Genomic DNA, 144179 nt, shown 5'->3' with positions numbered 1-144179 from the left:
TACAGATATGGGCCTCGGGTGTCCAAGCCACCGAGGAAAACAGGGAACCCCATGCATTTCCGAAAAGAGGACACCCGTGGGAATCCGCAGAGGTATGATATGCCCAAATCGCCCCAGAATTTATTACCCAGACACCCCTGCAAAGTCTGAAATGTGGGGAAAAAAACGCTTTTTCCGCAAATTTCGCTCGACGCATCCATCGAAACACGCCCCCAACAACACATGGCCTACCGTCACGTGTTCCCACAGGTGTCCCGATGAAAACGGTACCTCACATGTGTGGGTGCACCTACCTGGCCGCCAAGGGGAAAGCCTAAAACACAAGTAACCCCAAGTCTGTTTTCACACCGGAAATGTCACACTCTCACATCATACAGACATGGGCCTCGGGTGTCCAAGCCACCGAGGAAAACAGGAAACCCCATGCATTTCCGAAAAGAGGACACCCGTGGGAATCCGCAGAGGTATGATATGCCCAAATCGCCCCAGAATTTATTACCCAGACACCCCCGCAAAGTCCGAAATGTGGGAAAAAATATGCATTTTCCTCACATTTCGCTCGACTCACCCATCGAAACACGCCCCCAACAACACATGGCCTACTGTCCCGCGTTCCCACAGGTGTCCCGATGAAAACGGTACCTCACATGTGTGGGTGCACCTACCTGGCCGCCAAGGGGAAAGCCTAAAAAACAAGTAACCCCAAGTCTCTTTTCAGAGGGAAATCTCAGACATTCTGCCGACCGGTACAATGTACAGATATGGGCCTCGGGTGTCCAAGCCACCGAGGAAAACAGGGAACCCCATGCATTTCCGGAAAGAGGACATCCGTGGGAATCCGCAGAGGTATGATATGCCCAAATCGCCCCAGAATTTATTACCCAGACACCCCCGCAAAGTCCGAAATGTGGGAAAAAATACGCATTTTCCTCACATTTCGCTCGACTCACCCATCGAAACACGCCCCCAACAACACATGGCCTACCGCCCCGCGTTCCCACAGGTGTCCCGATGAAAACGGTACCTCACAGGTGTGGGTGCACCTACCTGGCCGCCAAGGGGAAAGCCTAAAACACAAGTAACCCCAAGTCTGTTTTCAGAGCGAAATCTCAGACATTCTGCCGACCGGCACAATGTACAGATATGGGCCTCGGGTGTCCAAGCCACCGAGGAAAACAGGGAACCCCATGCATTTCCGAAAAGAGGACACCCGTGGGAATCCGCAGAGGTATGATATGCCCAAATTGCCCCAGAATTTATTACCCAGACACCCCTGCAAAGTCCGAAATGTGGGAAAAAATATGCATTTTCCTCACATTTCGCTCGACGCACCCATCGAAACACGCCCCCAACAACACATAGCCTACCGTCACGCGTTCCCACAGGTGTCCCGATGAAAACGGTACCTCACACGTGTGGGTGCACCTACCTGGCCGCCAAGGGGAAAGCCTAAAACACAAGTAACCCCAAGTCTGTTTTCACACCGGAAATGTCACACTCTCACATCATACAGATATGGGCCTCGGGTGTCCAAGCCACCGAGGAAAACAGGGAACCCCATGCATTTCCGAAAAGAGGACACCCGTGGGAATCCGCAGAGGTATGATATGCCCAAATCGCCCCAGAATTTATTACCCAGACACCCCCGCAAAGTCCGAAATGTGGGAAAAAATATGCATTTTCCTCACATTTCGCTCGACTCACTCATCGAAGCACGCCCCCAACAACAAATGGCCTACTGTCCGCGTTCCCACAGGTGTCCCGATGAAAACGGTACCTCACATGCGTGGGTGCACCTACCTGGCCGCCAAGGGGAAAGCCGAAAACACAAGTAACCCCAAGTCTCTTTTCAGAGGGAAATCTCAGACATTCTGCCGACCGGCACAATGTACAGATATGGGCCTCGGGTGTCCAAGCCACCGAGGAAAACAGGGAACCCCATGCATTTCCGGAAAGAGGACATCCGTGGGAATCCGCAGAGGTATGATATGCCCAAATCGCCCCAGAATTTATTACCCAGACACCCCCGCAAAGTCCGAAATGTGGGAAAAAATACGCATTTTCCTCACATTTCGCTCAACTTACCCATCGAAACACGCCTCCAACAACACATGGCCTACCGTCCCGCGTTCCCACAGGTGTCCCGATGAAAACGGTACCTCACATGTGTGGGTGCACCTACCTGGCCGCCAAGGGGAAAGCCTAAAACACAAGTAACCCCAAGTCTGTTTTCAGAGCGAAATCTCAGACATTCTGCCGACCGGCACAATGTACAGATATGGGCCTCGGGTGTCCAAGCCACCGAGGAAAACAGGGAACCCCATGCATTTCCGAAAAGAGGACACCCGTGGGAATCCGCAGAGGTATGATATGCCCAAATCGCCCCAGAATTTATTACCCAGACACCCCTGCAAAGTCCGAAATGTGGGGAAAAAAATGCTTTTTCCGCACATTTTGCTCGACGCACCCATCGAAACACGCCCCCAACAACACATGGCCTACCGTCACGCGTTCCCACAGGTGTCCCGATGAAAAGGTACCTCACATGTGTGGGTGCACCTACCTGGCCGCCAAGGGGAAAGCCTAAAACACAAGTAACCCCAAGTCTGTTTTCACACCGGAAATGTCACACTCTCACATCATACAGATATGGGCCTCGGGTGTCCAAGCCACCAAGGAAAACAGGGAACCCCATGCATTTCCGAAAAGAGAACACCCGTGGGAATCGGCAGAGGTATGATATGCCCAAATCGCCCGAGAATTTATTACCCAGACACCCCCGCAAAGTCCGAAATGTGGGAAAAAATACGCATTTTCCTCACATTTCGCTCGACTCACCCATCGAAACACGCCCCCAACAACACATGGCCTACCGTCCCGCGTTCCCACAGGTGTCCCGATGAAAACGGTACCTCACATGTGTGGGTGCACCTACCTGGCCGCCAAGGGGAAAGCCTAAAACACAAGTAACCCCAAGTCTGTTTTCAGAGCGAAATCTCAGACATTCTGCCGACCGGCACAATGTACAGATATGGGCCTCGTGTGTCCAAGCCACCGAGGAAAACAGGGAACCCCATGCATTTCCGAAAAGAGGACACCCGTGGGAATCCGCAGAGGTATGATATGCCCAAATTGCCCCAGAATTTATTACCCAGACACCCCTGCAAAGTCCGAAATGTGGGAAAAAATATGCATTTTCCTCACATTTCGCTCGACGCACCCATCGAAACACGCCCCCAACAACACATAGCCTACCGTCACGCGTTCCCACAGGTGTCCCGATGAAAACGGTACCTCACACGTGTGGGTGCACCTACCTGGCCGCCAAGGGGAAAGCCTAAAACACAAGTAACCCCAAGTCTGTTTTCACACCGGAAATGTCACACTCTCACATCATACAGATATGGGCCTCGGCTGTCCAAGCCACCGAGGAAAACAGGGAACCCCATGCATTTCCGAAAAGAGGACACCCGTGGGAATCCGCAGAGGTATGATATGCCCAAATCGCCCCAGAATTTATTACCCAGACAACCCCGCAAAAGTCCGAAATGTGGGAAAAAATATGCATTTTCCTCACATTTCGCTCGACTCACCCATCGAAGCACGCCCCCAACAACACATGGCCTACTGTCCGCGTTCCCACAGGTGTCCCGATGAAAACGGTACCTCACATGTGTGGGTGCACCTACCTGGCCGCCAAGGGGAAAGCCGAAAACACAAGTAACCCCAAGTCTCTTTTCAGAGGGAAATCTCAGACATTCTGCCGACCGGCACAATGTACAGATATGGGCCTCGGGTGTCCAAGCCACCGAGGAAAACAGGGAACCCCATGCATTTCCGGAAAGAGGACATCCGTGGGAATCCGCAGAGGTATGATATGCCCAAATCGCCCCAGAATTTATTACCCAGACACCCCCGCAAAGTCGGAAATGTGGGAAAAAATACGCATTTTCCTCACATTTCGCTCGACTTACCCATCGAAACACGCCTCCAACAACACATGGCCTACCGTCCCGCGTTCCCACAGGTGTCCCGATGAAAACGGTACCTCACATGTGTGGGTGCACCTACCTGGCCGCCAAGGGGAAAGCCTAAAACACAAGTAACCCCAAGTCTGTTTTCAGAGCGAAATCTCAGACATTCTGCCGACCGGCACAATGTACAGATATGGGCCTCGGGTGTCCAAGCCACCGAGGAAAACAGGGAACCCCATGCATTTCCGAAAAGAGGACACCCGTGGGAATCCGCAGAGGTATGATATGCCCAAATCGCCCCAGAATTTATTACCCAGACACCCCTGCAAAGTCCAAAATGTGGGGAAAAAAATGCTTTTTCCGCACATTTTGCTCGACGCACCCATCGAAACACGCCCCCAACAACACATGGCCTACCGTCACGCGTTCCCACAGGTGTCCCGATGAAAAGGTACCTCACATGTGTGGGTGCACCTACCTGGCCGCCAAGGGGAAAGCCTAAAACACAAGTAACCCCAAGTCTGTTTTCACACCGGAAATGTCACACTCTCACATCATACAGATATGGGCCTCGGGTGTCCAAGCCACCAAGGAAAACAGGGAACCCCATGCATTTCCGAAAAGAGAACACCCGTGGGAATCGGCAGAGGTATGATATGCCCAAATCGCCCGAGAATTTATTACCCAGACACCCCCGCAAAGTCCGAAATGTGGGAAAAAATACGCATTTTCCTCACATTTCGCTCGACTCACCCATCGAAACACGCCCCCAACAACACATGGCCTACCGTCCCGCGTTCCCACAGGTGTCCCGATGAAAACGGTACCTCACATGTGTGGGTGCACCTACCTGGCCGCCAAGGGGAAAGCCTAAAACACAAGTAACCCCAAGTCTGTTTTCAGAGGGAAATCTCAGACATTCTGCCGACCGGCACAATGTACAGATATGGGCCTCGGGTGTCCAAGCCACCGAGGAAAACAGGGAACCCCATGCATTTCCGAAAAGAGGACACCCGTGGGAATCCGCAGAGGTATGATATGCCCAAATCGCCCCAGAATTTATTACCCAGACACCCCTGCAAAGTCCGAAATGTGGGGAAAAAAACGCTTTTTCCGCACATTTCGCTCGACGCACCCATCGAAACACGCCCCCAACAACACATGGCCTACCGTCACGCGTTCCCACAGGTGTCCCGATGAAAACGGTACCTCACATGTGTGGGTGCACCTACCTGGCCGCCAAGGGGAAAGCCTAAAACACAAGTAACCCCAAGTCTGTTTTCACACCAGAAATGTCACACTCTCACATCATACAGATATGGGCCTCGGGTGTCCAAGCCACCAAGGAAAACAGGGAACCCCATGCATTTCCGAAAAGAGGACACCCGTGGGAATCCGCAGAGGTATGATATGCCCAAATCGCCCCAGAATTTATTACCCAGACACCCCCGCAAAGTCCGAAATGTGGGAAAAAATACGCATTTTCCTCACATTTCGCTCGACTCACCCATCGAAACACGCCCCCAACAACACATGGCCTACTGTCCCGCGTTCCCGCAGGTGTCCCGATGAAAACGGTACCTCACATGTGTGGGTGCACCTACCTGGCCACCAAGGGGAAAGCCTAAAACACAAGTAACCCCAAGTCTGTTTTCAGAGGGAAATCTCAGACATTCTGCCGACCGGCACAATGTACAGATATGGTCCTCGGGTGTCCAAGCCACCGAGGAAAACAGGGAACCCCATGCATTTCCGGAAAGAGGACACCCGTGGGAATCCGCAGAGGTATGATATGCCCAAATCGCCCCAGAATTTATTACCCAGACACCCCCGCAAAGTCCGAAATGTGGGAAAAAATACGCATTTTCCTCACATTTCGCTCGACTCACCCATCGAAACACGCCTCCAACAACACATGGCCTACCGTCCCGCGTTCCCACAGGTGTCCCGATGAAAATGGTACCTCACATGTGTGGGTGCACCTACCTGGCCGCCAAGGGGGAAAGCCTAAAACACAAGTAACCCCAAGTCTGTTTTCAGAGGGAAATCTCAGACATTCTGCCGACCGGCACAATGTACAGATATGGGCCTCGGGTGTCCAAGCCACCGAGGAAAACAGGGAACCCCATGCATTTCCGAAAAGAGGACACCTGTGGGAATCCGCAGAGGTATGATATGCCCAAATCGCCCCAGAATTTATTACCCAGACACCCCCGCAAAGTCCGAAATGTGGGGAAAAAAATGCTTTTTCCGCAAATTTCGCTCGACGCACCCATCGAAACACGCCCCCAACAACACATGGCCTACCGTCACGCGTTCCCACAGGTGTCCCGATGAAAACGGTACCTCACATGTGTGGGTGCACCTACCTGGCCGCCAAGGGGAAAGCCTAAAACACAAGTAACCCCAAGTCTGTTTTCACACCGGAAATGTCACACTCTCACATCATACAGATATGGGCCTCGGGTGTCCAAGCCACCGAGGAAAACAGGAAACCCCATGCATTTCCGAAAAGAGGACACCCGTGGGAATCCGCAGAGGTATGATATGCCCAAATCGCCCCAGAATTTATTACCCAGACACCCCCGCAAAGTCCGAAATGTGGGAAAAAATATGCATTTTCCTCACATTTCGCTCGACTCACCCATCGAAACACGCCCCCAACAACACATGGCCTACTGTCCCGCGTTCCCACAGGTGTCCCGATGAAAACGGTACCTCACATGTGTGGGTGCACCTACCTGGCCGCCAAGGAGAAAGCCTAAAACACAAGTAACCCCAAGTCTCTTTTCAGAGGGAAATCTCAGACATTCTGCCGACCGGCACAATGTACAGATATGGGCCTCGGGTGTCCAAGCCACCGAGGAAAACAGGGAACCCCATGCATTTCCGGAAAGAGGACATCCGTGGGAATCCGCAGAGGTATGATATGCCCAAATCGCCCCAGAATTTATTACCCAGACACCCCCGCAAAGTCCGAAATGTGGGAAAAAATACGCATTTTCCTCACATTTCGCTCGACTCACCCATCGAAACACGCCCCCAACAACACATGGCCTACCGTCCCGCGTTCCCACAGGTGTCCAGATGAAAACGGTACCTCACATGTGTGGGTGCACCTACCTGGCCGCCAAGGGGAAAGCCTAAAACACAAGTAACCCCAAGTCTGTTTTCAGAGCGAAATCTCAGACATTCTGCCGACCGGCACAATGTACAGATATGGGCCTCGGGTGTCCAATCCACCGAGGAAAACAGGGAACCCCATGCATTTCCGAAAAGAGGACACCCGTGGGAATCCGCAGAGGTATGATATGCCCAAATTGCCCCAGAATTTATTACACAGACACGCCTGCAAAGTCCGAAATGTGGGGAAAAAAATGCTTTTTCCGCACATTTCACTCGACGCACCCATCGAAACACGCCCCCAACAAGACATGGCCTACCGTCACGCGTTCCCACAGGTGTCCCGATGAAAACGGTACCTCACATGTGTGGGTGCACCTACCTGGCCGCCAAGGGGAAAGCCTAAAACACAAGTAACCCCAAGTCTGTTTTCACACCGGAAATGTCACACTCTCACATCATACAGATATGGGCCTCGGGTGTCCAAGCCATCGAGGAAAACAGGGAACCCCATGCATTTCCGAAAAGAGGACACCCGTGGGAATCCGCAGAGGTATGATATGCCCAAATCGCCCCAGAATTTATTACCCAGACACCCCCGCAAAGTCTGAAATGTGGGAAAAAATATGCATTTTCCTCACATTTCGCTCGACTCACCCATCGAAGCACGCCCCCAACAACACATGGCCTACTGTCCCGCGTTCCCACAGGTGTCCCGATGAAAACGGTACCTCACATGTGTGGGTGCACCTACCTGGCGGCCAAGGGGAAAGCCGAAAACACAAGTAACCCCAAGTCTCTTTTCAGAGGGAAATCTCAGACATTCTGCCGACCGGCACAATGTATAGATATGGGCCTCGGGTGTCCAAGCCACCGAGGAAAACAGGGAACCCCATGCATTTCCGGAAAGAGGACATCCGTGGGAATCCGCAGAGGTATGATATGCCCAAATCGCCCCAGAATTTATTACCCAGACACCCCCGCAAAGTCCGAAATGTGGGAAAAAATACGCATTTTCCTCACATTTCGCTCGACTTGCCCATCGAAACACGCCCCCAACAACACATGGCCTACCGTCACGCGTTCCCACAGGTGTCCCGATGAAAACGGTACCTCACATGTGTGGGTGCACCTACCTGGCCGCCAAGGGGAAAGCCTAAAACACAAGTAACCCCAAGTCTGTTTTCACACCAGAAATGTCACACTCTCACATCATACAGATATGGGCCTCGGGTGTCCAAGCCACCGAGGAAAACAGGGAACCCCATGCATTTCCGAAAAGAGGACACCCGTGGGAATCCGCAGAGGTATGATATGCCCAAATCGCCCCAGAATTTATTACCCAGACACCCCTGCAAAGTCTGAAATGTGGGGAAAAAAACGCTTTTTCCGCAAATTTCGCTCGACGCACCCATCGAAACACGCCCCCAACAACACATGGCCTACCGTCACGTGTTCCCACAGGTGTCCCGATGAAAACGGTACCTCACATGTGTGGGTGCACCTACCTGGCCGCCAAGGGGAAAGCCTAAAACACAAGTAACCCCAAGTCTGTTTTCACACCGGAAATGTCACACTCTCACATCATACAGATATGGGCCTCGGGTGTCCAAGCCACCGAGGAAAACAGGAAACCCCATGCATTTCCGAAAAGAGGACACCCGTGGGAATCCGCAGAGGTATGATATGCCCAAATCGCCCCAGAATTTATTACCCAGACACCCCCGCAAAGTCCGAAATGTGGGAAAAAATATGCATTTTCCTCACATTTCGCTCGACTCACCCATCGAAACACGCCCCAACAACACATGGCCTACTGTCCCGCGTTCCCACAGGTGTCCCGATGAAAACGGTACCTCACATGTGTGGGTGCACCTACCTGGCGGCCAAGGGGAAAGCCGAAAACACAAGTAACCCCAAGTCTCTTTTCAGAGGGAAATCTCAGACATTCTGCCGACCGGCACAATGTATAGATATGGGCCTCGGGTGTCCAAGCCACCGAGGAAAACAGGGAACCCCATGCATTTCCGGAAAGAGGACATCCGTGGGAATCCGCAGAGGTATGATATGCCCAAATCGCCCCAGAATTTATTACCCAGACACCCCCGCAAAGTCCGAAATGTGGGAAAAAATACGCATTTTCCTCACATTTCGCTCGACTTGCCCATCGAAACACGCCCCCAACAACACATGGCCTACCGTCACGCGTTCCCACAGGTGTCCCGATGAAAACGGTACCTCACATGTGTGGGTGCACCTACCTGGCCGCCAAGGGGAAAGCCTAAAACACAAGTAACCCCAAGTCTGTTTTCACACCAGAAATGTCACACTCTCACATCATACAGATATGGGCCTCGGGTGTCCAAGCCACCGAGGAAAACAGGGAACCCCATGCATTTCCGAAAAGAGGACACCCGTGGGAATCCGCAGAGGTATGATATGCCCAAATCGCCCCAGAATTTATTACCCAGACACCCCTGCAAAGTCTGAAATGTGGGGAAAAAAACGCTTTTTCCGCAAATTTCGCTCGACGCATCCATCGAAACACGCCCCCAACAACACATGGCCTACCGTCACGTGTTCCCACAGGTGTCCCGATGAAAACGGTACCTCACATGTGTGGGTGCACCTACCTGGCCGCCAAGGGGAAAGCCTAAAACACAAGTAACCCCAAGTCTGTTTTCACACCGGAAATGTCACACTCTCACATCATACAGATATGGGCCTCGGGTGTCCAAGCCACCGAGGAAAACAGGAAACCCCATGCATTTCCGAAAAGAGGACACCCGTGGGAATCCGCAGAGGTATGATATGCCCAAATCGCCCCAGAATTTATTACCCAGACACCCCCGCAAAGTCCGAAATGTGGGAAAAAATATGCATTTTCCTCACATTTCGCTCGACTCACCCATCGAAACACGCCCCCAACAACACATGGCCTACTGTCCCGCGTTCCCACAGGTGTCCCGATGAAAACGGTACCTCACATGTGTGGGTGCACCTACCTGGCCGCCAAGGGGAAAGCCTAAAAAACAAGTAACCCCAAGTCTCTTTTCAGAGGGAAATCTCAGACATTCTGCCGACCGGTACAATGTACAGATATGGGCCTCGGGTGTCCAAGCCACCGAGGAAAACAGGGAACCCCATGCATTTCCGGAAAGAGGACATCCGTGGGAATCCGCAGAGGTATGATATGCCCAAATCGCCCCAGAATTTATTACCCAGACACCCCCGCAAAGTCCGAAATGTGGGAAAAAATACGCATTTTCCTCACATTTCGCTCGACTCACCCATCGAAACACGCCCCCAACAACACATGGCCTACCGCCCCGCGTTCCCACAGGTGTCCCGATGAAAACGGTACCTCACAGGTGTGGGTGCACCTACCTGGCCGCCAAGGGGAAAGCCTAAAACACAAGTAACCCCAAGTCTGTTTTCAGAGCGAAATCTCAGACATTCTGCCGACCGGCACAATGTACAGATATGGGCCTCGGGTGTCCAAGCCACCGAGGAAAACAGGGAACCCCATGCATTTCCGAAAAGAGGACACCCGTGGGAATCCGCAGAGGTATGATATGCCCAAATTGCCCCAGAATTTATTACCCAGACACCCCTGCAAAGTCCGAAATGTGGGAAAAAATATGCATTTTCCTCACATTTCGCTCGACGCACCCATCGAAACACGCCCCCAACAACACATAGCCTACCGTCACGCGTTCCCACAGGTGTCCCGATGAAAACGGTACCTCACACGTGTGGGTGCACCTACCTGGCCGCCAAGGGGAAAGCCTAAAACACAAGTAACCCCAAGTCTGTTTTCACACCGGAAATGTCACACTCTCACATCATACAGATATGGGCCTCGGGTGTCCAAGCCACCGAGGAAAACAGGGAACCCCATGCATTTCCGAAAAGAGGACACCCGTGGGAATCCGCAGAGGTATGATATGCCCAAATCGCCCCAGAATTTATTACCCAGACACCCCCGCAAAGTCCGAAATGTGGGAAAAAATATGCATTTTCCTCACATTTCGCTCGACTCACTCATCGAAGCACGCCCCCAACAACAAATGGCCTACTGTCCGCGTTCCCACAGGTGTCCCGATGAAAACGGTACCTCACATGCGTGGGTGCACCTACCTGGCCGCCAAGGGGAAAGCCGAAAACACAAGTAACCCCAAGTCTCTTTTCAGAGGGAAATCTCAGACATTCTGCCGACCGGCACAATGTACAGATATGGGCCTCGGGTGTCCAAGCCACCGAGGAAAACAGGGAACCCCATGCATTTCCGGAAAGAGGACATCCGTGGGAATCCGCAGAGGTATGATATGCCCAAATCGCCCCAGAATTTATTACCCAGACACCCCCGCAAAGTCCGAAATGTGGGAAAAAATACGCATTTTCCTCACATTTCGCTCAACTTACCCATCGAAACACGCCTCCAACAACACATGGCCTACCGTCCCGCGTTCCCACAGGTGTCCCGATGAAAACGGTACCTCACATGTGTGGGTGCACCTACCTGGCCGCCAAGGGGAAAGCCTAAAACACAAGTAACCCCAAGTCTGTTTTCAGAGCGAAATCTCAGACATTCTGCCGACCGGCACAATGTACAGATATGGGCCTCGGGTGTCCAAGCCACCGAGGAAAACAGGGAACCCCATGCATTTCCGAAAAGAGGACACCCGTGGGAATCCGCAGAGGTATGATATGCCCAAATCGCCCCAGAATTTATTACCCAGACACCCCTGCAAAGTCCGAAATGTGGGGAAAAAAATGCTTTTTCCGCACATTTTGCTCGACGCACCCATCGAAACACGCCCCCAACAACACATGGCCTACCGTCACGCGTTCCCACAGGTGTCCCGATGAAAAGGTACCTCACATGTGTGGGTGCACCTACCTGGCCGCCAAGGGGAAAGCCTAAAACACAAGTAACCCCAAGTCTGTTTTCACACCGGAAATGTCACACTCTCACATCATACAGATATGGGCCTCGGGTGTCCAAGCCACCAAGGAAAACAGGGAACCCCATGCATTTCCGAAAAGAGAACACCCGTGGGAATCGGCAGAGGTATGATATGCCCAAATCGCCCGAGAATTTATTACCCAGACACCCCCGCAAAGTCCGAAATGTGGGAAAAAATACGCATTTTCCTCACATTTCGCTCGACTCACCCATCGAAACACGCCCCCAACAACACATGGCCTACCGTCCCGCGTTCCCACAGGTGTCCCGATGAAAACGGTACCTCACATGTGTGGGTGCACCTACCTGGCCGCCAAGGGGAAAGCCTAAAACACAAGTAACCCCAAGTCTGTTTTCAGAGCGAAATCTCAGACATTCTGCCGACCGGCACAATGTACAGATATGGGCCTCGTGTGTCCAAGCCACCGAGGAAAACAGGGAACCCCATGCATTTCCGAAAAGAGGACACCCGTGGGAATCCGCAGAGGTATGATATGCCCAAATTGCCCCAGAATTTATTACCCAGACACCCCTGCAAAGTCCGAAATGTGGGAAAAAATATGCATTTTCCTCACATTTCGCTCGACGCACCCATCGAAACACGCCCCCAACAACACATAGCCTACCGTCACGCGTTCCCACAGGTGTCCCGATGAAAACGGTACCTCACACGTGTGGGTGCACCTACCTGGCCGCCAAGGGGAAAGCCTAAAACACAAGTAACCCCAAGTCTGTTTTCACACCGGAAATGTCACACTCTCACATCATACAGATATGGGCCTCGGCTGTCCAAGCCACCGAGGAAAACAGGGAACCCCATGCATTTCCGAAAAGAGGACACCCGTGGGAATCCGCAGAGGTATGATATGCCCAAATCGCCCCAGAATTTATTACCCAGACAACCCCGCAAAAGTCCGAAATGTGGGAAAAAATATGCATTTTCCTCACATTTCGCTCGACTCACCCATCGAAGCACGCCCCCAACAACACATGGCCTACTGTCCGCGTTCCCACAGGTGTCCCGATGAAAACGGTACCTCACATGTGTGGGTGCACCTACCTGGCCGCCAAGGGGAAAGCCGAAAACACAAGTAACCCCAAGTCTCTTTTCAGAGGGAAATCTCAGACATTCTGCCGACCGGCACAATGTACAGATATGGGCCTCGGGTGTCCAAGCCACCGAGGAAAACAGGGAACCCCATGCATTTCCGGAAAGAGGACATCCGTGGGAATCCGCAGAGGTATGATATGCCCAAATCGCCCCAGAATTTATTACCCAGACACCCCCGCAAAGTCGGAAATGTGGGAAAAAATACGCATTTTCCTCACATTTCGCTCGACTTACCCATCGAAACACGCCTCCAACAACACATGGCCTACCGTCCCGCGTTCCCACAGGTGTCCCGATGAAAACGGTACCTCACATGTGTGGGTGCACCTACCTGGCCGCCAAGGGGAAAGCCTAAAACACAAGTAACCCCAAGTCTGTTTTCAGAGCGAAATCTCAGACATTCTGCCGACCGGCACAATGTACAGATATGGGCCTCGGGTGTCCAAGCCACCGAGGAAAACAGGGAACCCCATGCATTTCCGAAAAGAGGACACCCGTGGGAATCCGCAGAGGTATGATATGCCCAAATCGCCCCAGAATTTATTACCCAGACACCCCTGCAAAGTCCAAAATGTGGGGAAAAAAATGCTTTTTCCGCACATTTTGCTCGACGCACCCATCGAAACACGCCCCCAACAACACATGGCCTACCGTCACGCGTTCCCACAGGTGTCCCGATGAAAAGGTACCTCACATGTGTGGGTGCACCTACCTGGCCGCCAAGGGGAAAGCCTAAAACACAAGTAACCCCAAGTCTGTTTTCACACCGGAAATGTCACACTCTCACATCATACAGATATGGGCCTCGGGTGTCCAAGCCACCGAGGAAAACAGGGAACCCCATGCATTTCCGAAAAGAGGACACCCGTGGGAATCCGCAGAGGTATGATATGCCCAAATCGCCCCAGAATTTATTACCCAGACACCCCCGCAAAGTCCGAAATGTGGGAAAAAATATGCATTTTCCTCACATTTCGCTCGACTCACCCATCGAAGCACGCCCCCAACAACACATGGCCTACTGTCCGCGTTCCCACAGGTGTCCCGATGAAAACGGTACCTCACATGTGTGGGTGCACCTACCTGGCCGCCAAGGGGAAAGCCGAAAACACAAGTAACCCCAAGTCTCTTTTCAGAGGGAAATCTCAGACATTCTGCCGACCGGCACAATGTACAGATATGGGCCTCGGGTGTCCAAGCCACCGAGGAAAACAGGGAACCCCATGCATTTCCGGAAAGAGGACATCCGTGGGAATCCGCAGAGGTATGATATGCCCAAATCGCCCCAGAATTTATTACCCAGACACCCCCGCAAAGTCCGAAATGTGGGAAAAAATACGCATTTTCCTCACATTTCGCTCGACTTACCCATCGAAACACGCCTCCAACAACACATGGCCTACCGTCCCGCGTTCCCACAGGTGTCCCGATGAAAACGGTACCTCACATGTGTGGGTGCACCTACCTGGCCGCCAAGGGGAAAGCCTAAAACACAAGTAACCCCAAGTCTGTTTTCAGAGCGAAATCTCAGACATTCTGCCGACCGGCACAATGTACAGATATGGGCCTCGGGTGTCCAAGCCACCGAGGAAAACAGGGAACCCCATGCATTTCCGAAAAGAGGACACCCGTGGGAATCCGCAGAGGTATGATATGCCCAAATCGCCCCAGAATTTATTACCCAGACACCCCTGCAAAGTCCGAAATGTGGGGAAAAAAATGCTTTTTCCGCACATTTTGCTCGACGCACCCATCGAAACACGCCCCCAACAACACATGGCCTACCGTCACGCGTTCCCACAGGTGTCCCGATGAAAAGGTACCTCACATGTGTGGGTGCACCTACCTGGCCGCCAAGGGGAAAGCCTAAAACACAAGTAACCCCAAGTCTGTTTTCACACCGGAAATGTCACACTCTCACATCATACAGATATGGGCCTCGGGTGTCCAAGCCACCAAGGAAAACAGGGAACCCCATGCATTTCCGAAAAGAGAACACCCGTGGGAATCGGCAGAGGTATGATATGCCCAAATCGCCCGAGAATTTATTACCCAGACACCCCCGCAAAGTCCGAAATGTGGGAAAAAATACGCATTTTCCTCACATTTCGCTCGACTCACCCATCGAAACACGCCCCCAACAACACATGGCCTACCGTCCCGCGTTCCCACAGGTGTCCTGATGAAAACGGTACCTCACATGTGTGGGTGCACCTACCTGGCCGCCAAGGGGAAAGCCTAAAACACAAGTAACCCCAAGTCTGTTTTCAGAGGGAAATCTCAGACATTCTGCCGACCGGCACAATGTACAGATATGGGCCTCGGGTGTCCAAGCCACCGAGGAAAACAGGGAACCCCATGCATTTCCGAAAAGAGGACACCCGTGGGAATCCGCAGAGGTATGATATGCCCAAATCGCCCCAGAATTTATTACCCAGACACCCCTGCAAAGTCCGAAATGTGGGGAAAAAAACGCTTTTTCCGCACATTTCGCTCGACGCACCCATCGAAACACGCCCCCAACAACACATGGCCTACCGTCACGCGTTCCCACAGGTGTCCCGATGAAAACGGTACCTCACATGTGTGGGTGCACCTACCTGGCCGCCAAGGGGAAAGCCTAAAACACAAGTAACCCCAAGTCTGTTTTCACACCAGAAATGTCACACTCTCACATCATACAGATATGGGCCTCGGGTGTCCAAGCCACCAAGGAAAACAGGGAACCCCATGCATTTCCGAAAAGAGGACACCCGTGGGAATCCGCAGAGGTATGATATGCCCAAATCGCCCCAGAATTTATTACCCAGACACCCCCGCAAAGTCCGAAATGTGGGAAAAAATACGCATTTTCCTCACATTTCGCTCGACTCACCCATCGAAACACGCCCCCAACAACACATGGCCTACTGTCCCGCGTTCCCGCAGGTGTCCCGATGAAAACGGTACCTCACATGTGTGGGTGCACCTACCTGGCCACCAAGGGGAAAGCCTAAAACACAAGTAACCCCAAGTCTGTTTTCAGAGGGAAATCTCAGACATTCTGCCGACCGGCACAATGTACAGATATGGTCCTCGGGTGTCCAAGCCACCGAGGAAAACAGGGAACCCCATGCATTTCCGGAAAGAGGACACCCGTGGGAATCCGCAGAGGTATGATATGCCCAAATCGCCCCAGAATTTATTACCCAGACACCCCCGCAAAGTCCGAAATGTGGGAAAAAATACGCATTTTCCTCACATTTCGCTCGACTCACCCATCGAAACACGCCTCCAACAACACATGGCCTACCGTCCCGCGTTCCCACAGGTGTCCCGATGAAAATGGTACCTCACATGTGTGGGTGCACCTACCTGGCCGCCAAGGGGGAAAGCCTAAAACACAAGTAACCCCAAGTCTGTTTTCAGAGGGAAATCTCAGACATTCTGCCGACCGGCACAATGTACAGATATGGGCCTCGGGTGTCCAAGCCACCGAGGAAAACAGGGAACCCCATGCATTTCCGAAAAGAGGACACCTGTGGGAATCCGCAGAGGTATGATATGCCCAAATCGCCCCAGAATTTATTACCCAGACACCCCCGCAAAGTCCGAAATGTGGGGAAAAAAATGCTTTTTCCGCAAATTTCGCTCGACGCACCCATCGAAACACGCCCCCAACAACACATGGCCTACCGTCACGCGTTCCCACAGGTGTCCCGATGAAAACGGTACCTCACATGTGTGGGTGCACCTACCTGGCCGCCAAGGGGAAAGCCTAAAACACAAGTAACCCCAAGTCTGTTTTCACACCGGAAATGTCACACTCTCACATCATACAGATATGGGCCTCGGGTGTCCAAGCCACCGAGGAAAACAGGAAACCCCATGCATTTCCGAAAAGAGGACACCCGTGGGAATCCGCAGAGGTATGATATGCCCAAATCGCCCCAGAATTTATTACCCAGACACCCCCGCAAAGTCCGAAATGTGGGAAAAAATATGCATTTTCCTCACATTTCGCTCGACTCACCCATCGAAACACGCCCCCAACAACACATGGCCTACTGTCCCGCGTTCCCACAGGTGTCCCGATGAAAACGGTACCTCACATGTGTGGGTGCACCTACCTGGCCGCCAAGGGGAAAGCCTAAAACACAAGTAACCCCAAGTCTCTTTTCACACAGGAAATCTCAGACATTCTGCCGACCGGCACAATGTACAGATATGGGCCTCGGGTGTCCAAGCCACCGAGGAAAACAGGGAACCCCATGCATTTCCGGAAAGAGGACATCCGTGGGAATCCGCAGAGGTATGATATGCCCAAATCGCCCCAGAATTTATTACCCAGACACCCCCGCAAAGTCCGAAATGTGGGAAAAAATACGCATTTTCCTCACATTTCGCTCGACTCACCCATCGAAACACGCCCCCAACAACACATGGCCTACCGTCCCGCGTTCCCACAGGTGTCCAGATGAAAACGGTACCTCACATGTGTGGGTGCACCTACCTGGCCGCCAAGGGGAAAGCCTAAAACACAAGTAACCCCAAGTCTGTTTTCAGAGCGAAATCTCAGACATTCTGCCGACCGGCACAATGTACAGATATGGGCCTCGGGTGTCCAATCCACCGAGGAAAACAGGGAACCCCATGCATTTCCGAAAAGAGGACACCCGTGGGAATCCGCAGAGGTATGATATGCCCAAATTGCCCCAGAATTTATTACACAGACACGCCTGCAAAGTCCGAAATGTGGGGAAAAAAATGCTTTTTCCGCACATTTCACTCGACGCACCCATCGAAACACGCCCCCAACAAGACATGGCCTACCGTCACGCGTTCCCACAGGTGTCCCGATGAAAACGGTACCTCACATGTGTGGGTGCACCTACCTGGCCGCCAAGGGGAAAGCCGAAAACACAAGTAACCCCAAGTCTCTTTTCAGAGGGAAATCTCAGACATTCTGCCGACCGGCACAATGTATAGATATGGGCCTCGGGTGTCCAAGCCACCGAGGAAAACAGGGAACCCCATGCATTTCCGGAAAGAGGACATCCGTGGGAATCCGCAGAGGTATGATATGCCCAAATCGCCCCAGAATTTATTACCCAGACACCCCCGCAAAGTCCGAAATGTGGGAAAAAATACGCATTTTCCTCACATTTCACTCGACTTGCCCATCGAAACACGCCCCCAACAACACATGGCCTACCGTCACGCGTTCCCACAGGTGTCCCGATGAAAACGGTACCTCACATGTGTGGGTGCACCTACCTGGCCGCCAAGGGGAAAGCCTAAAACACAAGTAACCCCAAGTCTGTTTTCACACCAGAAATGTCACACTCTCACATCATACAGATATGGGCCTCGGGTGTCCAAGCCACCGAGGAAAACAGGAAACCCCATGCATTTCCGAAAAGAGGACACCCGTGGGAATCCGCAGAGGTATGATATGCCCAAATCGCCCCAGAATTTATTACCCAGACACCCCTGCAAAGTCTGAAATGTGGGGAAAAAAACGCTTTTTCCGCAAATTTCGCTCGACGCACCCATCGAAACACGCCCCCAACAACACATGGCCTACCGTCACGTGTTCCCACAGGTGTCCCGATGAAAACGGTACCTCACATGTGTGGGTGCACCTACCTGGCCGCCAAGGGGAAAGCCTAAAACACAAGTAACCCCAAGTCTGTTTTCACACCGGAAATGTCACACTCTCACATCATACAGATATGGGCCTCGGGTGTCCAAGCCACCGAGGAAAACAGGAAACCCCATGCATTTCCGAAAAGAGGACACCCGTGGGAATCCGCAGAGGTATGATATGCCCAAATCGCCCCAGAATTTATTACCCAGACACCCCCGCAAAGTCCGAAATGTGGGAAAACATATGCATTTTCCTCACATTTCGCTCGACTCACCCATCGAAACACGCCCCCAACAACACATGGCCTACTGTCCCGCGTTCCCACAGGTGTCCCGATGAAAACGGTACCTCACATGTGTGGGTGCACCTACCTGGCGGCCAAGGGGAAAGCCGAAAACACAAGTAACCCCAAGTCTCTTTTCAGAGGGAAATCTCAGACATTCTGCCGACCGGCACAATGTATAGATATGGGCCTCGGGTGTCCAAGCCACCGAGGAAAACAGGGAACCCCATGCATTTCCGGAAAGAGGACATCCGTGGGAATCCGCAGAGGTATGATATGCCCAAATCGCCCCAGAATTTATTACCCAGACACCCCCGCAAAGTCCGAAATGTGGGAAAAAATACGCATTTTCCTCACATTTCGCTCGACTTGCCCATCGAAACACGCCCCCAACAACACATGGCCTACCGTCACGCGTTCCCACAGGTGTCCCGATGAAAACGGTACCTCACATGTGTGGGTGCACCTACCTGGCCGCCAAGGGGAAAGCCTAAAACACAAGTAACCCCAAGTCTGTTTTCACACCAGAAATGTCACACTCTCACATCATACAGATATGGGCCTCGGGTGTCCAAGCCACCGAGGAAAACAGGGAACCCCATGCATTTCCGAAAAGAGGACACCCGTGGGAATCCGCAGAGGTATGATATGCCCAAATCGCCCCAGAATTTATTACCCAGACACCCCTGCAAAGTCTGAAATGTGGGGAAAAAAACGCTTTTTCCGCAAATTTCGCTCGACGCATCCATCGAAACACGCCCCCAACAACACATGGCCTACGGTCACGTCTTCCCACAGGTGTCCCGATGAAAACGGTACCTCACATGTGTGGGTGCACCTACCTGGCCGCCAAGGGGAAAGCCTAAAACACAAGTAACCCCAAGTCTGTTTTCAGAGGGAAATCTCAGACATTCTGCCGACCGGCACAATGTACAGATATGGGCCTCGGGTGTCCAAGCCACCGAGGAAAACAGGGAACCCCATGCATTTCCGAAAAGAGGACACCCGTGGGAATCCGCAGAGGTATGATATGCCCAAATCGCCCCAGAATTTATTACCCAGACACCCCTGCAAAGTCCGAAATGTGGGGAAAAAAACGCTTTTTCCGCACATTTCGCTCGACGCACCCATCGAAACACGCCCCCAACAACACATGGCCTACCGTCACGCGTTCCCACAGGTGTCCCGATGAAAACGGTACCTCACATGTGTGGGTGCACCTACCTGGCCGCCAAGGGGAAAGCCTAAAACACAAGTAACCCCAAGTCTGTTTTCACACCAGAAATGTCACACTCTCACATCATACAGATATGGGCCTCGGGTGTCCAAGCCACCAAGGAAAACAGGGAACCCCATGCATTTCCGAAAAGAGGACACCCGTGGGAATCCGCAGAGGTATGATATGCCCAAATCGCCCCAGAATTTATTACCCAGACACCCCCGCAAAGTCCGAAATGTGGGAAAAAATACGCATTTTCCTCACATTTCGCTCGACTCACCCATCGAAACACGCCCCCAACAACACATGGCCTACTGTCCCGCGTTCCCGCAGGTGTCCCGATGAAAACGGTACCTCACATGTGTGGGTGCACCTACCTGGCCACCAAGGGGAAAGCCTAAAACACAAGTAACCCCAAGTCTGTTTTCAGAGGGAAATCTCAGACATTCTGCCGACCGGCACAATGTACAGATATGGTCCTCGGGTGTCCAAGCCACCGAGGAAAACAGGGAACCCCATGCATTTCCGGAAAGAGGACACCCGTGGGAATCCGCAGAGGTATGATATGCCCAAATCGCCCCAGAATTTATTACCCAGACACCCCCGCAAAGTCCGAAATGTGGGAAAAAATACGCATTTTCCTCACATTTCGCTCGACTCACCCATCGAAACACGCCTCCAACAACACATGGCCTACCGTCCCGCGTTCCCACAGGTGTCCCGATGAAAATGGTACCTCACATGTGTGGGTGCACCTACCTGGCCGCCAAGGGGGAAAGCCTAAAACACAAGTAACCCCAAGTCTGTTTTCAGAGGGAAATCTCAGACATTCTGCCGACCGGCACAATGTACAGATATGGGCCTCGGGTGTCCAAGCCACCGAGGAAAACAGGGAACCCCATGCATTTCCGAAAAGAGGACACCTGTGGGAATCCGCAGAGGTATGATATGCCCAAATCGCCCCAGAATTTATTACCCAGACACCCCCGCAAAGTCCGAAATGTGGGGAAAAAAATGCTTTTTCCGCAAATTTCGCTCGACGCACCCATCGAAACACGCCCCCAACAACACATGGCCTACCGTCACGCGTTCCCACAGGTGTCCCGATGAAAACGGTACCTCACATGTGTGGGTGCACCTACCTGGCCGCCAAGGGGAAAGCCTAAAACACAAGTAACCCCAAGTCTGTTTTCACACCGGAAATGTCACACTCTCACATCATACAGATATGGGCCTCGGGTGTCCAAGCCACCGAGGAAAACAGGAAACCCCATGCATTTCCGAAAAGAGGACACCCGTGGGAATCCGCAGAGGTATGATATGCCCAAATCGCCCCAGAATTTATTACCCAGACACCCCCGCAAAGTCCGAAATGTGGGAAAAAATATGCATTTTCCTCACATTTCGCTCGACTCACCCATCGAAACACGCCCCCAACAACACATGGCCTACTGTCCCGCGTTCCCACAGGTGTCCCGATGAAAACGGTACCTCACATGTGTGGGTGCACCTACCTGGCCGCCAAGGAGAAAGCCTAAAACACAAGTAACCCCAAGTCTCTTTTCAGAGGGAAATCTCAGACATTCTGCCGACCGGCACAATGTACAGATATGGGCCTCGGGTGTCCAAGCCACCGAGGAAAACAGGGAACCCCATGCATTTCCGGAAAGAGGACATCCGTGGGAATCCGCAGAGGTATGATATACCCAAATCGCCCCAGAATTTATTACCCAGACACCCCCGCAAAGTCCGAAATGTGGGAAAAAATACGCATTTTCCTCACATTTCGCTCGACTCACCCATCGAAACACGCCCCCAACAACACATGGCCTACCGTCCCGCGTTCCCACAGGTGTCCAGATGAAAACGGTACCTCACATGTGTGGGTGCACCTACCTGGCCGCCAAGGGGAAAGCCTAAAACACAAGTAACCCCAAGTCTGTTTTCAGAGCGAAATCTCAGACATTCTGCCGACCGGCACAATGTACAGATATGGGCCTCGGGTGTCCAATCCACCGAGGAAAACAGGGAACCCCATGCATTTCCGAAAAGAGGACACCCGTGGGAATCCGCAGAGGTATGATATGCCCAAATTGCCCCAGAATTTATTACACAGACACGCCTGCAAAGTCCGAAATGTGGGGAAAAAAATGCTTTTTCCGCACATTTCACTCGACGCACCCATCGAAACACGCCCCCAACAAGACATGGCCTACCGTCACGCGTTCCCACAGGTGTCCCGATGAAAACGGTACCTCACATGTGTGGGTGCACCTACCTGGCCGCCAAGGGGAAAGCCTAAAACACAAGTAACCCCAAGTCTGTTTTCACACCGGAAATGTCACACTCTCACATTATACAGATATGGGCCTCGGGTGTCCAAGCCATCGAGGAAAACAGGGAACCCCATGCATTTCCGAAAAGAGGACACCCGTGGGAATCCGCAGAGGTATGATATGCCCAAATCGCCCCAGAATTTATTACCCAGACACCCCCGCAAAGTCTGAAATGTGGGAAAAAATATGCATTTTCCTCACATTTCGCTCGACTCACCCATCGAAGCACGCCCCCAACAACACATGGCCTACTGTCCCGCGTTCCCACAGGTGTCCCGATGAAAACGGTACCTCACATGTGTGGGTGCACCTACCTGGCGGCCAAGGGGAAAGCCGAAAACACAAGTAACCCCAAGTCTCTTTTCAGAGGGAAATCTCAGACATTCTGCCGACCGGCACAATGTATAGATATGGGCCTCGGGTGTCCAAGCCACCGAGGAAAACAGGGAACCCCATGCATTTCCGGAAAGAGGACATCCGTGGGAATCCGCAGAGGTATGATATGCCCAAATCGCCCCAGAATTTATTACCCAGACACCCCCGCAAAGTCCGAAATGTGGGAAAAAATACGCATTTTCCTCACATTTCACTCGACTTGCCCATCGAAACACGCCCCCAACAACACATGGCCTACCGTCACGCGTTCCCACAGGTGTCCCGATGAAAACGGTACCTCACATGTGTGGGTGCACCTACCTGGCCGCCAAGGGGAAAGCCTAAAACACAAGTAACCCCAAGTCTGTTTTCACACCAGAAATGTCACACTCTCACATCATACAGATATGGGCCTCGGGTGTCCAAGCCACCGAGGAAAACAGGAAACCCCATGCATTTCCGAAAAGAGGACACCCGTGGGAATCCGCAGAGGTATGATATGCCCAAATCGCCCCAGAATTTATTACCCAGACACCCCTGCAAAGTCTGAAATGTGGGGAAAAAAACGCTTTTTCCGCAAATTTCGCTCGACGCACCCATCGAAACACGCCCCCAACAACACATGGCCTACCGTCACGTGTTCCCACAGGTGTCCCGATGAAAACGGTACCTCACATGTGTGGGTGCACCTACCTGGCCGCCAAGGGGAAAGCCTAAAACACAAGTAACCCCAAGTCTGTTTTCACACCGGAAATGTCACACTCTCACATCATACAGATATGGGCCTCGGGTGTCCAAGCCACCGAGGAAAACAGGAAACCCCATGCATTTCCGAAAAGAGGACACCCGTGGGAATCCGCAGAGGTATGATATGCCCAAATCGCCCCAGAATTTATTACCCAGACACCCCCGCAAAGTCCGAAATGTGGGAAAACATATGCATTTTCCTCACATTTCGCTCGACTCACCCATCGAAACACGCCCCCAACAACACATGGCCTACTGTCCCGCGTTCCCACAGGTGTCCCGATGAAAACGGTACCTCACATGTGTGGGTGCACCTACCTGGCGGCCAAGGGGAAAGCCGAAAACACAAGTAACCCCAAGTCTCTTTTCAGAGGGAAATCTCAGACATTCTGCCGACCGGCACAATGTATAGATATGGGCCTCGGGTGTCCAAGCCACCGAGGAAAACAGGGAACCCCATGCATTTCCGGAAAGAGGACATCCGTGGGAATCCGCAGAGGTATGATATGCCCAAATCGCCCCAGAATTTATTACCCAGACACCCCCGCAAAGTCCGAAATGTGGGAAAAAATACGCATTTTCCTCACATTTCGCTCGACTTGCCCATCGAAACACGCCCCCAACAACACATGGCCTACCGTCACGCGTTCCCACAGGTGTCCCGATGAAAACGGTACCTCACATGTGTGGGTGCACCTACCTGGCCGCCAAGGGGAAAGCCTAAAACACAAGTAACCCCAAGTCTGTTTTCACACCAGAAATGTCACACTCTCACATCATACAGATATGGGCCTCGGGTGTCCAAGCCACCGAGGAAAACAGGGAACCCCATGCATTTCCGAAAAGAGGACACCCGTGGGAATCCGCAGAGGTATGATATGCCCAAATCGCCCCAGAATTTATTACCCAGACACCCCTGCAAAGTCTGAAATGTGGGGAAAAAAACGCTTTTTCCGCAAATTTCGCTCGACGCATCCACCGAAACACGCCCCCAACAACACATGGCCTACGGTCACGTGTTCCCACAGGTGTCCCGATGAAAACGGTACCTCACATGTGTGGGTGCACCTACCTGGCCGCCAAGGGGAAAGCCTAAAACACAAGTAACCCCAAGTCTGTTTTCACACCGGAAATGTCACACTCTCACATCATACAGATATGGGCCTCGGGTGTCCAAGCCACCGAGGAAAACAGGAAACCCCATGCATTTCCGAAAAGAGGACACCCGTGGGAATCCGCAGAGGTATGATATGCCCAAATCGCCCCAGAATTTATTACCCAGACACCCCCGCAAAGTCCGAAATGTGGGAAAAAATATGCATTTTCCTCACATTTCGCTCGACTCACCCATCGAAACACGCCCCCAACAACACATGGCCTACTGTCCCGCGTTCCCACAGGTGTCCCGATGAAAACGGTACCTCACATGTGTGGGTACACCTACCTGGCCGCCAAGGGGAAAGCCTAAAAAACAAGTAACCCCAAGTCTCTTTTCAGAGGGAAATCTCAGACATTCTGCCGACCGGTACAATGTACAGATATGGGCCTCGGGTGTCCAAGCCACCGAGGAAAACAGGGAACCCCATGCATTTCCGGAAAGAGGACATCCGTGGGAATCCGCAGAGGTATGATATGCCCAAATCGCCCCAGAATTTATTACCCAGACACCCCCGCAAAGTCCGAAATGTGGGAAAAAATACGCATTTTCCTCACATTTCGCTCGACTCACCCATCGAAACACGCCCCCAACAACACATGGCCTACCGTCCCGCGTTCCCACAGGTGTCCCGATGAAAACGGTACCTCACAGGTGTGGGTGCACCTACCTGGCCGCCAAGGGGAAAGCCTAAAACACAAGTAACCCCAAGTCTGTTTTCAGAGCGAAATCTCAGACATTCTGCCGACCGGCACAATGTACAGATATGGGCCTCGGGTGTCCAAGCCACCGAGGAAAACAGGGAACCCCATGCATTTCCGAAAAGAGGACACCCGTGGGAATCCGCAGAGGTATGATATGCCCAAATTGCCCCAGAATTTATTACCCAGACACCCCTGCAAAGTCCGAAATGTGGGAAAAAATATGCATTTTCCTCACATTTCGCTCGACGCACCCATCGAAACACGCCCCCAACAACACATAGCCTACCGTCACGCGTTCCCACAGGTGTCCCGATGAAAACGGTACCTCACACGTGTGGGTGCACCTACCTGGCCGCCAAGGGGAAAGCCTAAAACACAAGTAACCCCAAGTCTGTTTTCACACCGGAAATGTCACACTCTCACATCATACAGATATGGGCCTCGGGTGTCCAAGCCACCGAGGAAAACAGGGAACCCCATGCATTTCCGAAAAGAGGACACCCGTGGGAATCCGCAGAGGTATGATATGCCCAAATCGCCCCAGAATTTATTACCCAGACACCCCCGCAAAGTCCGAAATGTGGGAAAAAATATGCATTTTCCTCACATTTCGCTCGACTCACCCATCGAAGCACGCCCCCAACAACACATGGCCTACTGTCCGCGTTCCCACAGGTGTCCCGATGAAAACGGTACCTCACATGTGTGGGTGCACCTACCTGGCCGCCAAGGGGAAAGCCGAAAACACAAGTAACCCCAAGTCTCTTTTCAGAGGGAAATCTCAGACATTCTGCCGACCGGCACAATGTACAGATATGGGCCTCGGGTGTCCAAGCCACTGAGGAAAACAGGGAACCCCATGCATTTCCGGAAAGAGGACATCCGTGGGAATCCGCAGAGGTATGATATGCCCAAATCGCCCCAGAATTTATTACCCAGACACCCCCGCAAAGTCCGAAATGTGGGAAAAAATACGCATTTTCCTCACATTTCGCTCGACTTACCCATCGAAACACGCCTCCAACAACACATGGCCTACCGTCCCGCGTTCCCACAGGTGTCCCGATGAAAACGGTACCTCACATGTGTGGGTGCACCTACCTGGCCGCCAAGGGGAAAGCCTAAAACACAAGTAACCCCAAGTCTGTTTTCAGAGCAAAATCTCAGACATTCTGCCGACCGGCACAATGTACAGATATGGGCCTCGGGTGTCCAAGCCACCGAGGAAAACAGGGAACCCCATGCATTTCCGAAAAGAGGACACCCGTGGGAATCCGCAGAGGTATGATATGCCCAAATCGCCCCAGAATTTATTACCCAGACACCCCTGCAAAGTCCGAAATGTGGGGAAAAAAATGCTTTTTCCGCACATTTTGCTCGACGCACCCATCGAAACACGCCCCCAACAACACATGGCCTACCGTCACGCGTTCCCACAGGTGTCCCGATGAAAAGGTACCTCACATGTGTGGGTGCACCTACCTGGCCGCCAAGGGGAAAGCCTAAAACACAAGTAACCCCAAGTCTCTTTTCACACCGGAAATGTCACACTCTCACATCATACAGATATGGGCCTCGGGTGTACAAGCCACCGAGGAAAACAGGGAACCCCATGCATTTCCGAAAAGAGGACACCCGTGGGAATCCGCAGAGGTATGATATGCCCAAATCGCCCCAGAATTTATTACCCAGACACCCCCGCAAAGTCCGAAATGTGGGAAAAAATACGCATTTTCCTCACATTTCGCTCGACTCACCCATCGAAACACGCCCCCAACAACACATGGCCTACTGTCCCGCGTTCCCACAGGTGTCCCGATGAAAACGGTACCTCACATGTGTGGGTGCACCTACCTGGCCGCCAAGTGGAAAGCCTAAAACACAAGTAACCCCAAGTCTGTTTTCAGAGGGAAATCTCAGACATTCTGCCGACCGGCACAATGTACAGATATGGGCCTCGGGTGTCCAAGCCACCGAGGAAAACAGGGAACCCCATGCATTTCCGAAAAGAGGACACCCGTGGGAATCCGCAGAGGTATGATATGCCCAAATCGCCCCAGAATTTATTACCCAGACACCCCTGCAAAGTCCGGAATGTGGGGAAAAAAATGCTTTTTCCGCAAATTTCGCTCGACGCACCCATCGAAACACGCCCCCAACAACACATGGCCTACCGTCACGCGTTCCCACAGGTGTCCCGATGAAAACGGTACCTCACATGTGTGGGTGCACCTACCTGGCCGCCAAGGGGAAAGCCTAAAACACAAGTAACCCCAAGTCTGTTTTCACACCGGAAATGTCACACTCTCACATCATACAGATATGGGCCTCGGGTGTCCAAGCCACCGAGGAAAACAGGAAACCCCATGCATTTCCGAAAAGAGGACACCCGTGGGAATCCGCAGAGGTATGATATGCCCAAATCGCCCCAGAATTTATTACCCAGACACCCCCGCAAAGTCCGAAATGTGGGAAAAAATATGCATTTTCCTCACATTTCGCTCGACTCACCCATCGAAACACGCCCCCAACAACACATGGCCTACTGTCCCGCGTTCCCACAGGTGTCCCGATGAAAACGGTACCTCACATGTGTGGGTGCACCTACCTGGCCGCCAAGGGGAAAGCCTAAAACACAAGTAATCCCAAGTCTCTTTTCAGAGGGAAATCTCAGACATTCTGCCGACCGGCATAATGTACAGATATGGGCCTCGGGTGTCCAAGCCACCGAGGAAAACAGGGAACCCCATGCATTTCCGGAAAGAGGACATCCGTGGGAATCCGCACAGGTATGATATGCCCAAATCGCCCCAGAATTTATTACCCAGACACCCCCGCAAAGTCCGAAATGTGGGAAAAAATACGCATTTTCCTCACATTTCGCTCGACTCACCCATCGAAACACGCCCCCAACAACACATGGCCTACCGTCCCGCGTTCCCACAGGTGTTCCGATGAAAACGGTACCTCACATGTGTGGGTGCACCTACCTGGCCGCCAAGGGGAAAGCCTAAAACACAAGTAACCCCAAGTCTGTTTTCAGAGCGAAATCTCAGACATTCTGCCGACCGGCACAATGTACAGATATGGGCCTCGGGTGTCCAAGCCACCGAGGAAAACAGGGAACCCCATGCATTTCCGAAAAGAGGACACCCGTGGGAATCCGCAGAGGTATGATATGCCCAAATTGCCCCAGAATTTATTACCCAGACACCCCTGCAAAGTCCGAAATGTGGGGAAAAAAATGCTTTTTCCGCACATTTCGCTCGACGCACCCATCGAAACACGCCCCCAACAACACATGGCCTACTGTCACGCGTTTCCACAGGTGTCCCGATGAAAACGGTACCTCACATGTGTGGGTGCACCTACCTGGCCGCCAAGGGGAAAGCCTAAAACACAAGTAACCCCAAGTCTGTTTTCACACCGGAAATGTCACACTCTCACATCATACAGATATGGGCCTCGGGTGTCCAAGCCACCGAGGAAAACAGGGAACCCCATGCATTTCCGAAAAGAGGACACCCGTGGGAATCCGCAGAGGTATGATATGCCCAAATCGCCCCAGAATTTATTACCCAGACACCCCCGCAAAGTCCGAAATGTGGGAAAAAATATGCATTTTCCTCACATTTCGCTCGACTCACCCATCGAAGCACGCCCCCAACAACACATGGCCTACTGTCCCGCGTTCCCACAGGTGTCCCGATGAAAACGGTACCTCACATGTGTGGGTGCACCTACCTGGCCGCCAAGGGGAAAGCCGAAAACACAAGTAACCCCAAGTCTCTTTTCAGAGGGAAATCTCAGACATTCTGCCGACCGGCACAATGTATAGATATGGGCCTCGGGTGTCCAAGCCACCGAGGAAAACAGGGAACCCCATGCATTTCCGGAAAGAGGACATCCGTGGGAATCCACAGAGGTATGATATGCCCAAATCGCCCCAGAATTTATTACCCAGACACCCCCGCAAAGTCCGAAATGTGGGAAAAAATACGCATTTTCCTCACATTTCACTCGACTTACCCATCGAAACACGCCCCCAAAAACACATGGCCTACCGTCACGCGTTCCAACAGGTGTCCCGATGAAAACGGTACCTCACATGTGTGGGTGCACCTACCTGGCCGCCAAGGGGAAAGCCTAAAACACAAGTAACCCCAAGTCTGTTTTCACACCAGAAATGTCACACTCTCACATCATACAGATATGGGCCTCGGGTGTCCAAGCCACCGAGGAAAACAGGGAACCCCATGCATTTCCGAAAAGAGGACACCCGTGGGAATCCACAGAGGTATGATATGCCCAAATCGCCCCAGAATTTATTACCCAGACACCCCTGCAAAGTCCGAAATGTGGGGAAAAAAACGCTTTTTCCGCAAATTTCGCTCGACGCACCCATCGAAACACGCCCCCAACAACACATGGCCTACCGTCACGTGTTCCCACAGGTGTCCCGATGAAAACGGTACCTCACATGTGTGGGTGCACCTACCTGGCGGCCAAGGGGAAAGCCGAAAACACAAGTAACCCCAAGTCTCTTTTCAGAGGGAAATCTCAGACATTCTGCCGACCGGCACAATGTATAGATATGGGCCTCGGGTGTCCAAGCCACCGAGGAAAACAGGGAACCCCATGCATTTCCGGAAAGAGGACATCCGTGGGAATCCGCAGAGGTATGATATGCCCAAATCGCCCCAGAATTTATTACCCAGACACCCCCGCAAAGTCCGAAATGTGGGAAAAAATACGCATTTTCCTCACATTTCGCTCGACTTGCCCATCGAAACACGCCCCCAACAACACATGGTCTACCGTCACGCGTTCCCACAGGTGTCCCGATGAAAACGGTACCTCACATGTGTGGGTGCACCTACCTGGCCGCCAAGGGGAAAGCCTAAAACACAAGTAACCCCAAGTCTGTTTTCACACCAGAAATGTCACACTCTCACATCATACAGATATGGGCCTCGGGTGTCCAAGCCACCGAGGAAAACAGGGAACCCCATGCATTTCCGAAAAGAGGACACCCGTGGGAATCCGCAGAGGTATGATATGCCCAAATCGCCCCAGAATTTATTACCCAGACACCCCTGCAAAGTCTGAAATGTGGGGGAAAAAACGCTTTTTCCGCAAATTTCGCTCGACGCACCCATCGAAACACGCCCCCAACAACACATGGCCTACCGTCACGTGTTCCCACAGGTGTCCCGATGAAAACGGTACCTCACATGTGTGGGTGCACCTACCTGGCCGCCAAGGGGAAAGCCTAAAACACAAGTAACCCCAAGTCTGTTTTCACACCGGAAATGTCACACTCTCACATCATACAGATATGGGCCTCGGGTGTCCAAGCCACCGAGGAAAACAGGAAACCCCATGCATTTCCGAAAAGAGGACACCCGTGGGAATCCGCAGAGGTATGATATGCCCAAATCGCCCCAGAATTTATTACCCAGACACCCCCGCAAAGTCCGAAATGTGGGAAAAAATATGCATTTTCCTCACATTTCGCTCGACTCACCCATCGAAACACGCCCCCAACAACACATGGCCTACTGTCCCGCGTTCCCACAGGTGTCCCGATGAAAACGGTACCTCACATGTGTGGGTGCACCTACCTGGCCGCCAAGGGGAAAGCCTAAAAAACAAGTAACCCCAAGTCTCTTTTCAGAGGGAAATCTCAGACATTCTGCCGACCGGTACAATGTACAGATATGGGCCTCGGGTGTCCAAGCCACCGAGGAAAACAGGGAACCCCATGCATTTCCGGAAAGAGGACATCCGTGGGAATCCGCAGAGGTATGATATGCCCAAATCGCCCCAGAATTTATTACCCAGACACCCCCGCAAAGTCCGAAATGTGGGAAAAATACGCATTTTCCTCACATTTCGCTCGACTCACCCATCGAAACACGCCCCCAACAACACATGGCCTACCGTCCCGCGTTCCCACAGGTGTCCCGATGAAAACGGTACCTCACAGGTGTGGGTGCACCTACCTGGCCGCCAAGGGGAAAGCCTAAAACACAAGTAACCCCAAGTCTGTTTTCAGAGCGAAATCTCAGACATTCTGCCGACCGGCACAATGTACAGATATGGGCCTCGGGTGTCCAAGCCACCGAGGAAAACAGGGAACCCCATGCATTTCCGAAAAGAGGACACCCGTGGGAATCCGCAGAGGTATGATATGCCCAAATTGCCCCAGAATTTATTACCCAGACACCCCTGCAAAGTCCGAAATGTGGGGAAAAAAATGCTTTTTCCGCACATTTCGCTCGACGCACCCATCGAAACACGCCCCCAACAACACATAGCCTACCGTCACGCGTTCCCACAGGTGTCCCGATGAAAACGGTACCTCACACGTGTGGGTGCACCTACCTGGCCGCCAAGGGGAAAGCCTAAAACACAAGTAACCCCAAGTCTGTTTTCACACCGGAAATGTCACACTCTCACATCATACAGATATGGGCCTCGGGTGTCCAAGCCACCGAGGAAAACAGGGAACCCCATGCATTTCCGAAAAGAGGACACCCGTGGGAATCCGCAGAGGTATGATATGCCCAAATCGCCCCAGAATTTATTACCCAGACACCCCCGCAAAGTCCGAAATGTGGGAAAAAATATGCATTTTCCTCACATTTCGCTCGACTCACCCATCGAAGCACGCCCCCAACAACACATGGCCTACTGTCCCGCGTTCCCACAGGTGTCCCGATGAAAACGGTACCTCACATGTGTGGGTGCACCTACCTGGCCGCCAAGGGGAAAGCCGAAAACACAAGTAACCCCAAGTCTCTTTTCAGAGGGAAATCTCAGACATTCTGCCGACCGGCACAATGTACAGATATGGGCCTCGGGTGTCCAAGCCACCGAGGAAAACAGGGAACCCCATGCATTTCCGGAAAGAGGACATCCGTGGGAATCCGCAGAGGTATGATATGCCCAAATCGCCCCAGAATTTATTACCCAGACACCCCCGCAAAGTCCGAAATGTGGGAAAAAATACGCATTTTCCTCAAATTTCGCTCGACTTACCCATCGAAACACGCCTCCAACAACACATGGCCTACCGTCCCGCGTTCCCACAGGTGTCCCGATGAAAACGGTACCTCACATGTGTGGGTGCACCTACCTGGCCGCCAAGGGGAAAGCCTAAAACACAAGTAACCCCAAGTCTGTTTTCAGAGCGAAATCTCAGACATTCTGCCGACCGGCACAATGTACAGATATGGGCCTCGGGTGTCCAAGCCACCGAGGAAAACAGGGAACCCCATGCATTTCCGAAAAGAGGACACCCGTGGGAATCCGCAGAGGTATGATATGCCCAAATCGCCCCAGAATTTATTACCCAGACACCCCTGCAAAGTCCGAAATGTGGGGAAAAAAATGCTTTTTCCGCACATTTTGCTCGATGCACCCATCGAAACACGCCCCCAACAACACATGGCCTACCGTCACGCGTTCCCACAGGTGTCCCGATGAAAAGGTACCTCACATGTGTGGGTGCACCTTCCTGGCCGCCAAGGGGAAAGCCTAAAACACAAGTAACCCCAAGTCTCTTTTCACACCGGAAATGTCACACTCTCACATCATACAGATATGGGCCTCGGGTGTCCAAGCCACCGAGGAAAACAGGGAACCCCATGCATTTCCGAAAAGAGGACACCCGTGGGAATCCGCAGAGGTATGATATGCCCAAATCGCCCCAGAATTTATTACCCAGTCACCCCCGCAAAGTCCGAAATGTGGGAAAAAATACGCATTTTCCTCACATTTCGCTCGACTCACCCATCGAAACACGCCCCCAACAACACATGGCCTACTGTCCCGCGTTCCCACAGGTGTCCCGATGAAAACGGTACCTCACATGTGTGGGTGCACCTACCTGGCCGCCAAGTGGAAAGCCTAAAACACAAGTAACCCCAAGTCTGTTTTCAGAGGGAAATCTCAGACATTCTGCCGACCGGCACAATGTACAGATATGGGCCTCGGGTGTCCAAGCCACCGAGGAAAACAGGGAACCCCATGCATTTCCGAAAAGAGGACACCCGTGGGAATCCGCAGAGGTATGATATGCCCAAATCGCCACAGAATTTATTACCCAGAGACCCCTGCAAAGTCCGAAATGTGGGGAAAAAAACACTTTTTCCGCACATTTCGCTCGACGCACCCATCGAAACACGCCCCCAACAACACATGGCCTGCCGTCACGTGTTCCCACAGGTGTCCCGATGAAAACGGTACCTCACATGTGTGGGGGCACCTACCTGGCCGCCAAGGGGAAAGCCTAAAACACAAGTAACCCCAAGTCTGTTTTCACACCAGAAATGTCACACTCTCACATCATACAGATATGGGCCTCGGGTGTCCAAGCCACCAAGGAAAACAGGGAACCCCATGCATTTCCGAAAAGAGGACACCCGTGGGAATCCGCAGAGGTATGATATGCCCAAATCGCCCCAGAATTTATTACCCAGACACCCCCGCAAAGTACGAAATGTGGGAAAAAATACGCATTTTCCTCACATTTTGCTCGACTCACCCATCGAAACACGCCCCCAACAACACATGGCCTGCTGTCCCGCGTTCCCGCAGGTGTCCCGATGAAAACGGTACCTCACATGTGTGGGTGCACCTACCTGGCCGCCAAGGGGAAAGCCTAAAACACAAGTAACCCCAAGTCTGTTTTCAGAGGGAAATCTCAGACATTCTGCCGACCGGCACAATGTACAGATATGGGCCTCGGGTGTCCAAGCCACCGAGGAAAACAGGGAACCCCATGCATTTCCGGAAAGAGGACACCCGTGGGAATCTGCAGAGGTATGATATGCCCATATCGCCCCAGAATTTATTACCCAGACACCCCCGCAAAGTCCGAAATGTGGGAAAAAATACGCATTTTCCTCACATTTCGCTCGACTCACCCATCGAAACACGCCTCCAACAACACATGGCCTACCGTCCCGCGTTCCCACAGGTGTCCCAATGAAAATGGTACCTCACATGTGTGGGTGCACCTACCTGGCCGCCAAGGGGAAAGCCTAAAACACAAGTAACCCCAAGTCTGTTTTCAGAGGGAAATCTCAGACATTCTGCCGACCGGCACAATGTACAGATATGGGCCTCGGGTGTCCAAGCCACCGAGGAAAACAGGGAACCCCATGCATTTCCGAAAAGAGGACACCCGTGGGAATCCGCAGAGGTATGATATGCCAAAATCGCCCCAGAATTTATTACCCAGACACCCCTGCAAAGTCCGGAATGTGGGGAAAAAAATGCTTTTTCCGCAAATTTCGCTCGACGCACCCATCGAAACACGCCCCCAACAACACATGGCCTACCGTCACGCGTTCCCACAAGTGTCCCGATGAAAATGGTACCTCACATGTGTGGGTGCACCTACCTGGCCGCCAAGGGGAAAGCCTAAAACACAAGTAACCCCAAGTCTGTTTTCACACCGGAAATGTCACACTCTCACATCATACAGATATGGGCCTCGGGTGTCAAAGCCACCGAGTAAAACAGGAAACCCCATGCATTTCCGAAAAGAGGACACCCGTGGGAATCCGCAGAGGTATGATATGCCCAAATCGCCCCAGAATTTATTACCCAGACACCCCCGCAAAGTCCGAAATGTGGGAAAAAATATGCATTTTCCTCACATTTCGCTCGACTCACCCATCGAAACACGCCCCCAACAACACATGGCCTACTGTCCCGCGTTCCCACAGGTGTCCCGATGAAAACGGTACCTCACATGTGTGGGTGCACCTACCTGGCCGCCAAGGGGAAAGCCTAAAACACAAGTAATCCCAACTCTCTTTTCAGAGGGAAATCTCAGACATTCTGCCGACCGGCACAATGTACAGATATGGGCCTCGGGTGTCCAAGCCACCGAGGAAAACAGGGAACCCCATGCATTTCCGGAAAGAGGACATCCGTGGGAATCCGCAGAGGTATGATATGCCCAAATCGCCCCAGAATTTATTACCCAGACACCCCCGCAAAGTCCGAAATGTGGGAAAAAATACGCATTTTCCTCACATTTCGCTCGACTCACCCATCGAAACACGCCCCCAACAACACATGGCCTACCGTCCCGCGTTCCCACAGGTGTTCCGATGAAAACGGTACCTCACATGTGTGGGTGCACCTACCTGGCCGCCAAGGGGAAAGCCTAAAACACAAGTAACCCCAAGTCTGTTTTCAGAGCGAAATCTCAGACATTCTGCCGACCGGCACAATGTACAGATATGGGCCTCGGGTGTCCAAGCCACCGAGGAAAACAGGGAACCCCATGCATTTCCGAAAAGAGGACACCCGTGGGAATCCGCAGAGGTATGATATGCCCAAATTGCCCCAGAATTTATTACCCAGACACCCCTGCAAAGTCCGAAATGTGGGGAAAAAAATGCTTTTTCCGCACATTTCGCTCGACGCACCCATCGAAACACGCCCCCAACAACACATGGCCTACCGTCACGCGTTCCCACAGGTGTCCCGATGAAAACGGTACCTCACATGTGTGGGTGCACCTACCTGGCCGCCAAGGGGAAAGCCTAAAACACAAGTAACCCCAAGTCTGTTTTCACACCGGAAATGTCACACTCTCACATCATACAGATATGGGCCTCGGGTGTCCAAGCCACCGAGGAAAACAGGGAACCCCATGCATTTCCGAAAAGAGGACACCCGTGGGAATCCGCAGAGGTATGATATGCCCAAATCGCCCCAGAATTTATTACCCAGACACCCCCGCAAAGTCCGAAATGTGGGAAAAAATATGCATTTTCCTCACATTTCGCTCGACTCACCCATCGAAGCACGCCCCCAACAACACATGGCCTACTGTCCCGCGTTCCCACAGGTGTCCCGATGAAAACGGTACCTCACATGTGTGGGTGCACCTACCTGGCCGCCAAGGGGAAAGCCGAAAACACAAGTAACCCCAAGTCTCTTTTCAGAGGGAAATCTCAGACATTCTGCCGACCGGCACAATGTATAGATATGGGCCTCGGGTGTCCAAGCCACCGAGGAAAACAGGGAACCCCATGCATTTCCGGAAAGAGGACATCCGTGGGAATCCACAGAGGTATGATATGCCCAAATCGCCCCAGAATTTATTACCCAGACACCCCCGCAAAGTCCGAAATGTGGGAAAAAATACGCATTTTCCTCACATTTCACTCGACTTACCCATCGAAACACGCCCCCAACAACACATGGCCTACCGTCACGCGTTCCAACAGGTGTCCCGATGAAAACGGTACCTCACATGTGTGGGTGCACCTACCTGGCCGCCAAGGGGAAAGCCTAAAACACAAGTAACCCCAAGTCTGTTTTCACACCAGAAATGTCACACTCTCACATCATACAGATATGGGCCTCGGGTGTCCAAGCCACCGAGGAAAACAGGGAACCCCATGCATTTCCGAAAAGAGGACACCCGTGGGAATCCGCAGAGGTATGATATGCCCAAATCGCCCCAGAATTTATTACCCAGACACCCCTGCAAAGTCCGAAATGTGGGGAAAAAAACGCTTTTTCCGCAACTTTCGCTCGACGCACCCATCGAAACACGCCCCCAACAACACATGGCCTACCGTCACGCGTTCCCACAGGTGTCCCGATGAAAATGGTACCTCACATGTGTGGGTGCACCTACCTGGCCGCCAAGGGGAAAGCCTAAAACACAAGTAGTCCCAAGTCTGTTTTCACACCGGAAATGTCACACTCTCACATCATACAGATATGGGCCTCGGGTGTCCAAGCCACCGAGGAAAACAGGGAACCCCATGCATTTCCGAAAAGAGGACACCCGTGGGAATCCGCAGAGGTATGATATGCCCAAATCGCCCCAGAATTTATTACCCAGACACCCCCGCAAAGTCCGAAATGTGGGAAAAAATATGCATTTTCCTCACATTTCGCTTGACTCACCCATCGAAGCACGCCCCCAACAACACATGGCCTACTGTCCCGCGTTCCCACAGGTGTCCCGATGAAAACGGTACCTCACATGTGTGGGTGCACCTACCTGGCCGCCAAGGGGAAAGCCGAAAACACAAGTAACCCCAAGTCTCTTTTCAGAGGGAAATCTCAGACATTCTGCCGACCGGCACAATGTACAGATATGGGCCTCGGGTGTCCAAGCCACCGAGGAAAACAGGGAACCCCATGCATTTCCGGAAAGAGGACATCCGTGGGAATCCGCAGAGGTATGATATGCCCAAATCGCCCCAGAATTTATTACCCAGACACCCCCGCAAAGTCCGAAATGTGGGAAAAAATACGCATTTTCCTCACATTTCGCTCGACTTACCCATCGAAACACGCCCCCAACAACACATGGCCTACCGTCCCGCGTTCCCACAGGTGTCCCGATGAAAACGGTACCTCACATGTGTGGGTGCACCTACCTGGCCGCCAAGGGGAAAGCCTAAAACACAAGTAACCCCAAGTCTGTTTTCAGAGCGAAATCTCAGACATTCTGCCGACCGGCACAATGTACATATATGGGCCTCGGGTGTCCAAGCCACCGAGGAAAACAGGGAACCCCATGCATTTCCGAAAAGAGGACACCCGTGGGAATCCGCAGAGGTATGATATGCCCAAATCGGCCCAGAATTTATTACCCAGACACCCCTGCAAAGTCCGAAATGTGGGGAAAAAAATGCTTTTTCCGCACATTTTGCTCGACGCACCCATCGAAACACGCCCCCAACAACACATGGCCTACCGTCACGCGTTCCCAGAGGTGTCCCGATGAAAACGGTACCTCACATGTGTGGGTGCACCTACCTGGCCGCCAAGGGGAAAGCCTAAAACACAAGTAACCCCAAGTCTCTTTTCACACCGGAAATGTCACACTCTCACATCATACAGATATGGGCCTCGGGTGTCCAAGCCACCGAGGAAAACAGGGAACCCCATGCATTTCCGAAAAGAGGACACCCGTGGGAATCCGCAGAGGTATGATATGCCCAAATCGCCCCAGAATTTATTACCCAGACACCCCCGCAAAGTCCGAAATGTGGGAAAAAATACGCATTTTCCTCACATTTCGCTCTACTCACCCATCGAAACACGCCCCCAACAACACATGGCCTACTGTCCCGCGTTCCCACAGGTGTCCCGATGAAAATGGTACCTCACATGTGTGGGTGCACCTACCTGGCCGCCAAGGGGAAAGCCTAAAACACAAGTAACCCCAAGTCTGTTTTCAGAGGGAAATCTCAGACATTCTGCCGACCGGCACAATGTACAGATATGGGCCTCGGGTGTCCAAGCCACCGAGGAAAACAGGGAACCCCATGCATTTCCGGAAAGAGGACATCCCTGGGAATCCGCAGAGGTATGATATGCCCAAATCGCCCCAGAATTTATTACCCAGACACCCCCGCAAAGTCCGAAATGTGGCAAAAAATATGCATTTTCCTCACATTTCGCTCGACTCACCCATCGAAACACACCCCCAACAACACATGGCCTACCGTCCCGCGTTCCCACAGGTGTCCCGATGAAAACGGTACTCACATGTGTGGGTGCACCTACCTGGCCACCAAGGGGAAAGCTTAAAACACAAGTAACCCCAAGTCTGTTTTCAGAGGGAAATCTCAGACATTCTGCCGACCGGCACAATGTACAGGTATGGGCCTCGGGTGTCCAAGCCACCGAGGAAAACAGGGAACCCCATGCATTTCCGAAAAGAGGACACCCGTGGGAATCCGCAGAGGTATGATATGCCCAAATCGCCCCAGAATTTATTACCCAGACACCCCTGCAAAGTCCGAAATGTGGGGAAAAAAATGCTTTTTCCGCACATTTCGCTCGACGCACCCATCGAAACACGCCCCCAACAACACATGGCCTACCGTCACGCGTTCCAACAGGTGTCCCGATGAAAACGGTACCTCACATGTGTGGGTGCACCTACCTGGCCGCCAAGGGGAAAGCCTAAAACACAAGTAACCCCAAGTCTGTTTTCACACCAGAAATGTCACACTCTCACATCATACAGATATGGGCCTCGGGTGTCCAAGCCACCGAGGAAAACAGGGAACCCCATGCATTTCCGAAAAGAGGACACCCGTGGGAATCCGCAGAGGTATGATATGCCCAAATCGCCCCAGAATTTATTACCCAGACACCCCCGCAAAGTCCGAAATGTGGGAAAAAATACGCATTTTCCTCACATTTCGCTCTACTCACCCATCGAAACACGCCCCCAACAACACATGGCCTACTGTCCCGCGTTCCCACAGGTGTCCCGATGAAAATGGTACCTCACATGTGTGGGTGCACCTACCTGGCCGCCAAGGGGAAAGCCTAAAACACAAGTAACCCCAAGTCTGTTTTCAGAGGGAAATCTCAGACATTCTGCCGACCGGCACAATGTACAGATATGGGCCTCGGGTGTCCAAGCCACCGAGGAAAACAGGGAACCCCATGCATTTCCGGAAAGAGGACATCCCTGGGAATCCGCAGAGGTATGATATGCCCAAATCGCCCCAGAATTTATTACCCAGACACCCCCGCAAAGTCCGAAATGTGGCAAAAAATATGCATTTTCCTCACATTTCGCTCGACTCACCCATCGAAACACACCCCCAACAACACATGGCCTACCGTCCCGCGTTCCCACAGGTGTCCCGATGAAAACGGTACTCACATGTGTGGGTGCACCTACCTGGCCACCAAGGGGAAAGCTTAAAACACAAGTAACCCCAAGTCTGTTTTCAGAGGGAAATCTCAGACATTCTGCCGACCGGCACAATGTACAGGTATGGGCCTCGGGTGTCCAAGCCACCGAGGAAAACAGGGAACCCCATGCATTTCCGAAAAGAGGACACCCGTGGGAATCCGCAGAGGTATGATATGCCCAAATCGCCCCAGAATTTATTACCTAGACACCCCTGCAAAGTCCGAAATGTGGGGAAAAAAATGCTTTTTCCGCACATTTCGCTCGACGCACCCATCGAAACACGCCCCCAACAACACATGGCCTACCGTCACGCGTTCCAACAGGTGTCCCGATGAAAACGGTACCTCACATGTGTGGGTGCACCTACCTGGCCGCCAAGGGGAAAGCCTAAAACACAAGTAACCCCAAGTCTGTTTTCACACCAGAAATGTCACACTCTCACATCATACAGATATGGGCCTCGGGTGTCCAAGCCACCGAGGAAAACAGGGAACCCCATGCATTTCCGAAAAGAGGACACCCGTGGGAATCCGCAGAGGTATGATATGCCCAAATCGCCCCAGAATTTATTACCCAGACACCCCTGCAAAGTCCGAAATGTGGGGAAAAAAACGCTTTTTCTGCAAATTTCGCTCGACGCACCCATCGAAACACGCCCCCAACAACACATGGCCTACCGTCACGTGTTCCCACAGGTGTCCCGATGAAAACGGTACCTCACATGTGTGGGTGCACCTACCTGGCCGCCAAGGGGAAAGCCTAAAATACAAGTAACCCCAAGTCTGTTTTCACACCGGAAATGTCACACTCTCACATCATACAGATATGGGCCTCGGGTGTCCAAGCCACCGAGGAAAACAGGAAACCCCATGCATTTCCGAAAAGAGGACACCCGTGGGAATCCGCAGAGGTATGATATGCCCAAATCGCCCCAGAATGTATTACCCAGACACCCCCGCAAAGTCCGAAATGTGGGAAAAAATATGCATTTTCCTCACATTTCGCTCGACTCACCCATCGAAACACGCCCCCAACAACACATGGCCTACTGTCCCGCGTTCCCACAGGTGTCCCGATGAAAACGGTACCTCACATGTGTGGGTGCACCTACCTGGCCGCCAAGGGGAAAGCCTAAAACACAAGTAACCCCAAGTCTCTTTTCAGAGGGAAATCTCAGACATTCTGCCGACCGGTACAATGTACAGATATGGGCCTCGGGTGTCCAAGCCACCGAGGAAAACAGGGAACCCCATGCATTTCCGGAAAGAGGACATCCGTGGGAATCCGCAGAGGTATGATATGCCCAAATCGCCCCAGAATTTATTACCCAGACACCCCCGCAAAGTCCGAAATGTGGGAAAAAATACGCATTTTCCTCACATTTCGCTCGACTTACCCATCGAAACACGCCCCCAACAACACATGGCCTTCCGTCCCGCGTTCCCACAGGTGTCCCGATGAAAACGGTACCTCACATGTGTGGGTGCACCTACCTGGCCGCCAAGGGGAAAGCCTAAAACACAAGTAACCCCAAGTCTGTTTTCAGAGCGAAATCTCAGACATTCTGCCGACCGGCACAATGTACAGATATGGGCCTCGGGTGTCCAAGCCACCGAGGAAAACAGGGAACCCCATGCATTTCCGAAAAGAGGACACCCGTGGGAATCCGCAGAGGTATGATATGCCCAAATCGGCCCAGAATTTATTACCCAGACACCCCTGCAAAGTCCGAAATGTGGGGAAAAAAATGCTTTTTCCGCACATTTTGCTCGACGCACCCATCGAAACACGCCCCCAACAACACATGGCCTACCGTCACGCGTTCCCAGAGGTGTCCCGATGAAAACGGTACCTCACATGTGTGGGTGCACCTACCTGGCCGCCAAGGGGAAAGCCTAAAACACAAGTAACCCCAAGTCTCTTTTCACACAGGAAATGTCACACTCTCACATCATACAGATATGGGCCTCGGGTGTCCAAGCCACCGAGGAAAACAGGGAACCCCATGCATTTCCGAAAAGAGGACACCCGTGGGAATCCGCAGAGGTATGATATGCCCAAATCGCCCCAGAATTTATTACCCAGACACCCCCGCAAAGTCCGAAATGTGGGAAAAAATACGCATTTTCCTCACATTTCGCTCTACTCACCCATCGAAACACGCCCCCAACAACACATGGCCTACTGTCCCGCGTTCCCACAGGTGTCCCGATGAAAATGGTACCTCACATGTGTGGGTGCACCTACCTGGCCGCCAAGGGGAAAGCCTAAAACACAAGTAACCCCAAGTCTGTTTTCAGAGGGAAATCTCAGACATTCTGCCGACCGGCACAATGTACAGATATGGGCCTCGGGTGTCCAAGCCACCGAGGAAAACAGGGAACCCCATGCATTTCCGGAAAGAGGACATCCCTGGGAATCCGCAGAGGTATGATATGCCCAAATCGCCCCAGAATTTATTACCCAGACACCCCCGCAAAGTCCGAAATGTGGGAAAAAATACGCATTTTCCTCACATTTCGCTCGACTTACCCATCGAAACACGCCCCCAACAACACATGGCCTACCGTCCCGCGTTCCCACAGGTGTCCCGATGAAAACGGTACCTCACATGTGTGGGTGCACCTACCTGGCCGCCAAGGGGAAAGCCTAAAACACAAGTAACCCCAAGTCTGTTTTCAGAGCGAAATCTCAGACATTCTGCCGACCGGCACAATGTACAGATATGGGCCTCGGGTGTCCAAGCCACCGAGGAAAACAGGGAACCCCATGCATTTCCGAAAAGAGGACACCCGTGGGAATCCGCAGAGGTATGATATGCCCAAATCGGCCCAGAATTTATTACCCAGACACCCCTGCAAAGTCCGAAATGTGGGGAAAAAAATGCTTTTTCCGCACATTTTGCTCGACGCACCCATCGAAACACGCCCCCAACAACACATGGCCTACCGTCACGCGTTCCCAGAGGTGTCCCGATGAAAACGGTACCTCACATGTGTGGGTGCACCTACCTGGCCGCCAAGGGGAAAGCCTAAAACACAAGTAACCCCAAGTCTGTTTTCACACCAGAAATGTCACACTCTCACATCATACAGATATGGGCCTCGGGTGTCCAAGCCACCGAGGAAAACAGGGAACCCCATGCATTTCCGAAAAGAGGACACCCGTGGGAATCCGCAGAGGTATGATATGCCCAAATCGCCCCAGAATTTATTACCCAGACACCCCTGCAAAGTCCGAAATGTGGGGAAAAAAACGCTTTTTCCGCAAATTTCGCTCGACGCACCCATCGAAACACGCCCCCAACAACACATGGCCTACCGTCACGTGTTCCCACAGGTGTCCCGATGAAAACGGTACCTCACATGTGTGGGTGCACCTACCTGGCCGCCAAGGGGAAAGCCTAAAATACAAGTAACCCCAAGTCTGTTTTCACACCGGAAATGTCACACTCTCACATCATACAGATATGGGCCTCGGGTGTCCAAGCCACCGAGGAAAACAGGAAACCCCATGCATTTCCGAAAAGAGGACACCCGTGGGAATCCGCAGAGGTATGATATGCCCAAATCGCACCGGAATTTATTACCCAGACACCCCCGCAAAGTCCGAAATGTGGGAAAAAATATGCATTTTCCTCACATTTCGCTCGACTCACCCATCGAAACACGCCCCCAACAACACATGGCCTACTGTCCCGCGTTCCCACAGGTGTCCCGATGAAAACGGTACCTCACATGTGTGGGTGCACCTACCTGGCCGCCAAGGGGAAAGCCTAAAACACAAGTAACCCCAAGTCTCTTTTCAGAGGGAAATCTCAGACATTCTGCCGACCGGTACAATGTACAGATATGGGCCTCGGGTGTCCAAGCCACCGAGGAAAACAGGGAACCCCATGCATTTCCGGAAAGAGGACATCCGTGGGAATCCGCAGAGGTATGATATGCCCAAATCGCCCCAGAATTTATTACCCAGACACCCCCGCAAAGTCCGAAATGTGGGAAAAAATACGCATTTTCCTCACATTTCGCTCGACTCACCCGTCGAAACACGCTCCCAACAACACATGGCCTACCGTCCCGCGTTCCCACAGGTGTCCCGATGAAAACGGTACCTCACAGGTGTGGGTGCACCTACCTGGCCGCCAAGGGGAAAGCCTAAAACACAAGTAACCCCAAGTCTGTTTTCAGAGCGAAATCTCAGACATTCTGCCGACCGGCACAATGTACAGATATGGGCCTCGGGTGTCCAAGCCACCGAGGAAAACAGGGAACCCCATGCATTTCCGAAAAGAGGACACCCGTGGGAATCCGCAGAGGTATGATATGCCCAAATTGCCCCAGAATTTATTACCCAGACACCCCTGCAAAGTCCGAAATGTGGGGAAAAAAATGCTTTTTCCGCACATTTCGCTCGACGCACCCATCGAAACACGCCCCCAACAACACATGGCCTACCGTCACGCGTTCCCACAGGTGTCCCGATGAAAATGGTACCTCACATGTGTGGGTGCACCTACCTGGCCGCCAAGGGGAAAGCCTAAAACACAAGTAACCCCAAGTCTGTTTTCACACCGGAAATGTCACACTCTCACATCATACAGATATGGGCCTCGGGTGTCAAAGCCACCGAGTAAAACAGGAAACCCCATGCATTTCCGAAAAGAGGACACCCGTGGGAATCCGCAGAGGTATGATATGCCCAAATCGCCCCAGAATTTATTACCCAGACACCCCCGCAAAGTCCGAAATGTGGGAAAAAATATGCATTTTCCTCACATTTCGCTCGACTCACCCATCGAAACACGCCCCCAACAACACATGGCCTACTGTCCCGCGTTCCCACAGGTGTCCCGATGAAAACGGTACCTCACATGTGTGGGTGCACCTACCTGGCCGCCAAGGGGAAAGCCTAAAACACAAGTAATCCCAACTCTCTTTTCAGAGGGAAATCTCAGACATTCTGCCGACCGGCACAATGTACAGATATGGGCCTCGGGTGTCCAAGCCACCGAGGAAAACAGGGAACCCCATGCATTTCCGGAAAGAGGACATCCGTGGGAATCCGCAGAGGTATGATATGCCCAAATCGCCCCAAAATTTATTACCCAGACACCCCCGCAAAGTCCGAAATGTGGGAAAAAATACGCATTTTCCTCACATTTCGCTCGACTCACCCATCGAAACACGCCCCCAACAACACATGGCCTACCGTCCCGCGTTCCCACAGGTGTTCCGATGAAAACGGTACCTCACATGTGTGGGTGCACCTACCTGGCCGCCAAGGGGAAAGCCTAAAACACAAGTAACCCCAAGTCTGTTTTCAGAGCGAAATCTCAGACATTCTGCCGACCGGCACAATGTACAGATATGGGCCTCGGGTGTCCAAGCCACCGAGGAAAACAGGGAACCCCATGCATTTCCGAAAAGAGGACACCCGTGGGAATCCGCAGAGGTATGATATGCCCAAATTGCCCCAGAATTTATTACCCAGACACCCCTGCAAAGTCCGAAATGTGGGGAAAAAAATGCTTTTTCCGCACATTTCGCTCGACGCACCCATCGAAACACGCCCCCAACAACACATGGCCTACCGTCACGCGTTCCCACAGGTGTCCCGATGAAAACGGTACCTCACATGTGTGGGTGCACCTACCTGGCCGCCAAGGGGAAAGCCTAAAACACAAGTAACCCCAAGTCTGTTTTCACACCGGAAATGTCACACTCTCACATCATACAGATATGGGCCTCGGGTGTCCAAGCCACCGAGGAAAACAGGGAACCCCATGCATTTCCGAAAAGAGGACACCCGTGGGAATCCGCAGAGGTATGATATGCCCAAATCGCCCCAGAATTTATTACCCAGACACCCCCGCAAAGTCCGAAATGTGGGAAAAAATATGCATTTTCCTCACATTTCGCTCGACTCACCCATCGAAGCACGCCCCCAACAACACATGGCCTACTGTCCCGCGTTCCCACAGGTGTCCCGATGAAAACGGTACCTCACATGTGTGGGTGCACCTACCTGGCCGCCAAGGGGAAAGCCGAAAACACAAGTAACCCCAAGTCTCTTTTCAGAGGGAAATCTCAGACATTCTGCCGACCGGCACAATGTATAGATATGGGCCTCGGGTGTCCAAGCCACCGAGGAAAACAGGGAACCCCATGCATTTCCGGAAAGAGGACATCCGTGGGAATCCACAGAGGTATGATATGCCCAAATCGCCCCAGAATTTATTACCCAGACACCCCCGCAAAGTCCGAAATGTGGGAAAAAATACGCATTTTCCTCACATTTCACTCGACTTACCCATCGAAACACGCCCCCAACAACACATGGCCTACCGTCACGCGTTCCAACAGGTGTCCCGATGAAAACGGTACCTCACATGTGTGGGTGCACCTACCTGGCCGCCAAGGGGAAAGCCTAAAACACAAGTAACCCCAAGTCTGTTTTCACACCAGAAATGTCACACTCTCACATCATACAGATATGGGCCTCGGGTGTCCAAGCCACCGAGGAAAACAGGGAACCCCATGCATTTCCGAAAAGAGGACACCCGTGGGAATCCGCAGAGGTATGATATGCCCAAATCGCCCCAGAATTTATTACCCAGACACCCCTGCAAAGTCCGAAATGTGGGGAAAAAAACGCTTTTTCCGCAACTTTCGCTCGACGCACCCATCGAAACACGCCCCCAACAACACATGGCCTACCGTCACGCGTTCCCACAGGTGTCCCGATGAAAATGGTACCTCACATGTGTGGGTGCACCTACCTGGCCGCCAAGGGGAAAGCCTAAAACACAAGTAGTCCCAAGTCTGTTTTCACACCGGAAATGTCACACTCTCACATCATACAGATATGGGCCTCGGGTGTCCAAGCCACCGAGGAAAACAGGGAACCCCATGCATTTCCGAAAAGAGGACACCCGTGGGAATCCGCAGAGGTATGATATGCCCAAATCGCCCCAGAATTTATTACCCAGACACCCCCGCAAAGTCCGAAATGTGGGAAAAAATATGCATTTTCCTCACATTTCGCTTGACTCACCCATCGAAGCACGCCCCCAACAACACATGGCCTACTGTCCCGCGTTCCCACAGGTGTCCCGATGAAAACGGTACCTCACATGTGTGGGTGCACCTACCTGGCCGCCAAGGGGAAAGCCGAAAACACAAGTAACCCCAAGTCTCTTTTCAGAGGGAAATCTCAGACATTCTGCCGACCGGCACAATGTACAGATATGGGCCTCGGGTGTCCAAGCCACCGAGGAAAACAGGGAACCCCATGCATTTCCGGAAAGAGGACATCCGTGGGAATCCGCAGAGGTATGATATGCCCAAATCGCCCCAGAATTTATTACCCAGACACCCCCGCAAAGTCCGAAATGTGGGAAAAAATACGCATTTTCCTCACATTTCGCTCGACTTACCCATCGAAACACGCCCCCAACAACACATGGCCTACCGTCCCGCGTTCCCACAGGTGTCCCGATGAAAACGGTACCTCACATGTGTGGGTGCACCTACCTGGCCGCCAAGGGGAAAGCCTAAAACACAAGTAACCCCAAGTCTGTTTTCAGAGCGAAATCTCAGACATTCTGCCGACCGGCACAATGTACATATATGGGCCTCGGGTGTCCAAGCCACCGAGGAAAACAGGGAACCCCATGCATTTCCGAAAAGAGGACACCCGTGGGAATCCGCAGAGGTATGATATGCCCAAATCGGCCCAGAATTTATTACCCAGACACCCCTGCAAAGTCCGAAATGTGGGGAAAAAAATGCTTTTTCCGCACATTTTGCTCGACGCACCCATCGAAACACGCCCCCAACAACACATGGCCTACCGTCACGCGTTCCCAGAGGTGTCCCGATGAAAACGGTACCTCACATGTGTGGGTGCACCTACCTGGCCGCCAAGGGGAAAGCCTAAAACACAAGTAACCCCAAGTCTCTTTTCACACCGGAAATGTCACACTCTCACATCATACAGATATGGGCCTCGGGTGTCCAAGCCACCGAGGAAAACAGGGAACCCCATGCATTTCCGAAAAGAGGACACCCGTGGGAATCCGCAGAGGTATGATATGCCCAAATCGCCCCAGAATTTATTACCCAGACACCCCCGCAAAGTCCGAAATGTGGGAAAAAATACGCATTTTCCTCACATTTCGCTCTACTCACCCATCGAAACACGCCCCCAACAACACATGGCCTACTGTCCCGCGTTCCCACAGGTGTCCCGATGAAAATGGTACCTCACATGTGTGGGTGCACCTACCTGGCCGCCAAGGGGAAAGCCTAAAACACAAGTAACCCCAAGTCTGTTTTCAGAGGGAAATCTCAGACATTCTGCCGACCGGCACAATGTACAGATATGGGCCTCGGGTGTCCAAGCCACCGAGGAAAACAGGGAACCCCATGCATTTCCGGAAAGAGGACATCCCTGGGAATCCGCAGAGGTATGATATGCCCAAATCGCCCCAGAATTTATTACCCAGACACCCCCGCAAAGTCCGAAATGTGGCAAAAAATATGCATTTTCCTCACATTTCGCTCGACTCACCCATCGAAACACACCCCCAACAACACATGGCCTACCGTCCCGCGTTCCCACAGGTGTCCCGATGAAAACGGTACTCACATGTGTGGGTGCACCTACCTGGCCACCAAGGGGAAAGCTTAAAACACAAGTAACCCCAAGTCTGTTTTCAGAGGGAAATCTCAGACATTCTGCCGACCGGCACAATGTACAGGTATGGGCCTCGGGTGTCCAAGCCACCGAGGAAAACAGGGAACCCCATGCATTTCCGAAAAGAGGACACCCGTGGGAATCCGCAGAGGTATGATATGCCCAAATCGCCCCAGAATTTATTACCCAGACACCCCTGCAAAGTCCGAAATGTGGGGAAAAAAATGCTTTTTCCGCACATTTCGCTCGACGCACCCATCGAAACACGCCCCCAACAACACATGGCCTACCGTCACGCGTTCCAACAGGTGTCCCGATGAAAACGGTACCTCACATGTGTGGGTGCACCTACCTGGCCGCCAAGGGGAAAGCCTAAAACACAAGTAACCCCAAGTCTGTTTTCACACCAGAAATGTCACACTCTCACATCATACAGATATGGGCCTCGGGTGTCCAAGCCACCGAGGAAAACAGGGAACCCCATGCATTTCCGAAAAGAGGACACCCGTGGGAATCCGCAGAGGTATGATATGCCCAAATCGCCCCAGAATTTATTACCCAGACACCCCCGCAAAGTCCGAAATGTGGGAAAAAATACGCATTTTCCTCACATTTCGCTCTACTCACCCATCGAAACACGCCCCCAACAACACATGGCCTACTGTCCCGCGTTCCCACAGGTGTCCCGATGAAAATGGTACCTCACATGTGTGGGTGCACCTACCTGGCCGCCAAGGGGAAAGCCTAAAACACAAGTAACCCCAAGTCTGTTTTCAGAGGGAAATCTCAGACATTCTGCCGACCGGCACAATGTACAGATATGGGCCTCGGGTGTCCAAGCCACCGAGGAAAACAGGGAACCCCATGCATTTCCGGAAAGAGGACATCCCTGGGAATCCGCAGAGGTATGATATGCCCAAATCGCCCCAGAATTTATTACCCAGACACCCCCGCAAAGTCCGAAATGTGGCAAAAAATATGCATTTTCCTCACATTTCGCTCGACTCACCCATCGAAACACACCCCCAACAACACATGGCCTACCGTCCCGCGTTCCCACAGGTGTCCCGATGAAAACGGTACTCACATGTGTGGGTGCACCTACCTGGCCACCAAGGGGAAAGCTTAAAACACAAGTAACCCCAAGTCTGTTTTCAGAGGGAAATCTCAGACATTCTGCCGACCGGCACAATGTACAGGTATGGGCCTCGGGTGTCCAAGCCACCGAGGAAAACAGGGAACCCCATGCATTTCCGAAAAGAGGACACCCGTGGGAATCCGCAGAGGTATGATATGCCCAAATCGCCCCAGAATTTATTACCTAGACACCCCTGCAAAGTCCGAAATGTGGGGAAAAAAATGTTTTTTCCGCACATTTCGCTCGACGCACCCATCGAAACACGCCCCCAACAACACATGGCCTACCGTCACGCGTTCCAACAGGTGTCCCGATGAAAACGGTACCTCACATGTGTGGGTGCACCTACCTGGCCGCCAAGGGGAAAGCCTAAAACACAAGTAACCCCAAGTCTGTTTTCACACCAGAAATGTCACACTCTCACATCATACAGATATGGGCCTCGGGTGTCCAAGCCACCGAGGAAAACAGGGAACCCCATGCATTTCCGAAAAGAGGACACCCGTGGGAATCCGCAGAGGTATGATATGCCCAAATCGCCCCAGAATTTATTACCCAGACACCCCTGCAAAGTCCGAAATGTGGGGAAAAAAACGCTTTTTCTGCAAATTTCGCTCGACGCACCCATCGAAACACGCCCCCAACAACACATGGCCTACCGTCACGTGTTCCCACAGGTGTCCCGATGAAAACGGTACCTCACATGTGTGGGTGCACCTACCTGGCCGCCAAGGGGAAAGCCTAAAATACAAGTAACCCCAAGTCTGTTTTCACACCGGAAATGTCACACTCTCACATCATACAGATATGGGCCTCGGGTGTCCAAGCCACCGAGGAAAACAGGAAACCCCATGCATTTCCGAAAAGAGGACACCCGTGGGAATCCGCAGAGGTATGATATGCCCAAATCGCCCCAGAATGTATTACCCAGACACCCCCGCAAAGTCCGAAATGTGGGAAAAAATATGCATTTTCCTCACATTTCGCTCGACTCACCCATCGAAACACGCCCCCAACAACACATGGCCTACTGTCCCGCGTTCCCACAGGTGTCCCGATGAAAACGGTACCTCACATGTGTGGGTGCACCTACCTGGCCGCCAAGGGGAAAGCCTAAAACACAAGTAACCCCAAGTCTCTTTTCAGAGGGAAATCTCAGACATTCTGCCGACCGGTACAATGTACAGATATGGGCCTCGGGTGTCCAAGCCACCGAGGAAAACAGGGAACCCCATGCATTTCCGGAAAGAGGACATCCGTGGGAATCCGCAGAGGTATGATATGCCCAAATCGCCCCAGAATTTATTACCCAGACACCCCCGCAAAGTCCGAAATGTGGGAAAAAATACGCATTTTCCTCACATTTCGCTCGACTTACCCATCGAAACACGCCCCCAACAACACATGGCCTTCCGTCCCGCGTTCCCACAGGTGTCCCGATGAAAACGGTACCTCACATGTGTGGGTGCACCTACCTGGCCGCCAAGGGGAAAGCCTAAAACACAAGTAACCCCAAGTCTGTTTTCAGAGCGAAATCTCAGACATTCTGCCGACCGGCACAATGTACAGATATGGGCCTCGGGTGTCCAAGCCACCGAGGAAAACAGGGAACCCCATGCATTTCCGAAAAGAGGACACCCGTGGGAATCCGCAGAGGTATGATATGCCCAAATCGGCCCAGAATTTATTACCCAGACACCCCTGCAAAGTCCGAAATGTGGGGAAAAAAATGCTTTTTCCGCACATTTTGCTCGACGCACCCATCGAAACACGCCCCCAACAACACATGGCCTACCGTCACGCGTTCCCAGAGGTGTCCCGATGAAAACGGTACCTCACATGTGTGGGTGCACCTACCTGGCCGCCAAGGGGAAAGCCTAAAACACAAGTAACCCCAAGTCTCTTTTCACACAGGAAATGTCACACTCTCACATCATACAGATATGGGCCTCGGGTGTCCAAGCCACCGAGGAAAACAGGGAACCCCATGCATTTCCGAAAAGAGGACACCCGTGGGAATCCGCAGAGGTATGATATGCCCAAATCGCCCCAGAATTTATTACCCAGACACCCCCGCAAAGTCCGAAATGTGGGAAAAAATACGCCTTTTCCTCACATTTCGCTCTACTCACCCATCGAAACACGCCCCCAACAACACATGGCCTACTGTCCCGCGTTCCCACAGGTGTCCCGATGAAAATGGTACCTCACATGTGTGGGTGCACCTACCTGGCCGCCAAGGGGAAAGCCTAAAACACAAGTAACCCCAAGTCTGTTTTCAGAGGGAAATCTCAGACATTCTGCCGACCGGCACAATGTACAGATATGGGCCTCGGGTGTCCAAGCCACCGAGGAAAACAGGGAACCCCATGCATTTCCGGAAAGAGGACATCCCTGGGAATCCGCAGAGGTATGATATGCCCAAATCGCCCCAGAATTTATTACCCAGACACCCCCGCAAAGTCCGAAATGTGGGAAAAAATACGCATTTTCCTCACATTTCGCTCGACTTACCCATCGAAACACGCCCCCAACAACACATGGCCTACCGTCCCGCGTTCCCACAGGTGTCCCGATGAAAACGGTACCTCACATGTGTGGGTGCACCTACCTGGCCGCCAAGGGGAAAGCCTAAAACACAAGTAACCCCAAGTCTGTTTTCAGAGCGAAATCTCAGACATTCTGCCGACCGGCACAATGTACAGATATGGGCCTCGGGTGTCCAAGCCACCGAGGAAAACAGGGAACCCCATGCATTTCCGAAAAGAGGACACCCGTGGGAATCCGCAGAGGTATGATATGCCCAAATCGGCCCAGAATTTATTACCCAGACACCCCTGCAAAGTCCGAAATGTGGGGAAAAAAATGCTTTTTCCGCACATTTTGCTCGACGCACCCATCGAAACACGCCCCCAACAACACATGGCCTACCGTCACGCGTTCCCAGAGGTGTCCCGATGAAAACGGTACCTCACATGTGTGGGTGCACCTACCTGGCCGCCAAGGGGAAAGCCTAAAACACAAGTAACCCCAAGTCTGTTTTCACACCAGAAATGTCACACTCTCACATCATACAGATATGGGCCTCGGGTGTCCAAGCCACCGAGGAAAACAGGGAACCCCATGCATTTCCGAAAAGAGGACACCCGTGGGAATCCGCAGAGGTATGATATGCCCAAATCGCCCCAGAATTTATTACCCAGACACCCCTGCAAAGTCCGAAATGTGGGGAAAAAAACGCTTTTTCCGCAAATTTCGCTCGACGCACCCATCGAAACACGCCCCCAACAACACATGGCCTACCGTCACGTGTTCCCACAGGTGTCCCGATGAAAACGGTACCTCACATGTGTGGGTGCACCTACCTGGCCGCCAAGGGGAAAGCCTAAAATACAAGTAACCCCAAGTCTGTTTTCACACCGGAAATGTCACACTCTCACATCATACAGATATGGGCCTCGGGTGTCCAAGCCACCGAGGAAAACAGGAAACCCCATGCATTTCCGAAAAGAGGACACCCGTGGGAATCCGCAGAGGTATGATATGCCCAAATCGCACCGGAATTTATTACCCAGACACCCCCGCAAAGTCCGAAATGTGGGAAAAAATATGCATTTTCCTCACATTTCGCTCGACTCACCCATCGAAACACGCCCCCAACAACACATGGCCTACTGTCCCGCGTTCCCACAGGTGTCCCGATGAAAACGGTACCTCACATGTGTGGGTGCACCTACCTGGCCGCCAAGGGGAAAGCCTAAAACACAAGTAACCCCAAGTCTCTTTTCAGAGGGAAATCTCAGACATTCTGCCGACCGGTACAATGTACAGATATGGGCCTCGGGTGTCCAAGCCACCGAGGAAAACAGGGAACCCCATGCATTTCCGGAAAGAGGACATCCGTGGGAATCCGCAGAGGTATGATATGCCCAAATCGCCCCAGAATTTATTACCCAGACACCCCCGCAAAGTCCGAAATGTGGGAAAAAATACGCATTTTCCTCACATTTCGCTCGACTCACCCGTCGAAACACGCTCCCAACAACACATGGCCTACCGTCCCGCGTTCCCACAGGTGTCCCGATGAAAACGGTACCTCACAGGTGTGGGTGCACCTACCTGGCCGCCAAGGGGAAAGCCTAAAACACAAGTAACCCCAAGTCTGTTTTCAGAGCGAAATCTCAGACATTCTGCCGACCGGCACAATGTACAGATATGGGCCTCGGGTGTCCAAGCCACCGAGGAAAACAGGGAACCCCATGCATTTCCGAAAAGAGGACACCCGTGGGAATCCGCAGAGGTATGATATGCCCAAATTGCCCCAGAATTTATTACCCAGACACCCCTGCAAAGTCCGAAATGTGGGGAAAAAAATGCTTTTTCCGCACATTTCGCTCGACGCACCCATCGAAACACGCCCCCAACAACACATGGCCTACCGTCACGCGTTCCCACAGGTGTCCCGATGAAAATGGTACCTCACATGTGTGGGTGCACCTACCTGGCCGCCAAGGGGAAAGCCTAAAACACAAGTAGTCCCAAGTCTGTTTTCACACCGGAAATGTCACACTCTCACATCATACAGATATGGGCCTCGGGTGTCCAAGCCACCGAGGAAAACAGGGAACCCCATGCATTTCCGAAAAGAGGACACCCGTGGGAATCCGCAGAGGTATGATATGCCCAAATCGCCCCAGAATTTATTACCCAGACACCCCCGCAAAGTCCGAAATGTGGGAAAAAATATGCATTTTCCTCACATTTCGCTTGACTCACCCATCGAAGCACGCCCCCAACAACACATGGCCTACTGTCCCGCGTTCCCACAGGTGTCCCGATGAAAACGGTACCTCACATGTGTGGGTGCACCTACCTGGCCGCCAAGGGGAAAGCCGAAAACACAAGTAACCCCAAGTCTCTTTTCAGAGGGAAATCTCAGACATTCTGCCGACCGGCACAATGTACAGATATGGGCCTCGGGTGTCCAAGCCACCGAGGAAAACAGGGAACCCCATGCATTTCCGGAAAGAGGACATCCGTGGGAATCCGCAGAGGTATGATATGCCCAAATCGCCCCAGAATTTATTACCCAGACACCCCCGCAAAGTCCGAAATGTGGGAAAAAATACGCATTTTCCTCACATTTCGCTCGACTTACCCATCGAAACACGCCCCCAACAACACATGGCCTACCGTCCCGCGTTCCCACAGGTGTCCCGATGAAAACGGTACCTCACATGTGTGGGTGCACCTACCTGGCCGCCAAGGGGAAAGCCTAAAACACAAGTAACCCCAAGTCTGTTTTCAGAGCGAAATCTCAGACATTCTGCCGACCGGCACAATGTACATATATGGGCCTCGGGTGTCCAAGCCACCGAGGAAAACAGGGAACCCCATGCATTTCCGAAAAGAGGACACCCGTGGGAATCCGCAGAGGTATGATATGCCCAAATCGGCCCAGAATTTATTACCCAGACACCCCTGCAAAGTCCGAAATGTGGGGAAAAAAATGCTTTTTCCGCACATTTTGCTCGACGCACCCATCGAAACACGCCCCCAACAACACATGGCCTACCGTCACGCGTTCCCAGAGGTGTCCCGATGAAAACGGTACCTCACATGTGTGGGTGCACCTACCTGGCCGCCAAGGGGAAAGCCTAAAACACAAGTAACCCCAAGTCTCTTTTCACACCGGAAATGTCACACTCTCACATCATACAGATATGGGCCTCGGGTGTCCAAGCCACCGAGGAAAACAGGGAACCCCATGCATTTCCGAAAAGAGGACACCCGTGGGAATCCGCAGAGGTATGATATGCCCAAATCGCCCCAGAATTTATTACCCAGACACCCCCGCAAAGTCCGAAATGTGGGAAAAAATACGCATTTTCCTCACATTTCGCTCTACTCACCCATCGAAACACGCCCCCAACAACACATGGCCTACTGTCCCGCGTTCCCACAGGTGTCCCGATGAAAATGGTACCTCACATGTGTGGGTGCACCTACCTGGCCGCCAAGGGGAAAGCCTAAAACACAAGTAACCCCAAGTCTGTTTTCAGAGGGAAATCTCAGACATTCTGCCGACCGGCACAATGTACAGATATGGGCCTCGGGTGTCCAAGCCACCGAGGAAAACAGGGAACCCCATGCATTTCCGGAAAGAGGACATCCCTGGGAATCCGCAGAGGTATGATATGCCCAAATCGCCCCAGAATTTATTACCCAGACACCCCCGCAAAGTCCGAAATGTGGCAAAAAATACGCATTTTCCTCACATTTCGCTCGACTCACCCATCGAAACACACCCCCAACAACACATGGCCTACCGTCCCGCGTTCCCACAGGTGTCCCGATGAAAACGGTACTCACATGTGTGGGTGCACCTACCTGGCCACCAAGGGGAAAGCTTAAAACACAAGTAACCCCAAGTCTGTTTTCAGAGGGAAATCTCAGACATTCTGCCGACCGGCACAATGTACAGGTATGGGCCTCGGGTGTCCAAGCCACCGAGGAAAACAGGGAACCCCATGCATTTCCGAAAAGAGGACACCCGTGGGAATCCGCAGAGGTATGATATGCCCAAATCGCCCCAGAATTTATTACCCAGACACCCCTGCAAAGTCCGAAATGTGGGGAAAAAAATGCTTTTTCCGCACATTTCGCTCGACGCACCCATCGAAACACGCCCCCAACAACACATGGCCTACCGTCACGCGTTCCAACAGGTGTCCCGATGAAAACGGTACCTCACATGTGTGGGTGCACCTACCTGGCCGCCAAGGGGAAAGCCTAAAACACAAGTAACCCCAAGTCTGTTTTCACACCAGAAATGTCACACTCTCACATCATACAGATATGGGCCTCGGGTGTCCAAGCCACCGAGGAAAACAGGGAACCCCATGCATTTCCGAAAAGAGGACACCCGTGGGAATCCGCAGAGGTATGATATGCCCAAATCGCCCCAGAATTTATTACCCAGACACCCCTGCAAAGTCCGAAATGTGGGGAAAAAAACGCTTTTTCCGCAAATTTCGCTCGACGCACCATCGAAACACGCCCCCAACAACACATGGCCTACCGTCACGTGTTCCCACAGGTGTCCCGATGAAAACGGTACCTCACATGTGTGGGTGCACCTACCTGGCCGCCAAGGGGAAAGCCTAAAATACAAGTAACCCCAAGTCTGTTTTCACACCGGAAATGTCACACTCTCACATCATACAGATATGGGCCTCGGGTGTCCAAGCCACCGAGGAAAACAGGAAACCCCATGCATTTCCGAAAAGAGGACACCCGTGGGAATCCGCAGAGGTATGATATGCCCAAATCGCCCCAGAATTTATTACCCAGACACCCCCGCAAAGTCCGAAATGTGGGAAAAAATATGCATTTTCCTCACATTTCGCTCGACTCACCCATCGAAACACGCCCCCAACAACACATGGCCTACTGTCCCGCGTTCCCACAGGTGTCCCGATGAAAACGGTACCTCACATGTGTGGGTGCACCTACCTGGCCGCCAAGGGGAAAGCCTAAAACACAAGTAACCCCAAGTCTCTTTTCAGAGGGAAATCTCAGACATTCTGCCGACCGGTACAATGTACAGATATGGGCCTCGGGTGTCCAAGCCACCGAGGAAAACAGGGAACCCCATGCATTTCCAGAAAGAGGACATCCGTGGGAATCCGCAGAGGTATGATATGCCCAAATCGCCCCAGAATTTATTACCCAGACACCCCCGCAAAGTCCGAAATGTGGGAAAAAATACGCATTTTCCTCACATTTCGCTCGACTCACCCATCGAAACACGCTCCCAACAACACATGGCCTACCGTCCCGCGTTCCCACAGGTGTCCCGATGAAAACGGTACCTCACAGGTGTGGGTGCACCTACCTGGCCGCCAAGGGGAAAGCCTAAAACACAAGTAACCCCAAGTCTGTTTTCAGAGCGAAATCTCAGACATTCTGCCGACCGGCACAATGTACAGATATGGGCCTCGGGTGTCCAAGCCACCGAGGAAAACAGGGAACCCCATGCATTTCCGAAAAGAGGACACCCGTGGGAATCCGCAGAGGTATGATATGCCCAAATTGCCCCAGAATTTATTACCCAGACACCCCTGCAAAGTCTGAAATGTGGGGAAAAAAATGCATTTTCCGCACATTTCGCTCGACGCACCCATCGAAACACGCCCCCAACAACACATGGCCTACCGTCACGCGTTCCCACAGGTGTCCCGATGAAAATGGTACCTCACATGTGTGGGTGCACCTACCTGGCCGCCAAGGGGAAAGCCTAAAACACAAGTAGTCCCAAGTCTGTTTTCACACCGGAAATGTCACACTCTCACATCATACAGATATGGGCCTCGGGTGTCCAAGCCACCGAGGAAAACAGGGAACCCCATGCATTTCCGAAAAGAGGACACCCGTGGGAATCCGCAGAGGTATGATATGCCCAAATCGCCCCAGAATTTATTACCCAGACACCCCCGCAAAGTCCGAAATGTGGGAAAAAATATGCATTTTCCTCACATTTCGCTTGACTCACCCATCGAAGCACGCCCCCAACAACACATGGCCTACTGTCCCGCGTTCCCACAGGTGTCCCGATGAAAACGGTACCTCACATGTGTGGGTGCACCTACCTGGCCGCCAAGGGGAAAGCCGAAAACACAAGTAACCCCAAGTCTCTTTTCAGAGGGAAATCTCAGACATTCTGCCGACCGGCACAATGTACAGATATGGGCCTCGGGTGTCCAAGCCACCGAGGAAAACAGGGAACCCCATGCATTTCCGGAAAGAGGACATCCGTGGGAATCCGCAGAGGTATGATATGCCCAAATCGCCCCAGAATTTATTACCCAGACACCCCCGCAAAGTCCGAAATGTGGGAAAAAATACGCATTTTCCTCACATTTCGCTCGACTTACCCATCGAAACACGCCCCCAACAACACATGGCCTACCGTCCCGCGTTCCCACAGGTGTCCCGATGAAAACGGTACCTCACATGTGTGGTTGCACCTACCTGGCCGCCAAGGGGAAAGCCTAAAACACAAGTAACCCCAAGTCTGTTTTCAGAGCGAAATCTCAGACATTCTGCCGACCGGCACAATGTACAGATATGGGCCTCGGGTGTCCAAGCCACCGAGGAAAACAGGGAACCCCATGCATTTCCGAAAAGAGGACACCCGTGGGAATCTGCAGAGGTATGATATGCCCAAATCGGCCCAGAATTTATTACCCAGACACCCCTGCAAAGTCCGAAATGTGGGGAAAAAAATGCTTTTTCCGCACATTTTGCTCGACGCACCCATCGAAACACGCCCCCAACAACACATGGCCTACCGTCACGCGTTCCCAGAGGTGTCCCGATGAAAACGGTACCTCACATGTGTGGGTGCACCTACCTGGCCGCCAAGGGGAAAGCCTAAAACACAAGTAACCCCAAGTCTCTTTTCACACAGGAAATGTCACACTCTCACATCATACAGATATGGGCCTCGGGTGTCCAAGCCACCGAGGAAAACAGGGAACCCCATGCATTTCCGAAAAGAGGACACCCGTGGGAATCCGCAGAGGTATGATATGCCCAAATCGCCCCAGAATTTATTACCCAGACACCCCCGCAAAGTCCGAAATGTGGGAAAAAATACGCATTTTCCTCACATTTCGCTCTACTCACCCATCGAAACACGCCCCCAACAACACATGGCCTACTGTCCCGCGTTCCCACAGGTGTCCCGATGAAAATGGTACCTCACATGTGTGGGTGCACCTACCTGGCCGCCAAGGGGAAAGCCTAAAACACAAGTAACCCCAAGTCTGTTTTCAGAGGGAAATCTCAGACATTCTGCCGACCGGCACAATGTACAGATATGGGCCTCGGGTGTCCAAGCCACCGAGGAAAACAGGGAACCCCATGCATTTCCGGAAAGAGGACATCCCTGGGAATCCGCAGAGGTATGATATGCCCAAATCGCCCCAGAATTTATTACCCAGACACCCCCGCAAAGTCCGAAATGTGGGAAAAAATACGCCTTTTCCTCACATTTCGCTCGACTTACCCATCGAAACACGCCCCCAACAACACATGGCCTACCGTCCCGCGTTCCCACAGGTGTCCCGATGAAAACGGTACCTCACATGTGTGGGTGCACCTACCTGGCCGCCAAGGGGAAAGCCTAAAACACAAGTAACCCCAAGTCTGTTTTCAGAGCGAAATCTCAGACATTCTGCCGACCGGCACAATGTACAGATATGGGCCTCGGGTGTCCAAGCCACCGAGGAAAACAGGGAACCCCATGCATTTCCGAAAAGAGGACACCCGTGGGAATCCGCAGAGGTATGATATGCCCAAATCGGCCCAGAATTTATTACCCAGACACCCCTGCAAAGTCCGAAATGTGGGGAAAAAAATGCTTTTTCCGCACATTTTGCTCGACGCACCCATCGAAACACGCCCCCAACAACACATGGCCTACCGTCACGCGTTCCCAGAGGTGTCCCGATGAAAACGGTACCTCACATGTGTGGGTGCACCTACCTGGCCGCCAAGGGGAAAGCCTAAAACACAAGTAACCCCAAGTCTGTTTTCAGAGGGAAATCTCAGACATTCTGCCGACCGGCACAATGTACAGATATGGGCCTCGGGTGTCCAAGCCACCGAGGAAAACAGGGAACCCCATGCATTTCCGGAAAGAGGACATCCCTGGGAATCCGCAGAGGTATGATATGCCCAAATCGCCCCAGAATTTATTACCCAGACACCCCCGCAAAGTCCGAAATGTGGGAAAAAATACGCATTTTCCTCACATTTCGCTCGACTTACCCATCGAAACACGCCCCCAACAACACATGGCCTACCGTCCCGCGTTCCCACAGGTGTCCCGATGAAAACGGTACCTCACATGTGTGGGTGCACCTACCTGGCCGCCAAGGGGAAAGCCTAAAACACAAGTAACCCCAAGTCTGTTTTCAGAGCGAAATCTCAGACATTCTGCCGACCGGCACAATGTACAGATATGGGCCTCGGGTGTCCAAGCCACCGAGGAAAACAGGGAACCCCATGCATTTCCGAAAAGAGGACACCCGTGGGAATCCGCAGAGGTATGATATGCCCAAATCGGCCCAGAATTTATTACCCAGACACCCCTGCAAAGTCCGAAATGTGGGGAAAAAAATGCTTTTTCCGCACATTTTGCTCGACGCACCCATCGAAACACGCCCCCAACAACACATGGCCTACCGTCACGCGTTCCCAGAGGTGTCCCGATGAAAACGGTACCTCACATGTGTGGGTGCACCTACCTGGCCGCCAAGGGGAAAGCCTAAAACACAAGTAACCCCAAGTCTCTTTTCACACAGGAAATGTCACACTCTCACATCATACAGATATGGGCCTCGGGTGTCCAAGCCACCGAGGAAAACAGGGAACCCCATGCATTTCCGAAAAGAGGACACCCGTGGGAATCCGCAGAGGTATGATATGCCCAAATCGCCCCAAAATTTATTACCCAGACACCCCCGCAAAGTCCGAAATGTGGGAAAAAATACGCATTTTCCTCACATTTCGCTCTACTCACCCATCGAAACACGCCCCCAACAACACATGGCCTACTGTCCCGCGTTCCCACAGGTGTCCCGATGAAAATGGTACCTCACATGTGTGGGTGCACCTACCTGGCCGCCAAGGGGAAAGCCTAAAACACAAGTAACCCCAAGTCTGTTTTCACACCGGAAATGTCACACTCTCACATCATACAGATATGGGCCTCGGGTGTCCAAGCCACCGAGGAAAACAGGGAACCCCATGCATTTCCGAAAAGAGGACACCCGTGGGAATCCGCAGAGGTATGATATGCCCAAATCGCCCCAGAATTTATTACCCAGACACCCCGCAAAGTCCGAAATGTGGGAAAAAATACGCATTTTCCTCACATTTCGCTCGACTCACCCATCGAAACACGCCCCCAACAACACATGGCCTACTGTCCCGCGTTCCCACAGGTGTCCCCATGAAAACGGTACCTCACATGTGTGGGTGCACCTACCTGGCCGCCAAGGGGAAAGCCTAAAACACAAGTAACCCCAAGTCTGTTTTCAGAGGGAAATCTCAGACATTCTGCCGACCGGCACAATGTACAGATATGGGCCTCGGGTGTCCAAGCCACTGAGGAAAACAGGGTACCCCATGCATTTCCGGAAAGAGGACATCCCTGGGAATCCGCAGAGGTATGATATGCCCAAATCGCCCCAGAATTTATTACCCAGACACCCCCGCAAAGTCCGAAATGTGGGAAAAAATACGCATTTTCCTCACATTTCGCTCGACTCACCCATCGAAACACGCCCCCAACAACACATGGCCTACCGTCCCGCGTTTTCACAGGTGACCCGATGAAAACGGTACCTCACATGTGTGGGTGCACCTACCTGGCCGCCAAGGGGAAAGCCTAAAACACAAGTAACCCCAAGTCTGTTTTCAGAGGGAAATCTCAGACATTCTGCCGACCGGCACAATGTACAGATATGGGCCTCGGGTGTCCAAGCCACCGAGGAAAACAGGGAACCCCATGCATTTCCGAAAAGAGGACACCCGTGGGAATCCGCAGCGGTATGATATGCCCAAATTGCCCCAGAATATATTACCCAGACACCCCTGCAAAGTCCGAAATGTGGGGAAAAAAACGCTTTTTCCGCACATTTCGCTCGACGCACCCATCGAAACACGCCCCCAACAACACATGGCCTACCGTCACGCGTTCCCACAGGTGTCCCGATGAAAACAGTACCTCACATGTGTGGGTGCACCTACCTGGCCGCCAAGGGGAAAGCCTAAAACACAAGTAACCCCAAGTCTGTTTTCACACCGGAAATGTCACACTCTCACATCATACAGATATGGGCCTCGGGTGTCCAAGCCACCGAGGAAAACAGGGAACCCCATGCATTTCCGAAAAGAGGAAACCCGTGGGAATCCGCAGAGGTATGATATGCCCAAATCGCCCCAGAATTTATTACCCAGACACCCCCGCAAAGTCCGAAATGTGGGAAAAAATACGCATTTTCCTCACATTTCGCTCGACTCACCCATCGAAACACACCCCCAACAACACATGGCCTACCGTCCCGCGTTCCCACAGGTGTCCCGATGAAAACGGTACCTCACATGCGTGGGTGCACCTACCTGGCCGGCAAGGGGCAAGCCGAAAACGCAAGCAACCCCCAGTCTGTTTGCAGAGGGGAATCTCAGCCATTCTGCCGACCGGCACAACATACAGATATGGGCCTCGGGTGTCCAAGCCACCGAGGAAAACAGGGAGCCCCATGCATTTCCGAAAAGAGGACACCCGTGGGAATCCGCAGAGGTGTGATTTGCGCACATCGCCCCAGGTTTTTTTACCCAGTCACCCCTGCAAAGTCCGAAATGTGGGGGAAAAAACGCTTTTTCCGCACATTTCGCTCGACGCACCCATCGAAACACTCCCCCAACAACACATGGCCTACCGTCCCGCGTTCCCATAGGTGTCCCGATGAAAACGGTACCTCACATGCGTGGGTGCACCTACCTGGCCGGCAAGGGGCAAGCCGAAAACGCAAGCAACCCCCAGTCTGTTTGCAGAGGGGAATCTCAGCCATTCTGCCGACCGGCACAACATACAGATATGGGCCTCGGGTGTCCAAGCCACCGAGGAAAACAGGGAGCCCCATGCATTTCCGAAAAGAGGACACCCGTGGGAATCCGCAGAGGTGTGATTTGCGCAGATCGCCCCAGGTTTTTTTACCCAGACACCCCTGCAAAGTCCGAAATGTGGGGGAAAAAACGCTTTTTCCGCACATTTCGCTCGACGCACCCATCGAAACACGCCCCCAACAACACATGGCCTACCGTCCCGCGTTCCCACAGGTGTCCCGATGAAAACGGTACCTCACATGCGTGGGTGCACCTACCTGGCCGGCAAGGGGCAAGCCGAAAACGCAAGCAACCCCCAGTCTGTTTGCAGAGGGGAATCTCAGCCATTCTGCTGACCGGCACAACATACAGATATGGGCCTCGGGTGTCCAAGCCACCGAGGAAAACAGGGAGCCCCATGCATTTCCGAAAAGAGGACACCCGTGGGAATCCGCAGAGGTGTGATTTGCGCACATCGCCCCAGGTTTTTTTACCCAGACACCCCTGCAAAGTCCGAAATGTGGGGGAAAAACGCTTTTTCCGCACATTTCGCTCGACGCACCCATCGAAACACGCCCCCAACAACACATGGCCTACCGTCCCGCGTTCCCACAGGTGTCCCGATGAAAACAGTACCTCACATGCGTGGGTGCACCTACCTGGCCGGCAAGGGGCAAGCCGAAAACGCAAGCAACCCCCAGTCTGTTTGCAGAGGGGAATCTCAGCCATTCTGCCGACCGGCACAACATACAGATATGGGCCTCGGGTGTCCAAGCCACCGAGGAAAACAGGGAGCCCCATGCATTTCCGAAAAGAGGACACCCGTGGGAATCCGCAGAGGTGTGATTTGCGCACATCGCCCCAGGTTTTTTTACCCAGACACCCCTGCAAAGTCCGAAATGTGGGGGAAAAAATGCTTTTTCCGCACATTTCGCTCGACGCACCCATCGAAACACGCCCCCAACAACACATGGCCTACCGTCCCGCGTTCCCACAGGTGTCCCGATGAAAACGGTACCTCACATGCGTGGGTGCACCTACCTGGCCGGCAAGGGGCAAGCCGAAAACGCAAGCAACCCCCAGTCTGTTTGCAGAGGGGAATCTCAGCCATTCTGCCGACCGGCACAACATACAGATATGGGCCTCGGGTGTCCAAGCCACCGAGGAAAACAGGGAGCCCCATGCATTTCCGAAAAGAGGACACCCGTGGGAATCCGCAGAGGTGTGATTTGCGCACATCGCCCCAGGTTTTTTTACCCAGACACCCCTGCAAAGTCCGAAATGTGGGGGAAAAAATGCTTTTTCTGCACATTTCGCTCGACTCACCCATCGAAACACGCCCCCAACAACACATGGCCTACCGTCCCGCGTTCCCACGGGTGTCCCGATCAAAACGGTACCTCACATGCGTGGGTGCGCCTACCTGGCCGGCAAGGGGCAAGCCGAAAACGCAAGCAACCCCCAGTCTGTTTGCAGAGGGGAATCTCAGCCATTCTGCCGACCGGCACAACATACAGATATGGGCCTCGGGTGTCCAAGCCACCGAGGAAAACAGGGAGCCCCATGCATTTCCGAAAAGAGGACACCCGTGGGAATCCGCAGAGGTGTGATTTGCGCACATCGCCCCAGGTTTTTTTACCCAGACACCCCTGCAAAGTCCGAAATGTGGGGGAAAAAACGCTTTTTCCGCACATTTCGCTCGACGCACCCATCGAAACACGCCCCCAACAACACATGGCCTACCGTCCCGCGTTCCCACAGGTGTCCCGATGAAAACGGTACCTCACATGCGTGGGTGCACCTACCTGGCCGGCAAGGGGCAAGCCGAAAACGCAAGCAACCCCCAGTCTGTTTGCAGAGGGGAATCTCAGCCATTCTGCCGACCGGCACAACATACAGATATGGGCCTCGGGTGTCCAAGCCACCGCGGAAAACAGGGAGCCCCATGCATTTCCGAAAAGAGGACACCCGTGGGAATCCGCAGAGGTGTTATTTGCGCACATCGCCCCAGGTTCTTTTACCCAGACACCCCTGCAAAGTCCGAAATGTGGGGGAAAAAATGCTTTTTCCGCACATTTCGCTCGACGCACCCATCGAAACACGCCCCCAACAACACATGGCCTACCGTCCCGCGTTCCCACAGGTGTCCCGATGAAAACGGTACCTCACATGCGTGGGTGCACCTACCTGGCCGGCAAGGGGCAAGCCGAAAACGCAAGCAACCCCCAGTCTGTTTGCAGAGGGGAATCTCAGCCATTCTGCCGACCGGCACAACATACAGATATGGGCCTCGGGTGTCCAAGCCACCGAGGAAAACAGGGAGCCCCATGCATTTCCGAAAAGAGGACACCCGTGGGAATCCGCAGAGGTGTGATTTGCGCACATCGCCCCAGGTTTTTTTACCCAGACACCCCTGCAAAATCCGAAATGTGGGGGAAAAAACGCTTTTTCCGCACATTTCGCTCGACGCACCCATCGAAACACGCCCCCAACAACACATGGCCTACCGTCCCGCGTTCCCACAGGTGTCCCGATGAAAACGGTACCTCACATGCGTGGGTGCACCTACCTGGCCGGCAAGGGGCAAGCCGAAAACGCAAGCAACCCCCAGTCTGTTTGCAGAGGGGAATCTCAGCCATTCTGCCGACCGGCACAACATACAGATATGGGCCTCGGGTGTCCAAGCCACCGAGGAAAACAGGGAGCCCCATGCATTTCCGAAAAGAGGACACCCGTTGGAATCCGCAGAGGTGTTATTTGCGCACATCGCCCCAGGTTTTTTTACCCAGACACCCCTGCAAAGTCCGAAATGTGGGGGAAAAAATGCTTTTTCCGCACATTTCGCTCGACGCACCCATCGAAACACGCCCCCAACAACACATGGCCTACCGTCCCGCGTTCCCACAGGTGTCCCGATGAAAACGCTACCTCACATGCGTGGGTGCACCTACCTGGCCGGCAAGGGGCAAGCCGAAAACGCAAGCAACCCCCAGTCTGTTTGCAGAGGGGAATCTCAGCCATTCTGCCGACCGGCACAACATACAGATATGGGCCTCGGGTGTCCAAGCCACCGAGGAAAACAGGGAGCGCCATGCATTTCCGAAAAGAGGACACCCGTGGGAATCCGCAGAGGTGTGATTTGCGCACATCGCCCCAGGTTTTTTTACCCAGACACCCCTGCAAAGTCCGAAATGTGGGGGAAAAAACGCTTTTTCCGCACATTTCGCTCGACGCACCCATCGAAACATGCCCCCAACAACACATGGCCTACCGTCCCGCGTTCCCACAGGTGTCCCGATGAAAACGGTACCTCACATGCGTGGGTGCACCTACCTGGCCGGCAAGGGGCAAGCCGAAAACGCAAGCAACCCCCAGTCTGTTTACAGAGGGGAATCTCAGCCATTCTGCCGACCGGCACAACATACAGATATGGGCCTCGGGTGTCCAAGCCACCGAGGAAAACAGGGAGCGCCATGCATTTCCGAAAAGAGGACACCCGTGGGAATCCGCAGAGGTGTGATTTGCGCACATCGCCCCAGGTTTTTTTACCCAGACACCCCTGCAAAGTCCGAAATGTGGGGGAAAAAACGCTTTTTCCGCACATTTCGCTCGACGCACCCATCGAAACATGCCCCCAACAACACATGGCCTACCGTCCCGCGTTCCCACAGGTGTCCCGATGAAAACGGTACCTCACATGCGTGGGTGCACCTACCTGGCCGGCAAGGGGCAAGCCGAAAACGCAAGCAACCCCCAGTCTGTTTGCAGAGGGGAATCTCAGCCATTCTGCCGACCGGCACAACATACAGATATGGGCCTCGGGTGTCCAAGCCACCGAGGAAAACAGGGAGCCCCATGCATTTCCGAAAAGAGGACACCCGTGGGAATCCGCAGAGGTGTGATTTGCGCACATCGCCCCAGGTTTTTTTACCCAGACACCCCTGCAAAGTCCGAAATGTGGGGGAAAAAATGCTTTTTCTGCACATTTCGCTCGACTCACCCATCGAAACACGCCCCCAACAACACATGGCCTACCGTCCCGCGTTCCCACGGGTGTCCCGATCAAAACGGTACCTCACATGCGTGGGTGCGCCTACCTGGCCGGCAAGGGGCAAGCCGAAAACGCAAGCAACCCCCAGTCTGTTTGCAGAGGGGAATCTCAGCCATTCTGCCGACCGGCACAACATACAGATATGGGCCTCGGGTGTCCAAGCCACCGAGGAAAACAGGGAGCCCCATGCATTTCCGAAAAGAGGACACCCGTGGGAATCCGCAGAGGTGTGATTTGCGCACATCGCCCCAGGTTTTTTTACCCAGACACCCCTGCAAAGTCCGAAATGTGGGGGAAAAAACGCTTTTTCCGCACATTTCGCTCGACGCACCCATCGAAACACGCCCCCAACAACACATGGCCTACCGTCCCGCGTTCCCACAGGTGTCCCGATGAAAACGGTACCTCACATGCGTGGGTGCACCTACCTGGCCGGCAAGGGGCAAGCCGAAAACGCAAGCAACCCCCAGTCTGTTTGCAGAGGGGAATCTCAGCCATTCTGCCGACCGGCACAACATACAGATATGGGCCTCGGGTGTCCAAGCCACCGCGGAAAACAGGGAGCCCCATGCATTTCCGAAAAGAGGACACCCGTGGGAATCCGCAGAGGTGTTATTTGCGCACATCGCCCCAGGTTCTTTTACCCAGACACCCCTGCAAAGTCCGAAATGTGGGGGAAAAAATGCTTTTTCCGCACATTTCGCTCGACGCACCCATCGAAACACGCCCCCAACAACACATGGCCTACCGTCCCGCGTTCCCACAGGTGTCCCGATGAAAACGGTACCTCACATGCGTGGGTGCACCTACCTGGCCGGCAAGGGGCAAGCCGAAAACGCAAGCAACCCCCAGTCTGTTTGCAGAGGGGAATCTCAGCCATTCTGCCGACCGGCACAACATACAGATATGGGCCTCGGGTGTCCAAGCCACCGAGGAAAACAGGGAGCCCCATGCATTTCCGAAAAGAGGACACCCGTGGGAATCCGCAGAGGTGTGATTTGCGCACATCGCCCCAGGTTTTTTTACCCAGACACCCCTGCAAAATCCGAAATGTGGGGGAAAAAACGCTTTTTCCGCACATTTCGCTCGACGCACCCATCGAAACACGCCCCCAACAACACATGGCCTACCGTCCCGCGTTCCCACAGGTGTCCCGATGAAAACGGTACCTCACATGCGTGGGTGCACCTACCTGGCCGGCAAGGGGCAAGCCGAAAACGCAAGCAACCCCCAGTCTGTTTGCAGAGGGGAATCTCAGCCATTCTGCCGACCGGCACAACATACAGATATGGGCCTCGGGTGTCCAAGCCACCGAGGAAAACAGGGAGCCCCATGCATTTCCGAAAAGAGGACACCCGTTGGAATCCGCAGAGGTGTTATTTGCGCACATCGCCCCAGGTTTTTTTACCCAGACACCCCTGCAAAGTCCGAAATGTGGGGGAAAAAATGCTTTTTCCGCACATTTCGCTCGACGCACCCATCGAAACACGCCCCCAACAACACATGGCCTACCGTCCCGCGTTCCCACAGGTGTCCCGATGAAAACGCTACCTCACATGCGTGGGTGCACCTACCTGGCCGGCAAGGGGCAAGCCGAAAACGCAAGCAACCCCCAGTCTGTTTGCAGAGGGGAATCTCAGCCATTCTGCCGACCGGCACAACATACAGATATGGGCCTCGGGTGTCCAAGCCACCGAGGAAAACAGGGAGCGCCATGCATTTCCGAAAAGAGGACACCCGTGGGAATCCGCAGAGGTGTGATTTGCGCACATCGCCCCAGGTTTTTTTACCCAGACACCCCTGCAAAGTCCGAAATGTGGGGGAAAAAACGCTTTTTCCGCACATTTCGCTCGACGCACCCATCGAAACATGCCCCCAACAACACATGGCCTACCGTCCCGCGTTCCCACAGGTGTCCCGATGAAAACGGTACCTCACATGCGTGGGTGCACCTACCTGGCCGGCAAGGGGCAAGCCGAAAACGCAAGCAACCCCCAGTCTGTTTACAGAGGGGAATCTCAGCCATTCTGCCGACCGGCACAACATACAGATATGGGCCTCGGGTGTCCAAGCCACCGAGGAAAACAGGGAGCGCCATGCATTTCCGAAAAGAGGACACCCGTGGGAATCCGCAGAGGTGTGATTTGCGCACATCGCCCCAGGTTTTTTTACCCAGACACCCCTGCAAAGTCCGAAATGTGGGGGAAAAAACGCTTTTTCCGCACATTTCGCTCGACGCACCCATCGAAACATGCCCCCAACAACACATGGCCTACCGTCCCGCGTTCCCACAGGTGTCCCGATGAAAACGGTACCTCACATGCGTGGGTGCACCTACCTGGCCGGCAAGGGGCAAGCCGAAAACGCAAGCAACCCCCAGTCTGTTTGCAGAGGGGAATCTCAGCCATTCTGCCGACCGGCACAACATACAGATATGGGCCTCGGGTGTCCAAGCCACCGAGGAAAACAGGGAGCCCCATGCATTTCCGAAAAGAGGACACCCGTGGGAATCCGCAGAGGTCTGATTTGCGCACATCGCCCCAGGTTTTTTTACCCAGACACCCCCGCAAAGTCCGGGGCACATTTCGGACTTTGCGGGGGTGTCTGGGTAAAAAAATCTGGGGCGATGTGCGCAAATCACACCTCTGCGGATTCCCACGGGTGTCCTCTTTTCGGAAATGCATGGGGCTCCCTGTTTTCCTCGGTGGCTTGGACACCCGAGGCCCATATCTGTATGTTGTGCCGGTCGGCAGAATGGCTGAGATTCCCCTCTGCAAACAGACTGGGGGTTGCTTGCGTTTTCGGCTTGCCCCTTGCCGGCCAGGTAGTTGCACCCACGCATGTGAGGTACCGTTTTCATCGGGACACCTGTGGGAACGCGGGACGGTAGGCCATGTGTTGTTGGGGGCGTGTTTCGATGGGTGCGTCGAGCGAAATGTGCGGAAAAAGCGTTTTTTCCCCCACATTTCGGACTTTGCAGGGGTCTCTGGGTAAAAAAACCTGGGGCGATGTGCGCAAATCACACCTCTGCGGATTCCCACGGGTGTCCTCTTTTCGGAAATGCATGGGGCTCCCTGTTTTCCTCGGTGGCTTGGACACCCGAGGCCCATATCTGTATGTTGTGCCGGTCGGCAGAATGGCTGAGATTCCCCTCTGCAAACAGACTGGGGGTTGCTTGCGTTTTCGGCTTGCCCCTTGCCGGCCAGGTAGGTGCACCCACGCATGTGAGGTACCGTTTTCATCGGGACACCTGTGGGAACGCGGGACGGTAGGCCATGTGTTGTTGGGGGCGTGTTTCGATGGGTGCGTCGAGCGAAATGTGCGGAAAAAGCGTTTTTTCCCCCACATTTCGGACTTTGCAGGGGTGTCTGGGTAAAAAAACCTGGGGCGATGTGCGCAAATAACACCTCTGCGGATTCCCACGGGTGTCCTCTTTTCGGAAATGCATGGGGCTCCCTGTTTTCCTCGGTGGCTTGGACACCCGAGGCCCATATCTGTATGTTGTGCCGGTCGGCAGAATGGCTGAGATTCCCCTCTGCAAACAGACTGGGGGTTGCTTGCGTTTTCGGCTTGCCCCTTGCCGGCCAGGTAGGTGCACCCACGCATGTGAGGTACCGTTTTCATCGGGACACCTGTGGGAACGCGGGACGGTAGGCCATGTGTTGTTGGGGACGTGTTTCGATGGGTGCGTCGAGCGAAATGTGCGGAAAAAGCGTTTTTTCCCCCACATTTCGGACTTTGCAGGGGTGTCTGGGTAAAAAAACCTGGGGCGATGTGCGCAAATCACACCTCTGCGGATTCCCACGGGTGTCCTCTTTTCGGAAATGCATGGGGCTCCCTGTTTTCCTCAGTGGCTTGGACACCCGAGGCCCATATCTGTATGTTGTGCCGGTCGGCAGAATGGCTGAGATTCCCCTCTGCAAACAGACTGGGGGTTGCTTGCGTTTTCGGCTTGCCCCTTGCCGGCCAGGTAGGTGCACCCACGCATGTGAGGTACCGTTTTCATCGGGACACCTGTGGGAACACGAGAAGGTATGACATCTGCTGTTGGCGATGTGTTTTGGTGAGTGGAAACAGGGAAATGTCTCTGAAATTGGCCGGAAATGAAGACAATTCTCAGACATTTCGCTCTGGCCACCCACCAAAACACACCACCCACAACACGTGGCCTACCTTCCCGTGTCCCCACACTTGTCCCGATGAAAACGGTACCTAACATGTGTGGGTGCACCTACCGGGGGCACGAAAGGAAAAAGGTAACCGACTGGGAACCCCAAGCCATTCGCCACTGCCCATTTTGTTCATGTGGGCAACCTACAGATTTGGGCCTACGGTGTCGCAGCCAGCAAGGGAAACAGGGAACCCCATGCATTTTCCAAAAGAGGACACCCGTGGGAATCCACAGAGGTCTGCCTTGCGCAAATTGCCCCAGTTTTTATTAGCCACAATCCCCGACAAAGTGTGATATTTGGTGGGGAAAGAACACAATGTTCACTTTGTCTGGGGTTCTGGGTAATAACTTCTGGCCCGCTTCGCGCAAATCAGACCTCTGTGCTTTCCCACGGGTGTCCTCTTTTGGGAAATGCATGGGGTTCCCCGTTTTCCTTGCTGGCTTGGACACCCTAGGCCCAAATCTGTAGGTTGGCCACATGAACAAATTGTGCTGTGGCGAAAGGCTTGGGGTTACCAGCGGTTTACCCTTTTCCTTTTGCGCCCCCGGTAGGTGCACCCACACATGCGAGGTACCTTTTTCGTCGGGACACCTGTGGGAACACAAGAAGGTATGACATCTGCTGTTGGCGACGTGTTTCGGTGAGTGGACACAGGGAAATGTCTCTGAAATTGGCCGGAAATTAAGACAATTCTCAGACATTTCGCTCTGGCCACCCACCGAAACACACCGCCAACAACACGTGGCCTACCTTCCCGTGTCCCCACACGTGTCCCGATGAAAACGGTACCTCACATGTGTGAGTGCACCTACCGGGGGTGCAAAAGAAAAAGGGTAACCGACTGGGAACCCCAAGCCATTCGCCACTGCCCATTTTGTTCATGTGGGCAACCTACAGATTTGGGCCTAGGGTGTCGCAGCCAGCAAGGGAAACAGGGAACCCCATGCATTTCCCAAAAGAGGACACCCGTGGGAATCCACAGAGGTCTGCCTTGCGCAAATTGCCCCAGTTTTTATTAGCCACGATCCCCGACAAAGTGTGATATTTGGTGGGGAAAAAACACAATGTTCACTTTGTCTGGGGTTCTGGGTAATAAATTCTGGCCCGCTTCGCGCAAATCAGACCTCTGTGCTTTCCCACGGGTGTCCTCTTTTGGGAAATGCATGGGGTTCCCCGTTTCCCTTGCTGGCTTGGACACCCTAGGCCCAAATCTGTAGGTTGCCCACATGAACAAATTGTGCTGTGGCGAAAGGCTTGGGGTTACCAGCGGGTTACCCTTTTCCTTTTGCGCCCCCGGTAGGTGCACCCACACATGCGAGGTACCTTTTTCGTCGGGACACCTGTGGGAACACAAGAAGGTATGACATCTGCTGTTGGCGACGTGTTTCGGTGAGTGGACACGGGGAAATGTCTCTGAAATTGGCCGGAAATGAAGACAATTCTCAGACATTTCGCTCTGGCCACCCACCGAAACACACCGCCAACAACACGTGGCCTACCTTCCCGTGTCCACACACGTGTCCCGATGAAAACGGTACCTCACATGTGTGTGTGCACCTACCGGGGGCGCAAAAGGAAAAGGATAACCGACTGGGAACCCCAAGCCATTCGCCACTGCCCATTTTGTTCCTGTGGGCAACCTACAGATTTGGGCCTAGGGTGTCGCAGCCCGCAAGGGAAACAGGGAACCCCATTCATTTCCCAAAAGAGGACACCCGTGGGAATCCACAGAGGTCTGCCTTGCGCAAATTGCCCCAGTTTTTATTAGCCACAATCCCCGACAAAGTGTGATATTTGGTGGGGAAAAAACACAATGTTCACTTTGTCTGGGGTTCTGGGTAATAAATTCTGGCCCGCTTCGCGCAAATCAGACCTCTGTGCTTTCCCACGGGTGTCCTCTTTTGGTGTGCCAATCTGGCGCCGGGGTGCCCAAACCCTACTACCCCATCTATTGGGGGTCCTGCCCCACCATTTTTGGGGGCCCTCTCCCCCCTCACCCCAAATGGCTGGGGGACACACCTCATGCAGGCCTCCCTGGGCCTCCTCCAAACGGCTGCGTGAGGTACACCTCACCTCCATTTGGGGTGAGGGGGGAGAGGGCCACCCCAAAAGGTGGGGCAGGACCCCCAATAGATGGGGCAGTAGGGTTTGGGCACCCTGGGGGCAGATAGCCACACTAATGTGGCCATCTGCACCAAGCAAAGTTGGGTAAACAAAAAAAAATATACAAAATCACAGGCTGCTTTTTAGGGGGGGCTGAGGGCCACCCTAAATTGGCAGCGCATGATGTACCGCAACGGGGGGTGGCCCTCAACCCCCCCCACCCCAAAAGGAGGGCCCCACCTCATGCAACCCTCCCTGGGGGCAGATATCTGCTCCTAGGAAGGGGCATCTGACCCCAGGGAGGGATGCATGAGGTGAGGCCCCCCCTATCTGCGCCCAGGGAGGGTTGCATGAGGTGGGGCCCTCCATTTGGGGTGGGGGGGTTGAGGGCCACCCCCCGTTGCGGTACATCATGCGCTGCCAATTTAGGGTGGCCCTCAGCCCCCCCTAAAAAGCAGCCTGTGGTTTTGTATATTTTTTTTTGTTTACCCAACTTGGCTTGGTGCAGATGGGCCCATTAGTGTGGCTATCTGCCCCCAGGGTGCCCAAACCCTACTGCCCCATCTATTGGGGGTCCTGCCCCAGCTTTTGGGGTGCCCCCCCCACCCCACCCCCAATGGCTGGGGGACACACCTCATGCAGGCCTCCCTGGGCCTCCTCCAAACGGCTGCGTGAGGTACACCCCACCTCCATTTGGGGTGAGGGGGGAGAGGGCCACCCCAAAAGGTGTGGCGGGACCCCCAATAGATGGGGCAGTAGGGTTTGGGCACCCTGGGGGCAGATAGCTACACTAATGCGGCCATCTGCACCAAGCAAAGTTGGGTAAACAAAAAAAAATATACAAAACCACAGGCTGCTTTTTAGGGGGGGCTGAGGGCCACCCTAAATTGGCAGCGCATGATGTACCGCAACGGGGGGTGGCCCTCAACCCCCCCCACCCCAAATGGAGGGCCCCACCTCATGCAACCCTCCCTGGGCGCAGATAGGGGGGGCCTCACCTCATGCATCCCTCCCTGGGGTCAGATGCCCTTTCCTAGGAGCAGATATCTGCCCCCAGGGAGGGTTGCATGAGGTGGGGCCCTCCATTTGGGGTGGTGGGGGGTTGAGGGCCACCCCCCGTTGTGGTACATCATGCGCTGCCAATTTAGGGTGGCCCTCAGCCCCCCCTAAAAAGCAGCCTGTGGTTTTGTATATTTTTTTTTGTTTACCCAACTTGGCTTGGTGCAGATGAGCCCATTAGTGTGGCTATCTGCCCCCAGGGTGCCCAAACCCTACTGCCCCATCTATTGGGGGTCCTGCCCCACCTTTTGGGGTGCCCCCCCCACCCCACCCCCAATGGCTGGGGGACACACCTCATGCAGGCCTCCCTGGGCCTCCTCCAAACGGCTGCGTGAGGTACACCCCACCTCCATTTGGGGTGAGGGGGGAGAGGGGAGAGATTTTTTCCCAAGGTTTGGAGAAACACAGAATTCACGTTCGCCAGGTCTTGAGAAAATTGAGAGAGAATAATCTTTACGCTAAATTGGAGAAGAGTCAGTTCCATACGAATTCGGTGGAATTTTTAGGTTTTGTGATCACTCCTTGTGGTCTGGAAATGAATCCGAAAAAGGTGGAAGCGGTTCGTGATTGGCCTACTCCAACGAAGGTGAAGGAGATCCAGAGTTTTTTGGGATTTGCCAACTTTTACCGAAGATTCATTGAAGGCTTCTCCAGTTTAGTAACTCCAATTACTCGACTTTTGAAGAAAGGAGTTCCTTTTGTTTGGGACGTTAAGGCTAATGAGGCTTTTCAAAAATTGAAGGAGAAATTCATAACTACTCCTATCTTGATTCATCGTGATACTTCCAAGCCATTTTTTGTAGAGGCTGATGCTTCCAATGTGGCAATGGGAGCAGTGTTGTCGCAGAGGCATAATGTTACTGGACAATTGCATCCAGTGGCCTACTTTTCTAAGAGGTTCTCACCAGCGGAAGAAAATTACACCATTTCAGATTGCGAGCTTCTTGCTATCAAAACAGCATTTGAAGAATGGCGACATTTTTTAAAAGGAGCACGTCATACTGTGACAGTATTAACTGATCACCGAAATTTACTTTTTTTGAAGACAGCAAGAACTCTGACACCTCGACAACTAAGGTGGTCTTTATTTTTTGCAGATTATGATTTTATAGTTACTTTTAAGCCAGGAAATCAAAATAAGAAAGCAGATGCTCTGTCACAGCAATTTCCAGAAAGTGAAGTTAAGTCGGTCTGTGAGTCACTTCCTCTGATCGCTCCAGAACGTTTTGTTCTTGCTGGAATTGAGAAAGAAAACGAAATCTTCAAACAAGTACGAGAATTCATTTCTGAGACACAACTTGAACATTGGGTTTGTTTGGATCCAGCTCGCAAGATTAAAGATGGTTTGCCTTATCTAGACGACAGACTCTATTTACCATCTGTTGAACTTAGAGAAAAGATTTTGAAGGAATGTCACGGTTCAGTTCTGGCAGGACATCCAGGATATCGGAAAACACTAGAGTTGGTCAGAAGACATTTTTGGTGGGAAAAAATTCGACAAGATACTCTTAATTTTGTTAAGACCTGTGAAGTTTGTGCTAGATCCAAGAACCTCATCGGAAAGCCTTCTGGGCTATTGGAACCGTTGCCTGTGCCACCGCGGCCTTGGTACTCAGTGTCTTTAGATTTCATCACGGATCTACCACTAGATAAGGGGTGTACATCAGTATTGGTTGTAGTTGATTTACTCACTAAAGAAGCACATTTCATTCCAATGAAGGGAGAGGTTACCGCCGATAGATTAGCTCACAGTTTCTTGCAAGAAGTAGTAAAACTGCATGGAATTCCCAGTCAGGTCATCTCAGACAGAGGGTCTCAATTTATTTCTAAGTTTTGGAGAGCTTTTTGTAAGAGATTGGGAGTTGAGGTATGTCTATCATCCGATTACCATCCCGAAACCAATGGGCAAGTGGAAAGGATAAATCAGGAGTTGGAGAAATATTTGAGGTGTTATCTACAGACAGGGGAAGAGTGGGTAGATATGTTGTGGGTGGCAGAATTTGCATATAACACTGTAGTAAGGATGCCACCTCAATGTCTCCATTTTATTTGGGACGAGGTTTTCATCCTCGTTTTCTTAGTATAGAGATCAATAATGATGCTGGAAACCCGGAAGTGGAAAAGAGACTAGAAGTCATGAAAAGAAATTTGGAGAAGGCAAAAGGGGTGTTGGTGGAGAGTAAACAAAAATATAAAAGATTTGCGGACCTTAAAAGAAAGACTAGTCCCCAGTATAGGGAGGGAGATTTGGTATGGTTATCAACCAAATTTTTGAGAATTAAAGGAAGAAATAAGTTTTGCCCTCGTTTTGTAGGACCGTTTGTTGTTGAAAGGGTGATAAATCCAGTGGCCTTAGATTACCAAGACATATGAAAACTCATCCAACTTTTCATGTTAGCTTGTTGAAACCTGTGGTTAAAGGAACTAGATTGACACCTACTCCTTCAGCAGTTGTATTTGAGGAAGATGATTCAGAAGAATTTGTAGCTAAGAAAATTCTGGATTCTAGAATAGTGAGAGGAAAGCTACAGTATCTCATTGATTGGGAGGGTTTTGGTCCTGAAGAACGCACTTGGGAAAAAGCAAGTGATGTACATGCTCCTCATTTGGTTGAAAGATTCCATAAGAAATTTCCATTGAAAAAAGGCCCAGGGACTGGGCATTAGAAGGGGGGTACTGTCAGGTACTTTCAGGATACAGTGACATATTCTGAATTACATTAGGTATGGGGAAAATTAGTATAGAAAGGTTTTTGGAAGTTATGATGAGTTTAATTTTAAAACAGCCAATTTTGCCCTTAACATTCATTGCAGTCTATGGAGAATGCCCCAAGCCAAGATGGAGGTCCTCAGTCTAAGTTCTGATTGGCTGGTGATTGTTTATAGGGAAGACAGTGAACATTCTAAACTGCCTTTCATCGTCTTTGCCCAGCTGAGAGGTCGTGTACTAAGCTGCTCCTGCTTAACTTGTTCAGGGGTTTCAAGTTTCAAGCAGTCGAGCGGCTTCTTTGGAAAAGTAAACAGGAATCTTACGGAGCTTCATTTTGTCACTGAACAGGAGTAAGAAGATTTCGAGTTATCCAAGAAAATACGTTTCCAAGACTCTTCACAAGATAAGTTCTTTTAAAACTCAAGACTCTTTTTATAATGTCATTGTAGAAGAGTTAAACTGATTTTCAAGTTCATATGAAAACATTAATTAAGAACTATATTGCTGTCGTATGTTTGGCTTTGCTACGCTACGTTATCTATCAAGCGCGTGGTTTTTCCGTTAACAGAAGCCTGCGCGTGAAAGTCTTGGCTTGAGAATCTAGCGCGAGCTCTTTGGTGTCGCGTGATAATATTGTGCGTGTGTTTTTTCTACCCGCGGTTGGTTTTCTGCGCGTGCGCGTGTGCTCGCATCTTGGACTAAGCGCGTGTGGATTTTTCCCGCGGTTTCGACTTCAGCGCGTGTGCGTGTGCTCGCATCTTGGACTAAGCGCGTGTGGATTCTTCCCGCGGTTTTCGACTTCAGCGCGTGTGCGTGTGCTCGCATCTTGGACTAAGCGCGTGTGGATTTTTCCTGCGGTTTCGACTTCAGCACGTGTGCGTGTGCTCGCATCTTGGACTAAGCGCGTGTGGATTTTTCCCACGGTTTCGACTTCAGTGCGTGTGCGTGTTCTCGCATCTTGGACAAAGCGCGTGTGGATTTTTCCCGCGGTTTTCGATTTCAGCGCGTGTGAGTTTTCTCGCTCCTTGGATAAGCGCGTGTGGTTTTTCCCGCGGTTTAGTCTTCAGCGCATCTACGTTCTTCACTCAGTTTGGATTCTTATGCATGTTCAAGATATTTCCACGTGAGATTTTTTGTTGCAAGTTTCAAGAACAGTTTTATTAAGTAAAGACACTCTAAAAATAATAAGAAGAAATATAAGTTCTTTCGAGAAACACTAGAACTTCCATTTACTTTTAATGAACTTAAGACTTTGTTCAAGCTTCTTGAGTTTAAAGAAGATTACCTGCAAAGTTAATTTCACATTCATGGACCTACTAAGAAGGCTGAATGATCGTTGAGATTCAAGTCAACTAGTAAGGAAGTCTAGTCAGCTTATCACTTCTCTGGGCATTTTGTTGAGAAGTTCCAGGTATGGTTTTTACTTTATTTGGTAAAGGATATTGATAATTAAGGTTAGTATAGTACTCCATGAATAACAACGTGTATTATATGTTTATGTTTTACTACAGGTGAAGAAACAGCTAGCCTTTAGCTTCCAGCCTGGTGTTTGTTAATTTGTCCCTTCCCCCTTTCCCCTGGAAGTGAGGTAAACTGAGCAGTTTATAGTATCAGCTCAGAGTGCCACATTTTGGGTGGATTGTCGGGGGCTCAGCAGCTTCTGCAGACACCAGGATCTCAGCCTGACACCATAGAGCCCTATGGGGCAAAAATGGGAATGGGGAAGGGTAATGGGGGAAAGCAATTACCGCCCCGCCAACCATGGAATAGGGCGGTAATTCCACTTTCCACCAAGGTGGTGCCGGTATTTTACCGGGATGGACCAAGGTGCTAATGGCACCTTGGTCCACCGCCATCCGTGTAATGAGGCTGACAGCATTTTACTGGCAGTCACAAAAGAACTGGAGATGAATGAATCATCAATGGTTGCTTTAAAATCGCAATCAATGAGGCATTGGGTGAATAAATGAGGAGTCTCCAAAAAGAAGTTAAGGATCAATCAGGAAAGTTGGATCTATTGACCGTGCTATGTGGGGATCTTGTGAAAAAATCGGCGACCATTACAGACCAACTAGAGTTGAATGACGGAAGAACTGAGATTCCAGAGAAGTTTTCGCTTAGAAAAACTGGCATTGAACCTTTCTTACAAGACACTCCACTCTCAGCCTCTGTAATGGAAGAGTTTCTGAGGATGGCTCTTGTGCTGGACAATGAGATCCTGCAAGATGATAAAGAGTGTCTGATTAATATTTCCTCAGGAGACTCTGATCGGGCAGTCACACAGAGTAAGAAAATTATTGGAAAGACGAAAAAGAAGAGAAAAAGAAGGGCAAGACCAATAGCTGAGCCTCAATTGAGTACTCATGGAAAGAAGAAAACAAAGAAGTGTAAGTCTGCAGACTCCAACCAATTCTTGAAAAAGCTAAAGGAGGGTATCAAAAAGGTGGAAAAAATCCAGAAAGAAAACCCCCTGAAAAAGGATCAAGGGAATAATGATCGAGAAATTAACAGTTTGAAGCCAGACGGAGATACCAGGGCCGCCAAAGAAAATTGCTCCGATATTTCGTTTGGCGAAACGTCAAGATAAATCAGCAATTTCTTCAGTAAAAATTGCTCCGATTTTTCTGAAAAAAGCCAAAAATGTCTGGGGAAGCCCCTAAATCAGATCAACAAAGCTGGGGCATCTAAGGCGGGAGAGGTGAACAATTTGGATAATAAGCATATTGAGACTATATTTAGTGGCAGGTACCCGCAAGAGCCTCAGGTGGAGGACTTGCCAGTGAGTGGCAATGGGAGCATTACTGTGGCTCCCTCAATGGTAAATATCAATGTGGTGAATGCCTCTCAGAATTTAATTAACCGACAAAATAAAAAAATTTATTGTAAAGTTTTACTATCAAGAAAACCTCCAGTAATGCAAAACAATTTGCCTCTAAATCGATCTACAATTCTACGGGAAATGAACATGATCACTGCCCTAAATATTTTACAACATAGGATATTGATGTAGTTAGCTTTCCTCTAGGCCCAGATACAAACACAGTGGAATTAACTCTGAAGTCAAGACTTGGAGTGGACTTAATTCTGGGGGAAATAGAGGCTTGGGATCAAAGAGGTCTGTTGATCTCCAAAGTATGTCCACTACCTCCGACTGTCAACACAGGATACCCGCAGTGGGAGATTCAACAGACCTTACCCAAGAATAAAGAGGGATGCTCTACAAACACAGTAAACATGTGGGAAATGGTTCCAGAGATAATCTCCCAGGTCATCCATAAAATGGGCATCTCCCAACAGAGACTCTAGGGAAGAATCAACTAAAAGTATTAGCGTGGAACATTATAGGGTATAATTCCTTCTCTCAAGAACCAAGGAAAACTCAAATCTTTAAATCAGCAGATTTAATTCTATTCCAAGAGACTTGGTTAATCTGTCCAGTGGGGTTTGATGGTTTTTCTATTATTCAGCAGTCGGCTCGGGGTTCAGCAGGGGGAATTCCAAGGGGGGTTTCATGGTGGCATGTAGTAATGAGATTTTTGAGTCATCAAAGAGTGTATTGGATATTAGTGAAGGTATCCTAATGGTGCGAGCAACAAAAAAAGGGGCCAGAAGGGGTAAAGGCTGGATCATTATTAATGTTTATTGGAACCCTAAAATCATCCCTCTATACGATTTTCTGCTTAGTCTGTCTAATGGTTTAGTGCAATCCTCTCAGCAGTTCCCACTAGATGACTTTATTCTTGCATGTGATCTGAACTCTCAATGTATCACGACGGTTGACCCCAGTTCGGGAAGATCTCGTCAAAAGACAAGTAATGGTAAAACTTGGGAAGATTTCTTGATAAATTGGGTCTGCAAATGTTTAATGGTAACATCAGGGGACATATCCCAAATGCTCCCTCTTGGAGAAGAGGGGAGGCCTTTTCAACAATTGATTACCCTTTTGCCTCGAAAGGCATTTTTGACACGTGTCTTGACTTTCATTTGAGGGAGTGCAACAATGATGATCATGTAATGTTAATTGCAAGTCTACGGTTAGAGGGGGATCCTGATACAGTGTTCTATGACCAAGAGCTGTCTATGAATGGAGTGGGTAATGCTGTAAGAAGATTTCAAAGGGGGGGCTAAGTGTTAAACTGTGAACTGAGGATTTTGGCTCAGCAGCTCTCTGACCGACAACTATCTAACCTTTGTAACCAATGTGATTTCTCTCCCGTCTTAACTAATGTGGCCCCAAAAGACTCAAACATCCAAAAATTACATGGTATTTTCAAGCATTCTTTTAATGTTGATATAATGGTCAAAAAGAAGCAACTCAGAACTCAAGGAGGTTGGTTAAAGAGACACTGTCAAGATACAGAGTGTCTCAAGGAGGACCTGAGAGTGCTGAATAACTCTTACAGAAACTGGGTTAGAGCTCATAGGGGTCTTATGTTCCAGCAAGATGGGGAGAAAATGCTAGCTGCCCTATCCAGGGTAAACTCAAGAAACTTCTGGGCTTTGGTCAGAATGAATGGAATAAGTTGTGCGCAAAAGCAGGCTGTGGTTTTCCAAGAACAGGTGTGGTGTGATCATGTTGCTGGAGTCTATGATTGCCCGAATACTAGTTCTGGGGAGAGAATAAAACCAGGTAATTGGTTCCTGGACTTTTCGGCTGCAGATCTAGAAGAATATGTGTTCTCCTGTTTGCGTACTCTCCTTTTTCTGTTTTTCTTTTTTTACTTCTTCCCCTACATGGTGTTTTCTTATATCTTATAGTCTGTGTTGAAATTTCTTGTTTATTTAAATGTAATAATGTAGGATTTTGAATGTTCAAAAATATTTTTTAAGGTTGTAATTTTATTTTGTTTTATGTGTGTTCGTGAAAAGTGTTTAAAGTCAAATGTTGGCTATGGCAAGATAAATACATAAAAAATAAAAAAATACCTCCTCTTCGGTCCACTCTTGCTGTGCGCCTCTTGTCACACACAGCAGGTCGTCTACAGGGTGCTGCTGTCTGCTACCTCTGCCCCCTGCTGGCGTCCAAGGCCGTCCCTCCAGTGAGTCCCCAAATAACTCCCTGGGCCTCAGGTATACCGTAAGGGCCAAACCAACACTTTCAGTGGGCTATTATGAAGGCCCAATCAGTAGCGGGGTGCTGATGATTCGATGGCTGTGGTGCATTCCCCGGATCCGGGACTCAACTCTGCCACCTTCTCAAACCACTGGGGAGGAGGACCACCCAGCAGCCTCATGCACAGCTCTTCACTCTAGCTTGTCCTGCTAGTTGCGTCTTTAGCACCACCTCTTCCAACCTTCACTCCTGGTCAGTGTCACCCTCAGAGTTCTCCCACTCTCTTTGCTGTGAGTCAAACGCCTGCTCTACATCTTCAGCACCTCCCCTTTTCCACAACCCTCACTCAGGGCCTGTGGCTCCCTCGAGATACACCCACCTGGGTTGCTCGAGGCCTCCAGCAGGGCCTTCCATGCCGGGACTATGTCCTCCACTCTCTTCCAAGACGCTCCCTCACCTCAACTCCGAAGCAGCATGGCTTGCCAACACTTCACTTCACGTCTGTTCCTATGAAGCGGTCGCTCTCTGCATTCGCTCCTCCTGCTAATCAGGCCGCCTCCTCCTACTTTCTCCAGGCGTGCTCCGACAGATGTTTCCCTGGCTCCACCAACTTCAGTTCGCAAAGCACCATGGGGGTCGGGGAGACACCCCCTTGCTGCCTGTTCTTCCTCTGTGGCAGCGGGCGCTATTACAGCCTGGGGGAACACTCCCCCTGCCCCGCAATGCAGAGTCGCTGCGGTTGCTGCAGTCTGCGGCTGTTGGTTACTGGCTCTCCATCTCCTCTCGCCAAGTCTGCGTCTCACAACAATCTTTGCAATGCGAGCCTCTGGCGCAGGGCACACCTACCTCCCGTTAATGGGGAAGTTGTCGCCTCCCCTCCACACCGTTGCTGCCTCAGAGCTTCATGCGCTCTGGGGTCTCTCTTTCCAGGGCCCCGGGTGCCACAACTCTGCTAAGACACTGCAATTTAGACGGGCAGGGGCTGGAGCACAGCACTCAGGCAGCCATGTTGCCTGTGCACCCTGGTGGCCGCCACCTACCGCTGTTTTGAATGCCTTGTCGGTAGGCTCGGAGTCTCTCCTAATCTCTCACTCACGCTTGCTACCATCTACAGGCCCTCCCCGCCCTATCTCTCTCTTACTCTCTGAATGGGTCGGCCTCACCTCCTGCCTCGTGACCTCTTCTTCCGAACTCCTCCTTCTCTGTGACTTAAACATCCACCTCGACTCTCCTGAATCAACCTCCTTACAGTTCTGTGACCTCTGAGACTCCCTCTCTCTCACTATTCTTCCTTCTGGTCCGACCCACTCTGCCAGACACACTGGAGACATCCCTCTCTCTAACCTGGTCACCACCTCTTCTCTTGGTCTAACCACTCTCTCCTATCCTCCCGCTTGGGGCCCCTCTGCCCTCTGTCTGAACCTGCCCCTGCACGGCCAACCTCCTTTTCCATCATTCGACCGATGAAGCACGTGTCAGTCACTGCTTTTGCTTCCACTTTCATCCCACACCTGCTTGATTCTCCCTCTGACTATTTCCTCGCTAATCTGCACCTCACCATCTCTAATACTCTCAACATCCTTGCCCCTGTCATGAGGATCTGCCTGAAACCTACCTCTAAGTGTAATGGCTGGTATGACTCTGATCTAGCATCTCTGAAACGTAAGTGCAGGGTTGCTGAAAGGAAGTAGCAGACCTCGGGTTCATCCTCTGACAAACTGGCTTGTCGCCTGCTACAAAGGCAATATCGTTTCTCTATCCACTCCAAGAATATGGCCCACATCCAAGCCAATATCTCTGGAGCCACTAACAATACTGGTGAATTTTTCAAAATCTGCAAGGAACTCGCCAATCCAACTGCAGTCTCCACCTTTCTTCTTCCTTCCCAGGCCCTATGCAGCGCTCTGGCCTCCCATTTCTCATAAATAACTCAGAAACATCCGGTCCTCACTCTTAACCACCCCCACCTCCATTCCCACTCCTGCCATGATGCCTCCCTATGCTCCCCTCCCTCCACCCCTGCACTCTCCTCCCTCTTGCCCATAGCACCTGATAAGGTCTGTAAACGTGTCCACTCAATGAAGGTTTCATCCAAACAGGTTCTTCCCTGCTCCTCTAGAACCATCAAGGCCAACATCTCCTCTCTCGCCTCCCGGCTCTTGACAATTTCTGTAACCACTCCTTCACCAATGGCTCTTTCCCGCTATCCCTCAAGCACTCTCTTGTGCACACTCTCCTAAAAAAACTGTCTGCTGACCCTTCCTGCCTGGCTAACTATCACCCCATTTCCACCACCCCCTTCCTTGGTAAACTTCTGGAGAAGTTGGGCCTCCTCCAACGGATCCTTCATACTGAACTCGCTGGTGCCTCCATGACCATCAATCTGGATTCCGGGCATCCAGAGGCACGGAAACTGCTCTCCTGAACATCCGTGAAGACTTGCTCACAAATCTTGACTATAACTATCCTGCTGTTCTCATTCTCCTCAATCTCTCCTGTGCCTTTGACACAGTCAACCATTTTATCCTCATAAAACGCCTCTTTGGCATTACGGGTTGGGCACTGGACTAGCTGACTTCTTTCCTCACTAACCGCCCTTCTCGGTTGCAGCTGGTCCCTTACTCCTCTACCACTTCTCTCTCTACGTACGGCATCCCCCAGGGCTCTATCCTATCACCATGGCTCTTCAATATCTATCTTGCCCCTCTTGCTAACCTGATCTCCTCCCTCTCTCCTCATTTCCAGTGTTATGCTGATGACACAAAGCTTTTCTTCAAACTTCCCTCTACTACCTCCTCTTCCTCTTCTCTCATCCCCAATTGTTTGACCGCTATCCAGGCATGGTGTGCGGATAATGACCTCGTCCTGATGCCAGTAAGACAAAGATTCTTCTTATTGGGACACCTGCAACCTGTTTCCCTCCTAACCTCTGGCTGCCCTCCTTGGGCATTCTGCCTTCACCTTCCTTTGAGGTCAAAAACCTCGGGTCATCTTTGACTCCTCCCTCTCCTTCACCCCTCAAATCTTGGACCTTGCCAAGAAGGCCCACTTCAAGCAATCTCCCTTTCTTCACCTTGCCCCAGAATTTCAATGCTTCCAGAGTTCTGGTCTTCTCTAGTTCTGTGCAATATGATTTTTTTAACATGATAAATGGGGCAAAAAAAATCTGTACCATGATTAGTTACAGCCAAGTTTGTCCAGTTTACAATAAAACAGTTTGCGGCAAACCGTTTTCGGGAAAACCACTGTGGTTAGGGCAAAAAAGAGTTGTAGGAGAACAAGGCTGTGATGAAGGACAGTAAGGATACGATGAGATTCTAACTGTCCCTTCCTCCTATCCACACATCAACCTAGGAAGCGCTGATGTATCGCTTATCAAAAAGGGATAGGAAAAGAAAACAAACTAGTAAATTCTATCTGTGGTGTACACTATTTCACTTCAATAAATCATCACTTGGATCTTACTTCCGCTGCTTCAAACTGTATACCTCACCTTTACACTTACCATACATTAAAACAAACTCACTTATAAAATCTCATCATCTGCTAGTTCGATATTGCTTAATGATATGTGTCACAGAAGTAGCGAAGTGCGCGATGCAGCGAACAGCAAACAGCGCTACTTCAGCAAGCTACTACCAGGAAACGGGCTGGACTATTGTAATAGTCTCTTCCTCAGTCTTCCCCTTTCCTCCCCATACCCCCTTTAGCTAATCCAGAATAGGGTTGAAAGACTTATACTGGGCCTCAAGCCTGGGACTCCCTCCAGCCCTAAAATCTCTGTTCTTGCTCCCGGTGGCCGAGATGATCAAATTCAAGACCCTCTGTATCATGCACAAGGCTTTCTGTGGCCTAGAACCACGCTATCCTCAACTTTCTCTCCCTAAATACCTATCTGCCAGAGCCCTCCTCTCCTCTAACTCCAACACTCTGCTTGTCAAACGCTTGTCTAAGCTGAGAGTTGGGGGCAGGCCTCTCTCTTCGGCTGGTGCCTCTCTTTGCAACAGCCTTCCTGTTCCTCTCAGACTTGAGCCGGACCTCCTTAAATTCCAGAAACTTCTCAAAACTTTGCTTTTCTCTACTTCTTTCCCTTTTTCTCTCCCCTGCTAATCACCCCACTGCCGCTGAGACTGGTGGCCTGGACCTTCATGAATCTCACAGGTTCCTGGCCCCTCAATACCAGCCCACTCAACAACAGCACCCCTCAGCACTGCCCTTGTGGGTCCCTACTGGGGGACGGTGCATCTCACGAGCACCTGCCCATACCACCCCCCTCATCCCTCTGCACTTCTCTACACAGCACTTGCATGCCTGAACTCCATAAGGCCTTGTAGGACCACAACTGTATACTTTATGTCTTTATTATGTTTTTTCCTCCCCTGTTCCCTTCCCCCATTTTGCCTTGTAGTGCCTCGAAACACTATTTTGTTGTACAGGTGGCTAACAAATGCTCAATAAATAAATAAATAAATTCACAAATTTGCGAAAGATAGCTGTACGTTGTAACATTAGTCCAGGGCATTCTAACAGCAAATGCTTCAAATCTTTTTTTACCATCACATTTTTACAGAATCTACACTTAGCCTGTTACTTAGGGAGATTACTGCGAATGTATATGATTTCATTAGTTTCCAGAACATTAAGACAACATTGCATGCAGTAGTTTCGACAGGCCACACAAGGAAATGTTAGCACATACGGTTCAGCAACCCCAGCTCTTTTATGTATCCTACTCAACTGAAAATACAAAATTGATTTTCCAACCAATTAACGTGTATTTATCCAGTCCCTCAACACCATCGCTAATTTAACTTTTAGTGGTTCTGCAAGCAGGATTTTGATTGATTGGATTGAGTGTTTGATTGAAGGCACTCAGCTGTTCTAAACAATGATTGACAAAATAACTAATGGGAGAGTGAACCACATAGGTTATTTCCGTTCTTATAAGTGCAAAAGAATGACTGCAGAAGAGCCGGTTGCTTACATATTACTCTATTTCTCACTGACTGTAACCCCAATTTGTGGCGAATAGTTACCATCAGAGCGCATTTCCTCAAGAAATACAAAACCTTTTTCCAAATGAATCATACAGTCCATAATTTATTTTTGGAACTACTTTTCCATTATATAATTTTATAACTGGAGCTAAACAGAGGTTTCCAAATTTTGTATTCATACTCCTCTTCTTGCCTGTGTGACGAATCCTTGGATGTTGTCCCCTTTCCCATAGGGGAGGACCCTTCACCTGTGGCCAGGGTGGTGCAGACACAGAACAATAATCTCCTTGGGGTGGTGCACCGCGGGAGGATCACAAGGGGAGGGAAAACCCTCATAGAATGAGGGGAGAAATCCTAGGAGACACACAGTATATTTCTACCCCTTTCCCAGCTCCCTCACCCTCCTACTCTCTGCAGAATCCTGGAATCTCTCAAACCTTTATGTATGTGAGCAAAGTAGAGCTTTGTCCTCCGCTGAATAGTACTGAAATGAAAAAAGATCAGTTATGACATCTTACATGAATGCACTGAGATGAAGAAGATGCGCAAAGTGCAGAAGGCACCCAGAGGAATCACCGTAAGCATACCAGCCTACGCAATCTAGCGGAACTCGGCTATGGAATGAAAAGAAAATAAGGACTTCCCAAACAGGGCAGTTCTCCTTGGAGGAGCCGCAAGGAAAGGCACTGCGTCTGCCGAGACACCCTGGAAGAAGCTGAGAGCTCTGATACAGCGGAAAGGACGGCAGGCTTGCAGACGCAGGCGACAGGCGGTCCTAAGACTTGGGAAGGGCAATGGCTTCCAGGAGGATGGTTGGTGCTGCGGCCCCAACGCAGACCAAACTAAACCTCCCAAAGCACCACGAGTCCTGCGGCTGACGAAGGAAGCTTGAAGAAGGCGGCTGCCTCGTGAACCAGGAAAACAGGTACGCAGAGGGGTAGTAAGACTCTGGGAATCAGGGAAGATGGTGAGAAGTATAGAAGGGGAACCTAGCGTCTCGGACCCGGAGTGGCAGAGGAAGTGGCGGCAAACAAAGGAGGGGGAGAAAAACCCAGAACTAAGGGTCTGGGACCCTGAGGCAATAGTGAAGAAAGTTCCACATCTATATATATTGTAGTGCTTGGCAGGAGAGTAAACCAAGCCTACCTAAAAGAAGAAGTACCAAAGACAGGTGAGTCTGAGACTCGCGCCCACAACAGAAATATATTAGTTGCTCATCCTCATAGTAACAGTACCTGGGAGAAAGCTGAACCAGTTTGTATGTGCTATAGGTAGTACTTGGCAGGAGAGTACACCAAGACTACCTAGAAAGAGAATTGTTGAAACCAGGTGAGTCTGATACTTGCACCCATATAAGAAGGACGATAATTATTCCTCTTTATATTCACAGTACCAGAGAAACCATGAACCCGGTTGGCTGTGCAAAGGAAGAGAAACCTGGGAAAGGGAGATGACTCCTGGGATTTGTGAACATTGTGGCAAAGCTGAGAGAAGCAAGACATTCTCTTGGATCTTCAAGGAAATGGAAACAAAACCATGCAAAGGGAATCATTCCCCCTGGGACTTGTGAACATTGTGAGACGTCAAGAGAATGTAGGCATCCTCCTCCTTTCTGTGGAACTTTGTTTGTTTTTGCACCTTTTGGAACTTTGTGTTATGAATAACCTGCTGAGAAGACTTTATTCATAACACAATGAACTTTCTTTTGAGTTGTTAGTGTGAGGGTTAGAGTTAGGGTTTTGACACAATGGTCGACTTCTTTTTATTTTGACATCCTGTTGGACCCATTTGAGATTTGTGTTGAGGCAGGGAAACCCCTCTTAGCATTAGGGCTAGTGAGGCCATTCCCCATCCCTACTTTCATTTCAATAAAAGGCTGTAGCAACAAAAATGCCACCTGCATGTTGATCTCTCACTACTGAACCCTCACAGATGACAACAAGCTAGCGTTCTTTTTTAAAGACTCACGATAAAGTGCTTTACTAGGGTTAGCCAAAATGGGGAAACCCAAGTACACCACACTGTAAGTGATTTCTAAACGCTCTTTATCAATGAACCACGCGAATTATTTTTCTCCGACAAAATTTCATAACTTTTGTTTTTGACGGATTGATATTTAATTCATTATCTCTATATATGTATACAAGGGGAATTTGTGGATATGTGTGTGTGTCTGTTCAAAATGTTCAGCATACTTCCCAACAAGCTAGGGTAGGTTGCATGGTGTAAACATGTAAAAACTATAAAATATAACTTTTCTAATTCCTTTTAAAGCATTTGTATAAGCGCTCTGCAATGCTTGGATATGTGTGTGTGTGTGCGTGTGTCTGTTCGAAATGTTTTCAACATGCTACAAACCTGAAATTTGGAATGTCGGTAGGTTCCATGGAGTAGACAATGTAAAAAGTATAAAATATCGATTGTTCTAATTTTTAAGGTCTGCAATGCTTGCATATGTGTGTGTGTCTGTTTGAAATGTTCAGCATACTTCCCAACATGCTACATACCTGAACCTTGGCATGTGGGTAGGTTCCATGGTGTAGACAATGTGAAAAGTATAAAATATTCATTTTTCAAATTTTATTTTTTTAAGCGGTTTTACTCCTGCCATATGGCTCTTTGCACCGTAGTTCTACATTCATTGTTCCTAAAATTCAGCAGTTCATGAAAACTTAAGCAGTTCTTTGTTGCTAAACTTTCCACACTATCAGCATTCTAACTGAATTTAGCGGCCCTCACTTTTGAAGTCATGTTAGTGACACAATACTGTGCTTTTGTAGTAATGCGGGTGACAGGAAACGGTGCATGTCTCTTCAATAGTGTCCGCAATGACGTTGCCCGTCACATCGTGGCAAATCTCTCATGATAATTACAGAAACCTAAATTCCCATGATAGTTGATGAATGTATGACATCTTAACAGTACGAAGCTTACATGCTTCAGCCGTACACGTACAGGGACGGCACTTCAAGTTTACAGGCTTCAGCCCTACACGTATGCCACTTATGTTGAAATCACTGCTGCCTCGGCTGTAGATCGGGACACCAATAATGTTGCTGCACAATCTCAACATTCCAACTCAAAGTAGCTTGAACCAATTTACAGGATTCATGCTTTTTTCATGGTCAGCTTTATGCGGCTTGCTCCAAAGTTGGAAACAAAGACAATTTGTTCAAACTAGCTCCTACAGGAAAGACTAGCAATATTGTCTACAGAGAAGCATTGGTTTAGTTCATTAAATAAACTTTAAACTAGGACTGAAGTAAGAATTACCATGCAAAGCACGGGTACACCTGATTGTCACAGATATACAGTTCCATGTCATTTCACTGACATAAATAACTTTGAAGTAATTCACTTCAAAGTGATTACTTCAAAATGTTACTTCAAAGTTGTTTTTATTTAGATGTGCCCCCCTCCCCCATACACCTCCTTTCCCTTCACTGCTAAAGTGTTGCACCCACGACTCTTCAGACATAGGATTAGCCTGAACCACTTCCTGTCTGGTTTCCCTATCATTCTGTACTTCCAAAAATTAACTTCCTACTTCCCCACAATAATATCAAGCATCTTCTCTGCATCTTGCTGCATGAGTTGGTATTTGTGAGTTTTGAGCCGATTTCGGAGTCTCTGTTTTTCCTTTCTAGTGGATGTCCTTATACTGGAAGCATCAACATCGCTGTTCTTAATATTTCAATACAACTTTCTACTTTCCTTTTTCTTTTCTTGCACTTCCTTATCAAACCGATGTGCATGTCGACCACCCACCGTAGCTCTAACCATTCGCCGAGTTAAGGAAATATTAGTACTTTGAAACAAAGTATACATCTCCTTCACAACATACAAGCTTATCTTTTGCTCCAGTGTGGTATTCACAAAAGTATACAATATTTGTTTGTTAAACATAGACATGCTATTTTCATTCCATTTTAATCAGTTGTCACTACAACTAACTACTAGTGGACCCAGACAACCAACTTTCCTAACACTCCGATCATCTAAAAACTTCAAAATAAGCATGTTGTGGTCACTCAGGTTGGTTTCTCTAATACATAAATCCTGACAGCGTAGCAACAGTCCCCTAGTGACAAACATATAGTCCAGGACTGAAGCTGACGGGCCCCTATGCCATGTTGGGTGAGAATCAAAATCACCTTCTAGCTGTTCATTTAGCATAAAAAATCCCCAACCATCCGCTATCTGTCTCTACCTTATTCCATGCTTAACTTTATTTAGACATTGAATAATCTAATCCCCCCCCCCAGTGGACCTAACCCCATTGTTTTTTCCACATAATAGGAGTTCAGATCTCCCACCACGATTGCTTGTCCCCCCACATAGGCAACACACTATTCTTCGAATAACATACTGAGACTCTCTAGGAAGACCCTTAGATCAGTGTGTACACTCTGCCAATAAATATTCGCTACCAAGAGGTGGGCCCTTTTCGCTTATAATTAGTCTTCAAGAAGGCGGCTATAATTCCTGTACATATATTTAAGTGTTTTTGTCAGATTCGGTAGAGGCAAGTGGATTATCCGCTATGTCTGAGATATCAATGTCCTCCTCCCCTTCCTCCTCACCTGTCTCTTCAGAGGAGGGTTCTCGTCTGGAAGTCTTCTTCTTGGGTCTTTTCTTCTTTGTGAAGAGATACGGCCGTCCGCGGGAAGAAGCCACCCTGATTCCCTGATAAACAGGGAAGCAGCCGGCCCCCTTCCCGCAGGAACCAAAACAAGAGGAAAAAAGCAGCCGCTTAAAAAAACCTCTCTGTAGATGTAGCTGTAGCCGATTCCGTTCAGGACGTGATGGTAAATGACGTCCGGACTTGCAGGTAAGACGAGCAGAAGGTATCCTCAGAGATGGAGGCACAAGTACCACAATGCAGCTGAGTACCGAAGACGTCCGGACTTGAAGCAATACAGGTAAGGAGCAGGAGGCAGTGCTTAGGACCAAAGAAACAGATACCGCAAAGGGGAGAAACATTCAGCCCCGGGAAGCGAGCTGTAAGAGCAGCACCAACAGGAACCAGGTAAGCAGTTCGGAAAAGGCAGCAAGAAAGGAAAAGCACTACGGTACGGGAACCGAAAGGAAGGGAAAACTGAAAGGGAGAAAAGTGAGGGAGAGCCAGCACGGGGGAAAAAACCCGCGCGAGGAGACAGAATACACAGGTACGGAGCAAAGGTATGGAGTAGCACGGCAACAGAGTGAAAGGAAACAAAGTTGCAACGCACAGAGCCCAGAGATGGGCGTGGCTAAATACGGAAAAGGGAAACCAAAGGAAAAAGACTAGACCGCCGCACCAGGAAGTGAAAGAGAAACACGGGACATCATAATGGCGCTGTGAACGCCAAGGCTTCCATAGCCGCCAGCGGCCACCAAAAGACGGCGGCATGACAGTTTTATTGTATCATAACCTGCACCATTTTTTACAGCGATAATAGTCCTCCAGAAGGACGACTTTCACTACCTTGCAGAGCAGGCTTAAACACAATTTGAAACCCATCCAAGACAGGGCAGGTACCCACCACACTTCTTGGAGCAAAATAATGGTATGAGATCTCAAAAATATGCACAATTCCGGATTATTCATTAATTCACAATGTTCATGTACATTGCTAGAAATACACTTCAGCCCTTCATTTCTGCTAAAGCTGTTGTTTTTATTCTTTCAACCGTGTGATGGATTCTTTTAGCGTTAAAGCCGAAATATATAATAATTTATATTTGTAAAATTTGACTTTCACTCAGCCTGGCCTTCCTCCTCATTAGCTGTTCAGATGGAGTTAAAATCTTTTCCCTCATTCACTCTCTTATTAACCTTCTTCTATGTCTTACTATCAGCGTTTCCTCCAAAGTGTCCCTTTCCTGACTCTTCCTAGGGGGATAGACCGTATCCCAGTTGACGCAGGGAATTTGTCATAAACTATCCTTGAGGAAATGGCTAAAATCACACTCTCATCCCTTCCTGAGTCTCTGAACTCCACAGTATCTATATCTTTCCTATTTATCAGCCTAAGAAAAGGGATAAAACTCTAGACCTTTTTAAAATTCATGGCCCACCCATCTCAAAGAGGTATTCCAGAAGTAGTTTAGGGGTCCATTTCCTATTCCTTTGTTCTGCATCCTCACTCTTCTTCTATTGCCCTCGTTTTTCCTCCTGCAATGTAACAGGGTTCCAAGATCCCGCCTTATATTGACACTGATTTACTTGAGGTGCATTTGTCTGGCATTCTACATGCTTCATATTTACCTTTCTCATTGGGGGGGGGGTGGGTTAAGCGATTTTCCTTTCAAACATATCTTTCAGTTGCTGACCACTCCACAAACCAACTTTATAATAATACATTTTTCCACACCCCACCTCTTTTCCTCTCATTACTACGCTAAGTCACTGGTGTGATCTTTACCGACTTTTCTGTAGTCTTATTCGGTGAGAAATCACCAAATGTCAAAATTGAAATATTGCTCTCAATACCCAAATCCGCTTACACTTCTTTCAGAAATTCTTACATTTGATATTGATCTTTTTCTCCATCAGTGTCCAGCTGCTTATTTCCAAGAGTGGGAACTGACTTCTTTTTAAACAAAACAGTTCACAGTAATTTCCTAGATGATTTTGCAGTGCACTGCTTCCCCCTTTGCTTATTTTTACACCTTTTGCCCATCTTAATTTTTGGGTTTTCTGTGTTATTAACGGGCATAAAAACTTTTCCATCCAGAGCCTTTAGTTGTTCGTTTCCTCTATCCGCATTCCCAAGTTGATTATAGCAGACACTTTTATTAGGACACGGAGGGCATCTATCAGATAAGTGTTATTCAGATTTGTCTACAACAAGCAGCCATCATTTTCTAATAGCAAGGACACTTGGCGCTTGTCCCAGAAAGCCTGGAGTGCATCAGAGGGTTTGTTTAAACTAATTGCACACAGAGGTCTAATAACAAGTTCACTTGGAGCTCGTCCCAGACGAAAAAACTATTTTCTGTTCGAAGTACAATTATGAACGCTTTCACTTAGCCTCCCTGAATGTAAGGTAATTGAAAGGGCATTTCTAAGGAATTTCCTGCATTTTACAAAATATGCCTGTGTACTTCATTGTGTACTTGCATCAACGGCTTTGGCTTGCTCAAATATAACGCTTTAAACATGGTTAGACATGAGAATACATGTAACCTGCTGACCCCCATGAGCCATAGAACAAGCTGTGGAGGCATCATTGGAATCATGGAAATAAGAGTGAAGAGACAAAAAAAGCTTGTGAAACAGTACATAATGCATATTCACTGAAAAGTGTTTACCCTGGATCTTCACTGGTAACTAAATACTAAAACAAACATGTTATCTTCTTGAGTAGAGACGGCTGCAGCAGGCACTGGTCAGGTGACAATCTTCAGTCGCTGATGAACCGAATTGGGGGGAGTTCCTTCACACTAAACGTTTCAAACAGTTCTCATCTGTTAGGATATAGCTTTGGTGCATTGAACAAGTTCTCTGTTACTTATCACGACTAAACAAAAAGATGATCAGGATGAACACAGCTGCGATGATGTAGAATACAGGTATCATCCCACCCCTATGTTTCCAAAAAAAGTCCAGAATACTTTCAATGGATTGAAGGAAAAAACTGTTTGCGTCAGCCAGTTTGTAATGGATCCCAAGATGGAGCTTCCATTTGTTGGAGTGGAGCTCTCTAATAGGGCTTGAATCACCTTTGGCAGGCTGGTCTTTTGCCAACTGCAGTGCTCTGTTGGATGCTTCCACAAAAGGCTCTGTGGTGCTAGTGATGTGTATCTTCATATCCAGGAGGTATGCCAGTCTTAGTGATAACAGCGGGAACTTCAGTAGCGTTAGCTTCACCTCTGGCCAATTCAATAGCACTAGCTCAGTCTGTACTGGTGGATTTAAAATATGATGTTGCAACATTTTACCACCTTTGAGACAGTGATCAAGCTGGCAATCCCCACAGTCACACCACAGCAAGAAGCCTAACACTGCACGATGTAGGATCCATTACGTAGTAGTAGAGCTTTGCTACTGAAAGTTTCCATACAAACTGCACTCAGCGTGCATTTAGTTGAATTTGAAATCTTAGAAATGTCCTGGCATCTTGTAGGGAACATTCCCACACAGTCCTTCAGGGGACACAGTTGCACTCTAGAGTCCTCATGAGGCACACAGGAATGGGTATAGGACACCTCATACTTGGTTTGTATCCATTGATTGTCTACTTTGTGCATGGCCACCCAGGACTGCATTTCTTCACACAACAGAAGTGTACTTGCTGGCAGAGGAATGTTCAGGATTCCATGCAGTGTCCATGACAAAAAGTCTTTGTCCCACACCGATATTCCATAGAAAATATTCTTTATTATACTCAGCAGAGTGTAAGTGGACTCTGAAATGGCCTGTGTTTGAGCTTCTCTTGATGGGTTCAGTTCTGACAGTTGCTCTGGCCATGTGATGTAGACCATTCTGGAATCCCTGTAGACAGTGTGTCCAGAATGTCTGTGATCTCCAGAAGATCAACCATTGCTTGTTGTTCATCCTGTAAGGATTCCAAGTCTTCTTGGATGATCTGCACCATATCCACTGCCACATCTCTCAGCTTGTAGATTCCCTGCTGCAATGCAATGAAGTTGTCATCATAAGCCAAATAGCTAATCTCGATGGGCAGTTTAGCTAGTCCTTGAATTGCAAAGACAGCTTTGTGCCAGATAAGTTCAGCTTCTTTTGCCTCCCTTTTGTTCCTAGACCTTTCTAGATGACCTATCCTGTCTAGGATTGCTATCCAATACCGGACCTTCGCTATGTGTCTGTTTCGCTAACAACCTCAATTTGAAGTGCTTGTTTTGCCATTAGTTGACCTGCTTTGCCTATGGAAATGGCAAAGGTTTGTGAAATGTTTTGTGAAGCCCAATCTATGTATAGCCCTACACTTAAACCTTTGTGCCTTTTATGGCATTCATTACCACCAAGATTCCAATCTACCTGTAATATATTTATATTTACCTTCCTTTATTGCTTTGTTAAGCTGTGTAGTTATCCACCAAAAGCCACACTCTTTGGCCTTCCAATCTGGATATGGGGGTAAGTGGGTTGAACTACAAATTATAGCATAATTAGTGTGATTGAGGACTCAATAGTATTGTTTCCGCATAAGCGGCACATCCGTATATCCTGCGGTAGACCTAACCTCTCACCCTTAGTGTCCAGCGCCTCTGAGATATTGAATTTTAATAATAGATATGCACGTAAAGTGTCTACACTCGCATAGGAGTTAATATATTTTGGTGTGTTGCACCGGGACATCCGTTCTTGACAGTAAGGGCCACTAAGCACCTTTGTCACCAAATTAGTTGAATATTTGCATTGAGACTCCTCCCTCATCAGCCGTCCGCATATCCCTCTTGTGTATTGGGTTTGGAGTATGTGCTGCATCTAAGGTTGAAATGTTCAACTGTTGGCTGATCATTGGGATCGCCATTGGGATAAAAAAAACTACTGAAGTCAATAAGACAAAAATTGGGAAAAGATGTATCCACAGCAAAGTATAGAACAGCATCGCTGCTACAACAAATAATTTGCAGGTTTTCATGCATTTTGGAAGGCCAAATATCCTCATCTTCAAGATGGATCTTGCGCTTGACTTTATTTCTTGCTCATTTGTTCCCTGAAAAATATACATGTTTTCATAGGATGTAGACATTTCTGGTGAAATCGTCAACATCTTGTGTTCTTCTATTCTTGCCTGCTGGTCAGGTTGTTCAAGATAGAGTCTCCTCCCTCGGGAACCGGGACGGAACCATTTTGATCTGGCTTAAGGTGGTCGACAGACACTTGCCGAATACCTTTCGTAGGAAGCAGGGCTGGTAGGACTGCTGTTCTTCAGCCAATCATTTTCAGTACCTTCACAGGAGGTCTGTAGCATGGTCCAAGTGCTTCTTTATTATGATTTTCTCTAGGATGTAGTCCCCAGGTTTAAGGTATTCTGTGACTTGTCTTTGTCTTGCTGTTGTAGAAATGCTTCTTTACCATGGATGGAGTCTCTCAGGAGATTTATGAGAAGCAGCTGGTCTGGCTTGGTGATAGAACTTCATGTGTGAGTCAGGCATATAAATATGAGAACCAAACAGCTGCTCATAAGGTGTTTTCCCCTCACATTGAGAAATACGAGGTAGGTCATTTATGCTATGCTGCATTATAGGTACATGATTCACCCAGTTACCTCCAGAGAAAAGGATGTATTTAGTGAAGGCTTGCTTTACTATCCCATTGGCTCTCTCTACAATGCCATCAGCCTGTGGTCAAAACGGATTAGCGGGGACTGCAGAGTACAACCCCAGCTTGACAGGGCCTCTCTTAAGGCTTTGTCTGAAAAGGCTGTCCCATTGTCAGCTTGGATTAATGTTGGTGATGTGATAGCTATTAAGGACAACAAACCCTTTATGACCTCTTTACAATCATTTTTCTTCTGTAGTATTAGCCAAGTGAATCTTTTGCACAAGTCCACAATGACTAACGCATATCTGTACTTGTTGACGGGTATCAGGGGACCTATGCGGTCCATATACATGCATTCAAAAGGCACTGTTGCCCTTGTTAGAGTGCTTACTGCTGTTTTGGGGGAATTGTCCACTGTTGACCATAACCATATGGAAAAATGTGCTATGTACTGTCGAACCTCTTTACTAAACCCTGGCCACCGAATATATCCTGCAAGAGCTGTGTAGTAGCTGAAACTCCAAAGTGGGTTGTGGCTACACTTACATGTGCTGCAGGGATTCATTTCAATATATCCTGCTTGTTTGGTAGTACCCTGTCAACAGGGCCTCCTTTTGACCTTGGTATAGTGACTATCACTGTATTCTCTTTAACAACAAAAGTAGTGGGAAACCCTATTGGGTTAGGACTTTTTGCATCTATACATGCTTTTATGTCCGGATTTGTGTAGGTGGCTGAGCGTGTTAGTACTGCCACTGCTTTTCGTATAGTCTGCTGTCTTGCAGACTGCTCAGCAAGCGCATTGCTTGCCTTGTGCACATAATCCTTTCTGTGTGCATTACCCAGATGAGAGGTCTAGTCTTTTTGATGTCCCATACGTTTTGCCAAATTGGTTTCAACAATATTGGCTTGCCTTTAGCATCTCTGAATGAGTTGGCATGCCACCATTTAAGTTCACAATTATAACCTTGTACTACATAGTCTGAATAAGACACAATTAGAGTGGGATTATGTGGATCAACTTGTTTTAGTGCAATGAGGAGGCCTTGTATCTCTCCAACCTCAGCTGATGTATCCCCTAAATGTTTTGTTTGGGTAGCCTTGTATCCAAACTCATTGTTATGATTGAATTGCCCCTTTAAAGCAGCACAGGCAGCAGAATACTCAGAGAGTGTCCCATCTGCTGGAACTGCACTTCCATCACAGTATAAAACATTTGCAAACATCCAATGTGGGGTGTTGGGTACTTTTGCATCTGCTTCTGGTTGTAGAAACCATTCCTGTTCATACATTTGTAGTAGTTCTGGTTTATAGTGATATTTCATGTCCTTAGCTGTTTATGTTGCGGCCCACTGAACCCATCTGTAGTGTAATACTTTCGCATTTACAATACTAGAATGTTTAGCTGCCTCCAACTGCACTAACAGTGTATTTATGTGCATCATTTTGTTTGCAGCTAGGGTGCGTTCCTTCTTCACTCTCATTTGTACTGTGGCCAGAATCCTTTCTTCTGGAACACATTTTAGCTCTGGAATTGTGTAGAGATGTGAATGGTATGCTATGGGGTTTGTCTCCCCATGATTACACACTACATATGTGTAAGCTTTTGGACCAGGAAATAGTGTCATCTATAAATCCTTATCTGTGTTTCTGTCCTCGAGGACTGCTTTGAGTCATTTGTTGGTAGACGTGTTGCAGAATGCATTTGTGCTCTCCCTTCCAGTCTGCTGGACGGAAGTTGGGCTTCAACAAGTCATACAGCTGTTTCATTAATGCTGCATAGTCTGCCTCATACGATTGCCCAAAGTTTAAGAGGCCAGGTATGGCCTGCAACTGCTTAAGTGTACGTGGGCTTTGCAAATGTGCACAGGAATTGTGGAGCAAGTCCGCGTCCCTGATCAGATAATGAAAACTCCAGAAATATGATTTCTCTATGGGCTATTTTAGACTTCTTGAAATGGAAAATGTAGCCTTTAGCTGCTTTTGTCCTAATGATTAGGTCCGCCTTCTCTAAGTGTTCATTCAAGTCATCTTCTGTAAGTATATGTCATCCACATATGTCCAGAATATCTATATGCCTTCTAAGAGGGATTTTATTCTACTAGAGAGTAACCCAGGACTGATTTTTTTACCCCTGTGGGAGCCTAGTGAAGCAAAACTGTTTCCCACTAAAGGTTATAGCTGTGTATGTATAACTCACTGACTCCAAAGGTTGTGCAAAGAATCCATTCCCCAGTTCCAATACACTCTTATATTTTATATTTCTGTATGTTACTTTAGAACACCTGAACTCTGCATGTTCTTTACAGCCTCTGTGCTTGTATTGACATTTAAAATTCTAAAGTGTATAACCAGCTGATATGAACCATCTGCTTTGGATACTGGAAGTAATGCTCTATTGTAGGGGCTTGCCTGTTGTATCAGAACCCCTTGTCTAACCACAATTATTTTCAAATATAGTATAGCCTGTGCTTTGATTTGATATTCTGTATGAGGCTTTGGTGTTGTAAACACTGGCATTTTATGTGGAGGGCAATCTATGTCATGTCCTACGTGGTTTTTAGATAACTGTGCAGCACCTAAAGCAGCCCACAAGGCTGCATAGGAATTCACTGCATTTTCATCAACTTCACCTGATAAAGCTTGTTTAATCACTTCCTCCCCATTATGGCTTTCCCCAACAAATAGTCTGGGCCAATCATGTTCAGCTAAAAGGCCATCTTGTCTTATATGCAAATTAGACCGGAATAGTGCCTCTATTTCCTTTGGAGGTTCCTGTTCAAGTTGGATTGGAACTATATACAGATTATTGTCCTCAACCACTTCTCCAGTGGGTGTAACAACCTCTACTTTTTGAGTAGTAGAAATGTGATGTAACAACTTCTTGTGTCTTTCCTTAAATATGGAAACTTGCGTAACAGAGTCCAATTGTGCCACTAGCCAATCACTTGGATCCTTAGTCACTGTTATTGTCCTGTGAGTCTGGTTTAGAGCTTTTATCATTGTCCACTCTTAATGCTGCAGTTTGGTTCCTTTCTCCTTTCTTCTCCTCCCTTCAGGCGAGCTTCTTCTCTCCCTTGGATGCCGAGTTGTGTTTTTTTCTTTCGGTGAAGGATAGTATTCCTCTCTGTATCGTTGTGGCTGCCAAAGCTGCGCCCTATCCCTTAACTGATAGGTACTCGTTTCACCACTTCTGCCCGACTGGTACCATCTCCTTTTACAGATATAGTTCTGCTTCAAAAGGTCCCCCTTTGTTCATTAGCAGGGGCCATCCTGGAAGCCCGTATCCTTCCCTTTCTGCCTTTCTATGTGATTTTACCGAAGTGTTTTATTTGAGGCATTATTTAACAAAACGTCTTTACTGAAAAAAGACCACATGTTTTGGGGGGCTCACCCCTCTAAGCCCCGTTTCCACATGTTTTAACCCCCTAACCCCACCCCCACCTGTTTTAACCCCTTACCTCCTCCCATATATATATATATATATATATATATATATATTTTTTTTTTTTTTTTTAACCGTTTCGGTAAAAAATATCTGGAGTAAAAATTCCTTGGGAAAATCATGTGATACTCCTTCTGCTTCTAGCTGATAAGGTAGTTCTGCCTGGTTCCCGTCTGGTACCAGTGGTACGAGTAGGCAGTGATCTTTTAGAGCACTTATTCTCTCCTCACTCCTTCCTTTGCCCTTCCACAGGGGTCTACCCAAGTGATCTCTGCCTAGGGACCTGTAAGTAGCTGTCATAATGTGACCAAACTTTTCCTTTCCTGGTCATTGGGCAATACTACTAGATGTTTGAAGACTTCTGGTCTCACTGACTCAGCTTTTATGAGGTGCGTGAGAACTTCTATCATTGAATAATAACCGCCCCCCCCCCCCCCCGCCCCTGCTAAAGCCAGCCCAAAACTCATTGCTGCTTCTGCTGTTTGGGAGTTCAATATCTCTCCAAGAATAGAGTTAAGTGCTGTAATTGAAGGAGTCACTTTTAGATGAAGTACAACCAACTATACACTGAAACCCAACTATCAGGGTGTTCCATACAAGGATTACAACCTGTCAGCATTATAATTTCCAGAGCCATCTGCCTCTGCTGAGGAGTGAACTGAGGGTAGGCTGCCTTTAGCTAACTCAGTTTAGTCGAATACCATGTAGGGATTTCCTCCTGCCTTATGGGGCAGGTGCCCAATAAGGCATTGAGGGTCTGGAATGGAAGTGTTCCTTCCTCCCCTGCCATTACTGGTCTGGGTGCTGCCGCAGCAGCTCCCGAGATTCTATATTGTACAGCTTCAGCATGGACATTGCCAAAATGTCTTACCAGAATGCCATAGTTCTCCCGGGTATATGGATCATTTACCTCCTTATTTGGATAGAACCTAAGGATGTGTTCTAGGTTTAACCCCTCCATAGATAAAGGACCATGCCTAGCTCTTGTAGTGGGATGTGCCAAGCCCCCTTGAAACCTGTTGTGGTGGTCTGCCTGCTGCAAGGCTAACTCAGGATACCTATAGGGTGTGTACTGTATTTGATCTAGATCCCTCCTAATGTCTAGGGTTTCAAACAAGTGTCCTTGCTTGATGCCAGGTGTCCTGATATTTGTCAACAGGGTCTCCCCTTGCAATCCTCCAGGCACTGCCACTGTATCTCTAACACTTCCTTCCTGTGACCACCTAGTTACTGTGCTGCAGCAGTTTACAGGTATAGGGACATCAACATTTGGGTTAGACATTATAATATCTATTAGCTAGACAGCTGTTAAGGTTTCTTGCTTGAAAAGACACCCTCCTCTTCACTAGAGTGCTTTAAGCTATGTATTCTACACCCTGAGTGTATGTTATTCTTTGTAACACCAGGCCTGTAGCAACCCCACTATCTCCTCTTCGGTAGCTAAGTGGTGGGAATATTCTGAGGGTGTACGAGAGGATGAGCAATGTCCTGCTGCAGTCACCAAAGTGACCTGATTCTTATCACCCCTATCTCCAAAGCCCCTCCTCTAACCCCCAGGGAGTGTCGAAGACCCCCAGCCCCCAGCAGGGGCTGTGGTAGGAATAGAGCTAGGGAAGAGCATATACCTGTCCCTGTGCATCAGAAAAGAGAGTAGGCACCAACCCCTGCAGTAGGCGGATAATCTCTTCAATCTGCCCAGGAGAGGTTTACTAATGTCACATTATTTTTTATTGATAGTCCACTGCTCATACCAGTTAACATACTTTTATTCGACATATAACATCTTCAAGTCATTACATTGAAAAAACATTAATCCAAACACTATAAGATACATCAAAATAAAAATCATCATGGTCGACAGGAGTATTTTAGGCAATACAATTGTGGCGGCAATATAAAACATGAATATTGCACAACTTTAAAGTGCTCGCAGCCTGTATGCTTCCAATTTTTTCAGTTATATTGCAGATGCAATTTAATTAGCTTCCTCTTTAGCACCCACACTCGGCAGGTGTATCTAGCCACTGCAAAAACTACAGCTTGCTGAGTGCTTTCTCTTAGGTATCTCAATGCTGTTGTGGTAACTCTCTTTCCAGCTTCTCTCAGCACCGGCTTTAAATGCGCTTTCCTCGGGTATTTTGTTTTCTCACATAGCAACATAAAATGTGTCATAGTTTCTACTTCCGCCCGCACAGTGACAATTCGAGTCTTTCCGATTGGTTGTGAAACCTGCTACTTGGAAGTTCCCTAATCTCACTTGCACATGGAGCGATTTCTCATAGGGCAGAGAGATTTAATCTTGGTAATTTTTCCTTCCTGGGGATCAAAGATACAGGTATGCCAGGCCCTTTTTTAACTTCCTTGCGCTGACCACCAATCGATCCCTAGTTTTTTCAATAGCGCACAACCTTAGCTCCTTTTTAATGCCAGGCAACTGGTTCTGGGGGTTCTTCCATAAGTTAGCAACATCCAATTCCAAAGCGTCTTCTTTACATGGCGAACCCACTCTAGGGATTTCCTTCCCTCCAAGGACATTACATGGCACAATGCTTCACCAGACCCTCTTGATTCCAAATTCCGAGCCAGAAAAAATCTGGGCCTAGTGCTCCAGGAGCAACAATGCAGTTGGGGTACTTTTAGGTAATAGGACAAGTTCCTTCAGGAATTTGACCTCATTAGAAGACATTTTTTCAAATGTTCATGCCCTCACAGTTTTGCCCTGTATAGGGCAGCAGGAACGGTCTGTTTGCTGTGCAGGTCAAGGGCTGGGGAGATTGCAACGCGACCGTGCCTTGCAACTATAGACCCCCCAAACTTATCGAGGGTGGTTGCGGAACAATTCACTTGGGCAGCCCATCCCTCTGTTTCTTGGAACCAAATCCCCAAATAGTAAAACTCTTTTACCTGCTCTATTTGGTTTCTGTTCACCCCCAAATTTAGAGATCTACCATTTACAAACCTGGGCCTAAACACCATTGATTTTGTCTTATCAGTGTTCAGGTGCAGCTCCAGTTCATCGCACTTTTGCACAAACAATGGCAATGATTTTGTCAGCCCTTGCAGGGTTGTGGCCAGAATAACGTCATCTGCATACAATAGGGTGGGTATTTTCTCCTTATCTATTTTGGGACAGTCCTGGCATTCTGTGAGCAGAGTGTATATCATTTCCTGAATAAATAGGTTGAATACAATGGGTGCCATAGGGCAGTCCTGACGCACTCACTTGTAAAATCAAAATCCTCAGTCAGTTCCCCTCCTATCCCATAGTGTACTGAGGGTTTGTTATCTGTATAAAGGAGCCTAATGAGCCTGATCAGGTGTGCCGGGCCTTTACATAAGGAAAGTAGCTTCCAGAGTTTTCCTCTAGACACAGAGTCGAAAGCTATCCTCAAATCGAGGAACACAGCATACAACTTCATGTGCTTCAACACCGTGTATTTCTGAATAAGCATATGCAATAAAAAACAATGCTCTATTTTTTCGCTATGTTTCTGAAATCCTGCCTGCAGGTCACTTATTACCTTGTTATTATCGACCCAAAGTTGTAGTTTCATTAGGATAATTTTCCCAAATAATTTACCCATGCTGTCCAAGAGGGATATTGGACGGTAATTGGCCGGCCTGTCCCTCCCACCTTTTTTGTAGATGGGGATTGTAATAATGAGAAATAAGTAATAAAGTAATTGTCAGGCTGAGATTCTGGTCTTGCGTCTGCGGAAGCTGCTGAACCCCCGACAACCCACCTAAAATGTGGCACTCAGAGCTCTGGACAATTACTGCTCAGTTTGCCACACTTCAAGGGGAAAGGGGGAAAGGGACAAATTAACAAACTCCAGGCTGGAAGCTATCGACTAGCTGGTTCATCACCTGTAGTTGAAACATAAGCATATAAAAACACCTCAATTTCTCATTGAGTCACTGACCTTAAAATACTATATCCTTTACTAAAAAGTTGTAAAGACCATACCTGGTACTTCTCTTCAAAATGCCCTGAGAAGTGATTTAGAAGAATAGACTTCCTTACTAGTTTCCATGAAACTCAATGATCATTCTGCCTTCTTTGTTAGGTCCTTGAATGCATTAGAAGTCTTTTTCTGTAACTTCTTATTCTTCTATTTACTTAAACAAAGTCTTGAAGTTTTTTATGAAATAAAGAAGTTTCAATGAAAACCAATTTTGTAGTTTCTTCTTCTTTTTTTTTAATGTAAAGATTGTCTTTAAAAAATGAAGAACTTGAAACTTGCGATGAAAAATTCACATGGCGAAATTCACGCACAAGCGCTAAAATCCAAGTTGCGAAAAACACGCACACATGCTACTAATCCAAGACGCGGAAAACACACACACGCGCTAAAGTCCCACGTAGAATAAAAACACGCACATGCGCTTTAGTTTCACTTAGCAAAATACTCGCGCACACGCGGTTAGTTCACTTAGCAATGTTCTCGCACAAGCGCAGTAGAATCCACGTAGCAATATACTCGCGCACACGTGGTTAGTTCACGTAGAAATGTTCTCGCACACGCGCAGTAGAATCCACGTAGCAATATACTTGCGCACGCGCGGTTAATTCACGTAGCAATGTTCTCGCACACGCGCAGTAGAATCCACATAGCAATATACTCGCGCATGCTCGGTTAATTCATGTAGCAATGTTCTTGCACACGCGCAGTAGAATCCACGTAACAATATTCTCACGCACACGCGGTTAGTTCCATGTAGCTCAAAGTTCACGCTCGCGCTAACACACACATGCGCTGAAGCTTATTAACGACTCGAACACGCGCTAACTTTGAAAAGACACGTAGCTTATGAAAACATGCGCTCGCGCTTCAGTTTATGCGTTCGTAAGAAGAGCGAGTTCGCGCTCTTGAACCTTAAAACACAACTTAACCTTTTTACAAAAAATTAGTAGAAAGCGAGTTCAGAACTAAAGTAATCTTCCACTTTGAAATAATTTAAAGGCATGTATCTCTTGAAAGAGTCTTGAATAAGTTCTTCTCTCAGGAAAATGGAATTTTAGCACTCCTGTCCTGTGTCCCAAACAACTCCAAAGTCAATTCCTGTAACTTTCTCAAAGAAGCCGCTCGACCGCTTGAAACTTGAAGCCCCTGATCAAGTTAAGCAGGAGCATCTTAGCACACGTCCTCTCAGCTGGGCTACGACGATGAAAGGCAGTTTAGAATGTTCACTATCCTCTCTATAAACAATCACCAGCCAATCAGAACTTAAGCTGAGAACTTCCATCTTGGCTTGGGGCATTTTCCATAGTCTGCAATTAAGGTTAAGGCCAAATTGTCTGTTTCTAAATAAAAACCCATCATAACTCACCCAAACCCTTCCATACTATATATGTCTCACACCTGACCCAATGTATGTGAACATATGTCAATGTATGTAATGTCAATGTATGCAACACCTGACCAATGTCTGTATGTAACACCTGACCCAGAGTATATAAGGATATGTCAACCTGACAGTAATAAAGAAAGATTACTACCATAATGGTCACTATGCACAGAACACTTAAAATACAACAAGTCATTAATAAATAAGCAGAAATCATTTTCATTGCCTCTACATATACTCAAGACTTAAGACTGATCAATCTTCTCCAAGATATAGTCACCTCAACAAACAACTACCTGCCTCACCAGGTGTTGCTAGTGTGAGAAACCAGACAGTGTCTCACCCACCAGTCCCCAGGGATCTGTCATCCAGGTGGCCAGGACACAGCCATTGCTTTTGGATCCAGTTCCAGGGGGTGGACCAGTGCAGGAGGATGACCTGGGTGAGGGGTCTTTGGAGAATGGGAGTGGGACAATGGATGGTGAGACACAGTATCCCCTTTGCTTTAACAACTTTACCCCGTCCTACCAGGTAGGATATTTAGTAACTCAATCCCTTCCCCCTTTTTAACAACACAAACACTTTCTCACAGACAGCTTGCTATGAGATAAAACAGACTGACACCTGAGTTGTATACCTGACGTGTCCCAATACAATGGTCAGGCAAGGCCATCACCAACGCTAAAGCCTCCTCATTTAACAAAAGGATAGCTAAAGCTAACTCAGGGACAAGAGAAATATTATCTATCTTCAGAGAGCTGAAGACCCCTACCATTCCCCATTCATCCCTCCTCAAGGATAAAGCCTGGTGTAACACAATCCAGTCTGCCATGCTGAATAAGCTTGGCACACTACAGGCAAAGATCCTCGCCCATCAAAAAGCTCTCACCAACATCATAGCTAAGAATCACAGTAGCCCACCACCACCAATAACTGACCCCAGTCGCTCCCCTGTGTTCGACTTTAAAGACATGAACAAAGCAGAAGTCATCACACTCCTCCGGTCTAGCAAACCATCGAACTGTAAAGGGGATGTTTGCCCGGCACAGGTCATCAAGGACTGTGCACCCTCCCTAGCCCCCATCATCACAGCATTCATTAACGCCCCCTTCCAGTCTGGCCATGTCCCTCTTGGACTCAATGAAGCCTGGGTTTGTCCGCTCCTTAAAAAACCCTCCTTGGATCCATCCATTCCAGGAAACTACAGGCCTATAACCACTGTCCCCTTCCTCTTAGAAATCTTGGACAAAGCAGCCTACCTGCAAATTCAGAAATTCCTTGAAGAGAACCATCTTCTTGGCCTACGGCAATCAGGGTTCAGACCAAACCCTTCCATACTATATATGTGTTACACCTGACCCAATGTATGTGAAAATATGTCAATGTATGTAATGTCAATGTATGCAACACCTGACCAATGTATGTATGTAACACCTGACCCAGAGTATATAAGGATTTGTCAACCTGACAGTATCCCCCTCCTAAAGCCCAGTCCCTGGGCCACTTTTAAAAGGAAATTTCTTATGGAATCTTTCAACCAAACAAGGAGCAAGTGAAGATGCACATCACTTGCTTCTTCCCAAGTACGCTCCTCCGGTCCAAAACCCTCCCAATCAACAAGATACTGCAACTTTCCTCTCACTCTTCTAGAATCCAAAATTCTCTTAACCAAAAATTCTTCTGAAGCATCTTCCTCAACCACAACTGCCGAAGGAGAAGGTGTTAATCTAGTTCCTTTAACCACAGGTTTTAACAAACTGACATGAAAGGTTGGATGAGTTTTCATATGTCTTGGTAACCTAAGACGAACTGCCACTGGATTTATCACCTTTTCAACCACAAACGGTCCTACAAAATGAGGGCAAAACTTATTTCTTCCTTTAATTCTCAAAAACTTGGTTGATAACCACACCAAATCTCCCTTACTATACTGAGGGCCTGTCTTCCTTTTAAGATCAGCAAACCTTTTGTATTTTTGCTTACTTTCCACCAACACCCCTTTAGCCTTCTCCAAGTTTCTTTTCATAACTTCCAGTCTTTTTTCCACCTCAGGGTTTCCTGAATCGCTATTTACCTCAATACTTAAGAAACGAGGATGAAAACCTCGCCCTAAATAAAAAGGGGACATAGACGTGGAATCTTTACTACAGTTGTTATATGCGAATTCTGCAACCCACAACAAATCTACCCACTCTTCACCTGCCTGCAGATAGCACCTCAAATACTTCTCCAACTCTTGATTTATCCTTTCCACCTGACCATTAGTTTCGGGATGGTAACCTGATGATAGACATACCTTAACTCCCAACCTCTCACAAAATGCCCTCCAAAATTTGGAAATAAATTGAGACCCTCTGTCCGAGATGACCTGACTGGGAATTCCATGTAGCCTAACAACTTCTTGCAAGAAACTGTGAGCTAAACTATCGGCGGTAACCTCTCCCTCCATCGGAATAAAATGTGCTTCTTTAGTGAGCAAATCAACTACAACCAACACCGATGTACACCCTTTATCTTGCGGAAGATCCGTGATGAAATCCAAGGACACTGAGTACCAAGGACGCGGTGGAACAGGTAATGGTTGCAATAACCCAGAAGGCTTTCCAACGAGGTTCTTTGATCTTGCACAAACCTCACAGGTCTTAACAAAATTAAGTGTATCTTTTCAAATCTTATCCCACCAAAAATTTCTTCTGACCAACTCCAAAGTCTTTCGATACCCAGGTTGTCCTGCCAAAACAGATTCGTGACACTCCTTCAAAATCTTTTCACTAAGTTCTACAAATGGTAAATAGAGTCTGTTATCAAGATAAGGCAAACTATCTTTAATCTTGCGAGCTGGATCCAAACGAGCCCAATTTTCTAGTTGCGTCTCAGTGAAGCATTCCCGTACCTTCTTGAAAATTTCACTCTCTTTTTCAATACCAGCAAGAACAAAATGTTCTGGAGCGATTAACGGAATTGGCTCACTGACCGACTTCACTTCACTTTCTGGAAACTGCTGTGACAAAGCGTCTGCCTTTTCATTTTGATTTCCTGGCTTAAAAGTCACTACAAAATCATAATCTGCAAAAAATAATGACCACCTGAGTTGACGAGGCGTCAAAGTTCTTGCTGTCTTCAGAAATAGTAAATTTCGATGGTCAGTTAATACCGTCACGGTGTGACGTGCTCTTTTAAGGAAATGTCGCCATTCCTCAAATGCAGCTTTAATAGCAAGAAGCTCTCGGTCTGAAATGGTGTAATTTTCCTCCTCTGGTGAAAACCTCTTAGAAAAATAGGCCACCGGATGTAATTGCCCTGTCACATTATGTCTCTGTGACAACACTGCTCCCATTGCCACATTGGAAGTATCCGCCTCAACAAAAAATGGTTTGGATGTATCTGGATGAATCAAGATCAGACTGGTAACAAATCTCTCCTTCAAAATCTGGAAAGCCTCATCAGTCTTAGCCTCCCAAATAAACAGAACTCCTTTCTTCAAAAGCCGAGTAATTGGAGCTACTAAACTGGAGAAGCCCTCAATGAATCTTCGGTAAAAATTTGCAAATCCCAAAAAACTCCGGATCTCCTTCACCTTAGTTGGAGTTGGCCAATCTCGACCTGCCTGCACCTTTTTGGGATTAATTTCCAAACCACTTGGGGTGATCACAAAACCTAAAAATTCAACTGAATCAGTATGGAACTGACTCTTCTCTAATTTAGCATAAAGATTATTCTCTCTTAATTTCCTTAAGACCTGTCGAACATGAATTTTATGTTTCTCTAAATTCTGAGAAAAAAATCTAAATATCGTCAATATAACCGATAACAAAGATATCAAGATATTCCCTAAGAACCTCATCGATAAAAAATTGAAAAGCCGCTGGAGCATTGCAGAGACCAAAAGGCATTACTTGGTACTCATATAGTCCAAATCTGGTCTTAAATGCCGTTTTCCACTCATCTCCCTCTTGGACTCGTACAAGATGGTAAGCTCCACGTAAATCCAACTTCGAAAAAATGGTGGCACCTTGGATATGATTTAACATTTCTGAGATGAGAGGGAGAGGATACCGATTTTTCACAGTCACTCTATTTACTGCCCTATACTCTATACAAGTTCTAAGAGAACCATCTGATTTAGGCACAAAGAACAATGGCGAAGCTGCCGGCGATTGAGAGTGCCGGATAAATCCCTTAGCCAAATTTTCCTTTAAATATTCTTTCAAATAATCATTCTCTTTTTCAGTTAAAGCATAAACCCTACCGCTAGGTAAAATAGCTCCAGGCTCCAAGTCAATCTTGCAATCAAAGGACCTATGAGGAGGCAACTCTCCAGCTTCCTTTTCATCGAATACATCCCAAAAATCCTGATAACAAGTAGGAAGTTCACCCAACACTGCTCTAAGGTCAAAACCTATTGCCCCTCGTTCTGCAAGCAAAGATGAAACTGAATTTACAACTCTTTCTTCCTCTTCAGGACCTTTTCCTGAGAAGCAATGTTCCTGACAAAAGGTTGATTCTAAGGCTACAATTCTTGCACCCCAATCTATTCTAGGATTATGAAGAGTAAGCCAGGGCATACCCAAAACAATTTTCAAGATTGGAGCATCAATTAACTCAAAAGAGATATTTTCCTTATGACCTCCAGTCAACTCCATCACAAGTAACACTGTAGTATGAGTGATCGGACCTGAAGAAAGATATGTCCCGTCAACTGCTCTGACCTGCTCCACTTCCTTCTTTGCCACCAAGGGTACACCTAGAGTCTTTGCCAATCCCCTGTCCATAAAATTTCCGTAGCCCCCGAATCAATTATAATTGGACCAGAACCTAAAATTACTTTTTCATACATCAAGGATACGTTCATAGTTATGCGAGGAACAGCTGTCTGTATAGTGTTAGCCACTTGTTGCATTCTGCCTGAAGAACTGAAGATCTTCTTGGGAGTAAAATGACAGTTTCCAAGAAAATGGCCACTCCTACCGCAGTATAGACATAAATTATTCTCCCTTCTTCTAGCCTTCTCTTCTTTGGACAATGGACCCCTGACCCGACTCAGCTGATCATTCCCTTTTGACTTCACTTCTCTGTTCACCATCTCAACCTTAGACCTCTCCATCCTTCCCTAAAACCTTACATCTCCCTGAGAGCGTCTACGCTCTAGACGTCTTTCAGTTAGACGAAAATCTAACTGAACAACTAAATCAATTAGAGCATCTAAAGTACTTGGACGATCCAAAACTCCAGCAAGAGCATCTTTTAATTCATCCTTTAAGCCTCTATAAAATAACAAAGCCCTTTTTTCCTCTGGCCACCTACTCTCAAGAATTAGAGATCTAAATTGGGTGATGTAAGAAATCAACTCCTTCCCTCCCTGACAAAGCTCCAGTAGTTTTCCATCAACCTCTAAAGATACCTGTCTCTTATCAAACATTTTCTTAAATTCAGCCAGGAAAAGAGAATAATTATTCAACGCCAAACTCTTTTGAGTCACCAAAAGACTTCCCCACGGAGAAGCTTCTCCAGATAAATAGGATAAAGTAAATGTTACCTTTGAAGCATCCGTGGAGAATAACTCATGACGACTTAAGAAATGCAATTCACACTGTGTCTGGAATATTTGAAACTTTTTAGAATCTCCCAAAAAGTGCTCGGGGGCGGCCAAAGGAACAGGCATAACTAAAGTTCCTAAATCCCCCACCCCCTCCACTCTTCTTGGAAGTCTAGGTTCTTGTTCTTCCCCCACTCTCACCAACTCAGGAGGAGACCCAGCACCCCCCGAAACTTCAACTTATCTTCTAACTTCTAAATCTAGCCTTTGAGTTACCTTTAAGTTTAACTCATCCATTCTTAGACTAAGATTTGAATATTCCTGATGAGCTACCTTAACTCTTCACGTATTTCTCTGACCATTTCTCCCAACGCCTCGATGGTTGTCTCGTCGTGGTTCATAATAGCTCAGGCAGACTAATTTTATAGGCCTTTCATACTGTCAGGCTAAGATTCTGGTCTTGCGTCTGCGGAAGCTGCTGAACCCCCGACAATCCACCTAAAATGTGGCACTCAGAGCTCTGGACAAATTACTGCTCAGTTTGCCACACTTCAAGGGGAAAGGGGGAAAGGGACAAATTAACAAACTCCAGGCTGGAAGCTATCGACTAGCCGGTTCATCACCTGTAGTTGAAACATAAGCATATAAAAACACCTCAATTTCTCATTGAGTCACTGACCTTAAAATACTATATCCTTTACTAAAAAGTTGTAAAGACCAAACCTGGTACTTCTCTTCAAAGTGCCCAGAGAAGTGATTTAGTAGAATAGACTTCCTTACTAGTTTCCATGAAACTCAATGATCATTCTGCCTTCTTTGTTAGGTCCTTGAATGCATTAGAAGTCTTTTTCTGTAACTTCTTATTCTTCTATTTACTTAAACAAAGTCTTGAAGTTTTTTATGAAATAAAGAAGTTTCAATGAAAACCAATTTTGTAGTTTCTTCTTCTTTTTTTTAATGTAAAGATTGTCTTTAAAAAATGAAGAGCTTGAAACTTGCGATGAAAAATTCACATGGCGAAATTCACGCCCAACCGCTAAAATCTAAGTTGGGAAAAACATGCACACGCGCTACTAATACAAGACGTGGAAAACACGCACACGCGCTAAAGTCCCACATAGAATAAAAACACGCACACGCGCAGTAGAATCCACGTAGCAAAATACTCGCGCACACGCAGTTAGTTCACGTAGCAATGTTCTCGCACACGCGCAGTAGAATCCACGTAGCAATATACTCGCGCACACACTTTTAGTTCACGTAGCAATGTTCTCGCACACGCGCAGTAGAATCCATGTAGCAATCTACTCGCGCACGCGCGATTAATTCACGTAGCAATGTTCTCGCACACGCGCAGTAGAATCCACGTAGCAATATACTCGCGCATGCGCGGTTACTTCACGTAGCAATGTTCTCGCACACGCGCAGTAGAATCCACGTAACAATATTCTCGCGCACACGCGGTTAGTTCCATGTAGCTCAAAGTTCACGCTCGCGCTCGCGCTAACACACACACACGCTGAAGCTTGTTAACGACTCGAACACGCGCTAGCTTTGAAAAGACACGTAGCTTATGAAAACATGCGCTCGCGCTTCAGTTTATGCGTTCGTAAAAAGAACGTGTTCGCACTCTTGAACCTTTAAACACAACATAACCTTTTTACAAAAAATTAGTAGAAAGCGAGTTCAGAACTAAAGTAATCTTCCACTTTGAAATAATGTAAAGGCATTTATCTCTTGAAAGAGTCTTGAATAAGTTCTTCTCTCAGGAAAATGGAATTTTAGTACTCCGGTCCTGTGTCCCAAACAACTCCAAACTCAATTCCTGTAACTTTCTCAAAGAAGCCGCTCGACCGCTTGAAACTTGAAGCCCCTGATCAAGTTAAGCAGGAGCAGCTTAGCACACATCCTCTCAGCTGGGCTACGACGATGAAAGGCAGTTTAGAATGTTCACTGTCCTCTCTATAAACAATCACCAGCCAATCAGAACTTAGGCTGAGAACTTCCATCTTGGCTTGGGGCATTTTCCATAGTCTGCAATTAAGGTTAAGGCCAAATTGTCTGTTTCTAAATAAAAACCCATCATAACTCACCCAAACCCTCCCATACTATATATGTGTCACACCTGACCCAATGTATGTGAAAATATGTCAATGCATGTAATGTCAATGTATGCAACACCTGACCAATGTATGTATGTAACACCTGACCCAGAGTATATAAGGATATGTCAACCGGACAGTAATAAAGAAAGATTACTACCATAATGGTCACTATGCACAGAACACTTAAAATACAACAAGTCATTAATAAATAAGCAGAAATCATTTTCATTGCCTCTACATATACTCAAGACTTAAGACTGATCAATCTTCTCCAAGATATAGTCACCTCAACAAACAACTACCTGCCTCACCAGGTGTTGCTAGTGTGAGAAACCAGACAGTGTCTCACCCACCAGTCCCCAGGGATCTGTCATCCAGGTGGCCAGGACACAGCCATTGCTTTTGGATCCAGTTCCTGGGGGTGGACCAGTGCAGGAGGATGACCTGGGTGAGGGGTCTTTGGAGAGTGGGAGTGGGACACTGGATGGTGAGACGCAGTATCCCCTTTGCTTTAACAACTTTACCCCGTCCTATCAGGTAGGAGATTTAGGAACTCAAACCCTTCCCCCTTTTTTACAACACACTTTCTCACAGACAGCTCGCTATGAGATAAAACAGACTAACACCTGAGTTGTATACCTGACGTGTCCCAATACAATGGTCAGGCAAGGCCATCACCAACGCTAAAGCCTCCTCATTTAACAAAAGGATAGCTAATGCTAAATCAGGGACAAGAGAAATATTCTCTATCTTCAGAGAGCTGAAGAGCCCTACCATTCCCCATTCATCCCTCCTCAAGGATAAAGCCTGGTGTAACACAATCCAGTCTGCCATGCTGAATAAGCTTGACACACTACAGGCAAAGATCCTCGCCCATCAAAAAGCTCTCACCAACATCATAGCTAAGAATCACAGTATCCCACCACCACCAATAACTGACCCCCGTCGCTCCCCTGTGTTCGACTTTAAAGACATGAACGAAGCAGAAGTCATCACACTCCTCCGGTCTATCAAACCATCGAACTTTAAAGGGGATGTTTGCCCGGCACAGGTCATCAAGGACTGTGCACCCTCCCTAGCCCCCATTATCACAGCATTCATTAATGCCCCCTTCCAGTCTGGCCATGTCCCTCTTGGACTCAATGAAGCCTGGGTTTGTCCGCTCCTTATCCTTAAAAAACCCTCCTTGGATCCATCCATCCCATGAAACTACGGGCCTCTAACCACTGTCCCCTTCCTCTTAAAATTCTTGGACAAAGCAGCCTACCTGCAAGTTCAGAAATTCCTTGAAGAGAACCATCTTCTTGGCCTACGGCAATCAGGGTTCAGGCCTCGTCACGGTACGGAAACTACCCTCCTTTTAAAAAACCAGATCGATGACCTCAGCGATGCAGGCAAACCAGCACTCCTTCTGCTCCTTGACCTCTTTGCTGCGTTTGACCTGGTGGATCATAAGACCCTTTGCCACCACCTCTCCACTGCAGCAAACTTTTCAACCAATGCATGCAACTAGATAACCTCATTCTTGCAGGACAGAGCAATGAGGGTCTTCTCTGACTCCTCCTGTGCCAACCCTAGCACCATCAAATATGGGGTTCCACAGGGCTCCTGTATTGCTCCTACTCTTTACAACCTCTTCACAAGACCACTATTCAAAATCCTGGACGCCCTGGGGATCTCATATACGAACTATGCTGATGACACCCAGGTGCTCGTCCCCCTCTCGGGTGATTACCTGTCCAACGCTAACACTCTCAACTCTATCTATGCCACTATCCAGTCCTGGATGGCAGAAAACTGGCTTTGTCTCAACAGTGAGAAAACCGAACTTCTGCTAGTAGGCTCCCCTTCCACCCTAAGCAACCTAGACCAACTATACTCCTCCTTCACCATTGATGACATCCCCATCACTGTCTCACAATCAATTAAAACGCTGGGTGTGTATGTAAAGACTGGAGGGGGGTGTCTGTACTTCTGCTCTCTATATGGTAGAGGAGAGGCACAGAGCACCCCAGCCAAGATTCTCTAAAAGGTAGCAATGGACGACCAATCAAGGCCTTGCTTCTCAGGGTGTGATGCAGGCTGGTTCTTAAGTACAATGTAGTCCCCAAGTCCCCACAAAGGAATGTCCACACACTGTATTACTGAAAACACAGTCTTTATATAATTAATATTCAAAGGTATGTACACTATCACAATAACTCACTTTGTACTCCGAAATCAACAATGGCAAATATATACAGTTCTAAAGTGGTACCACCAATATTATCAGATCTCATTAAAGTGCATCAACTATACTGTTAAAATGTCAATAAAAAGGAAACCAGCAATAGAGAGAGGAGGGAAAGCAAGATGGTTGAAACAATAGGCAGAATACTGAGTCAGTTACCTAAACACAGTTCTGTGTGGAGATCCCCCCACCTGGGCAACCTGTAAAATAAAGATATAGCACAAGCCCAGTCCATATATTGCTCAATAGTCTTATTTCCTCCTATAATGTTTTTACCCCCCCAATGTACCTGGTGGAGCAGACTTCTTAGAAGAAGCGTCAATGGATCCTTCCTGAGTGACCCCCTTTCAAGCAGGAGTCACGGCGTCCATCCAGGCGGTGCTCGGCGGCGACGTCCTGCGAGGATGAGGTGTGCGGGGCACTTCGGCATTTGATAGTTCTGGACCGCAAAGAGTTTCAGAAGAACTGTGGCCCTGCAAGGGCGTCGAGTCGTCGAAGTCTTTGTGGCCTTCAGGTGGCGGGAAACCCACCGGCGGATTCTCCTCGGCGTGTCGGCGGCCTTGTCTCTCTCTCGATTCAAGTGTTCTTAGGCAAAGGAGTGGGCGGCTCCGGTCATCGGCGGCATGGCATCAATTGGTCCCCTCTTATGGGGCAACACAACTTCAACGGGCCTCCAGCGGTTACACAAACCTGGGAACCCTGGGCGACAGCAATGGACTTCGACAGCAAAGTCCGGGTGCTTCACTTTGGTCTCCTCGGCGGTTCCGTCGAGGGTCTGACTTACAGGGAGCTTCGGCGAAGGTTAGAGGTGCTCGATGGTCCCTCCGAGCATGGGAAGAGGGCGCCTTACTAGGTCCTCTCTCGGATCAGTCTTTGACGAATCCTGCAGCTTTCAGATCAGGTCGAAGCAAATGCAACAGCAAGTCTTCTTCTTCCAGCTGGGCGTCGAGGATCAGCAGTTCCTGTTACTCTTCAAGTGTAGACAAAGCTTCTGAATAATTTCCAGTGGTGAGAGGTCCCCAGATATACTATTCTGTCTCTCATCCACACTGCTGGGTCACGCTCAGCAGCCAATCATACAGAAGGGCATTCATGCAGTCAGTCAGCCAATCAGGCGCACAGTGCATTCAGGCCATCCTCCTCCCTCTCAGACACTCACAACAAGGAATGTGGATTGAGACAAGTACCCAGCCATTCAACACTACACACTGCATTCAGGCCAGTTTCGGGCAAGGCTGTCTCAGTCTTTGTCTCTCATACCAGAAACCAGACAGCCACAACAAGAAGTGCATATTGGTCACACACTCCATTCACCCAGGTCCCACCCACAGGGTGTACCCACAACATACCGTCACTGGGAAGGCTCCAGCCAGTCTGGACTGGACTTCACAACAACACCATATATGGAAATTCCACCCAACAGCCAGTCTGGGGGAAGGGACAGAGTCAGGGCTTCCCAGGACTTTGGGAAAACAAGGTAACAGGCAATAGAAAGCAAGAGGCCACAGGGGCCATCTTGTTTTCCATCGGGAATCAACTGATTCCAATGGCAGGGCCTGGGTATCCCAAAATGGAGGATACTCAGAGCACCTGTCAAATTCAGCATGGAGCTGCCACCAGCCCATACCCTTCTCTGTGTGCACTAGGGGCACAGGGTTGTACCCCAACCATGGGTGCCATAAAGGTATCCCATGGGTCTGTACACCAAACCAAAAACAGGAAGAGCTGCACTGCCAGGAGTCCCACATGGATTCCTGGGCAGAAAACAACACAGAACACAATGAAAAAGGACTACAGGACAAGGACAGGGAGGCCCTGGCCCTCCAATGCATTTCCAGCATCACAGTGTACCTGGAACCTAACCTATCCATGAAAGGACAGGTCAACGCCATTGCGACCGGTTTATAGTGAATCTGTCGAATGACATTTTTTCGAATGCCAAAATGTTGAGAGAAAAAATGCCAAAAAAAATGATTTCGATTTATTTATTTATGTATTTATTCAATGGGGGGTTCCCCCGCCAACCCCCCGTTTCTTTTTTATTTTCAATACATTTTTACTAGCTAAACCAAAAAAAACACATTTGAAGAAAAAAAATGTCAGCATTATTTTTTTCAACATTTTTACTGGATACCATTGCGTCCACTTCTTCTTACCACTCCAAACTCATCAATAAAGTAAGACCCTTTTTGAAACAACAAAATTGCCTTACCATTGCCAGGGCCATCATTGGATCCAGATTGGACTATTGTAACGCCTCCTAGTAGGCACTTCAGGCAAAGATCTTGCCAAACTACAAATTGTTCAAAACAATGTGCTCAGGGCCACCACAGGACTCTCACGGAGGGATCACATCTCTGAGCTTTAAAGACAGGTCCACTGGCTACCAGTCAAAGAAAGGATTATCTTTAAAACCCTTGCCCTTACACATAAGTGTCTTCATGGCCAAGCCCTGCCTTACCTGGTCCAAAGGATCTCAAAATCCCCTCCTCCAGGCCTACCAGAACTACCTACTCCAACATGATTACAGTCCCCAGGACACGCAAAGCCCGTGCCGGCGGCGCCAGCTTCCCAACACTAGCAGCCACCACCCACTGGAATGCCCTCCCCCCTCATATTAGGACTATTGATTCCAATGCACCCTCTGCAAGGCCATGAAAACTAGTCTCTTTGCATGAACTGGCACAGTCCTAAATTCCACTATTGTACCTGTTACCTGACAACGAGTTGTTCCCCCTTCTCTGTATTCTGCAACCGCGTTCCATGCAATGTACCATGCTCTATGTCTGTATGCAACCCTGTACTATGCATTGTACCTTGATCTAAGTTGATCTACCTAGGCGGCTTCAATGTAACCCTTAATCAAGCCTTCTTAAGCACTGTTTTAGTGCCTCGATGCCTGTGGGCTGTAGTGCGCTCTACAAATACAAATAAACAAATAAGGTCAGACAATTAGTGACCATCACACATATACCTTACTTCCATTACACTTCCCAACACGGATAAAAGGCATTGTACGAGCCAGGCAAAGTACACGAGGAAACAGCAGTTCCAAGATGGCAGTTTAACTCAAGGAGAAAGACGGCGAAACAGAAGGGGATCGCCAGGAGGGAAGTTCCCTTAACCTTTTCAACAAGGAACCGTTACTTTCTAGAAGCCTCGAGAATAGAAAGCGTAAGACCGGGAAACTAGGCAGAGGAATCCTGCATTGTGTGTTGTAGCTACCCAGGGCCCTCCCGCGTCAATAATCAAGGCAGGGAAAATCGCTAGGTACTGTGGTACTGTCCTTTGCTCCAACAACAAAGCAGCGTCAGTGAAAACAACACAGCCGGTGAGTTGGGGAGACCGATACAAGACCGATCTGTGTTGAAGCCAAGGCTGCAAGGGGCAACATTGTATGTCGACTGCTAGAAATAACATTCTATGAAACTTGTGTAATAACCAACGTGAGTAAAGTTGAACTGCAGATGAGTGATTGAAACCAAGATATGATAACCAAGATTTGCCAAGATGGCAAACGTGAAAGGGAGAGAAAGAATTGTGAATCAAAGTGCTCCTGCGACGGGTCAAGTAAAAGCCTGTGCACAATCAAAAGTCTTCGATTTTGGTACAGTAAAGAAAGTTGATGACAAAGAAGATAAAGTTGGTCCAAGCCTGGCAGAGGGAGATCAACTGAGAAAGCTTTGTGTTAAAGCAGGTTTGTGTTAAAGTAGATAAATTAGTACGAGCCCAGCAGAGGGAGACTGATTGAAGATTTTGTGTTAAAGTGGATCTGAGCCCGGCAGAGGGGGATCCAGGGTGAACCGTGAATCACCCGAGAAATTGGATATTTGAAAAACCTGAGAACACTGTGTTAAAATGGATCTGAGCACGGCGGAGGGGGATCCGAGGTGAATTGTAAAACACCTAAGAAAACAGAACATTGTGTTAAAGTGGATCTGAGCCTGGCGGAGGGGATCCGAGGTGAATAGTAAAACACCTAAGAAAATTGAGTATATGTGAAATACTAAAAGCGAAGGAACTTTATTGTTTGTTGCATCGGGCCATCTGAAAGTAGAGACTTTCAATGGCAAAGAGACTTTGGCACAGAAGATCATGATGTTGAAGTTTTGAACTGCACCCTCGTGCTCGAGAAGTCAGTGATTGTGCTGAGCTTGAGTGTGCAGCTTTGTCTCTTGCTAAAAACGTGGGCAAGGGAAGCCAACAGCTTGAATATCCTGACATATTATTTCTTGAACACTTTTCTTTTGCATAACATTTTTTCCCTGACTATTTGTATTTAGAGGTAAGGATTGGCAATAGGTTTATTAGTATAGGCCCTTTTATTTTGACAAAGACACCACTAGGACTACGTTATTATTATTTAATGGTCGTAGCTTGCTCCCATCTTTAGATTTAGGTTTAGATAGGTGTTTTTCCAACCCAGTCGAAGTTTAATAAACATCCTTGAACTGTGGTCACTTGTGTCTGTCTTACTGTTGATATCATGTCTTTCTTACACTACTCAACTCCACCAAGTCTTGCTAGGTGACTTCATAGAAGCACCTAAAAGCATGTATCCTTTCAATACATCAATACCTTTCTCAATGGGATATCAATGAAGGCTGAAAATCCTCCCGTACTCACTATCTGTAGAAAGTAGGGAGATCAGAGTGCTGGAAATGGAGACTGGATCCCCTAGATGGTCTAGAATCCAGGAAAAATGAAAAAGCCACCATTAACTTTTTTCCAAAAAGCAGAAAAAATAGAAAATGCTTAAAAAAATAGTTCATGTCAATTGGGATTGACCAGGGTGCCAGAATGTAGCCAATCAAGAACCAGATCTGTTCTTAGGTAGTGATCTCATTGGCCCTGGGGGGTGAGGAGGAAGCAAAACATATTATTTATTTAATTTATTTATTTGGTTATAAAATAACCTTTACAAAGAAAGAAGGAAGAGTTTTTAAAAGCAAAATATCAAATCAACAGTAAATATTGCAATAGTACATCATAAAATGTTTCATCATAAAATTAAACTAATGGTGTTCTGCAGATACACATAACACATATCGTAATATCAATTAACTCACATAAATCATTTAAAAAAATCAAACAAATCCTAAAATCAAACTTACAATGATGTTCTGCAGATTCTCATAACACAATGTAAGTCGTTATATCGATTAGCTCACATAATTAATAAAATAAGAAATTACCGATTGGCCCACATAATTCATAAAATCAGACATTTACTGATTAGCTCACATAATTCATAAAATCAAAATTACCAAGTGCACCATATTTAGCCCATATGTGCCTTGCCATTGACTGTCGCATTCAGCCCATATGTGCCTTGCCATTGATTGTCGCATTCAGCCCATATGTGCCTTGCCATTGACTGTCGCATTCAGCCCATGTGTACTTGCCATTGATTGTCACATTCAGCCCATATGTGCCTTGCCATTGATTGATTGTCTCATTTAGCCCATATGTGCCCTGCCATCGGATAGTTGCACTTAGCCCACATGTGCAGTTGAGCTCCATGTTATTATGCTCATTTACGCATGCTATATGCGACTTACTACGTCTCTCCTGACCTAAAGCAACTCAGTCTGTTGTATTTAGATTAAGCATTTAGGGTACACCCCCTTTGCATTTACGTTTTAGTGCTTCCCAAGTACAAGTATATACTTACCTAATAGTGATACACCATGAGCATCATAACACTTTGGCTTTGGTCTATCACCTACCCATTGCTCTTAACCTGCCTAACATCTGATATCAGCCTCCATCTCACCACTAAGAAACTCCATCACAACCCATCCTAAATAGCCACCTCCTTCTGCACCACCATGGAGCAAGCTAACCTCACCAGTGGACCCAGAACTGGATCTACTAGCGAACCCCCAAGTAGACCATGTAGACTACCCACTAGAAATTACAGACTCAGAGCAAGACTCACAAGACTACATGAGCCTTTGACTAGATCCCTCCCTGTCACCAACATAAGAACCATCAATCAACAAGCTAGCACCGCTAATAGCAAAACTGAGACATCTTTAACCTCCTCTATCAAAACCAAACAAACTAAAATCACCATTGCAGCCCTTCGGCTCAAAGGCGGACTAATAAATGCCAGATCCCTAACGGCGCATGCCACTGGCATCTGTGAACTTATACTGTCTAATAAGTCGGACTTCCTCGCCGTCACAGAGACCTGGCTGCATGAGACAGCTAGACCTCTATTATCTCTAGCAATCCCAGATAGCTACACCATTCTGAGACAAGATAGAAATAACATGCGAGGTGGTGGCATTGCCATCCTTGCCAAAATCAGCCTAAGCATGAGAACTACCTCCATTGCAGACTCAAACTCGTGCGAAGTGTGTGCTATCAAACTCCTACTTCACAACTCCCAAATCCTTACTATCTACCTTATTTATAGGCCCACCGGCCAGGTGGGCACATTCGAAGAAGATATTAACTGTCTATTAGCCACCAATCTCAAAACCTCCACACAACTACTCATTCTTGGAGACTTTAATCTAGGTTATAATGACCCATCGGACAAACATGCCTTCAGCGTGGCTAATACCCTCAATGAATTAGGACTAACCCAAAAAATTGTGGGACCCACCCATAATAGAGGGAGAACTCTTGATTGGTTAGCAGACTACAACTGCTCCGCCTCCATTACCTCCATCTCCCCACAATTATGGACGGACCATTACCTGATAACCTACAATTTATCCACAACTAGGCCACTTCCTCCTGCAGCCAATATGGCCCCCTCATGCCCTACCAGGAACAAAAAAAGTATCACTAGGGATAAAGTAATTCCTGCTATTCTACCCATCCTAAACCAACACGATGAACATCTAGACCCAGAGATGCTCGTTGAAGAGTATAACAAAATCATACGAACCACTCTTGACAACATAGCCCCTCTAAAACTTAGACCAAGCAAACCTGAAGCCCGCCTTAATAAATGGTTTACCCCTGAACTGAAAGATCTCCATCAACTTAAAAGAGGTTGCAAATCCACATGGAGACTTACCTCATCAGAAGACCATAAAAACAAACTTATAGAAATGTCCCCACAATACAAAAAGGAAATTATCCTGGCCAAATGCAACTCATATAATAAGCGTATCTCTACGGCCAACTCAAGTATGAGGAAGCTGTTTTCCATCCTAAAGGAATTAGAGTCGCCTACTCCCATTCCAGATATATGCACAAAAGACAAAGCCTGGTGCACAGAGATACGACAAGCACTGGCCAACAAAGTCACCATGCTCCAAAAGAAAATAGCGGCTAAGAAAGCAGCACTTAATCAACCGCCAATATCCAACGCCAACCCACCTTCTATGGAGCAAAACACAACTATCCAATTCAGATTTGCAAAAACGTCTATCCGGGAGGTGGAGAAAGTCATCCTCTCTCTCTTGCCTTCCAACTACCAAGGCGACTTGTGTCCTGCACAACTTATAAAAGATGCCTCTAGAGAACTTTACCCCTTCATAGCTAAACTTGTAAATGCCTCATTCACCTCAGACACTGTGCCGTCCAACCTGAAACAATCATGGCTACTGCCGTTGCTAAAAATACAATCCCTAGACCCCCGCATCCCTACTAAATACTGCCCCATTACCACAGTCCCCTTCCTGTTAAAAATCCTGGACAAGATTGCATATACCCAAATCCAAAAATTCCTAGAATACCACAAGCTCCTAGGAGCAAGGCAGTCCGGCTTCCGTCCACAACATGGGACCGAGACCGCTCTCATCGATTTGAAAGCTCAAATTGATGAGCTAAGAGACAAAGGTCAAACATCCGTCCTCCTACTCTTGGATCTCTCGGCCGCATTCAACCTTGTAGATCACAAAGCCCTCTGTAACCCCCTTAACTCCGCTGCACACTTCTCTAAAGAAGCCATAATATGGGTTGAATCCTTCCTCAGCGAAAGGACTATGAGGGTGTTCTCCCCCTCAGATGCAGCAGACCCGATCCCCATTTTGTGCGGCGTTCCCCAGGGCTCCTGTGTATCTCCGACACTATACAACATATTTACTAAGCCCCTTTTTGATGATATGGACCTTCATGGTATCACCTACATTAACTATGCAGATGATACCCAGATCCTCCTCCCACTTTCAGGGGATTACAATAAGGATTTGGCCTTGGTAAATAGGGTGTATCTCATCATCCAGGCATGGATGGCAACTCACGGTCTATGACTGAATAATGACAAAACAGAGTTAATCATTCTGGGCACACATTCCAATCTCACAAAACTAGGCCAGGATTACTCTGCCTTTGAGATCGACGGAAATACTATTAAGGTAGCCAAGGAAGTGAAGACTCTATCTTTTCATCTAGATGCCACCCTCTATGACCCAATATGCCAGCCTGACTTCTAGCATATTTTACACACCTCAGAAAGAAAACGTAAAACTGCAATTTCTATGGGACTGATTTGCTATGAATCATACCCCACCATAAAGTGTCCACATAGGCTTGTTCTTCATTCAAAACAACATTTTTGAATTGTTGAATACGCTCCATCCTAAGTGCTGGACACTATATATCAACAAATGCCACAGTGTTTCCTTACAGTCCGTCACTTTACAGAATCTACAAAATGACATTTCAATGGTTACATCACCACGTACCAACATGATCTCTCTGGTCTTCAGGACATTAAGGGGATAATTCATGGAATTATTTGTGCCGACAAACGGGGATTTGTGCGCCATTGTGCCCTCAAATCCCTGTTTAACAAATGGGGATTTGCGGGCAGAATGGCACACAAATCGACGTTTTTTGGTGCAAATAATTCCATGAATCAGCCCCTAAATCTTACCCTCATAAAGTCATGTCGACACTTCTTGTATGGAACTCTTATCAGATATGGTTCAGGACACCCATTTTTTGTAGAGGCAAACAAGCTGAGAGTATAATCTAGAAGCCAATACTGCATCCACGGTTCTAGCCCAGTCATTATATTGCACAAGCCTTTCACTCTTAGTGGATAAAATAGAAGAGTATCCACTATTGTACCCAGTTTTGCGAGAGTCTGTACACATTCTTCTTTTAACATTGGTACATAGCCATTCTCTATTACATCTTGACATAGCCCTTTACCTACTAGCACATATAGTGTTTTGGTCAGACTGGTATAAAGTTTCCGACAGAAGGAAAGCTGTCTCCATACCACTATACGTTCAACAGATTCCAGTCCCAGCTCATTTCTTATTTCTGGGAGTGGAATGGATTTTGGTAGGCAGTATATAATAGAGCACCAAATTAGTGATTCCAATTTGCTCATCTCTTCACTTACCCAACCTGGAAACAATTCAAGCCCATAGAACAATTGTGGTATGATTTTGGCAGAGTATAAATGTAACAGAGGAAGCATTAAAAATGTCCCGTATTTTGTGTCAGTTCTTTTCATTTGGGCAATTTGTTTGTTATGTTTCTCATATAGGAAATTGTGTAATACATTTTTATTTGGTTTGTCTACAATTGGAAACCCAAGGTACATCATAGAGGTCCTTAAAGCAAATCTTAAATGATTCAGAAACCACACAAACCCAATTGGGGTAGATCTCATCACTATGGTTTACTTTGAATTCACTTTTAGCCCATTAGAGACAATGTACTCATTGAATACAGTTATTAATCATTGTCTTGTTCTTTCGAGAGAGGGGTTCCTGCTACCTTTTTTGTATTTTTGAAAGGAACTTGGGGTTGGTCACCCTAGGTTACCTGGCGGCAACCAGACGTGGACTCCGTGCTCACTGTGCTTAGAGAGGCTCAGCTTCACCTCACTGATGATGCCCAACAAGGCTGAAACATGTGTGTGGGGTTGCTGATGGTACTCTTGTTCAGAGAGGAATTGCCATAGCATTTCGGTGCTGGACTGCCCTTGTGGGCGAGACAAAGACTGATATGCAAATGGATATTTCCTATCTGTGAAGGTACAGTGAGCAAAAAGCAATGGCTGCGAACTCTCAATGTGGTTAATAACCACTGAACAGGTTATCATGCCTTGTTCTTTCGAGAGAGGGGTGCCTGCTACCTTTTTTGTATTTTTGAAAGGAACTTGGGGCTGGTCACCCTAGGTTACCTGGGGGCAACCAGACGTGGACTCCCTGCTCACTGTGCTTAGAGAGGCTCAGCTTCACCTCACTGATGATGCCCAACAAGGCTGAAACACGTGTATGGGGTTGCTGATGGTACTCTTGTTCACAGAGGAATTGCCATAGCAGTGAGCAAAAAGCAATGGCTGCGAACTCTCAATGTGGTTAATAACCACTGAACAGGTTATCATGCCTTGTTCTTTCGAGAGAGGGGTGCCTGCTACCTTTTTTGTATTAATCATTGTAAACCCTTTGGAGTATTGAACCGGGACAGCCGACCCAGCCCTTTAAGACGAGGTAGCAATACCTTGAGATGAATGGGGATGCAGAAGTTACTCAAACATCAATAATCAAAATGACTCAGGAAGTTGGCAAAGTTGACTGTTTTAATATCAATTATCTAAAACAGGGAGTACAACGGACATCAACGGACATCTCATTGCATGATTTCTCAATGCATTTACCAAAAAACATCATACTTATAGTGAAAACTTGTCATTGATGACATTAACCTACATACTTACTAACGTCATCCTACGTGGCAAACTACAAAAACCTAGTGGCAAATGTGATAGGCTTAAAGGGAACATCTAGGTATACGTTCCATACTAGTCTAAGAAAGTGATAGGCTCTTTAACATCATGTGGGACTACTAAGCCATCCTCCAAACAAGTCACTATGAATGTCACTAAATACACAACATCTCATTGGTTACACAAACTATAGGGCGCTTAATCATGCAGCCCCCTACAATTGGTTGGCACTCTTACATTTGTCAATACTTTTTCAACCACGTTAGCAGCACGCAGGCTGGACCTCCAGGTTCTGGTCAGCTGCTCATAACCATAGCTTCCCACCAATTAGCATATCATCTATCATCACCTCAGTGGTCTGCACGTCATTTAAGCCTTTGAACTTGGCTTGGAAATGTTCTTTGCTCTGGAGAATACAGGGGAGTGTAGGATATTTTGTGTACATTTGGGGTTGGGTGGTATTTTCTTACCATCAAAATATGAGCAGTAGTTTGGTGGTAAATTATCCTTGCATTTAGATTGGGTTTGGCCTCATATCATTCTAGTGACCATACCGTATTATATTATATTGGGGAATCTAGTGATATATCATTTGCGGTATTTAGTGGTGATATATTGTTTGCGGTATTTAGTGGTGAGCATATTTTTCTTCCCTATATTATAACCCCATCATAAACAAAACCTTTCTTTCTATTAGAGTACCTCCCAGTGATCTATAGAGAGCCCTGGACCTATGCAAGTGATGGAAACCCAACAGGTTTATATAGAGTACCACCTATAGGTTGTGGCTGGTATCACTGGCTTATCTACATCCAGCGATCTATGCGCCCTTGGGCATCACTGGTTTATCTACATCCAGCGATCTATATATTATATCAGATTCATTCCAAACAACATGCAAGGAAGGCGCGCACACACACACAAACCTTTTAAAACATGAGTTAAGTTTTAACACTCTGAACATGACGAAGTAAAAATGCAGGGGATTTCCTATCCTGTTCACACGTTATTATAATTCAATCATCCATGTGACCGCACACAGTGACCTCACTTAACTTATCTCCTTACCAAAAGTGTTTGTTTGAAGTTCCCCCACACGACCTTGCTTCGCTCGTCTCAGAAAGTCAGGCCCAGTCAGCACGACCTGCTCCTGTAATCTTGGGTGTCTGGGAAGCACGGCGAGAAACTCTCAGGCCAGCGCTCAGAGACACCATGAACTTCTATCTTAAGAGCCCAGTCAACACGAACTGCTTTCTCTCTGTAATTTTTCCCATTAGCAGACCTCGAGACCTCCCTATCTTGTCTACGTGATAAGTCTGCAGACACTTTCCTCCAATCAGGTTGAAAACATGTTTTCAGAACCACCCTTCACTTCTACACAATGGGATCCTTGCTCACAGGGCAACTATTACAATTTTATTTCCTTCCGTACATACTTTCTGCATTCTGCAACCCAACACAGAAAGAGAGAAGAAAAAAAATTGCCAGTGCACATTTAAAAACAAATTCCAAAATATGTATTTTCACCTCATTTTGCACATGAGATTACATTATAATGTTAAGTAAGTTAGAGTTAGTGTTTAGTAAATGTTAATTAAAGTTAGTCAGTTATATAAATAATGTAGTCTTCTATGTATGAGGTATTCAAGAAAAAAATGGTGCACTTTATTCTCTACAGTTTCACATTGGGCTTTTGCTGTGTTATGAATTCTGTACCTTGCATGCCACCAACAAACTATTCACATGTTATATTGGTGACACAAAAATAACTATATGTGTGTGCCACATTACTGCTGGCAACAACAAAAATAATGCCATCACATTTAGTAAAGCGCTATATATTCTTATAAAGCGATATATATATATATTACTACATCTTCCCTCCTTTTCCGACAATTTGGCAATACTCAAATCCACAATTGGAGGAAACCCAAATTGTGCTCCTCTTTTTTTTAAATGAATGTATGTGCATTCGGATATCTTTCATTCCCTATTGTTTCCAACATCATAAGCAACATCTTCATCTTTAGGGACAAAATGATATACCATCCTCCCATCACTAACACTACTATGGCTAAACCCACCATAGTGCATTCCATCCAGGTTCCCCAATTAAACACTTCCACTTCCATTACACCCAGGCTACTAACTGTAATGTTGTTCTTTCTCAGATTCATCTTAATAGTATGCTTTTCTTTATGATTCAATAAAAATTCTACATCTAAGTCTATTGGGAATGTAGTACCTATTAGAGCTCCAATAATAGACATTACCAAGGAGACCACAAGCATTACTGCTCCTCTCTTTCCCCTCCTTTTCTTTATATCCGCTGAATTCACAAATGTCTTTTCTAATTGCATTAACATATCTCTTATTGTCTGCTTAGCATCCTCTTTTCTTAATTCTAGCCATTCTTTAGTCTGATCTGTAACGATCCCAGTTTTGTTAAAGCGTTTTTGCATCAAACTATCAGGATTCATGGGTATATGTTCTGAAAGATCATCCTTCTATTGCGCATGATAAACCCAGGCGCTTCTTCCACCGCAATGCCAGATGCTAGTCCGGGCTCAATGTTAACCTGTGCTGCCATAGTCTTGAGATTCCCTGCAATCATTAAGAATGTTATTCATGTCGCTGACGCCATCATCAATGACATCTGTTTTATAGACCTGGTCTTCGCCCCTCACACGGGACTTTTTTTTTATTTCTTCCCGTGGACTCCAGGACTCCATCATCTCCCGTGTTCTCCGGTCCTGTGACCTCCGACCTCAAAATATTAGTTAGTCATTCTAAAACAGAAAAGAGACTGATTACATAGCATAATATCAATGTCACCCTTCTACTAAAAAAAGAATTGTCCAAAACATTCCACTTCCTCCTGAAACTATGCACATGTTAGAGAGAAAATAAACATATACATAAAACACCATTATACATTAAAATATTTCAACATTATATCATAATAAATCAATCTGCTTCAGCCCCGTTTGTCAATGTTTACCATGTATGGTATTTTCTACCTTTATCTTCTTAATAATGACCATAACTATGTATTTTGTTTTAATGATGTGGGGTACTATGAACACAGTCACTGTGTCTTCCCTTCCATGTCTTCAGGGTTCTTAAGCTTTTTCTACTTGATCAAGTCTCCTGACTTCATGTTTGGGATGAAGAGGGCTTAATTTGGTTAACATGAACAAACTGCTCTTGTTACCGTTTCACCTTCTGTCTTCAATATTTTGTAGACTACTGGAGACACCTTATCTACAATTTGAAAAGGCCCTTGCCAGGCTGCCAAAAATTTAGAATTTTTATGTTTACCTTTTCCAAAATGAAATGTATATACCTGTTTCCCTACGTTATACTCTTTCACAGATGTCTTTCTATCATAATATGATTTTGCACTGTCAGCAGCCCTTTCCAAATTTTGTTGCACAAAAGCAAATGCATGTTGTAAATGCTTCCTCAGTTCTTCCACATATTTGTGAACTGTAGATGCGCTTACAAGTGTCTGTTCATGTGTCCTGTATAATAAATGTTGTGTTAGTACCATTTTCCTTCCTGTTAACACCTCATGAGGGCTGATACCTGTTGCTTTGGCAGGAGTTGATCTGATTGCCATCAAAACTAAGGGTAATCATAAATCCCAGCTGGAACCTGCCTCTGCTACAAACTTCTTTAATATCTCCATAACAGACCTGTTGCAACATTCAATATTCCCAGAAGAGGCGGGTCTGCATGCAATATGCAGTTTTCTTTTCACCCCCAGTATCTGCCACACCTTCCTCATTAAAGCGCTTGTAAAATTACTTCCTCTATCTGATTCTATTCTTTGTGGTAACCCAAATCTTGAAAATATATGATTCACCAGTAATGTAGCTGCGGTTTGCGCGCTACAATCTGGTGCAGGAATACACTCTATCCATTTTGACATCAAACAAACCACGCTCAAAATATAACAGTTCTCCCTGCTCGACCTTTTTACAGGCCATACATAGTCTATTTGCAAATCTGACCATGGAAGGGTTAAGCCTCTTTTCAGTGCCTCAGTGGGGCTCTATGCATTGGTGAAGCGGGTTTAAATTGGGCACATACTAGACATCCCCTAGTATATAATTCCACATCTTGGGACATATGTGGCCAGTAAGCAAAATCTTTCAGTATCTCTAATGTTTTTTGTGAACCTCTGTGTCCTGCAGTTATTGCATCATGTGCATGGTGTAGCATTAGCCCTCTGAATGAAAGGGGCACCACCCACTGTATTTGTCCTGTTATGGATTCCCTAATCATGGTCCATCCTGTAGTCTGATTCGTTTTCTATTCTTTAAAAGCACCCTCAACTCTTCTTTTCCCGTACAATCATTTTCAGTTAAAGGATTTTGTTCGGGGTCCATTAAATGATTATAATAGATCCCCAATATTGGATCATCTTTTTGTGCCTTAATCATATCTTGATCTGGTGTATCATAACTCCATTGTACTACTGGTTGTTCTACCTCTTTTGGAGCCTTAGATTGTGTAACTGCATCAATCTATATTTCACCAATTAAGTGTTCAATAGGTAGCAATTCTCCCATCACGGCTCCAATTTCGGCTGAATGAACTGCTTTATCATTTCCCTCCTTATCTTCTCCTGGAGTTTTTAAAATGTCCACAAATCTTCCTCCAATATATTGTTAAATCATTCTCTGACACTAATTTGTCTATGGCCTGTATAATTTTTCCATGTTTGAGGGGCTTTTTATTGTACGTAATCATGCCTCTTGCTTTCCAGCCAGGCAAATATTCCACATAGCTATTTTGTGCATAATCAGAATCAGTCACCAGGACAATTTCACTGAATTTATTATCAACTGCAGTAGTAATTGCTTTATAAATTGCTGCCAATTCCGCTACCTGACTACTCCTAGCCCCAATTCTCATTCCTATACTAGGAATGGCTTCACATTTCAACCAGACATTTCCTATTCCTGATACCAATTGTTTATTGCTGTCATTTTCAATGTGAAAGGCACAACCGTCAACATATACAGTTGGCAAATTCTTGCATGTCTTTTCATCAAAAGCTTTGTGTGATGATTGTTCAAACTCCTGCAAACTAGATTCCACCTCTACTTCATCTGATACAGACTCCGCTGCACAGTCATGTAAATCTGCTAATCCTTGAGCAACTGGGCTCTTTTTATTTTGGCCATACCTCATTTCTACAGGAAAGCCTTGCAATGCCAATGTTCATGAAGTAATTCTGGGCTGTGCTAGATTGCCTGACTTAATCCTTTTACTTGTAAAAACTGCAATGGTTGATGATTTGTCTCAATGATTACCTTTTCTCCTTGAACAATGGGGCAGAAATGCTGTAACGCCCACACAGTGGTCAACCGGGCCTTTTCACATTCACTGAATTTAACTTCAACTTGAGAAAATGCCTTACTTGCATAAGCAATGGTTTTGTGATTCAAATCATGTTTTTGAGATAACACTGCGGACATACAATGTTCAGTGAAACCTATTTCTATAAAGAAATCCCTGTTTTTTACAGGGTATGCTAAACATGGTGCCTTTATGAGACATTCCTTTAAATTAGCAACTGCCTCAGATTGCTCTTTTTCCCATTTCCAGGGTGTATTCAGCTTCAATAGTTTAGTTAATGGTTGAGTAATTTCAGCATAATTTTCAATACATTTCCTGTTATATCCCGTCATTCCTAATAAACTTTTTAAACCTTTCACATTTCTAGGATCATTCAATTTCTGTATGGCCTCTACCTTTTTCTTCTGTGGGTTTAGTCCATGTTCAGTTACTTCATGGCCTAGGAAATTTACCTTTTTCTTGCACCATTGTGTTTTCTGTAAAGATACTTTGGCACCCGCCTTTTGCAATTGGCCAAGAACATGTCTAACTTCATCAAAATGACTTTTTATTTTTTCATTTTTTATCAAGACATCATCCACATAAACTATAGTTCCTCTTTCCGCTGCATCAGCCATAGCCTTTCTCAAAAATATGCCAAATTCGCTCCCACTATTGACGTACCCGAATGGTGTTCTAGCCAATGCGTATTACATTTTATCAAATGAAAATGGAAATACATTCGGAATATCCTCTGCCAGTGGCACACACCAAATCCAGATGTGAGATCTAAGGTAGTACATACCTTTGAGCCATGCACCTGAGCAAAGCCTTGATCAATGAATGGCAGTGGCCATCTGGACACTGGCACTCTTTTATTTAACTCTCTCAAGTCTGCATACAGACACCATTGACCATTTGGGTTTAACACACCCAAAATAGGAGTGTTGGATGTACTATGAATGGGCCTGATAATTCCCCGAGACTCCAAGTTTTTAATTATCTCTGCCAATGGCTCTAAACATGCCAGTGGTAACCAGTATTGGCGCACAATTACTGGATTTCTACCACACCCTTCCGGTAATGTGGCAACATGTAAATTAGTTAGGCCGCAATCATATGCATCTTTAGCAAAAACATCTTTAAATTCCATAAATATTTTCCTTAATTCATTTTTATCCTCATCGCTTTCACATGCATCTGCTAACAAAATCTGCTCCTCTACCATTTTTGAAAATTCTGGGAAATCCTCCAGTGGAGGAATCTCTGTGCTTACTTCCAACTGTGTGGCTGTATCTCGCTGTAAAGCTGCCACTTTCAAATATTTTGGCATATCAGCTTCCATTTCAACATGCTGATTTTCTGTTTAATTTTCATTTAAGTCAAATACTATACAATTCTCTTGGTGACAGCACACTGTCTCATTTGAATCATAAGGGTATACAGATTGAATTTTAAAGATCCCTTTGGGCTGAGAATCCAGATATTCTCGCAACACACCCTGTGCATCTACATATCCCTCAGGGATATTTCCAATTACCATGTTATTGAAATCTGCAGTATAATGTGATTTTTGTATGGCCATTCCTAATGAACAATTCTCTTCTAAAGGAATATCCTGACACCCTTTATTATTCACCATACTTTTGACAGATCCTTCTCCAATATCTATCAATGGGGTGAATTCATAATCCAGGCCTTGCTGTTTTATGGATTCATTCAAGCACACAAATGCATCAGAATCTTTCATTTGCTGTCCATTCTTGCACTTTGGCGTTATTGCAACCTGCTTGGTGAATGAAGGAACAGTAGTATCCTTCCTAACCTGTAATTCAATTCCATATGGGACCAGTTGTGCGCAATGATAAGCCTTTCTTTTGTCTTCAAATTCAGGTGCAGGCCCACCTAGCCGGGACCATATTTTTTGATTAAGGAAATCTAACACCATACACATTCTGTGCATGATATCATTGCCCATGTAAACATAATTTTGTGTTCCACTCACTATCCACACATTATGGTAGATGGTGTTCTGCCCAATATTAATCTTCAGCATGCATCTTCCTGCAGTTCGGTTTTCAAAGTCTGGATTGTCCAAACCAGAGACATATTGGTTTGTAATTCTAAATTTTGGGATCTCCTCCTTCTCCGTTATTTTCTGCAGTATTTTCTCATTAATAAAGCTCCTTTCCTGTTCAAGCGCCAAAGTGGCTTTTATCATATTAGAATGGTCATTTATACCAATGTGAACCCATGGCTGCTCATCTTCCATGTACCAATGTGAACCCATGGCTGCTCATCTTCCAGCAAGGGTGGTGATGTGTTTCTCTGTATCTGTTTTAGGAATAGTATTCTGTTTGCATTTCTCCTCTTTTAAATAGAAGCACAATGTGTGCTCATCTATTTCAGTTTGCCATTTCTTCCTGGGATCCAAATAAATCCGCACAGATTGTTTTTCTTTTTCCTTTTGCATTTTATCCGGACACATCAAAATGACAGTGACGCTAGGTACACAGCTATCCTGGAGATGTACCTCCACTGCATCATTCGTTTTGGCAACAGTGTGGCATTCATTTATACTGCTGTTTTGTGATTTAATTTTCTTAGGTCTGAATGTTTTTTTGGTTAAGGACCACAGTACTCCATTCACCCCATCTATAAGAGGAGACACTCTTTTTAGGCAATCTATCCCCATCAGGAATGGAATTTCACAAATAGATATGATCAATATTTCCTGTTTCATTCTGTGTTTTCCTATCTTTATGTCAACCTCGGTGACACCCACGATAGGTACCTCCTCACCGTTAAAGTTATGCACTGGGCCTTCACTCTGCCTCACTGTGATCTGGTTCTGTGGGGATCTCCCTTCATTGATACTTTTTACCAATTCTTTGGACATAATTGTGGCCTATGCGCCGGTGTCAATCATCGCAAAAGTATTGCATTTTTCTTCCACTGCAATGGGAGCATAATACCTGTCTTCAATTTCCTCTAACACACAAAAAGTGTGAATTCTTAATGATTTCAGGACTCACCTTTCTCAGACCTTTTTCACTTTTGGCTAAGCAAATTGGTAAATTGAAAGACATTTTTCCCTCCTTTCTGTCCATTTCTGTGTGAGAAACTTTACTAATTTCCCCATATTCAGAGGTCTTTTGGAGTGTGGCCACTGTTCGCCCTTCCATCCGGGGATCATCAGAGTTCACACTACAATCCTCCAACTAAATTTGTGTAGAAACATCACTTGATAATTTTTCATTTTCTAATTCTGTGCATTTGTGGTTATTTGATCTGTACCCTCCTTTTGAGTATTTATTCTTTCTGCCTGTGTTTGGTTACTGTTTTGATTGTCCAGGGAAAGCGTTCTAGCATCCCCACTTTCTCCCTATTCAATTGTATTCCCCATGCATGAGTTGTCTTTCTTAAATCTGTCCCTTTGTTCTTTTGGAATCTCATGTTTTCCTTTTTCATTTGTGCAAATCTCCAATGTTTGATTTAACTCTAGGTTAAATTGAACTTCTTTTTTAAATGTATTTGCAATTTCTGTCACATGTTCATTTGCTTTGTTTGTTTTTAAATCATTAAGCATCTCAGAGTCATTATGCAAAACCAAATCAGGGCAATCCGTCTTTTTGCTATTGCATGTATCATTAATATTTAGTCACTTATTATCGTAAACCATCCGGTCATTTCCTTCTGCCCCCTCCTTTGATGACTGTTTTTGTACCTTACAGAGCTTTCCTATTTGTTCAGCCAACATTTTCACTTGGGCCTCGAGACACTGGAATCTTTCCATCTCTCTAGAATCTTCTCTCTGCAGCCTAGGCCCATATTGGTTGTTTTCCCCTTGATTGAATCTATTCTGATATCTCTCAGGAGAATGATTTTTATTGGGATTGTTTCTGAACTCTTGATTCGTATGTGGAGGAGAACGGGGTGAACCCATCCTTTGGTTGTAGTCCCCTGGTGGTGGTGATTCATTGTATTGACGTGGGGCATAATTCATACTCTGCCTCATGTCCTGTCTCTCATTTTGTGAGTATTGTCCCCTATGCTGATTCCCATTTTCAGTAAATCAATCCACATATCAGGGTCTATCCTGATTACCATATATCATGGTATTAGGATCAAATCTGCTTTGGGTCCCCAATGTCTGGTAGGGACTATTATTTCTTTGATCCTGACTTTGTCTCTGATTATTGTTCATACCTGACATATCAGGCCGATATCCTGCCCAGGGCCTGTCTCCTAAGTAGCCAGGGCTAATGTAGCTCTCCCTATTACTAGGATCATGTGATTGAAACATTGGTGCAGGGAGTGACATCCTCTGTTGATTAGCCCTTTGTTCAGGTGTCACGTTATTTTTACCTGGACTTTGAGCAGACTCAAGTGACATTTTGGCTGACCTGATCTCCATCACTGTTGCTGAGGATTCTTTAGGTTTTGGTCTAGTGTCTTTCATTTTATCATTCTCTCTACCCTGACAATATAGCACCTCATATAGTTTTGTACTTTGGTGTACAATCCATTCAAGGGTCACGGTCAAATTCACGGACTAACTGTGATATGATGTCTTTCTGTAGCCCATAGAAGTAGGCAGTTTTAAACTCATTGGAATTGGGGTCAAAAGATACAGCAAAGCGAGAAAAAGCTCTTTTTAAGTCTTGCAAAAATTAGCGAGGGGACATATTGGCTCAGCCGTAATCGTGTATGCTACCTTTTTTGCCTCTTGTAATGATTGGAAAGGGGAAAAATGACGTCTAATCTCTTTTTCAAACTCTGCCCATGTTATGTTCTGCTGTTCATTTAACCCTCTAATGATACTGGCTGTGGGAGCATCCAGAGCTAAGTGAAAGTATTGCCTGTATTGTTCCTTAGGTATCTGGAGGGCTTTAAATATATCATGCAGCGCTTCTAAGTGGTCCTCTATACAGCACTCCCCTCCTTTTTTAAATCTTTTGATCAGAGCCTTGATTGATTTCATTATTGTTATGGGGCTACTCGTCCCTATGCATGGAATTGCACTACTTTGTGAATCAACCCTGGTTTCAGGTGTATGGGATTGGTGGCGGCCCCCAATGGGTGTGTCAAATCCCCCAAGAGCGCTGCAACCATGTTCAGGCACCGGCTCAGCCACTTGGGCACTAGTTCTCTGTGCAGAAATAGAATTCACCTCAACTCCATTAAATGTTGTGCCCTGTCGTCTGTCCTGGGACCAGGAAATGCATATTTGCTGTTCCAAATCCTTGCACTTTTTAAGGAGCCTATCTGCTTCCTTTCGCAAATAATTGTTTTCATCACCCATCTTATTAATTACCTCTTGCATATCGCCCATTTGCATTTGGCATTCATTGAATTCTTTGTTTCTCTTGTCTCTTTCTTGAAACATTTTAACCATTTCTTGTTCAGCATTTTGAAGATCACTTTCTTTCTCAAAATGTTCTTTTTGTAAAACCTGCATTTCCAAAACAACTTCATCTTTATCTTGTCTAATATGATCTACCAACGCTTTTAAGTGTTTTAATTCTTGCTCACTATCCTCAAACTGCTTCTTGCTTTGAGACAATTGAGTGTCAAGATCTTTACATTTTGACTCATATCCCTTTGACATACCTCCAGTTCTGCTCTTAATTTTTTCTCTTGTTCACTAGCTCCATCTAGTTCAATCGTTAATCTGCTTATCATCTTGGTATAATTATCTTCCATTCGCAGAGACGTATTTAGGATAAACCATGTCTCGGCACATAGCTGTTTCAGACACTCTTTCTCTGCATGTTTATCAGCTGCATTTAATAGTCTCAACAGGCAGACCTGAATTATGCTGCCTTCTGCAAAGATGTTATCTAATGGTTCTTTTTATACTTCACCATATATGCGGTCATGCCATTCTGTGGCATTATTTAATTACCATGTCCCATGTGCATATAGCGTTGCCTCCAGATATTGCACTAGCTCTGGGAATGTGGCCTCCATTTGAGACATTCTGAAATTCACTTCTAGTGTCACGCTGCTCTCCTAAACTGGGTTCCCTCTATTGCACGTATGGTAGTGTGAGAGAGACACACTTGCCACGCCCAGTAAGTGTGCTTCAGCCATTTTCCTGGCCAACGCACCATATATGCAGGATATTTTGTGTAAATTTGGGGTTTGGCGGTATTTTCTTACTGTCAAAATATGAGCGGTAGTTTGGTGGTAAATTATCCTTGCATTTAGATTGGGTTTGGCCTCATATCATTCTAGTGACCATACCTTATTATATTAATTTGGGGACTATAGTGATATATTATTTGCAGTATTTAGGGGTGATATATTGTTTGCGGTATTTAGTGGTGAGCATATTTTTCTTCCCTATATTATAACCCCATCATAAACAAAACCTTTCTTCCTATTAGAGTACCTCCCAGTGATCTATAGAGAGTCCTGGACCTATGCAAAGGATGGAAACCCAACAATTTTATATAGAGCGCCACCTATAGGTTTTGGCTGGTATCACTGGCTTATGTACATCCAGCGATCTATGCGCCCTTGGGCATCACTGGTTTATCTAGACCCAGCGATCTATATATTATATCAGATTCCTTCCAAACACCATGCAAGGAAGGCGCGCACACACACACACAAACCTGCTTTATCACTGAATATGATCAGCTTATTCTGGATTATTATTCTATCTGCATGGGCAAATTAACAAATGAAGAGCATGAATCTGACCTGTGTATTCATGTAAATTCACAGTTGAAAAAATAACACTAAACCAATTGTTTTTATATTCTCATTATATTATATACAAATACAATTCATAATTATCAGTTCTTACCATAAACATTGCACCATCATCTGTAATACAAAATAAAAAAAAAACAGAGCAAGCAAGCCTTTTAAAACATGAGTTATTTTTTAACACTCTAAACATGATGAAGTAAAAATGCAGGGGATTTCCTATCCTGTCTACACGGTATTATAATTCAATCATCCATGCGACCGCACACAATGACCTCACTTAACTTATCTCCTTACCAAAAGTGTTTGTTTGAAGTTCCCCCACACAACCTTGCTTCACTCGTCTCAGAAAGTCAGGCCCAGTCAGCACGACCTGCTCCTGTAATCTTTGGTGTCTGGGAAGCACGGCGAGAAACTCTCAAGCCAGCGCTCAGTGACACCATGAACTTCTGTCTTCAGAGCCCAGTCAACACAAATTGCTTTCTCTCTGTAAGTTTTCCCATTAGCAGAACTCTGGACCTCCCTATCCTGTCTACGTGATAGGTCTGCAGACACTTTCCTCCAATCAGGTTGAAAGAATGTTTTCAGAACCACCCTTCACTTCTACACAATGGGATCCTTGCTCACAGGGCAACTGTTACAATTTTATTTCCTTCCGTACATACTTTCTGCTTTCTGCAACCCAATACAGAATCAGAGAAGGAAAAAAAATTGCCAGTGCACATTTAAAACAGAATTCCAAAATATGTATTTTCACCTCATTTTGCACATTTGACTACATTATAATGTTAAGGAAGTTCGAGTTAGTGTTTAGTAAATGTTAATTAAAGTTAGTCAGTTATATAAATAATGTAGTGTTCTATGTATGAGGTATTCAAGAAAAAAAATGGTGCCCTTTATTCTCTGCAGTTTCACATTGGGCTTTTGCTGTGTTATGAATTCTGTACCTTGCATGCCACCAACAACATATTCACATGTTATATTGGCAACACAAAAATAACTATATGTGTGTGCCACATTACTGCTGGCAACAACAAAAAAAATGCCATCACATTTAGTACATCGCTATATATTCTTATAAAGCGCTATATATATTACTACAGGAGTAGATGCCCGCTCTGCCTCTCTGCGTAGGTGTGGTTTGTCATGTTTGTCCAAGTTCATCCCTTCACGTGACTGAAGACCACAAATTTAAGCTCTGGTGTATTGAAAATGTTACTTATTTAATGAAACTCTGACGTCGTCCTTGTTTTCGTCCATGTCTTCTGAACAGGAGTTTCATTCTTTCACATGATTGTAACTAATGTCTGCTCATCCCAGTCTGATAAGACCATGGCTTCTTGGGGCTCATCCAGGCTCGCCTTTCTGAGATTCACTTCTACAATTTCGTAGTTTTTCAACTGCGACACACTGGAAAAGGCCTTCCTTCTCTAGTCCAGCTCTGCTATAATATGTTGTGGAAACATCCATTCTTTACTTTATTCTTATATATGTCTACGTTGGTGCATGACGCAATCTATTCACTACATAGCTAGCCTCAAGAATACTTTGTCTGCTTGCGTTTCTTTGCATCTGTACACGTATAAAATGACTTGATATCTTCATTGTTTCTATAGCATAAGTTTCTTCATCTCGAGCCTGAGATGTCACTTATCTTTGATACTGTCTTGATGCATTATAGAATATCCACATTCTCTTGTCTCTGCATCTCTTCCTAGGTACGTCAGTAGTACTTCCTGTGCCGTCACCACTCTGCTCTTTCATTTATTTATCCTGCTTCTTCTGGGATTTCATTTAAATGCCCATCATACTGTCTTGCATGCAAGTATGGCTTTCTCAATGGGTACCTTCCCCTCAGAATTCTCTTTGGTATTGGTATTTTCACTGGTACTGTACGTGTCTCAAACTCTGGTTCCGAACATATAGGCAATATGGGCGAGATGGTTGAGGTGGGGGTACTTGGCTCCTTCTCTACAGTATGGACAGTTAGGAGGAAGTCATAAGCATATGCTGACCAACATACTTTGACCCCCTCAATCTTAGGCGGCACAGACGCTGACATGTCCAAATATTTCCCAGCATCCACCTTATATAAATTGAAAGGTGCTGGTGCAAAAATGCATCCTTGGTAGAGGCCCTTTGATGTACAGATAGTATGTGTTAGAAGGCCCTCAGTATTCAGACAAACTTGTATTTGAGATCACTCAGGCAAATGGATTAATAGGGATAGGACACCTCCCGGCAAGCCTAGTTGTTTTAATTTCCTCCAAAGAGTTGGCCTATCCACCAAGTCAAAAGCAGGGGATAGGTCCATAGCTGCCAAATATATCGGGGGACCTTTCTCTTTCCTGGTAATCAATTGCAGAGTACACACTAAAAGCCCTCCAGCACGGGTGCCCATTGTTTCCTAAAGCCTATTTGCTGCATTGAAAGTATATCATTCCTGTAACTACAATCCTCTTTATGCTTTAGGATGATACCTGAAAAGATTTTTGAATCAGCATCCAATAAATCAATTGGGCGATAGTTCAAAGGAGAGCCCCTATCGCCTTTTTATGTATATTGGGACCACAAATGAGATATGCCAGGAGTCGGGCACACACCTAGTCCGGATGATTTCCTAATATAATAGATATAAAGCCTTAGCCCACAGATCAGGATTCCCTTTAATGGTTACATTTGTTAAGGTGCTTGTGCCTGCCGCTCTAGAGGAACTAGCCTTATTAATTAATGTAGTAAGGAACGGAAACTGAAACTGTCGGAAGTGGCCAGTCAGTCAGTCAGCCGAGCCGAGACTGAGATTGAGATTGAGGCGTGTCCTCTTGTGCTGGTGCGGCTTGACGGTCCTTATGGTGCCTTCCTCTAGCTTCCCTTTCCAGGCGTGCTGGACGATGTCCAAAGGCGAGCAGAGAGCAGGCAGCTGCGGGAGCTGCGGAAGCCGTGAGTTGAGGGCTGCAAGCAGCAGCGGGTGACAAGCCGCGGGCAGCGGATCGTGAGCAGTGAGCAGCGGCAGCGAGTGAGAATCGGTAAGCGGTCCTTTAGATGCCCCTTATGCTGCACTGAGCTATTCTAGCTCGCGTTCTGCCTCTGAAAGTCTGCTAATCCTGCAAAGCCTATTGTGACAACTGTAAATCGCTGTGCTCCCGTTTTGAATTGACCTAGCAAGTCCTGCTTCAACCAGGGTGCCGCGTATCTCACATGACATACGCGTGGTGTCCTTTTGCACAAACTGTTAGAATGTGATATTGTATGTAAGTGTGTGCAAACGCACTGCGGCCTGAGTGGACTTGTTTTCAAGCCTGCCCACTACTTATACTTATACAAGTTTCTTTTTTGGCACAAACATGTGGTGTCCTATGTAAGTGAAATACATTTACAATCTGCAGTCACTCCCGCCCCCTCTGGGGGTCAGAAGCGGCAGTATTCTCTGATGTGCCATAGAGATTTTGGTGCGGCTGGAAGGCCAGAGTGGGTGTTTTACTCTAATGTTAGTGGAGTAGCAGAGCATAGTTTGTCTATCCTTTAAAAATCACTGCGGCCTTACATTTCTGCTGCAGTTTTCTGTGAATGACGGACACCGGGGTTCCTATGGTTCACCGACCCCTGATATCCAAGCAATAGGAGAGTCATCTCAATTAGTGTGGATGGGAGAGTGTGGGCAGAGTGTCTTTGATCCCTACCTAGAGACGAAGAAAAAGGAGTCAACCCCTAGAGTGTTCGCATTCTTAGCTGATGATATAGATATAACTTGACAAAAAGGTGCACGAATCAGAATTCAGAATACCAAGAAGATTCCCAAATACAACATTTGTAACCCGAAGAACAAAACCCAGATTCAAGAGAAGGGGGCCACAATGAACGCATACCCCAACAGGAAGCAATAACGGATTTATTTCCTGTAAATCCACTGCCTGAAGTTAACTCAACGGTGTTGGATGAAGGGGAACTGTATGGGAGCGAGGGGTCCTCAGGCCCCCTCGCGTCGTACGCTCCTCAGTACAAGGCTTGGAATGCGTGCCTACGGTAGTGGTGTTGCCCCTTGCCCTTATGTCAAGTTAACCACGGTTGACTGCTGCATAGATGGGACTACTGAGCAGGACACCGGGTATCCATTTTTTGTGCCCGCTTTTGACTCCATCTTGGGTAAACAGGCTTCACTGCGATAGTACAGCAATGCTCAGCTCCCCTTTCCACCGCATCAGCCAAGGACAGAGACACACACACAAGGCGCGCAGGCAGCTGGCTGGCCCCCACCCTTGCACTCCCCCTGTGAAGGAAAAGCTCTGCGCTTCCATTGTCACGCTGAGGCTGGAGAAAGTTGCAACAATCAATATGCTACAGTTTTCTTCCTCTAAGATCACTGTTTGCCTGAAAACCGGCATGTGAACCAAGATGAGCTAAGCACTTTCTGCTCGATTCGTCCTCATGAACGTGCCACCCACCCCCATTAAAACAATGTATTGCCATCCTGACCCTGCACCCCCTGTAAGGTATTTCTTTCAAGTGCCAGACCCTCGCCTGTGCTGCGAAACCCACCCAACACACCCACTACTAACCTTAAGCATTTTTAT

The sequence above is a fragment of the Ambystoma mexicanum genome, chromosome 3p (genome assembly GCF_040938575.1).
Source record: "Ambystoma mexicanum isolate Mex_15411 chromosome 3p, UKY_AmexF1_1, whole genome shotgun sequence".
Taxonomy (NCBI): domain Eukaryota; kingdom Metazoa; phylum Chordata; class Amphibia; order Caudata; family Ambystomatidae; genus Ambystoma; species Ambystoma mexicanum.
This window is presented reverse-complemented; position numbering follows the sequence as displayed.